Source organism: Gossypium raimondii, chromosome 5 (genome assembly GCF_025698545.1).
Source record: "Gossypium raimondii isolate GPD5lz chromosome 5, ASM2569854v1, whole genome shotgun sequence".
Lineage (NCBI taxonomy): Eukaryota > Viridiplantae > Streptophyta > Magnoliopsida > Malvales > Malvaceae > Gossypium > Gossypium raimondii.
The window spans coordinates 8,737,365-8,839,417 of NC_068569.1; the positions used below are offsets into that span (position 1 = coordinate 8,737,365).

General features: G+C 34.3%; 11 protein-coding genes across 15 annotated transcripts; 7 read left to right on the forward strand and 4 right to left on the reverse strand.

Annotated features, from left to right (window-relative positions):
* Positions 1 to 1,849: 1,849 nt before the first annotated feature.
* On the forward strand, positions 1,850 to 25,403 carry LOC105767550 (protein MOR1). Its single transcript, XM_012587113.1, has 54 exons — positions 1,850 to 2,214; positions 2,331 to 2,436; positions 2,522 to 2,645; positions 4,228 to 4,307; positions 4,395 to 4,572; positions 4,671 to 4,735; positions 5,560 to 5,642; positions 5,740 to 5,825; positions 5,950 to 6,063; positions 6,875 to 6,994; positions 8,770 to 8,872; positions 9,099 to 9,235; positions 9,577 to 9,642; positions 9,729 to 9,846; positions 9,957 to 9,997; positions 11,404 to 11,475; positions 11,909 to 12,016; positions 12,104 to 12,209; positions 13,679 to 13,791; positions 13,904 to 13,991; positions 14,150 to 14,250; positions 14,416 to 14,523; positions 14,617 to 14,722; positions 14,846 to 14,925; positions 15,573 to 15,719; positions 15,847 to 15,922; positions 16,021 to 16,145; positions 16,234 to 16,344; positions 16,423 to 16,572; positions 16,670 to 16,744; positions 16,871 to 16,952; positions 17,050 to 17,165; positions 17,257 to 17,358; positions 17,461 to 17,532; positions 17,627 to 17,722; positions 17,805 to 17,906; positions 18,019 to 18,120; positions 18,685 to 18,867; positions 19,059 to 19,170; positions 19,462 to 19,538; positions 19,606 to 19,685; positions 20,416 to 20,463; positions 20,588 to 20,714; positions 21,434 to 21,556; positions 21,716 to 21,793; positions 22,165 to 22,323; positions 22,409 to 22,567; positions 23,336 to 23,433; positions 23,556 to 23,712; positions 23,806 to 23,919; positions 24,026 to 24,121; positions 24,200 to 24,271; positions 24,355 to 24,646; positions 24,754 to 25,403. Exons 1-54 carry the CDS (start codon positions 2,055 to 2,057, stop codon positions 25,029 to 25,031), a joined length of 6,072 nt encoding a protein of 2,023 aa, XP_012442567.1. The 5' UTR covers positions 1,850 to 2,054; the 3' UTR covers positions 25,032 to 25,403.
* Positions 25,404 to 30,194: 4,791 nt separating this feature from the next.
* Positions 30,195 to 31,635, forward strand: LOC105767553 (mitogen-activated protein kinase kinase 5). Its single transcript, XM_012587118.2, has one exon. The coding sequence runs from the start codon at positions 30,385 to 30,387 to the stop codon at positions 31,435 to 31,437; it is 1,053 nt and encodes a 350-aa protein (XP_012442572.1). The 5' UTR covers positions 30,195 to 30,384; the 3' UTR covers positions 31,438 to 31,635.
* Positions 31,636 to 31,783: 148 nt separating this feature from the next.
* On the forward strand, positions 31,784 to 35,907 carry LOC105767552 ((R)-mandelonitrile lyase-like). The gene is made up of 2 exons (XM_012587116.2): positions 31,784 to 34,000; positions 34,185 to 35,907. The coding sequence occupies exons 1-2, from the start codon at positions 33,907 to 33,909 to the stop codon at positions 35,744 to 35,746; spliced, it is 1,656 nt and encodes a 551-aa protein (XP_012442570.1). The 5' UTR covers positions 31,784 to 33,906; the 3' UTR covers positions 35,747 to 35,907.
* Positions 35,908 to 36,489: 582 nt separating this feature from the next.
* Positions 36,490 to 43,327, reverse strand: LOC105767551 (exocyst complex component EXO84B). The gene is made up of 7 exons (XM_012587115.1): positions 42,971 to 43,327; positions 42,796 to 42,893; positions 40,808 to 41,864; positions 38,720 to 39,232; positions 37,839 to 38,027; positions 37,619 to 37,755; positions 36,490 to 36,830 (listed from the first exon to the last, which is right to left on the reverse strand). The coding sequence occupies exons 1-7, from the start codon at positions 43,118 to 43,120 to the stop codon at positions 36,677 to 36,679; spliced, it is 2,298 nt and encodes a 765-aa protein (XP_012442569.1). The 5' UTR covers positions 43,121 to 43,327; the 3' UTR covers positions 36,490 to 36,676.
* A 1,592-nt stretch (positions 43,328 to 44,919) lies between these two features.
* On the forward strand, positions 44,920 to 47,837 carry LOC105769640 (protein YIP4b). Its single transcript, XM_012590410.2, has 3 exons — positions 44,920 to 45,672; positions 47,114 to 47,188; positions 47,388 to 47,837. The coding sequence occupies exons 1-3, from the start codon at positions 45,160 to 45,162 to the stop codon at positions 47,646 to 47,648; spliced, it is 849 nt and encodes a 282-aa protein (XP_012445864.1). The 5' UTR covers positions 44,920 to 45,159; the 3' UTR covers positions 47,649 to 47,837.
* A 2,041-nt stretch (positions 47,838 to 49,878) lies between these two features.
* LOC105768860 (calcium-transporting ATPase 9, plasma membrane-type) lies at positions 49,879 to 70,779 on the forward strand. Of its 3 annotated transcripts, none has more exons than XM_012589085.2 (33): positions 49,879 to 50,589; positions 53,570 to 53,686; positions 53,770 to 53,809; positions 54,636 to 54,745; positions 54,835 to 54,966; positions 55,067 to 55,156; positions 55,870 to 55,939; positions 56,079 to 56,149; positions 56,239 to 56,322; positions 56,402 to 56,479; positions 56,555 to 56,626; positions 57,402 to 57,485; positions 57,568 to 57,650; positions 57,735 to 57,843; positions 59,278 to 59,333; positions 59,493 to 59,535; positions 59,638 to 59,721; positions 60,477 to 60,614; positions 61,007 to 61,072; positions 61,154 to 61,252; positions 62,997 to 63,107; positions 63,945 to 64,112; positions 65,288 to 65,347; positions 65,600 to 65,764; positions 65,883 to 65,999; positions 66,425 to 66,523; positions 66,652 to 66,789; positions 67,680 to 67,780; positions 68,995 to 69,040; positions 69,213 to 69,350; positions 69,879 to 69,986; positions 70,085 to 70,176; positions 70,460 to 70,779. In XM_012589085.2, exons 1-33 carry the CDS (start codon positions 50,422 to 50,424, stop codon positions 70,563 to 70,565), a joined length of 3,243 nt encoding a protein of 1,080 aa, XP_012444539.1. In that variant the 5' UTR covers positions 49,879 to 50,421; the 3' UTR covers positions 70,566 to 70,779. The 3 variants fall into 3 exon arrangements, with proteins under 3 accessions (XP_012444539.1, XP_012444536.1, XP_012444540.1); XM_012589082.2 differs by having other exon boundaries at positions 49,880 to 50,589; positions 54,630 to 54,745; XM_012589086.2 differs by lacking the exons at positions 49,879 to 50,589; positions 53,570 to 53,686; positions 53,770 to 53,809 and having other exon boundaries at positions 54,630 to 54,740.
* A 1,087-nt stretch (positions 70,780 to 71,866) lies between these two features.
* On the reverse strand, positions 71,867 to 74,624 carry LOC105769729 (hypothetical protein). Its single transcript, XM_012590553.2, has 6 exons — positions 74,352 to 74,624; positions 73,730 to 73,880; positions 73,526 to 73,596; positions 73,274 to 73,359; positions 72,602 to 73,181; positions 71,867 to 72,487 (listed from the first exon to the last, which is right to left on the reverse strand). Exons 1-6 carry the CDS (start codon positions 74,451 to 74,453, stop codon positions 72,209 to 72,211), a joined length of 1,269 nt encoding a protein of 422 aa, XP_012446007.1. The 5' UTR covers positions 74,454 to 74,624; the 3' UTR covers positions 71,867 to 72,208.
* A 5,740-nt stretch (positions 74,625 to 80,364) lies between these two features.
* On the forward strand, positions 80,365 to 82,539 carry LOC105765907 (exocyst complex component EXO70A1). Its single transcript, XM_012585184.2, has one exon. It carries the CDS (start codon positions 80,430 to 80,432, stop codon positions 82,425 to 82,427), a length of 1,998 nt encoding a protein of 665 aa, XP_012440638.1. The 5' UTR covers positions 80,365 to 80,429; the 3' UTR covers positions 82,428 to 82,539.
* A 1,059-nt stretch (positions 82,540 to 83,598) lies between these two features.
* LOC105770142 (glutamyl-tRNA reductase-binding protein, chloroplastic) lies at positions 83,599 to 87,018 on the reverse strand. Its single transcript, XM_012591216.2, is given in 6 exon segments — positions 83,599 to 84,110; positions 85,207 to 85,356; positions 85,495 to 85,599; positions 86,444 to 86,524; positions 86,663 to 86,961; positions 86,964 to 87,018. Coding segments are annotated over 6 exon segments (924 nt in total). The 5' UTR covers positions 87,010 to 87,018; the 3' UTR covers positions 83,599 to 83,867.
* A 542-nt stretch (positions 87,019 to 87,560) lies between these two features.
* On the reverse strand, positions 87,561 to 90,416 carry LOC105770141 (MLO-like protein 13). Of its 2 annotated transcripts, XM_012591214.2 has the most exons (14): positions 90,193 to 90,414; positions 90,024 to 90,081; positions 89,728 to 89,942; positions 89,515 to 89,631; positions 89,385 to 89,433; positions 89,218 to 89,297; positions 89,053 to 89,127; positions 88,874 to 88,962; positions 88,742 to 88,791; positions 88,610 to 88,650; positions 88,320 to 88,526; positions 88,146 to 88,213; positions 87,963 to 88,023; positions 87,561 to 87,864 (listed from the first exon to the last, which is right to left on the reverse strand). In XM_012591214.2, exons 1-14 carry the CDS (start codon positions 90,313 to 90,315, stop codon positions 87,643 to 87,645), a joined length of 1,455 nt encoding a protein of 484 aa, XP_012446668.1. In that variant the 5' UTR covers positions 90,316 to 90,414; the 3' UTR covers positions 87,561 to 87,642. The 2 variants fall into 2 exon arrangements, with proteins under 2 accessions (XP_012446668.1, XP_052487383.1); XM_052631423.1 differs by lacking the exons at positions 87,561 to 87,864; positions 87,963 to 88,023 and having other exon boundaries at positions 88,142 to 88,213; positions 90,193 to 90,416.
* Positions 90,417 to 95,844: 5,428 nt separating this feature from the next.
* LOC105767913 (uncharacterized) lies at positions 95,845 to 99,903 on the forward strand. Of its 2 annotated transcripts, none has more exons than XM_012587495.2 (9): positions 95,845 to 96,275; positions 96,711 to 96,986; positions 97,123 to 97,225; positions 97,489 to 97,568; positions 97,646 to 97,723; positions 98,130 to 98,221; positions 99,006 to 99,117; positions 99,316 to 99,441; positions 99,541 to 99,903. In XM_012587495.2, the coding sequence occupies exons 1-9, from the start codon at positions 95,976 to 95,978 to the stop codon at positions 99,655 to 99,657; spliced, it is 1,284 nt and encodes a 427-aa protein (XP_012442949.1). In that variant the 5' UTR covers positions 95,845 to 95,975; the 3' UTR covers positions 99,658 to 99,903. The 2 variants fall into 2 exon arrangements, with proteins under 2 accessions (XP_012442949.1, XP_012442950.1); XM_012587496.2 differs by having other exon boundaries at positions 95,855 to 96,275; positions 96,777 to 96,986.
* The last annotated feature ends 2,150 nt before the right edge of the window (positions 99,904 to 102,053 follow it).

Here is a 102,053-nt window from a genome sequence, read left to right on the forward strand (position 1 = left end):
TTTATATTCTAATTTTGGTCAATTTTAATATTGTCTACGTTGGTTAAATAAATCAGAACAAGGGAGTTTATGACCACCATAGAGACAAGTGAATGGATTTTCTTGAATTTTAAATTCTTCACATATCTTGTTAAAGAGAAGGGGATTTGAGATTTGATCATTGGTTTCGTATATTGACACATGTGGATATAGAGAAATAAGAATAATTTTTTATTTTAAGTATGTGAAAATAAAAGGGACATAAATTGATCAAGTGGGAAAGGCGTGTAAGGTAAACATGGATGAAGTGATTAAAAATAGGAGAGGCTAACATCATACTGTGGAATCAATTGAGACTTATGGACAATGGTTGCTGGTATTTACCATAAGCTCTAGGCTACGTTTGGTATTGGAAGCGGAGCTTCGGGGAGCTACGACGGCCTCTATCAATTGGCTGCATCATTGCGTTCAATGCTGGTATTACTCAAGTGGGATAGCGAGGTTCGAGTGGTGCATGTTTACCGTGGAAGCAATTGTGTAGTAAATGGGATGGGTGCTCTGACTACTGTTTAGGATGCAACTTTTTCGAAACCTGCTTTTAAAGGTGTTGTAACTACTAGATGAATATGTGCAAGGACTAGCATGGTCGACAACAATAGCAACTTAACTGCATGGTTAGTCTATTTTCTTACAAAAATATGATAACCAATAAATTTTTTAATATTTCATAATTTTAATGATTTTGGGAATGTGAAATTACCCCATCCCCAAGGTAAGGGATATTATGCACTCAAATTCATTTGAATTAATGCATTCTAATTTATTGCAGCAACAAAAATACAAACCAAGTTAGTCTCAATCCACGAAATTAATGTATAATTATCATTTAAATAATAAGTATAATAATTATATGCAAAAGGATTTACGAGATGAAGATAGAGAGCCAAAAAACAAATACATAAAAACTATATGCAAAAGGATTTTATACGATATAATTTTATTTAAAATAAAAATATGATTTGTTGTATATGTATTTAAGTTAAGGTAATATCACTTGACATTAAACTTAATTAGATTTTATTGGGTAAATGGAAATATTTTATATTAAAAGTATATTAGTAAATGATTATTAATGAAGTAGTAAAGATTTTTATATGAATTTGTTGATATTGTGTCCAATTTTAAATATTAATTTTACATTGTTTTATTGAATTATATAAGAGTAAAAAGATAAAAATATTATTATAATGGTATTAATTACTCTTCATAATAAAAGATTTATTATAATATAGATAACTAACATTATGAAAACTAATTATCTAAAAAGTATGATAACTTTTACTATTTTATAAATTTCTTTTCAAATCTACTTATTTATTTGGTTGTTAAAACAGAATATAATATATATAAATTTATTTTTCTGCATCTCGTGAGTCCAAAAATTCTGCACCTCCAGTGTTAAAAGTTTTCGATCGTTATTCTTAAGCTCACAATAGTCGTGTTTAAACTTTTAAAAACTGATTCAAGTACAAATTTGAATACAAAAAATTCAAAAAAAAAAGAAAACCGTGACCGAAAGAGTAATTTTACAGAGTCTCGTGTCCGCTCCTTGCACAACCTGGGCCCCACAAATTACACTGCTCAACCAACGGCGATTATAATATGTTAGCTCACGCGTTAACATGGAGCGTACTATAAACGATCCAATAATTACGTGGAAGCTGTTGAAGTGAACCGCAAAAGTAACGACGAGGGCACGGAGTTGAGCGTGGGAAAGAAGAGGTTTTTAAACGTACAATTCAAAGAACCTCTCCATTGCTTTTCTGTTTTGGGAGGGGATTGATAATGATATACCCTACGCACAGCATTTAGTCCCGTAATTAAAATTCAAAACACCATTTTATCATTTGGTTTGGTCTCTCGCCGGCACTCGGCAGAGAAACAAAAAGCAAAAAAGAAAAGAAAAGAAAAGAAAAACAATAAGAAAATATAAATATCTCTTCTCGTTTTGCAGCTCTGCATTTGGATAGATCAAATCGTTGATAGAAAAAAATTTAAAGATAAGTAGAAATAAAATGTCTGAAGAAGAGAAATTGTTAAAGGAGGCAAAGAAATTGCCATGGGAAGATCGGTTGTTTCACAAGAATTGGAAGGTAAGGAACGAGGCTAACATCGATTTAGCTGCTCTATGCGATTCCATCACGGATCCGAAGGACTCGAGGCTCCGCGAATTAGGTCAGTCTTTTATGTTTTTGTTTTTAAAATTTTTTTTCTTAGGTTTTCTTTTTTTAACGACTCGGATCTGATTTACTCAATTGATTGGTGGATCTTTGTGATTTTCAAATGTACAGCTCCATTTTTCAAAAAGACAGTGGCGGATTCGAATGCTCCGGTGCAGGAGAAGGCGTTGGATGCTTTGATTGCGTTCTTAAAAGCGGCCGACGCTGATGCCGGAAGGTGATGCCGTTTTCCCTTTTAAACTTCTTTTCTGGATTTGTAGGGTTGCTTCCGATTTTTAATTTGGAGTTTGTTCCGATGTTAGGTATGGGAAGGAAGTATGCGATGCCATCGTGGCGAAATGTCTCACAGGCAGGCCTAAGACCGTCGAGAAGGCTCAGGCAGCGTTCATGCTCTGGGTGGAATTGGAGGCTGTTGAGGCTTTTCTGGTATGTTTGATAATTTATTAACACGATTATTCTTCTAAAGCTATGTGTGATCCAGATTCTAGTTTGATTAATGTTGATGGAGTGGTAGTAGGGCAACAGAGGAATAAGTGTTGAAGAAAGAATAACAGTGCCTGATCTGTTAGTCTCATTGCAGTGCATTGCGATTGTTCATTTATTTTTGGTATATTAATTGAAATGCGCTTAGCTTTCTCGCCTTACATAAGTTGACTTGAATAACTCAAAACAGAAGTATACAATCATGAAAAACCTGGCCGAAGGATGAGTCAAAATGTTGTTGGATTTAGGTTGGATTCTCATGCTGCCTTCTCTTAAACGTGCTAGAATTCTCAGCTGTATAGATATTTACTGAAAATGAAATTAAAACTCTGGGTGAAATTGCTCTTGCAGTTTACCTTTTTGTTTTCACTTGACTTGCTGCAGACTTCATAAATGCGGTTTAGGAGAAGGTCTAAATCTGACAAAATTTAAGTAACTCCAATGATTGAAATGTATAATTTATGAGATTGAGTGCTGAGTGAAATGGTTCATAAAGTACTAGGATACGAGGGGAAGATGAGTGATGGATATGATAGAGAGACTACTGTTATCTATTCTAAGTTGTTTAAGTTATCTATTTCTAAGTTGTTTGAATCATGTAATGTTTTCTGAACATTGTACACATAAGATTACTACTTTTATTTAGTAAAAGTGAACTTACTGTTTGCATGTATTTATATGTGCCCTGCCCCATCTTTCTTCTTTATAGAATATTATAAATCTATAGATATATTGATTGTTAGTTTTATTTTATAGATATAGGCCGACTCATTATATAGAATATTAGATATATAAAAGGTTTCTGTATATACATAAGCCTTTATTAGTTAATCCTTTTCATATTTATTCTATATATATCTTTTACATAAGAAAGACAAGATCTCTAAAGAAATATCTGAAATAAAAATTAGATAGGATATTTCTTTAATTTCATTTATGTGAAGGGCTTCTACCAACATTTTGCTTTATCTCTATTTCTCTCATTTTCTTTAGGTTATATAAGGGCATTGATACTGTCTGGTTTCTTTTGTCATAAGAGGGGGATCTAAGCTTATTGTACAGGGATTTTGAAATAAAGAAATATCTGAAATAAAAATTAGATAGAATATTGCTTTAGTTTCATTTATGTGAAGGTTTTTTACCAACATTTTGCTTTATCTCTATTTCTCTCATTTTTCTTAAGGTTATATACGGGCATTGATACTATCTGGTTTCTTTTGTCATAAGAGCGGGATCTAAGCTTATTGTACAGGGATTCTGAGATGACTCTTTAATTATGCAGCTGTGCCTAATTCTTACCTTTCTCCTGTATTTGGGGGGGTGGGGGTGGGTGGGTGGGTTAAATATTCTTACATAACCTTGTCTTGATGGAGAAAGCATTTCAGATCTCTTTATTTGGGGACCTATAGACTGCATTTTGACCTTTCCGGGTCTTTATGCGCCTCATTTTTATTGTAATTAGTTTGTGTTTATATATAGTAGAAATGTCTTTTTGTGATCTCTTTACATGTTCTGTGGTAACTAGGATTCAATGGAGAAGGCCATTAAGAATAAAGTTGCCAAAGCAGTGGTGCCTGCAATTGATGTCATGTTTCAAGCACTAAGGTTTGTATACAAGAGCCCCTGCAAACGTGCCGTGAATTAATTCGACTATATGCTCCCTACAGCTACTTATTTTCTGTTTGCGTGTAGTGAATTTGGAGCCAAAGTTGTTCCACCTAAAAGAATTCTAAAGATGCTTCCTGAACTCTTTGACCATCAAGATCAAAATGTCCGTGCATCCTCCAAAGGGCTGACTCTTGAGCTTTGTCGTTGGATTGGGAAGGATCCTGTCAAGTCAATATTGTTTGAGAAGATGCGTGACACTATGGTAAATAGTATTAAGATTAGTCTGTTCTGGACATGCCCTTTTCCAGCTATATTGAAATAAAATGTTTTTTTTTTTTTTGTTTGTTCTGCTGCTCAAAGAAAAAAGAGCTTGAGGCTGAGCTTGTGAATGTGACTGGGGCAGCCAAGCCATCTCGGAAGATAAGGTAAATCCCTTCAGTTTTACCAGTCTAATTTTGCACTATGCTGTGTATGGATGTGTTCCAATCGATGCCTTGTTGTATTTATGTTTTTATCTAGAGAAGTTTTGTGCTTTCATTTCATTAAGATTTGAGGCTAGGTGGTGGTGCTTTAAATGTAGGGTAAGCGAATAAAGTACTTTGTAAGAGTCATATGCATTTCTTTTAAAATCTCGAGGTTGACCGAGCAATATAACTCTGGTTATACACGAAGAAAAAGAGACAAAAAGGAAAAAAAAAAGAATCTTAATAGTCATATGCATTTCTTTTAAAATCTCAAAGTTGACAGAGCAATATAACTCTGGTTATACACAGAGAAAAAGAGAAAAAAGGAAAAAGAAAAAGAATCTTATGCCAAGCTGCAGAAATATAACATTTAAATGGTAAGGATCATTTTGAGCTGTCAATTTTCAATCATTAAAATTGTGCCAAAAAGAGCTTGCATTTTTTGACAACTTAGGTACAGGTTCAAAATTTTAGAGATTACAGTCAGGTATTAGTAAAACTGTCTCTTTTAGATATTCAAATAATTGATTGAATTCTTTTCACAGTCATGAATATTCATGTGTATTAACAAATTCATCGTGAGACTATTAGAATGTATTTTTGAAGTTTTGTGTTCTTCTGTCTGATACAGCTGATGAATGCATAACCCTATTCCCTACAACAGTTGTATTTGCATTTTTTCCTTGTGACTATTTGTCTTAACATTTTATAAGTTTATAGTTCAGTTTGCTTGCAATGTTTCCGTCAGGTTTATTATATATTTATCTCTAAATTATCTTTTTCAGATCCGAGCAAGACAGGGAACCAGAACCTGAAGCTGTGTCTGAAGCTGCTGGTCCTGGCCCCGCTGAAGAATCTGTAGCTGATAGTATGCATTTTGTTGTGAACTTTTGATTGCACAATTTCCTGACATTTAAAAGAAATATCTAATCTTGTACTTTTTGGCTTGTATATCATATTGTCAGCTCCTCAGGAAATAGATGAATACGAGCTTGTTGATCCAGTTGATATATTAACTCCTCTGGAGAAGTCTGGATTTTGGGATGGAGTGGTTAGCACTGTCCCTGAACTATTATTTTGACAAACTGTAACACTTCCTTTCCATACTAGTGCTTCTGAAATTGGGAATTAGGCTGCTTACTATCTCTTCTCTTTAAAAATACCATCTCTTGTAGAAAGCTACCAAGTGGTCAGAAAGAAAGGAGGCTGTTGCTGAACTCACAAAGCTTGCATCAACAAAAAAGATAGCTCCGGGTGATTTTACGGAAGTTTGCCGGACGTTGAAGAAGGTTTTTTGATCTGCTCCCATCTCTTAAAAATATTGCACTTGGACCTTGTAATGGGACAAGACAAATTTGTTTCAACAAACAGGGATGGGCATTTTCTTAATGTTTCTACTACATGAATGTCATCATATTTACTCTTACAACCTAATGCTCCTGTTTCTGTTCCACTTTTAGCATGCAAGTAATTCATTTGTCTTTTTTATCACATTCAACCTGGTCGTTATCATACATCTTTCACTTGTATGGGACAAGACAAATTTGTTTCAACAAACAGGGATGGGCATTTTCTTAATGTTTCTACTACATGAATGTCATCATATTTACTACTTACAACCTAATGCTCCTGTTTCTGTTCCACTTTTAGCATGCAAGTAATTCATTTGTCTTTTTTATCACATTCAACCTGGTCGTTATCATACATCTTTCACTTGTATGAGGTTGACATATCTTGGCATGAGTTATACCACTTTTACTACTTATTTATTTATTTATAAATCCTCCTGTAGTCTCTGTTAGCATCTGAGAGGTACTTTAATCTTTTATACCCTATTTGGAATCTGAAACTGAGATTCAATTGCACTTTTCTTGATTTACTTGATGATTAGTATAATGGCTATTTGTGGCTGTTGAGGCATTTTTGAGTACAAGGTTATGTTGACTATAAAGCATTAAGTTTGTGTGTGTTTCTGGGTATTGGCTTACCTAGTTTCCGCTTTGTTGTCGTGGCTTGTCAAACTCTCCTTTAAGCTTTAACCATTATGTTCTGTTGTGCCATTGCTATCATGATTTACCTAATTTGTCTTTCTGCTTGCAGCTTGTTACAGATGTAAACATTGCTGTTGCAGTTGAAGCCATCCAAGCTATTGGAAATCTTGCTCGGGGTTTGCGGACCCATTTTTCTGGTAGTTCGCGCTTTTTGTTGCCAGTTTTACTTGTAAGTGCAATATAACTTGTGTATTCATGAAAGCATTTAATTGTTTATTGTGTTCTTTTCTACTTTTGAAACTCTTCCTTCAGTTGTCATTTTTGTTTATCATCAAATCATTTGGTTGTGGAAATTTTGTTCACCAGGTAAAACTGAAGTAAAATGTTTGTCTTGTTGAAATACTTGGAAAGAGCTTTTTATTTTTATTTTGAACCTTTTCCTGGAACAGTTGAAACACAAAGTACATGCTAATCTAATACTAACATCTATGTGGCCTGATTCATCATTACCTGAAAGTAAAATTGTTTGTATTCCTTGGATGCTGTTTTTTTTGGCTTGTAGGTGTTGCTTGTTTATTAATGTTTGGATCTTTAGACACCTGATGAGGGCTGTTTTCTTTCTGTTGTAGAAACTCACTCAAAAGTACTTCCATTTGTCTCCATATTATGTTACATGCTATTTGATAAGCCGAAGAATAGAATGCTGAAAATTTACTATTGAACTGATTCTTATTTATTATTTTGTAGGAAAGATATGATTTTATTGGGATTGTACATTAAGAAAAATTGAGATGGAAATAATAGATGGAAAAATTGAGATGAATATCCAACTGCATTATGGAAATACAATAATTAATACTTTTCAATTGTTTATCAAATTACTCCTTAGTCCTTTGTCATTTCTATCACATTGGTTTGGTCGGAGTCTTGTGGTGAATTGCATATATTATTTCTGCTATGTAAGAAGAAAATTGCTGCAACTTGTGAATAATGTTGCTTCGGTATAATAGATAAGCTGCTCTTTTTTTTTTTTTTTGCGTGTGTTCTCTCTCTTTTCTTTCCCTTTAGTGGTGCTAACCCACATGTCTTATCCGTTTTTCTTTGGTTTTATAATCAAGTTAAGCCCTTCCACCTCTTGTCAACTGGTTCTGTGTTTGATGCTTAATATGATATCAATGGCCCGGTGTGTTGAGGTTGTCCACGTGTAGGATCTCTTGAGCTTCATGTCAGCGGTAGTGTTAAGTGGTGTTATTATCCCACAAATACTAAGTCTTAGGTTTCTTGTCATATATTTCAAGTTTGGTCTCTGCATAACGACAACTTGTATTGGGTTGGATGTGTATTATTGTATCAAAGTCAATGTTCTGACATGATGTTTTTCCTGCCAACTTCATGTGAGATTGTCCATGAGTAGGCTTGTGTTGAGTTACATGTGAGGTGTTAAGCGGTTTCATTCCACATCTACCAAGTATTGGTTTTTTTTTTTGATCTTATGTTCAAGTTGGGTCTATGTGTAGGCCGACATTGAGCTACATGTTATATGGAGTGTTAAGTGGTGTTATCTCTCATTTATCAAGTCTTGGGTTTCTTGTGATCCTATATTTAAGTTGGGCGTCTACATCTGTTGCCAAATTTGTTCTAGGTTAGAGACCTAACACCTTTCTTCATTTTTTTACATATTAACTTGTGGTCAAAAAGCTTTTCATGTATTTTGGATCACCCTTCTATGGACCTAACCTTGTAAAACAAATTCTAATGATTTTTATTTTTATGTCCCCTTGGCTCTGTGCTTTATTTGAGTTTCTTGGTACCCTTTCCTCTGGAACCAAGTTGCTGTGTTTTGTAAAATTTCATGCAGTTAAAGGTCGTGAAAGTTCTCAAATTTACTTTTGTGTTTTTGTCGGATATGTAGGTTTTTTATCAATTTCTTTTTATCCTTTATATAAGTGAAATAGGTAATTAACGTAATGTTGTTGCTTGTATGGACGATTTCTTCTTCTATAGGAAAAATTGAAAGAGAAAAAACCTACTTTGACTGAGTCACTCACACAAACTCTTCAAGGAATGCACAAAGCAGGGTGCTTAAATCTGGCGGACATTGTGGAAGGCAAGCTACTTATTTTATTCACTAATTTATCTAGTTTTCCTTATTGGGTGAACCATTTGTAGTCTTTTTTACTTCCGATGAAATCACTTTCTGATTCTTTTAACTTTTTTTTCTTGTGTGCCCTCTCATGTAGCAGTTTTCTTATTACTATTGTTTACTGAAGCTAACCCTTGTTATATGCTGGCTGTCAAAGCTATTGTTTTTTTAATATGTTCGTTTATTGCAGATGTTAAAACTGCATCTAAAAACAAAGTTCCTCTTGTGCGTTCTTTAACTTTGAACTGGGTGACATTCTGTATCGAAACAAGTAACAAAGCTGTTGTTCTGAAGGTGCATAAGGATTATGTCCCAATCTGTATGGAGGTAAGTTCACTGTTCCTTTTATGATGCTAATTCTAGGATAGAATATTTTATGCCTGACTATTTTCATCTATCTTTACTTAATATTTGGCTTAGTCTCCGTACTGCATTGCTCTCCTTTCTCACTGATAAGAAAAATGAAAATCTAGAATATTTACTTCAGGAGAAAGGGGAAATTCTTAGAATATTTTGAGTTAAATCATGAAATGTTGCTGTATACATGTTTAGGATTCTTAGAAATAACATTTACGGATTCAGCTCTAGTGCGAATGAATGCTCTTATAAGCGTTCTCAATTTTTGTTTATTGCTCTGACCATTAGACTGCTATTAATTTGGATTGCAGTGTCTTAATGATGGGACCCCCGATGTCCGAGATGCAGCCTTTTCAGCACTGACAGCTGTTGCTAAGGTAATATTTTCACTTATTTTGTTATTCTCTCTTTAATTATTCAACATATTTTACCCCTATATAAATTTTGTTGTGCTTTCTCTTAGTCTGTCGGTATGAGGCCATTAGAGAGATCTTTAGAGAAACTTGATGATGTTAGAAAAAAGAAGCTCTCTGAGATGATTGCTGGATCTGGTTCTTCTGTACCTGGTGCTACAAGCTCAGGTGTATTAAGATTTTCTTTGCACTGACCATTTCAATTAGTGTTGGAACAATTGAAATTCTTTTGACTGGTTTGGTGTCATCATTTCTTACCATCTATTATGATATTCCAGCTGCTGTAAAAAATTCAGGTGGTGGTTTGTCTTCTACAGAGGTCAGTGCACTGTTGAACCTATTGTTTTGCATTTTCCATCTTCAGTGTTCTCTTACATTTGATACTAGCCAATGTTATTTTTCTGACTAAATGATACATTCTTCCTGCTCAGAAGTTAGGATAGAACCTATTTGGTGCTTAATGTCTAGCACAGATGGTAAGCCTTGGGGTGTTATGCCTGAATGAGGGATTTCAAAATTTTATTTTATTTTAAAAAAGATCTTAGCCTTTTGGAATTTATTAATGCAAAATACTAGTAATTCTAATTGAATTGTTTGGATAAATAGTTTAAGAAAAATTTAGATATTTGAATTTTATAAGTTAAACAAATAATTACAGAAAAGGACATTGATATTGGAAATAAATAATATAAAAGTATGCAATATGGACATCATTAGATTTGTAAATATTTATAAATATTTTAATAATATAAAATGGAAAATATATTAGACTTAAATAAAATGATATTTTGAAGTTTAAGTTTCTTATATTATAGTGGGATCATGTGTATTAAATGGAATTATATTATGAAGAATTCTGAAAACCATTTCTTTGGGTGGAATTTGAAAAGGAATTTGAGCTACTTAAATTCCTTCTTGGAATTCTTTAAAAATTTTAAAATTCTCCATTACTTTACCAAATAAATAAATTAATTTTTAGAATTTTTTTATCCTAGATAGAAATGAAATTCCTTCTCCAATTCCCTCATCCAATACACATTTGATGTATATTTAGATCTTATCTATATTCAAAAGCAGAATGATATTATTGAGTTCGATTCATGTGAGAATGAAGTTCTGATTTTATATGGTGATGTGTGGATCATTTGAAGTTATAAGACATGATATTTACATGGTTATTTTTATACAGTTTTCTATACTACAAAATAAAAGAAATACTTGATGTCATTTACAGTTGGTATAAGGCCAGTTTGACCCATCTTTCCTTTACTCTGCACATTAATATTGTTCAGTTTTTTCACTCTACAAACATTGGCTGAGAAACTGAATTTTTATGAGATGTGCATCTTAATAGATAATTCGATTTATGGAAAAAAAACTAAAGAAGGTTTAAAATACAGTTTATGATGTTTATATTTGATCTTTCACTTTTACTCTTAACAAGGCCTGAAAAGTGGATCTTAAAATGAGGTTATCTCCTTTCTGCCAGTAAAGATAAGTTGATGTTATTTGAAAATACAGCCAGAATTAAGATGTGGTTTTTAATGTTTTATGATTTTTAATAATATTATTGATTACAAACAATGATGATGTATGCTGACACTTTCATTTCAGACATTCCACTAACTTGTCTACAAATATTTCTTTTTCTTTTTCTTCCTGTTGTCTTTAATGTCATGTTAAAGTGATCACAAACTTGGTTTGTTTTTCAACTATTCCGTGCAGGTTTCTGAAGGTTCATTTGTTAAGAAATCTGCGGCTAGCATGCTTAGTGGGAAGAGGCCAGCCCCTGCAGCTGTAAGATTTTATTTTCTAAGGATAATACTGAGTTGATCCACTAACTTTACTAGAAAAATTGAAAAAAGGTTCCTCAAGTTTTTATTGCATAAACCTAATGTTTATTTCATTGTTATAGACGAATAAAGTCCAATAGACAGAATTGTTAAATTATCGTTGCTCAAATATTTCTCATCTAGTTCATCCAAATAACTTCAAGCATTTTCTAATTGTGATAAACAAATTTTTTATTGAAGTATGTAATATTCCACAACATCAAGTTTCTAATAAATTAGAGTTTGTAGGCTTAATTCCATGCAATTAAAGATTGAGGTCTTCTGTTATTTTTTCTGAAAATTTCAGGATTATTTGGGCAGGATTTCTATTAGGTATTATTTGGTTTTTAAACATTTTTCTGGTGTTATGCTGATTGAAACTTTGAACTGTTTATCAGCCTGCTAACAAGAAAGGGACTTCAGCGAAGTCAGGCAACAGTAAAAAGGTAGATGGAGCTGGACGGACGGAAACAGCAAAGTCGAGTGAGTCGCCTGAGGACATTGAGGTAAACTTATTTGTTAAAGTTTCTTTATTGTCATTACTTTAATAGCTTGGAATATCTTAATATCTTTTATTTGTCTGATAATTACAGCCAGCAGAAATGAGTCTTGAAGAGATTGAAAGCAGAATAGGTTCCCTCATTCAGGCAGATGTCATTTCTCAACTGAAGAGTGCTGTATGGAAAGAGCGTCTTGAAGGTTGGTTGCTGTTTCAACTTGCTCTTCCTCTTGACTATCTTCATTATTCTACAGGGTATTTGATAAATATGGGTTTTATTGAAGGTTATTGATGATTGATAACTTGCAAATTCTTGTTGTAATGCTGATCATGTATCTATATCTATAATATTTACATAGAAAATAGCATATCACATACATAGTTTATTGTGTACATACATGTAAAGTCGGCAATTGTCATGCTTCTACTCTCTTATTATTAGAAGAGGTGCTTAAATTAATGCATGCAGCTTAGTCAGTTTTTTTGCGTTTAATTATGTTTTGATAAGCCTCCAGCCTAACACCAATTGGCTATAGGTAATTGGGCTCAACATGAATATTATTCCACAGGAAATCCAAGACTAAAGATGCAGGATAATACAGCTTTTATGCTCCCCCTATTGTGTGGGTCCTTGTTGAGCTACACTTTGGGGGGGGGGTTGAAATGCTTCAAAAGTTGGACCTTTTGATGTCAATTGCAATGTTAATCAATCAATTAGATAATAAAATTGGGAAAAAAGTGAATTCATATAAAGGTTATTGATCATTAGTATGTATAGTTTCTATTATTAATTTCTTAGTACTAATGTCAATGTTTTCTCGTCTACTTATTTCTTTTTACTTAGATGATAATGTGGCTATATTATATTAGAGAGTGAAATGCAAGTTACCAATGTTTAAGTTGTTGTTTTCTTGTACATGTTTATAGTTATATGACTTTTAACTTTTTATCTCTGCATATGAGTTTATATATATTCTTAACTTGATTACAACTTTGTCATGCGTTTTTTGGTGATTATTGGATTTAGAAGAGGCTTAATCTCTTCTCTTTTCTAATCGATAATGCTTGTATGCCAAGTAAATAAATTCCATGTGACTTGTACTCTCAATTGCATGTAATTTATATGTATGCATCCATTACTTTTTAATTCACTGCTGCAAGAGTGAAGGTTATGGTCGTTTTCCACCTCCAAGAATCACTAGAATTTCTATGACTAGGTTGCGAATATATTGCAGTGTACAGTACAATATGCTTAATCCAGATGGATGGGTTTGACTTGCTAATCTGATTTACCGGCATCTAATGCTTAGGTTCTTATTATTTTTCTTTCAGCAGAAACTTCTGCTAATTACTAAAAATTGCTTCCAGGATAAACCCATTTGGCTTAAGGTTTTATTTGAGTTTCATTTTCTCGTGCTCTTGTGTTACCTATGAGGCTTTGCATAAAGTGATTACGCTCTTGACCATGTTGTCTTTTATATTTTGATTTAATTTCTTGAATTATTTACTTGAACATTTTCCAATATAATAATGTCTTGAGCCAAATGCTTCAAATATGACATTTTTTGCTTTCAATAGCGTAGTTAAAATAGCTAGCTGTTTTGCTATCTTACATTATTTTATATTAGCTGAACTTTCTAATTGGGTACCCAAACCTCTCTGACTGCAGCCATATCCTTGCTGAAAGAACAGGTTGAAGGTCTCCAGGACCTTGATCGGTCTGTGGAGATTTTGGTTTATTTGCTATGTGCTATTCCTGGATGGAATGAGAAAAATGTTCAGGTATATGATGATTTTTGTGGTTTATAAATGGTAGCTTGTCTTCTTTAACCTTTCTCTCTCTGCTCTGTTCACTTAGTATTTGGATATCAAGACTCTTAAATTGAAACTGCAGGTCCAGCAGCAAGTTATTGAAGTTATCACTTATCTGGCCAACAGTGCTGCAAAATTTCCAAAGAAATGTGTTGTTCTTTGCCTTCTTGGTGAGTGTATTATCATAAAAAAACAATAATTGTTTTTGTTGTCCTGCTATCAGTTTATTGTATGCTTGTTTTTGTGCCTAAATTTTTTTCTATCCTGTTACAAAATATGTGTTCAGTCCGTCATTAGGGTACCTGTTTGTATTTTGCCCAATTGACAGGTATAAGTGAAAGAGTGGCAGATATGAAGACTCGTGCACATGCTATGAAGTGCCTCACTGCTTTCTCCGAGGCAGTAGGTCCAGGATTTGTTTTTGAAAGGGTAAGATCAAATATTACACGCTGATGATTAATGCCTACGTTGATATCATTTCAGTTGGTTAAGCATTTATTGAAGCAAAGATCTAGAATACTTTGTTCTGTTACGTTTGTTTGTAGTTTTATTTTGCTTTCTCTTGAATACTTCATGAAGAATTATTTATTGCAGCTTTATAAAATAATGAAAGAACACAAGAATCCCAAGGTTCTTAGTGAAGGTTTATTGTGGATGGTCTCCGCTATTGAGGATTTTGGTGTATCACATCTGAAGTTGAAGGTATTTCTCCCATCTAAAATACTTTTACAATTACTCAATTTTATATGTAACTGCAAGTGTGGTTTACTACATTGAAACTAAATGTATTTGCAGGATCTAATTGAATTTTGTAAAGATACTGGATTGCAGTCCAGTGCTGCAGCCACCCGAAATGCTACAATTAAGGTTTTGGGTGCTTTACATAAGTTTGTTGGTCCAGGTGATGACTGATACCTGACATTATCCTATTTGGTGTTGTGTGTCCACCTTCTATTCATGATTCAACTTTCTATGAATTTCCTTTACTCACAGATATCTTTTTTTTGGTCACGCATTTTCACAGATATCAAGGGGTTTCTTACTGATGTCAAACCTGCATTGCTTAGTGCACTGGATGTTGAATATCAAAAAAATCCATTTGAGGTAAGTATACTATGATGTTAATCCAGTTATTGTGTGAATTGATAGACCAATAAATTATTCTGAAGTGAAATAAAGTTGGGGACATTAAAGCAATATCTTTTTGCTTTCACTCAATTTTCTCATATGCTCAGTTCTGGTCTAGGGGTGAGCATTCAGTTTTTTGGGTTGGTTCAGTCAGTTTTATGAACTTAACCAACTTGACCAACAACCTCCAACATAACTGAACTGACCGACTGATTTAGGCTTTACTGACCTAACTGAACTGACTTAACATCAGTCAATTTGGTTGGTTAAGTCAGTTAACCGACTTATTTTTTATGTTTTATAAAAATATAGTTAAATAATTTAAATTGCATTATAAATCCATTTAAAATAAACAAAAAGTAATATATATTAACTCGGTTAGGTTCTGATTTTTAATAACCAACAATCAACCGACTTAACCGAATGAGTTGGTTCAGTCAGTTATCTCCGGTTTCTGCTCATCCCTAATCTGGTCTGTCTCAAGTTCAATGGTAAGTGCCCACATTCTAGACAGTTTCTGCTCACCCCTGATCTGGTCTGTCTCAAGTACAATGGTAAGCGGCCACATTCTGGACAGTTTCTGTGAAGAGGATATTGATTATATTTTATGTATTGCCGTTCAGGGTACTTCCACCGCTCCAAAGAAAACTGTCAGGGCATCAGAACCATCCTCTTTGTCTGCCGGTGGACTAGATGGTCTGCCACGTGAAGATATTAGTGCGAAGATCACTCCTACCCTGTTAAAGAGCTTGGAGAGTCCTGATTGGAAGGTATTGCTCTCAATATATCTGATTTCATTTGCACTTTACCTCCTTGTGTTTGTTGTGCATTTTGATGCATGATTGGTTCCCTTAATTAGAATTTGTGGTGTTTTACCTTGTTTTTTATTCATTCTAGGTGCGTTTGGAGTCTATTGAAGCTGTCAATAAAATTTTGGAAGAGGCTAACAAGCGCATTCAACCTACTGGAACTGGTATGCTATGGGTTTCACAACTTCACTGGATTAATTGGGGGTCATCTATATTGTTAATTGGGGTAAGCATTCTGATCATGTGCGTTATTGACTGCCAGGAGAGCTATTTGGTGCTCTTAGGGGCCGGCTATATGATAGCAACAAAAATTTGGTTATGGCAACTTTGACTACCATTGGCAATGTTGCATCTGCAATGGGACCGGGTGTCGAGAAAGCAAGCAAGGTTTGGCAGACACAATTTATCATTTAAAAGATATTTTATTCTTTCAGTTGCTTAGATGATCAACACATGCATGATTTGTTAAATGCAGGGAATACTATCAGATATTTTGAAATGCCTAAGCGACAATAAGAAACATATGAGAGAGAGCACTTTGTCTGCTTTAGATGCTTGGAATGCTGCTGTTCATTTTGACAAAATGGTGGCTATTTTTCTGCTCTCAATCTTGTAGTTTTTACTAGCTTTTTTTTAGGTATCTAGAATAATTCTGTTGTTTTAGGTTCCTTATATCACATCAGCACTAACAGACTCCAAGCTTGGGGCGGAAGGACGTAAAGATCTTTTTGATTGGTCATCTAGGCAACTCTCTGGACTTAGTGAATTTCCTGATGCTGTGCATCTGCTCAAACCAGCAGCCACAGCCATGATGGTAAATTTTTCTGAATGGATCATATCCCATGGCTCCTCTTCCTATACATTTTTCTGATTCGTTTTACACGTATCTTCATGTCTGGAATTTCTTGTAGGATAAATCAGTGGATGTTCGCAAAGCAGCAGATGGATGCGTCACTGAAATTTTAAGAGTTAGCGGGCAGGAAGCAGTATGCTACCAAACTTATTTGTATTTGTTTCTTTTTGTTGTTGTATTTTCCTCCATGATATTGGCATTCATTTGTGCTTAGAGTGATGCCTGAGCATCTTAGCGTTCGTGTATCCCATCTTATCAGATTGAGAAGAATCTTAGAGATATACAAGGGCCAGCTTTAGCTCTTATCCTTGAGCGGGTAAAACCTTATGGGTCTTTCCAAGGTATCTTTTTGTTTTCTTTGGCTTGTGTACCTCCCTTTTTTGTCTCACTTCCCATTCCCAATCTTTTCAGATGCTTATCAGTATTTTTTTTTCTCAGAATTAGTTGAACCATCCAAAGGTGGTTCTATTGGACTGGCATCAAAAACCAACACAAAGGTTGCAAAAGCTACTTCCAATGGTGTCACTAAACATGGCAATAGAACTGTAACTTCGGTAGGTTTTTATCGCTCTAGTTAGATACTCTTTCAATTGGAAGACTGCTAATTAATAATATATATTTTTTTCTTTTAATATGGCTTTGAAGAGAGCCATCCCAGCGAAGGGATTGAAACCAGATACCATGTTGCCTGTTCAAGGTATATCTGTTCAGCCTCAAGCTTTGTTGAATGTCAAGGATTCAAATAAGGTATGATTGGGTGATTTATTAATTTGAGACTTACTTGGAGCATATGAATACAACCATGCACTCGTATTCTGTGCATAAATGTTCATTTGGCCTTTATCACAGGAGGAAAGGGAGAGAATGGTTCGAAGGTCGAAGTTTGAAGAGCCGCGAATTGAACAGATCCAAGATCTTGAGGTTTGTTTTCCAAAATGTTTGCTTATTAAAATTATTTGTTTTGTCAAGTTAATATTGATTTCTAAGAGTTTTGGTCTTCACACTTTTATTCCAGAATGATATGATGAAGTATTTTAGAGAGGATCTACATAGGCGCTTGTTGAGCACTGATTTCAAGAAGCAAGTTGATGGTCTTGAGATGTTACAGAAGGTTTTCCACGATTACATTCTTTTTCATTTGGTGTTGTTGTGTTAATACTTTTCGTATCTCATTCTTCTCAAAACAACTGCAGGCACTCCCTTCCATTGGGAAGGAAATAATTGAAGTTCTGGACATACTATTGAGGTGGTTTGTTTTGCAGCTATGTAAATCTAACACGACATGCCTTTTGAAGGTCAAATCTATGTTGTCTCTCTGTTAATGCTTTAACTTCATGATTTCTCCTGTAGAGTTGACAAATAATGGGCATTTTGTTACATAACGGTCATTTGCTTTGCATTTAATAGGTGCTGGAGTTTCTTCCAGAACTTTTTGACTCGTTGAAGGGTGAGGCATATAGTTTGACGGAGGCAGAAGCTGCCATTTTTCTTCCGTGCTTGGCAGAAAAGGTATGGTTCCTAATCTTCAATTACTTCATTAGCTGTATGTGAAAATGTCTTTATTTCTGTGAATGTTGTTTTATGGTTATTTAGATTCTTTTGAGAAGCATGTTGTATGCTACCTTGCACCGTGCTTTTATAGCATCATTGTTATTGAGCTTTTTGTACAATGATTGTTAAATAGTTTCCTAGCTCACTGCCAAGTTAAGGTAGCCAATTTTGAGTATTTTAATACTTGGGTACAGCAACTTGCCAACCTAGTTAAGCTTTCAGACTTGCGAATTAAATTACTATATTTTATATGTAACATGGACATATAAATAAAGCATATTCAAGCTTCATCATGCTGTAGCTTGACAATCATGGAGCCAGCCTGAGTTCAGATCCATTAGATCAATTCCTTCTTCATTTTGACCTCAAGTTTGAAAAAGAAGATTGGCTCTGATCAAGCTGAGTTTTGAGTTTTTGGTCAATTCATCCTCGAGTATTTGTAGTATTGATTAAATTGTACTCCTACCTGGATTTGATATTTGCATGTTTTGCAAATGTTCTGATTTCTAAATTTGGTTGCAGTTGGGGCATAACATTGAGAAAGTTAGAGAAAAAATGCGGGAGCTGACAAAGCAAATAGTTCAAGTGTATTCGGCCACAAAAATCTACACTTACATTTTGGATGGTCTTCGTTCAAAGAACAATCGTACTAGGATAGAATGTGTTGATCTTGTTGGTTTCTTTATTGATCATCATGGGGCTGAGGTTAGAGGGTTGTTTCTCTCATGGATTTCTTGCTTCTAAAATAATGGTTCTAAAAACAACTCTAGTCTGATAGAGCTTGTCGATTTTGTCCATTTCTTTTTTATCATCATGAGCTTATGTAAGACATTGGACACTCTTGTGGTCATGCAATTCTTTCTTCTAGAGTAATAATTTCTTTCCCTTCTAAACAGATAAGTGGACAACTAAAATCATTGCAAATTGTTGCAAGCTTGACAGCAGAACGAGATGGTGAAATTAGGAAGGCTGCCCTAAATACACTAGCTACTGGATATAAGATTCTTGGTATGCCCTAAATGCAACGCCCATACTAATATAATGTTGTTTGCTGCATAAATACATGTTATACCGAAGAGCTTTCTTTCAAAGGCATATCTTTGTGCTGGTCATTTTAGCTCATTTCATTTTTAGATTCCTCCTCGGCTTCTTGATTTTACTTTGTGATTGTTGTGTTGCTCGAGTTTTCATTCAAAAGTGTATCTTTTTGCCGATCATTTCAGCTCATTTCATTTTTAGGTTCCTTCTTGGCTTCTTGCTTTTATTTTGTGACTGCTGAGATGCTTTCAATCTGTTTAGGTGATGACATATGGAGATATGTAGGGAAGCTGACAGATGCTCAAAAAAGCATGCTAGATGATAGATTCAAGTGGAAGGTCAGTGTATATATTTCCTTTTATATGTTAATGTTTTCTTTCTTCTCAACGTAATATGTTGTAGCAGGTTCGAGAGATGGAAAAAAGAGGGGAAGGCCGACCTGGTGAAGCAAGAGCTGCTCTAAGGCGATCAGTAAGGGAAAATGGGTATATTTCTGCCATCCTTTTGATGTGAGGAGTTCCTCACAGCTTTTTGATTATATGTTATAAAGATTAAAATTACAAATTGAAAAGATTAGGCTTTTTCTGCTGTCAAGTTTTATGTATGGTGTCAACTAGTTTCTGCTCTATGAATCTTAGCTTCTTTGATTCTCTAAAAATTAGAAACTTGATGGACCATAAAGATCAAAATTACAAGTACAAAAGATTAGGCTTTTTCTGCTGTATGAACCGTAAGTTAATTTCTTTGGTTCTTTTAAAAAATAAAAACTCAATGGTCCATAATCTGCTCACTTAATCTTTTTGTGTTCTCTTGTGTAATGGGATGCCTTGCTATAAAATTTCTGGTTATGGTTTCTGTAGAAGCAGTGGAGGTTATTTGGCTGTCAAATTTATTTGGGAAGCTTTTCCTATAAATTAAGCTGTATGCCCGTTTAATCTGTATGTGACACGTTATTGAAATGGTCATCGATTTGACTCAGACTAGAGCATAATGTCCTTAACTGTGAGATTGGTGAAAGCCCTGACCCCCATTTCATTTTACATGACAATTTTTTAGTGTACCACAACATTTTTATTATTGTTTGTATGGTGGACATGGTAGGTATCAATTAGTGTTTCCTTAGTTTCTTCTGCCTGAATGTTCGAAAGATATAGTAGCTTCCTTCATTTCTTCAGATTTTAATCACTTTGTCTTTTGTTTTTTTTTATTTGCCAGACCTGATGTAGCTGAGCAGAGTTGTGAAGTTCCACAGACTATTTCCAGGTAAATATTTTCAAGGTTCTATTGGATTTTTATCATCTTTTGTTGCCATCTAATCACGGACTGTCTACATATATTCATGTTGAGTTCCTTACTCGCATTCTTTTTAATGTCTGTAAAACCACAGGAAAAACTATGTGCAACCTGACCTTAACATGGAGAGACATTTAATGCCTCGGATGCTTGCTGGTGTCAGTGGTCCCTCAAACTGGAATGAAGCTCTTGATATAATTTCTTTTGGCTCTCCTGAGCAGGTTCCTAACTTTGTCTAATTATAATTGTTTCTCTTTCTTAATATGATTTCGACCTAATTAATAAGAAGGGACAGAGTTGTTTAGCCAGAGAAGAATCTTGGTTGACAGTTCTTCACTCTAGCATTAGCTTTTCAGAATGGAATTCAGAACATTGTATTGATTTATCTTGTAAAATATTACCCTTCAGTCTTAAATTTACAATGCTCAAGACAATCGATCAAATTGAAGAGACATCTTTCTTTGGAATGGTTGGACATCATATATTTAAGCAATATGTTTAATGGTAGTGAAGAAACAAATTATAAGTACCTGGTAGCTATCAAATGGAGTGTGGTATTCTTTTCTGTTAATCAGTGTTAAGAATTGGATTCTAATGTTTCTGAGTAGATGCATCTGGCATAACCGTAGTGTTTGAATCAAATGAAGCCTCTTCGGTAGGTAGGTGGGTAGTGTTTTCGTGTATGGGTCAGGGAAGTTGCTTGTGCTATTAATATATATTGGGTTGGTTATGAGATTATGACCTAACTTAATATTGCTGCAAACCATTCCTGTGCTAGTTGTTGCTCTGATGGATCTGTATTGCAAGATCGGCATTAAGATTTTGTCAATTATGTTATTTCTATCCATGCTTGATATGGTTTTCTTATTACTATTTTCAGTTCCTTTAGTTATTACTTGTTTGGAGACATGATTGCTTTGTAATTTATGTTGTATTGCAGTCTGTCGAGGGAATGAAAGTTGTCTGCCATGAGTTAACACAGGCCACTAATGACCCAGAAGGCAGTTTGATGGATGAACTAATGAAGGATGCAGATAGACTCGTTTCATGCTTGGCGAATAAGGCAATCAAACTTTTTAGTTTCATTGTGATATGATTATTAATTTCGTTGAGCATTGATTTCCTTATGCATAGCGATAAATAATTTATTTTGTTAGATTCTTTTTAAGAATGCTTTTTTTGTCTGTTCTATAACCTTTCATTCTCTGTCTCCGCTTAATAGGTAGCCAAAACTTTTGACTTCAGTTTGACTGGTGCATCATCAAGATCTTGTAAATATGTTCTAAACACGCTTATGCAGGTGAGAACAATCTAAAGTACTAGTAACTTCTATAATAGAATTTGGGATTTTCGTTAGGGATTGTATATTTCTGTCTTATTTTTTGCTTAAGAGTAGGGTGGTGGTGGTGGTGGTGCTGGCTTGTTTGGGGAGGGGGGTGCTGAATTATTAAAGAATAGGGTGTACATTTGGTAGCTGAATGTAGTGAAATTGTTGATTTGCCTCATGAAAAAAACCATTTTTATGTACGTGAACTGATGGTAAAAAGTTATTTTATATTGATTCTTTCTAAGCAGTTATTAATTTTTTTAAGCTTTTCATTTTAAGAAGAAACTTGGTATTACAGGTTGTTTTGTTGCAAAATACTAATTCTTTTGAATATCTCTTGACAGACATTTCAAAATAAGAGACTTGCACATGCTGTCAAGGAAAACACTCTTGACAACCTTATTACAGAGCTTCTGCTTTGGCTTTTGGATGAAAGGGTTCCCCATATGGATGATGGCAGCCAACTTCTGAAAGCTCTGAATGTCTTGATGCTTAAAATTCTGGTTGAGCTGCTTTAAATTGCTTACATTTTTGCTTCAAATTTATGTATCTTCTTCCTTGGGTTTTAACTGATGATTGTGCATGCAGGATAATGCTGATCGAACCTCATCCTTTGTCGTCCTAATTAATCTATTACGTCCTTTAGATCCTTCAAGATGGCCTTCACCTGCAACAAATGAGACTTTTGTAGCAAGAAATCAGAAGTTCTCTGATCTGGTTGTCAAATGCCTTATCAAACTCACAAAGGTAATATTAACTCTTGGTGCTTCTGGGAACATTTGTAGTCCGAAACAATCCTATTTATGAATAGAGTGTCAATCATTATCCACTAGAGGAACTCAGTAAAGCACGTGACTTAGTTTTCCCTTCAATTATTATTTTTGTTGACAAATTCATTTGTTGAAGACTATATATATTTTTTCTATAAAAAAGAGTATTTTTATGTAGCCATCCAGTATACTATTATCCACAAAAGCAACTTAAGAAATTAACTAAATTTTCCTTTCCATAACCGTTTTTGCTGACATATTAATTGGTTTGAGAATATCTTTCTTTATGTTGCCATCCATGTACCAAAAATTAAATTGCTCAGGTTTTATATATCATGTCAAAGATATCTTGCCAATAACAGTACTATCATTTGCCAACTTAGTATTCCATCTTACAGTAGTTTTGTTGTAACAGTTCTGCTTTGGTGTCTTGGTATACTTGCAGGGAGGCCATTTTTGTTGGCTATGATGTCATTAATCATCTATTTATATGTTTTCTGATTTTATATCTAGAAGTAATTTATAATTTCCTTGTTAGTAATTACTGATGAAATATGATAATTTTGGCTTGAAGATAAATGGAAAATCTATATATGCTTATCATTATTGAGGGACTGGTGTATGTTGAAGAAAATGCGTTCAGTTTATGCTATGGAAATTTCTGTATTCAACCGTACATGTTTATGCTTTGGTGGTTGTCTACTTTATTTTAATGATACCATTGGGTTCATTCACTTTTATGCAGGTTCTTCAAAGCACAATCTATGATGTTGATCTTGATCGCATCCTTCAAAGTATCCATGTCTACCTGCAAGAACTAGGAATGGAAGAAATCCGGAGAAGGCATGTCTTAAATCCAGTATCTTTCTTTTTCCATTGTGTTGAATGTTAATTTTTATCTCCCGGTCGTGTATTGATGAACTGATTTCTGGTTACCTTATCTTCCTTTATGGTTTGGATAAAAGAGCTGGAGCTGATGATAAACCATTACGAATGGTAAAAACCGTTCTACATGAACTTGTCAAACTTAGAGGGGCTGCAATAAAGGGTCACCTATCTTTGGTGCCCATAGACATGAAGCCTCAACCAATTATTCTTGCCTATATTGATCTCAATCTTGAGGTAGTAATAAACTTAGTAAATGACAACATTCTTAGTTTAACTTGTAGCAGCATCTTTTTGTAACTTCCAGTATCCCTTATGTTAATTTAACAGACTTTGGCTGCGGCAAGAATGTTGACATCAACTGGCCCTGGTCAAACTCACTGGGGTGATTCTGGAGCCAACAATCCAGCACCTGCCACAAATTCTGCTGATGCCCAGCTAAAAGTATTCTATTTTTCCATAACTAGAGTTATGATTGTCCTTGATTGCTGTTTGTATTATAAATATTTATTATTCGCTCAACTCTGTTTCGCCCCATGTCTTCTTACAGCAAGAACTCGCAGCAATATTTAAGAAAATTGGTGACAAGCAGACATGCACCATTGGTCTCTATGAGCTTTATCGCATCACTCAGCTATACCCTAAGGTCATTAATATAGTTTCTATTATACATCCCGAAGGTAGCTTATAAAACTGTGGAGACTGATTTTTTATATTGTTACAGGTTGATATATTTGCTCAGCTCCAAAATGCTAGTGAGGCATTTCGGACTTATATTAGAGACGGCTTAGCTCAGGTTTGCATGTTTGCCCTTGTGGAGTAAAATTTTAATGGTTGGATGTCATGTTGTGCTTGCTAATAGTTTTAGTTGCATTGCAGATGGAGAAGAATGCTGCAGCAGGAAGGACTCCTTCAAGTGTGCCAATGTCAACCCCTCCCCCTGCTTCTCTTTCTTCTTCGTCACCTGAATTTGGGCCTCTGTCCCCTGTACAGACCAACTCTTTAAATGATTCTAAATTATCAAGTACAAAACCTGAACCAACAAGCTTTAATTTGCCACCATCATACACTGAAGACTATCGGGGGGCTGGTAATGCTATAAATACAGCAAGAGTTCGTGCCCCTGAAAATGCATTGGCAGACCAAAGAAATGAGAGATTTATCAGTGGGGGTAATTTCTTGTTGTGTTTTATTATTGGTTATTTATTGTTATTGTTATTTTGTTCATATTATATATTTTTAAGGAGTTACCATGGAAGCATATTGTTGAAAGTGCAGTAACCAGTGGCACATTGGACGCAATCAGAGAGAGGATGAAGAGTATGCAACTAGCAGCTGCCGGTGGGAACATGGATGATTATGGAACCCGGCCCTTGATGTCTGTCAATGACAACTTAAATCTTGGACTCTCAACTCAGACTCGTACATTAGATCCTCATCCTGGTATGGAGAACCCGGCACAAGGAGGTGTACTTCCTATGGATGAGAAGGCATTGTCTGGGCTCCAGGCACGGATGGAAAGACTAAAGAGTGGCGGAGCACTTGAACCTCTTTAAAAATATTCCTTTTATGCTTTTTTCTAGGCCTGCCATCGAAAGCCGTTATTGTAAATGGAAGGGAATTAACATACCGCAGTTACCCATCGAAAGCAGCCCCTGTTTCTCCTCTTCTTGGTTGAAATGCCAGCCAAGTAGATTTAGCTGTACCAAATTTTCTTTAATTTTAGAAAATGCGATACGGTGGTTTCATGAATTCTATTTCTGTTGGACATTAGTATTCAGGCATAGGTAGGTATTTGGTGATAGACTAAAATTTTGTTGCAAGAGTTGGATGGGATGGAATCAAACGTTGGCTTTACAATATTGATAACTTTGTAATTGTGATTCGATTTGCCCGTAAATTGCAATTAAACCCAGTGTTTGCTTCTACCATCTCCTCCTAAAGTTTGCGCCACCAATTGTTGTAGAAGCACTATTGTCATCGACTGCATGCTTAACTTGTTCAGTAAATTTGAGTATAGTCTGATCCTCTATATGCCACATTCATCATTTGTTCCTGGATCTTTCGCACTTTGTTCCCTATTTATCTTGAGATTCATATATCCTAAAGCAGTAGCCTTGCAGTTCCTCATTGAAGCTTTCTTGTCGTTGTTGATAGTCTATCTATTATAGCCATGACCATCCAAGAAATAAAAGAATGTTAGTGGTGACTGGTGTCTGATGTGTCCAATACAACCTGACGCTTACTGGGTGTAATTGCGTCTCGCATCGTAGTTGCTGAATAGGATGGACGGACCACCCAGCCCATCAAACCGGGTTTATAAGTAGATTTTGAATTTTTAGTTGACCTTCTACAGTCAACGTAGGGTTTTTCATGTCTACCCTTCAAATTTGGATCATCTGCCACTTCTCAATTTATGTTTCTTTACCGCTCATTATGCTGTCACGATGATAAATCATATTGTATAGTAAGGTGCGTGTTTACCTAGTAAATTTTTGTTGGCACTGATATCTAGTGTAAAGGGTTCTTTGGTGGAGCGAACATTTGAAACATAACTTATCGGGAGATGACAGAGAGAGATTGGAGTTGGTCCAGTAACACTCAGTGTAGCTGCTGGTAGTGATTGGTAAGGTGGAGAACTAGTGGAGGCTGAGTGTGCTGAGTAAAAAAATAGGCTAACAGAGCTCTAGAGAAAGTTTGGGAGTTAAGAGTTTCTAAAATGCCCAAAAGTTTCACCATATGTGGTAGACAATGTTTCATTTTGATGTCCACAAAAATAACTAAAAATTTGATTAAGGTAAGTGCACCTATCAATTAATAGTATAGCTATAGTGAGTAAAGATACCATTCCCACGAAAATTAAAAGTAATAGCAATTACCGTCTTTCTATTATTTGATCAAATAATTCGAGTGATTGATTAAAGCTAAAATTATATAAATTGATTAACGTTACGACAAAGAATAAATTAAGAAAATAATCGATTAACAGTCAAGAAGCAAAACAATAACCAGGAAAGAAGCCACCTAGATTTCATCTGTCATTATTAATCTAAATTACGCAATTTTTTATTTAGTATCTTAATTAGTATAAATTCCTAAATTATGCTAATATTTCTTTCGAACATAAGAGCAATAGACTCTAAATTGATTAATTTAAATTTCTTTTTAAATAAAACCCTTATTATCGCATTAACTCGTTCTATGGATTCCCTTATTAGATTTGACCATAATCGATAGATTTATGTCGTCCTATTTTTAGGATTGCATGCAACTCTACTCAATTACGCAATATCTATTCTTAAATAGGGTCTATTCAACCACCGATTTAAGCACATCAAATATGGATCAATAATCTAGAAATATCAAGAATTATGTACATATAATCGAGAACAAGAACTAAGTACTTATTGCGTAAAATAAAAATTAAATGACAAAATCAATTATAGGATTCATCTCTCTAGCTATTTAAAAACTTAGTTCATGCTTGAAAATAAAAATATTCAATATATAGTATAATTGAAAGAAATAAAGAAATTCATGATAAATTCTTAAGAAATCAACTTTGAATATTCAATCTTGACGGGAATGGTTCAGCCCGTGTGGCTCCTGCAGCTTGCTCCGACAATTTGATTTTCACTCATTTCGCTCTCAAATGCTTAATTAAGCATTAAAAAATGAATTTAAAGGATTAAGAGCATAAAATTCACAACTAAATAAGATAATCACGCAAAATACATTAAAAATAAAGTTAAAACATATTATTTTTAGTACTTATCACATCTTCACGGGTACAAACTCACACCACTACTCTATCTTGCCTCATTCTCTAGATCACCTCTAGAAGCATTGCCACTTCGTTTTTCGGCCTAAGGTCGTTCCTCCTCCTCCTTCTTTTCATCTTTCTTCTAAAAAATTTCTCATTTTTGGAGTGTAATACTTATTGGTCTAGTAAACCATTTCTCTATCTTCTAGTGGATCCTTAAAATAAGACACTTTCCTATAGTTCACTCAATTCCGCTCAAATGATGCTTTTGTTGCTAGAATTAATATTTCTTTCCCCTTCATTCTACTCAAATGGTGCTGTTGATAGTGCTTTTGTTATTGGAATTAACATTTCTTTCCCCTTCTATTAGCATAAATTAAAATCTTAAATTGGCCCATTTTGAAATCTATTATTTGAATGTCACAATATCATTATTATCAAATGGGGAGATAGACTCTCCACACCATTATTTACTGCTTTTAGAGTAGGCAAAGGCATTATATTCATTGATGATACTCTTCAGTGGAAGTTAACATTAAGAGTTCTTAGGTTTTCATCTAATGCATGCACTCCTCTCTAGTGGAGTCACCAAAATATAAAGGGTTTATTGGTGAAGAAATGAAGTATTGCAAACAAGTGAAACAAAATGTAACAAGAGAAGGAAGAGAAAAAGACTGGCATTGATCGCAACAAGTGGTGGTTACTATAATGAACTAGTGGAATAAGCTATGCATTACTGGAAATAGTGCTGAGTAAAGGAGTCAGTTGAGAGAAATTTGAGAGTTAGAATAGTTAAAAAACTCAAAGGTCTTTCCACAAGTTGTAAAGGTCTCCTATTTACATGAGATAACAAAAAGAATTACAATATTAATATTAGATAGGGCTAATAATAATAAGATTTTTTTTTAAATGTCCTTTTATCAATAAAGAATTTAAGTAGGTAAATAATGAACAAGAATTAACTACATTTCGGAAAGAAAATGGATTAGCACTCAATATTTTACGAAGTTGTTTAGGTAAATCTATTAACTACTTGCATATTAATCCACTAAATCAAACTTTGAAATTGCGAAAACCAAGAATCCTACTATATTCTAGGGCTATTCTACTTCTTTTGTGAAGTAATAGCATGAGAAACATCTTATGTGGAACTTAACTTGAAACATGTTTCAATTTTTAATAAGTGTTATTCCTAATTAAAGATTGTTCTAACTTTCCAAACATGAATTGTTCTCAATAGTCATTATTGATACATGTTGTTCTAACCTAGGCATTTACACTTAGATCAATGTTTTCATTTATTGACATGTAAGATAAATATAATCAAATTATATTTTAATTAATTTATTGAATCTTAATTTAAAATATATAAAAAATCAAATTTTATACTTACGTTTAATATCAAATAAGAGGCAATATTTTCTATCAGCTTCTAATTTTAAAAGAATTAATAATATATTTAATTATAAATTATTATATTCTTCTACCTATTACGTCAAATAAAATATCATTCTATACTTATAAACTCATAAAGGATATGGATTATTTTTTATAATAAATTCTTATATAATATAAGCTTTAATACAATAAGAACAAGTTAAAAGCACAAAATTTTAACATAAATTATGTTCTATTATTTAACATAAATTCTTAAATTTCATGATTAATTCCATACAAATTTAAGTGAATGAATGATGTTTTGAATAACAAGATATATTTTGACCCAAAATAATAAAATGATATGGTGACAAACCTTATTATTATTTCCAAATTACTTTAAAAAGAAAGAAAGAAAGCAAGGCACGTACCTTTTCTGATATTAACTTCCAAAACCTTATTATTATTTATTAAAGTCTGTTCAGATTTTTTAGATGCTTATTCAATCTTTAAATTTAGATAAATAATTTATATATATATATATATTAATTTTTAATATTTATCACAATACATTTTAAAAGTTATTTTTCAGATTAATTTTTTAAGGTGGTTTATAATATTTAACAAAGATCTACACCAATGTCAAGTTGAATTTGATTTATATATATATAATCATAATCTAAAATATTTAATTGGAAATTAAAATTGAGTGAGGAGATTTTGAGAATTTCCACTAGAATTTTAATTTTAAAACCTATAAATTTGAAATTAGGTATTTTAGATTTTAATTTTCAGATACCATAATGATCGCCTATTTATTGAGATATATAAATAATGATATGTTGCTAAGAGTGCAATAACATTGGTGTATTTTTTTGGCTTGAGTCGAAATAACATGAGAATAAATCTACTTAATAATAGAATCATTCATCAATTAACATGAGTTGATTTCTATCATATCAACTAAATTGGGAAGTTACTTTCATGTTAATATTTTATTTTGCTTTGATTCATTGATAGAAATATGAGACCTATGTATTTCATCGCCCATGTAGTGAAGCAAAAATAAAGACTGAAAACGTAGCATTACAAACAAGATATCTATTAGATTGACATTTGGTAAAGAAAAATTTTGAGCACAACTTAAAGAAGATCTTTTATCAAGTTTTTAGAATAGTACTCTTAAATTCGATTTTCAAAGTTTTGGAGTTAACTGAAACTGATTAAAAGTCAAATTCTTTAAAATTGAAGCAATGATCGAACCAATTAAGTTATCAGTTTATTGGTCCAATTTGTTCAACAATTTATTTAAATAATAATTAAAAATTATATTAAAAATTCAATTTAACCAATTTATAGTCTTTAAATCAATATAAAACTATTTTTAATCCAATTCAAACAAAACCCCATTTCTAACATCTCCGAGGAATCCAACTATTTTTTTCCAAAAATATTTTAAATCTAATAATAAATAGAATTAAAAAAGGGGGGAAAAGTCCAGCGTGTCCCTGAACCCTTTAGTTTTGAAATTATAAAGGAAAATATTGAAATTTTAAGGTGTGTTTATTTATTTATGTAATAATTAGGAGTGAATGATCCTCCTCTCCTCCTGCTGCTGCTTCATCATCTTGTCCAGGAACTTGCCTTCCTTTTTCCTTTTTCTGTGAAGAATAAAGGGAAAACACACACACACACACACTCTCTCTCTCTCTCTCTCTCTTTCATCATTCATTTCCTTTTAGCTTCCTCAAATTTTTTACAGCTAAGCCATGAGACCCAATCACCAACCACCACCATCTGCTGGTGGCTCCTCCTCCTCCAATAAGAACCGTCCACGTAGACGAGCTGACCTTACCCTACCCCTCCCTCAACGTGACCCTTCTCTCGCCGTCCCTCTTCCCCTTCCTCCCTCCTCCAACTCCGCCCCGCCCGCCTCCTCCAACTCCAACGCCTTGCCTCAGCAAGTCAACTTTTCCGAGCTCGACCGCGTCAACCGGATAGGGAGCGGTACCGGAGGCACCGTTTACAAAGTCGTCCACCGCCCTTCCTCTCGCCCTTATGCCCTCAAGGTTATCTACGGGAACCATGAAGAGTCTGTCCGCCGTCAGATCCGCAGGGAGATCGAGATCCTCCGTGACGTGGACCACCCCAACGTCGTAAAATGTCACGAAATGTATGATCACAACGGAGAAATCCAGGTTCTTTTGGAATTCATGGATGGCGGATCTTTGGAAGGGATCCTCATATCTCAGGAAGCTAACTTATCAGATCTGGCCCGTCAAGTCCTCAGCGGTCTAAACTACCTTCACCGCCGACACATCGTCCACCGCGACATAAAACCCTCGAATCTGCTAATCAATTCCAAGAAGGTGGTGAAGATAGCTGATTTTGGGGTGAGCCGAATCTTGGATCAAACCATGGACCCCTGCAACTCGTCTGTTGGGACCATAGCATACATGAGCCCTGAGAGGATTAACACCGATTTGAACCACGGGCTCTACGATGGTTACGCTGGGGATATTTGGAGTTTAGGGGTTAGCATATTGGAATTTTATTTAGGTAGGTTCCCTTTCGCGGTTGGTAGACAAGGGGATTGGGCCAGTCTCATGTGCGCGATTTGTATGTCTCAGCCACCGGAGGCCCCACCCACTGCTTCCAATGAATTTAGGCATTTTATATCATGTTGTTTGCAGAGGGATCCAGCCAGGAGGTGGTCGGCGGCTCAGTTGTTGCAGCATCCTTTTATTCTCAGAGGACAACCACATCAGGTTGCTCAGAATCTTCATCAGTTATTACCACCTCCACCTCCTCTTTCTTCTTAGCTTTCTATTTCTTTTTATTTGTTTTGGGATTAGGGGAAAAAAATCTTCTGTAAGTTTTGATATAATGAGGGTCTGGGGGGAGTTGGGTGCAATGTCTTTCCTTCTTCTTTTTTTTTCCTTTCATGTTTTTATTAATCACTCTTGCTTCTGATAAAAGATAATCTTTACAATATTAGAAAAAAAAAAAAAACTCTGTTATGACTGGCCTTCTTCTGGTTTTGTTTATTGCTTTATATGCTCTTCACCAGCTTGCTTAGGGGTTCGTTTAATCATGTTCTTATTACCCTTATTATTATTTCAATTCAGTTTATGGGGGTTTGTTAAATTTTCTGGAAATGGCCTTGATTATGTGTAGATGGATCTAGATTTAGCCTTAGTTGATAATTGTTGTAAACAAAAAGGGGAATGGATGCCTTATCTCTGTCTGCCGATTATCTTATCCTGGAGGGGGCTGAATGTAAAAAGTGGAAATTCCAAATCTTGTTTTTGGAAATCTTGTGTTGTTCTTTGGATACCCATTTTTGTTGTTGCGAAAATTGTGCATTAGTGGCCCCTCCTTTATTAGCCTATCTATCTTGTGAAGGCATGCTCATTAATTATATGTCATATAGGCAAATAAGTGAGCGGGATTAATTAGGTGGATTCCAGGTTTTTATTGTTAATGATGTTTTAAGCTTGTTCCACTTATGGAAAGATATGAATGCTACTGCCTTTTGTTCACCGCTAGATTTGTCTAATTTGTAATTCCTTCATTGACCTTTTTGTAAGTTATTACTTTACATGGAAGGTATGATTAGTGATTTTGTTGTGGTTTTTAAATTGGGATTTCTCTCTTAACTTTGCTTTATTTATTCTCTTAGTCAATGCATACACTGCAACAATGATGCATTATAGAGTTCTAAGATGCATGCATTTGTGTGATTGAGTCTGAGGAAGAGCAATGCGCAAATAACATTGCATGTGTGTTTGATTGAGGTTACTATTGTTTGTTTGGACTTTTGAGAAGGTTAATGTTTTATCAATTTGATTTTTTCCTAACATGCCCTTAATCTGGCAAGTTTGTTTGGATGTGGTGGTTTGGTTTGATGTCTGGTTTTGTTTAGATTCTTTTGCTGTTCCAAAATTTGGACAACCTGCCTCAAAGTGTCTCTCTGTAGACTGTAGTCCTCTGATTAATGTCCAATAATAATTGTATGAGCAACCCATTGCCAGAGGAGAAGGCCTTGGAAAAATGGCATTGCCACCTATGTTACTCAGACTCAAATGCAAGTGCTGGATATGAGTATGTATTCAATAATAGTATTGTCAGATTTTTTAAAGTTTTTCCAGAGGATCAATGAAGATTATATCTTTATATCCATAAATCGAGCACGATTTGTCGGATACACTGAAAAGAAAAACAAGAGCTGGAGCAACTAGATAGCTGTCAATACTTAAACAAGTCAAAAATAGAGTCGGTGTAATATAGATTGCAGCCAGAATAGCTGCTGGGCTGCTGTTTAGGAGAATGATTGGTAATTGATGCATTTGTTGAATAATATTGCTTGCATTGTATCTAGGCCATCATAAATTATATATTCTTCAACTGCTGATTATTATTATTATTTATTTTGCAAACTAAACTTTTATGATGCTTGATCCCTTGCATATGTTCACTGGGTAGATAAATAAGCAAATAAAATTGTGTGTTTTGGCCAAGAAAATATAATTTCTGTATGCAAATTAACTTTCAGGCTACCATGTGTGCAACTAAAATGATTCCTTGAATGGTTCATCGACCTTTGTTTGGCATAATCAGCATTGTAAGAAGATAGTTTTTGCATTTAGTAACAATTTTCTTAAGTTAAAAATAGATGAAAATGTTATTGCTCTATGTGGAATAAACACAAGTGCTTACCTAAATTTAATTGACAACGTGTTTTTATCAAGCTTACTAAAATTTATTTTTTGTCGCATGCTCAACAGAAATGGGTTTGGTTTCTTATCAACCTTAATTTGACATAGGCGCTTCTGTAACAACCTTAAATTTTTTATAGTATGACTTTATTATGTATGGATATGATTATTGACTATGACTAATATTTTATTATGATGGATTGGAGATATCGGCTGGCAAGCAATTCCAGTAGGATATGGAGGAGGATTAGATAAAAGACACTACGAGACACCAGCTATTATTATGTAATAACTTTCTTACATCATATTCGCAATCGCAAGAAATAAATTTTACAAAAAAGAAAAATGAATATATTTTAAAAAATCATTGACCGTTTGATTAAAATAAAATGGATCAAGGAATGATTGACGATTGGATTCTTGCGGGACCCCCTTTACAGTGGCGCCTAAATCAACATAACGATATTCAACAGAATATTTAACTGAAAATTTCACCCTTACTCTGTCTTCAAAGTCCTCCAAGAAAACACCAAGAAAATTTTCTGGCTCCTCCAAGAAAATAAACAAACAGAAATGCGGAGACACTTGGTTTTTTGGCTTCAATGCACTGCCATCTTGCTGCTGTTATCTCCAGTTTCATCTCTTGCAAGACCGCTTCCTCAAGGAGGTCAGTATAGTTACTTACAAATTCATTAACTTGTTTGCCTGCTTTCTTTGGATTCTGGAATGACTGAAAATTTTCAATGTTTTAGTCGAGGAATTAAATTGAATTACTGGGTCATTTTTTGAAACTCCAACTCATCTTGGGTCTTTTTCTTATTTGAAAATGTTTTTTTTTTTTGGGGGGGCAGACCCACTTTACTTGAACTTTGTGTTGAATGCGACGTATTTTCCATCTGAGGACTACTATGACTACATCGTCGTGGGAGGAGGGACCGCAGGTTGTCCATTAGCCGCCACTTTGTCACAGTCATATCGGGTTCTTGTCCTTGAAAGAGGAGGCGTTCCCTATGGTAACCAAAATTTGATGAATCAAGAAGGGTTCTTGACCACACTCACTGAGGTCGACACCTTCGACTCTCCTGCTCAAAGCTTTACTTCCGAGGACGGGGTCCTAAATGCCCGCGGACGTGTTCTTGGTGGCAGTAGTGCCATCAATGCCGGCTTCTATAGCCGAGCTGATCCTGAGTTTTATGAGAGTTCCGGTGTGAATTGGGATCTCAGTTTGGTTAACCAATCTTATGAGTGGGTTGAGAGGGGAGTTGTGTTTAGGCCAGAGTTAAAGAACTGGCAATCAGCTGTTAGGGATGCTTTGCTAGAGGCAGGGATTGATCCTTACCATGGCTTTACTTTGGACCATTTGGTTGGAACAAAGATCGGAGGCTCCACTTTTGATAGCTCCGGCAAGAGGCATAGCGCCGCGGATCTTCTGAATTATGGAAAACCAGCAAACATTAAAGTAGCACTTTATGCAAGTGTGGAAAGGGTATTACTGGCTTCTTCTTCTTCAAATGTGTTGTCTCGGCAGTCTGCGATCGGGGTCGTGTATCGCGATGAAACGGGAAGGTATCACCACGCTATGGTGAAGGAAAAAGGTGAGGTGCTGCTATGTGCTGGAGCCATTGGAAGTCCACAGTTATTGCTGCTGAGTGGAATTGGTCCAAGGCCTTACTTGTCTTCTTGGGGAATTCCGGTTGTATATCATCATCCATATGTAGGCCAATTTGTTTACGATAATCCGAGGAACGGCATCTCAATTTTGCCTCCAATCCCACTAGAGTACTCACTTATACAGGTTGCTGGGATAACGGAAATGGGGGCATATGTTGAGGCTGCTTCAAATGTTATTCCTTTTACAACCCCTTCACGCTCAGCGTTCATTAGACCACCTTCTTCCCCTCTGCTTTTAACAGTGGCTACTATCATGGAGAAGATTGTCGGGCCTATTTCAACTGGTTCGTTAAGGTTGGCCTCGACTGATGTCAGGGTGAATCCTATAGTACGCTTTAACTACTTTAGCAATCCCATAGACTTGGAGAGATGTGTGAATGGAACACGCAAGATTGGGGATATCTTGAGGAGTCGGTCCATGGATGATTTTAAGTTCAACGAATGGTTTGGGAGCAGAAATTTCAGGTTTGTAGGGCCTTCATTGCCTGTTGACCAATCAAACTATGAACAGATGGCAGATTTTTGCCGGCGTACTGTGAGCACCATATGGCATTACCATGGTGGCTGTGTTGTGGGGAGAGTGGTTGATCAAAATTATCATGTTATCGGGATTGATGCGCTCAGAGTAGTTGACGGATCAACGTTTACTATATCGCCAGGAACCAACCCTCAGGCAACAGTGATGATGCTTGGGAGGTACGTTGGCCTGAGGATAATCAAAGAGCGAAAGCGATTGAAATGAAGCCTGCTGCTGGTCTGCTATTCAGATAACTGGCTAATTGTTTTTAGTTTTCAATTCTACTTTTGGTTGGTGATAAATCAAAGGTGTGTCTTAAATTTTGGTGATTGGTTTATTCGTAAAAGTAACATGGCTAATAAAGAAGATTGGAGAGGATTGTTGTACTCTTCATGTAGAGATGTAAATAGCAGAGATCATGGTATTCTCTCTCTCTTTTTTTTTTTTTTTGCATTCAGGGTGTCATAATTTTTTTGATTTGCTGGTGAAATTTTGATGAATTCATCCATTGCTACATTTAGTTGGCGAAAGCAAAGGTTCGGCGTCAATGTTGGATGAACTCATCAATATAGTCTTCAAACTCTATGATGTGTGATTTTGATTTAGGTTCATGAATTCCAAGATTGGTGCTTTACCTTTGAGAATGTAGAGCAGTCTGTGTTGGAGATGTTCTCTCAAATTTGTCAAAGGGGACTTGGTGCACATATTTGTCAGAAAGCTACTTAAGTAGATGGCTTGGTTGGGGTGTGGGATGCCTCGTTCAGTGTCATAGGATAATGTGAGATGTGGATCTTTCTGAAGGAATTTGTGTTTGAATTGCATTAATCAAAAATTTTCTTAGAAATAAGAATGTATGTATGTATGTAAGACTTGTTTGAATCAATTTCAGATTGATTTGGATACCAAGTTCCATATTTGATTATGTGAGTAAGGATACCCATATGATTTGTTTGGTGTTGGGAAGGTGGTGGATAAAAAACACTTGAATAAATTTCTCCAGAATACAACAATTCGTAACAAATGTAGTGTCATGTAATACTAATTCAACAGCAGATACAAAAAATATGATTCACTATAAATTATAGTCAGAGAGATCCATATTCATTGCTAAAATATGTTGCCTATCAAAATACACAAAAATGAAAGAAACAGCAGCTAGTAACTCCCATGTGATCTTACAGATGAAATTGATTGTGCTGATACGGAGGCAGTGGGGCTGTTCAGATCCCGGTCGGCTTTCGATTTTCCACTTAATCTTTCGATTGCATCTTGACAAATTTCGTTGAACCACTCATCGTCAGGCAGCACTCTGACACAACAAAAACACAAATGCTTCAATGGCAATTCGTGAGAATTTTCTCTACTTACATACGCATCCAACGACTTTTCAAAATGGCCAATACCATCTTCCTGTTAAATCCAACAATGTTAAACCACACTTTCCATCTAAAAACATAGGCAACTCGTTAAAACTTGCCTTACTCTTTCTCTCTATATAAGATCATAAATTATAAGACTGTCGGTCTTGATTACACCATCTTTCTACTCGGAAAAGTCTTACATACAGTGGTCACCAATAATAAGAAAAACTAAAAAAAGCTAATTAAAGTTTACCAGTTTCTTAGACAATACAAAAGAAAAGGGCCAAGTGGGAAGAAGGCAGTGGCATCAAATATCCCCACAACATTTGCATGTTGCATAACTTTTCAACCAGTTTAGGTGATTGATTTGATCCAATTGGCAACTGTGGCTCCAAAAATTTCAAGGAATTTTCTAACCCCAAGTTTTGATAAAGGACAGAAACCCGAGCAGAGAGGAGGGGGACTGACTGGTGACCGCAATGCAGATCCTTGGTGTAAAGCTATTGTGAAAGGATAGTAGTCATTACTATTATTCCCTCAACTTCTCACATTTGTGATTATCTCTCACAGAAAACATGCTCTAAACAAAGTGACCTATGAATTATGACCTGGTTGTATCCATTTTACACATCCATTTAGAATATACAGGCATAATTGGGGAGACATGAGTATGAGAAAACAGCTTTTAACTATAACTATAATAATAATATAAAGAAAAAGAACTATCATAGCATACCCATATGGATCCATCCCTGTGGCAGCAAATGCAGCCATGGCTTTAGCAATTATGTCGTTGACAACTCTATGCAAATTCCTTGATAGGTACCGACCTTGGGAAGCAAAGCATATGACAAATTTTATATCCAGATAAAGCTGCACATGCACAAAAATATGTCAAATTTAAGAATCCAATACAAAACTAGAAACACAAAAGGAATGATACTAAGTTTACGTGCCTGCTGTAAACCTAATGGACCTAAAGGCCTTGGTCCTTCCTCAATATCATCCCAAAAGCTTTGATCTTCCGAAAGCCATATGATGACAGTTTCTGTAAGTCGCATCAATAGCAATGTAGCAAATCTTTCCCTTCCTACAAACATATCTGCTGCCAAGCTAGCAATGCTGTTTAGTTTTGCAAACAGTTCCTGCATGATAACAAGATTTGGTAAAAAGGCAGTCAAAATTCTCAAACCAAAGAATGCAGAACAAATATTGAAGGGGGATCACATAAAATAATGGGTGGAAGCCCATTTTATCACCCAAAACCTAGCTGTAAATAGAAAGAAAATTAATACGAAAACAGAGAGTGAGCAAACAAGAGACCCTAATCATCCATGTGTTAATAATGACCTCATGGTTTGTTACCCAAAACCTAGAAAGGACTTCTCCCTAGGATTCAAATTGCAAAGGTTTGTGAAGACATACATGTTCACTTAAAGGAAACAAATAAGGAACTTCTAGAAACACCGGGAGCCCCTAGATTAGATTAAATTAAATTACCAAAGCCTTAATAAAATCAAAATTCAAAATTACAGCCAAAGACAGTTAAGCTCAGCATGTGAAAACTTTCTAAGTTACATATTAAATGCATAGACAAAAAAACAAGATAACCCCCATGACTGAATCAAGTACTGTAGATGAATCAACTGTCAATGAAGGGAAGATATTGGAACCTTCAGTGTTCAATAAGAAATATAACCTTACAAACAAGATGCTATGACATGTTATGAACACCTACTCAAATTAGGTGTTGGAGCCTCTAACAAAAAAGAAACAGTTCACCAAAAGAACCAGATGTAATGATGTTAAAAGAAAAAGAAAAGAATGACAAAATTACCTGAAATATTGGAGATGGAAACCATTCCACCTCCTCTGCAGTACCATCCATATTAATGTACATTTCTGCAGTAAGATGGCTATCACCCTCTTCTGTGAAAATGAGATCCAGGGCATGCTGTTGACAAAATGTATTCTTTAGTCTCTCAACTGAACCCACAAGGCGCCTTTTCCATTCTCGTTGCTCAGGGTGACGGTTTTGTCTATCTGAAGTTCTTCTACGGTTGTCATCCTTGTAACTAGCCTGACTTGGGGACAGCTTCATGGCTGCACGGGGAAGAAGTTCATCTGCCAACAATGAAGCATTTGCTAGCAATGCAATTTGTTGACCCTCAGTCTCAGCCATTCGCACAATTTTATTTCCAGTACCCCCAAAGTCTGCTTCTTCATCCATCGAACCAGGTAATGCTCTTATGAGCATGTTTACATATGAGTCAAACACCTGAAACAAACCTTCCAGTGTTTGCCCTCCCAACTGCATGCTTAACAGCGGTCCGACATCCTCAAAGAAGTCCTATAAGAGCAAGCAGAATACAAATCAAATGAATGACAGTATATAGTGTCATTAAATCAGAAATATGACGTAAGAGAGGTCAAGCATCCATAAAGAATCTAACAAGTAAAATCATAAAATTATGGCCAAAACACACTTCCATAACTTTCTGTAGGATTAATGATTTTACAATTCAACCGTCATATTTCATTATCAATTCAAGTAGATTATCCAAGTTTTCAGTAAATTAAAATTGTCTAACTATTTGTTTAGGGTAAAAAATCAATAATTAAATATATATATGCATTAATAAAGGCAATATTTTGGATAAATATGATATAGATATCGAATATCAAAATACTAATCATGCAAAAAGTTAAGAAAGCATATAAAACCACTTGAATTTTACATTAGTATAAGTAGATCCCTCCCCCAAACAAAATGCAGTCAAACAAAGTTATTTACCAATGCCCCAAAATTATAAACATACTGAGTAATTTGTTGAAAATCACTAGGCAAGGAACTATATCCATAAACAGGACTAATTTTATTATTGGGAAAAAGAATGACAACAGCACCAATAAAGCATATAACCATGGAACAGAAGAGGTAAAGGACAACACCAAAATGCATGATAATTATCTTAATGGTCCATAAATAAGCATGGGAAAGGAATATTCCAACCAAGAAAAGACTTCCCTTTGGACATCAAGCACTACCCATTCAAAATTTAAGCTCCCTACCGTCCAAATGTATTAAGTAACCTCAAAGTTTCATGATGGGTTTTACTTTCCAAACACCATTCTAAGCATCAACTAAACAGTAGTGGTACCAGGATTACCCTTGCATTCCTAAAACAAAGCAAAAACTAATAACAAATTTCCAATGTATAGAATGACAAATTTGAGAGTTTCAATCCCTTACCAATAGATTTGCACATACCTAACCAACCAACAATGATGCAATTTGTCTTAATCAGATTGTTCAGAGCTATAAATTCAGTAAGAACGTTTTTAAAAAGGAGAAGTTATCTTCGTATATACATTCGATCACTGTTGGTCATATTTCTCTTTATTATATACATATCATTCCCAAAGAAAACTATTATCCAATCTCTTATGTCACCCTGTTGAATCTCAAAACATTAATCTAGCGAACAAATACCATCCAACTTTAATTTTCCATCACAGGCAAGCAACTCTAGAATTTTTATGGGTAAAAATCCAGTGATATTCAAAATATGTAATCTATGCATAACCATTGCATAAAGCCCGTTAAGACTAGTGAGATACGGATCCAGAAACCATTGAGAAGGTGTATTTGCAGAGAGAGCTCTTCATTAGAAGAAATGCCAAAACATTTAAGAGTACAAAAGACTCATTAGATTTCCCATTAGCAAGTAAAAGAATTACTTTTAAGAAAAGTTATTGTATCCATCCATGCTTAATCAACACTTGAAGGGTAGATAACAAGATCAGAACTAAAGAACTTCAGAAAAAGTAAAAGAAAACCCAAACGGGTCATATGCAAGTATATGTAGAAAAGAAAGGACAAGGACTAGGACACGATATGTTATAATAAGTTAAACTTGTTCACCTGGACCATAGAACTGAATCGATGAGCACTGCTTGTTAGTTTATGCTGAAATGCTGTTGTATTACCAAGGGATGCACTAGAGGGCCAGCCAGATTGACGAGTACTGCCTGGGGGGTATGTTAGAACCCAATCATCAGCTGCAGCCAAAGCTGCAGTGCTTTCTTCAATTCTTTTGAGATTAGCATTGAGTGCCTGCTCGACACTAGGCCTAAAGAGTTTCAAAAGCACAGGACAAAGTGCCAAGCCACGAGCTTCCAGCAATGAGCAATGACCTAAAGCTATCTGAACACATTCTGCAGCAGCCCTTAGACCACCAGCAGCTGCTGAAGAAGCCAATGCATGTCTTTTAACAAGAAGGGCAAATGCCTCTGTTTGCTTCGTAGCCCAGACCACAAGCTCCGAAGTATAAGCTGGTTCCTTACCAAAGATTCTCAAGGAAGCACTAGCAGCCTGAGCAATAGCAGAGAACACCAACTGTGAGAGGGCAGCAGTATATGCTCCTCCATATGAGGTGCTTGACGGGCGAAGGCTAAGCATGTTATATTGATATCTTTGAAAATGAGCATTAAGGAGCAAACTATGAGCACGCGGTCCATCACCGAGCTTTTTAAGAGCTAATATTGCTGCACGGAGTTCAGCACCACGTGTAGAAGGTTGACAAGCAGCTCCGGCAAGCTGGTCAGACAACTTTTGCTTCCGCTCTACGATAGCAGTCTGTAAATATGTAAGTGCTGCAGGACTCAATGAATTTGTTTCCTTTGCTTCAGCAACTGCCTGCTCTCCTTCATCAAGGGCTGCTAGAGCTTCATCTACTCTCTTCTCAGCTAACAAAACATCCAGGTGATCAGGGAATTCTGCTGACCATTTCTCGAGATCTGAGGGTTCTCTATCTTCAATATTTAACAAACTATTAGCATTAGGACCTTCAGAAACTTTGGGAGACAATGAATCTATATGAACCCCCTCAGCCAAACCATGAATTAATGTTGCTTGTGTTGAAAGCAGATTTCTTATTGATGAAAGCTCTCCTTCTAAATCGGATATCTCCTTAGATGTGCTGCAAAAAAGAAGCCCAAATGTCTTAAAGTTTCACACCCGTACAGGTTCTATGAAACTAACCACATTACCTGTCTTTATTAATAACTAATATTGAAAATAAATATCCAATTCACATAAATTCAAAAAAAAAAAAGAAAAAAAAAAAGAAGAAGAGAAAAACTAGTTATAGATGCAAGAAACTTCAAACACTTTTTCAATATCTCTTTCAACTTTCACGTAACCTCAATAAAAATCAATGGTATATCTATATGATCAACAAATTTCAGCTGAGAAACACTTTTCAGTGAGGGAGAGAGGTATATGAATTAATGCAATGCTGAAAGCATTTAACAAACTGGAAACTACATGACATATGAAATTATTGAGAAGAAACAATGTCTGAAAAGTTTTCTTCTTGATCTTGACATACTGATCAAAGATAATAAAGCTTTCTTACAACCCCCTTTTCTAGTTTTCTAGTAACTTTACAACAAATCTATGCATAGCTGCAAGCAAGATAGAATACTTGCACCAGATAACTCAACAATACTTTCACTTTCGTCCTCATAATTAAATACATTAAGAAAACCAATTGAAGCTTCAACCTTGGCGAAAAGTTGTAGTAATGGAATGACATTATTATGGAAATAGGGTAGGATTCCAAGTCCATTCCTCCACACTCAACCCAGTGTATTTGCAATGTAAAGGTTTTACTATTGTTTATGCTCGCTGACATTCGTTGGTCTAAAACTCTTCGACATCAATGAAACTGGATGAATTAATACTGCAACAAATTTCCTAAAGGGTATGACTAACGGCAAAAGACTGGGGTTAGAACAGAGGAGGTTATGAAATTATCTCCCTTAGTTTTTCCTAGTACTAAACCAGTAAAGTGAGGTGATTAATTAGATTTAGCAATGACAAAGATTAGAGTAAAATGCGTGCGTTACCGTATAAAGGCGGAATAATTAGCATAAACGCTTTTACGCATTTCTTCAGCAGAAGCTCTCTTCAAATCCAACAGATAGGAACATAATTGTCTTATTTCCTGGTAATGGAATAAATTATTATTAAAATTATCCTAATTTGAAACAAATTCTTACTGAGAAAGAAAAGCAAACAGACCTTGTCGTTGAGAGAACACTTTGACTGAACAAAAGCATCGGCGTCGAACCTGTCGGATTTGAAAATATTGAGGCCTTCTTCGATCTTCGTGCCGTTTTCTTTGGCAGCTGTGGTGGGTCGAGTGGACCGCCCTGTTTTCGCAGTTGCCATTTCCGTCTCTTGCAGTTGAAATCAGATCGAAGCAGAAGCTTAGAACAAATGTTGATTGGGAAATTTTTGAAAGAAGAAAAGGAAAGTGGGTTTAAAGGGCAGTTTAGGGGATTTTAGATGATTCCGGCCATTGGAACCCAACACAGTTGGTGACTTCGGTGGAAAGGCAGGCAGCAGGTGGGCGTGGTGGGTTCAAAGAAAACAAAAACAAAACAAAATAAGTATTTTTTTATGGAATATTTCTTAATAATTTAAGGTTAATTAGAATTAAGGTCACTACACTATTAATAAATTTATATTTTGATTATTTAATTTTAAATATTATAAATTTACGAAATTAAAATCTAAATGTTTTATTTTTATCTCTAACATTAATTATTAGATTAATTTAAATTTAAGATATGTTTTTTACTTTAATGAATACTGATTTACTAGTTTAATTATCGAATTGTTACTTGAAAATTACTAGTCGAACTTTTAAAAAAACTTAACCGCCTAATGGCGGAAACAATAAAATGACTTTAATGAAAATATTCAAATAATTAATGGCCAAATTGTAAAATTATTAATAACATTATTCAAATTTACCCTTAAATCTTAATCATAGTAAGCGACGGCACATACTTTTATCCCTCTAGATTTATGGCATCTACGCGTCAGTTGGGATTGGTTTTTATTTTTCCTCGTTATCATGGTCAACAGATGTTTAAGGTAAATATAATCCTGAATTCACTCTATTAGAACTTAAATTCAGTAGTTAAGTTTTCAATAGAATTATTTTTTCTTCACTTAGTTTTCTAATTTATCAAATCATATATTAGTTTATGTTATTAAAATGGAATAGATCTCAAAATTTTAATTTAATATATAATTTAATATGTAAATTTTAATCAATTTAATTATACATATAAAATTTTAATTGTGATTAGAATGCGTACATTTTAAAAAATAAATACATGAAATCATTTTATATTAGATATATATAATTATTCGTATTGCAATATGTATGTTTAAAATGAAATTATAATGATAATTATATTAATAATTTATTAAAATTTAATCAAATTAATATTTTATGTATAAAATTACACAAAATTAAAATTTATGTATAATATTACACATTGAACAAATGTTTATGAGCAGTTTTGAGATTTATCCTTAAAAGATAAATAAAGTCAATTTTAAAATTTATGATTTAAAAATATTATTTATTATATTATAGAATTAATGTTTTGAATTTCTTTATAGTTATATAGATTCAACAACGCACTGAAGCATTATAAAATTGTAAACAATTTGATAACTTGACCTACTACTAGCAAAATAGGTCATGGCTCACAATAAGCTATTATTAAGGAGCTCACACTAGAACCTTTATACTTTGTTAGTTAATTAGTCTTAAGCATGTCTTAACAAGGGTTTAGGATGCCATGTGCTTAATCAGACAAAAATTTGATGTGCATCTGTCCAAACTCTACAAATTTATATAGTTTATACCATTTGTTTTGTATGTTTTTTTTTTTATAATTTTGTTGTTATGTTTTTAAATTTTTTCTAATTGATTGGATGTAATGATAAAATATATTGTATTCTTAAAAGAAGAACTCATATTCAAATATTGAAGAAAACATTATTAGAAAAGAAAACTACCAACCTCAAACATAAATAGTAAAATAAATATATTAATTTTTTTTTAATGTTTATTATATTCATGTTATTTTTAGGATACCACTTCCAACTAATTGTAATATTAAGTAACACTGACATTTCTACGTTTTCAGTCGTACTCCTTCCACGTTTATTCGATCTCGGCATGTAGGTAGCGTCAACTCCCAAACGGCGGCGTTTTGGGAAATCAGCTGCGAGACAACAAACAAAAAACTTGACAAGAAAAACGAGAGAAAGAAAATCAAACTAATGAAATACACACTCTTTCTCAGTCTTTAATTAATTCCTCTTCCGCCTGACTCAGATCAGATCCGTTTTCTATCCACAAACAAAGAAGCAAATTCGTTTCTTTGTTTCAAGAAAACAAAGAAATGTCAAATTCGCATAGCGATACGATACCTCTTCACCCCTCGTCCCAATCGGACATCGACGAGATCGAGAATCTAATCAATGCCAGCGTCCAATCCGGTCCAGCCACTGTCCTCCCGGCCCGCCCTCCAAGCCCACCTCGGGCCTCCATCCCGGTCTCTTCTTCCCCCTTCATCCAGTCCAAAATCCCTCCTCCGCCTCCGCAGTCTTCATCATCGTCCAATCATAAGGTGCCGTCTGTCCCTGCTGCCCCTCCTCCTCCTCCCCCCGTCGGTAACTCTAGCAGCATCGTGGCCACCGGGTTCGGTCCTCCGCCCAACACCCTAACGGAGCCTGTTTGGGACACCGTGAAAAGAGATCTGTCCAGGATCGTTAGCAACTTGAAGTTGGTGGTGTTTCCGAATCCCTACAGAGAAGATCCTGGAAAGGCGTTGAGAGATTGGGATCTGTGGGGTCCTTTCTTCTTCATTGTCTTCTTGGGACTCACGCTTTCGTGGTCTGCCTCCGTTAAAAAGGTTTTGCTCTCACATTTGACTTCGATTTACTTTCCTTTTTTCTTCCTGCGTTTATTAAGTTGTGATTAATTGATTTGATGGACATCTAACTAATTCTGGCAGTTATCTTTAAAATCTAATAAACTTGTTGTGGATCTTGCAAAAAAGAGTATTGCATATCATGTTAATTTAAGTTAAATTGCAGACAAGGGGAAATTAGTTTTATCTTGAAACCTTCTGATTGTCTTCTATTTGCTTATCACTTAAAAGTCCTTAGGAGTTATAAGTAAATGACGATACAGATAGCGAACAAATCTCTAAAATGCAACACTCTGTTCTATAATAACTGTTTTACCCTAAAGTAGCATTGTGCACTTTGTTTTTCGAATATTTGTAATTATTTTTTCATAGAACAAAAAAGTCGGTTGAATGGATCAAATTTACCCCTTTCATGGATGGATCAAGGACGCTATTTCTTATGAAGGATTCAGATCTATGCGTATTTTTCCTATTGGAATTAGATAAGGATTCTTTATGTAGATAGATCTTCACCATAATTTATTTTTCCCCTTTCATTAACTTGGACTTTTCTTTCTAAAATTTATCTCCATTATTTGATCTATGTAGTAGACTGCTTATCTAAGAAGAAGGCTTAGTTTGTAATTACTGTTATATTTGATAGCTTTCCTATGGGTTGTGTTTTGAAGGTTTATTCAACTCTAGGCTTGAACTAAAGTTGTACTTCTTAAGATTTGGATCTAGGGCCAATATATAGTTTTATGCCTCTTTCCAGTAGGTTGTATATTGTTATTCTGAGCTGGTCTTATTATTTTTGTAATATCTGTTCTTTCTTAAGTTTAGTTATCTTGGAATGCCATTCTCCGTTGATCATTACCTCTCCTTCAAAATTATAGATTTTAAATGAGTTTTGGCACTCTCCCATCATGGACTAGGAGCTAGATGATTTGGATACTTTGTCCTTAAGATGCAAGGTTCTGACGCAATTGAAGTTCTCATTCCATTTAGAGATGGAAATGATCCAGAACATTCACTGATAAAAATTGAAATCAATCTAGCGAAAATTGAAGATAGTTTGAGGTGCTGCATTGTCTATTTGTAAATATCTTTGGATGTATGATGATATTGCTTTTATTTTAAAGAGATATCATCTGATTGTATTTTGTGATTACCGGCAGTCTTGCATAACCTTGTATTATATTTGTGATTTCTCCTCCTGCAATCTTGCCTTTTCTTTTCTACTTTCTAGTCTTTTAATTTGACAACGATATTCTTGTACATCTTTCTGTGATGCATATTTTCACCGTATAAGAGGCATCTCTTGTACTTAGGCCCTTCGTTTTCTCTGCTATATTATTAACCTATATTTTGTTTCTTATATAAATTATCATGGTTTTTTTTGTTAGTCAGTACTAACTTTTTCTCCTCTTAAAAAATGTTCCAGTCTGAGGTATTTGCTGTCGCATTTGCACTGCTTGCAGCTGGTGCTATAATCTTGACATTGAATGTTCTACTACTGGTAACGGCCTTTCTCCTTTAGAGAGTAAATTTTGACTTTGTGCGAGCTTTTGAAATCTAGTCAATGTTATATCTGGTTTGGGAATTCCCATTTAACTTATGATTGAATGCCACTATTTTGAAATTTTGGTTTAAAATGCTGTGCATAGATGTTAAGTGAATGATTTGTGCTGAAGTTTGTTTGCTTGGTATTTTTTCAGGGTGGGCATATCATTTTCTTCCAGAGTCTGAGTCTTCTTGGTTATTGTTTATTCCCTCTGGATATAGGAGCCCTTATCTGTTTGTTGAAGGACAATGTGATAATCAAAATGATTGTGGTTAGTGTGACATTGGCTTGGAGCTCATGGGCAGCCTATCCTTTCATGAGTTCAGCTGTGAATCCAAGGAGAAAAGCACTTGCACTCTATCCTGTTTTTCTTATGTATGTATCGGTTGGTTTTCTCATCATTGCCATTAATTGAAGTTCTTCCCCTATAAGGGTTCGAAAACAGTTACAGAAACTTATATGGAGTAACATAGTAATGTCATGTGGATGTGGTTACTGTATTTTTTTTGGACTTGACACAATGTCTTGGAATGCTCAGTTGCCAAATATGATATACTGTCTGTATCAAATCCTTTTTTTGTTCTACGTCGTCTTAATTTCTCCATTTCTTTTGGTAGAGTGATGATTTAATGGCTCAGGCTGCAATGGGGGGCATATTAGGTATTTGAGCTTGTTTTGTTTTATGATTTTTCGCTTCACCTCTGCATGCATGTCTGAAGTATTTGATGTACCAAAGTTCACACTTCATTGCCTTCGAAATAAAGTAGGAATATCTAGTAAGATTTATTTTCATTTGACAATGAATGGCAATGGGCTTTTTCTGTGTGGATGTTGTTGATCATGCTTACTACTAGAGGTTATCGGGGCCTTACGTCATCTTCGGGAGTCTGGGTTGTTTATTTAATGGAGGTGCCATGCTACTTGAACAGGTGAGTTAGTCTAGCAAATACCACTATTTTCGGTTTTGGATCTTCCAAATCATTCCCGCAGGAGATCCGGACCCATTTTTTTCTGATCCTTCGATAAAAAGATTCATTTTCTTCATAAAAAATAGGAGGTAGAGCCGATAAAGATTTCTTTTTCGATTCATCCATGGAGTTGAATACCTCATTCAAGAATTGTTTTTGATTCAATCTGTAGGAATCAATAGAAAAGGCAAATCCCTTATAACACACTAGATCCGGCTCGGTTATTGATAGAGTGAATAGATTTGTCATTTCTTGAAATTTTTTTTCTGATTCAAAATCGTGGTGTAACGTGTATCCCTTTCTGTTTTAGTCATGGAATAGATGAAATAAATCAAAAAAATAGATTTATATTCAAGATTGAAATCTTATTGGAACTACCCAGTTCATCCCATATTTAATCCTCTCTCCGCATCTCCTCTTTAAATAGTTGGCCTGCCTTATTTTTCTTTTTGTGCCCTTTTGTCATCGTGTGGACACCTGCTTCGTTCACATAGCGTGATGGTTAAACATGTAAGGGGATTGTTTTGCATTTTTTAAAGTGTGCAAAAGTTTATGACAAACAAAAACTGAAAAAATCAAAATAAGATAGAAAATAAAGATAACTTCATTGCGTAAGTAGTATTAAAATATATTAACGATTATTTGCAGTTTTTTTATCATGTTTTCATAAAATATATTAGAAGTGATAAAATTGACGTTTATTCGTTTTTCTATTTTGAAGTTTTTTTATTTTATATATAAAATTTGAATTTTTTGAATATTTTAAGAATTTTTAAATTTCTTTTCCATTTATAGATTTTATATAATTTATTAGAACATCTTTAAAATTTTAAGAAATTCTTATTGAAAACTTATAAAAGCTTTTTTTTGTGGTTGTACGTATATTTTAATTTTATTATAAACAAATCTTATTAAAATTTGAAGATTTATTCATATAATTTTGAATTTTAAAATTTTTAGAATTTTAAGAAAAAATATATTGAAATTTTGAAAAAATATTTTTATTATTTTATGTATCTATTGTTTATTTCTTAGAAATTTTGAAGAGTTTTAAATTTTTTTATAAATCCTTTTTATATTTTTAAAATTATTTATTGTTTTAAAGTTATGTGTTAATATTGCATACATAATAAAGTAGTGTCACGATATCAATAAAATACTCATCAATTATCACATCATTATTTGATGCAAATTTTAATAAAGCCATTAAAATTTAATAAAATTTATTTCACTTGACTTAAAATAGAAGGTTGATGATCAAATTTTCTTAAATTGAAAAATAAAAATTAAATTAAGGTATAAAAGCCTTATTATACATTATATAAAACACAAAAATAAGATTCTACTCAACTTTGTAATTCACAATGAAGAAAAAAATACATAGACATCTACGTAATTGATGAAGGAAGTCAATGTCAGTGTATTACTTTCAAACATTAACATCACTAGCACGAAAATAGGTTTGTATAAGTCATAGAATATGTGATATTACTATGTTAATTTGATTCTTTTAAAATTTAAAAGAAAAAATTATACCCACTATGCATATTTACAGTATTATTAAAATTGGGTTTGGCGTTAGTGAAGTCCTACCTCAACTCGGAAGCTTCCTAGAAACTTTCGCAAATTTGTTTGGAATTAGTTAGAAGAAAGAGAGTAGTTTTGATAAGTTAGGGTGGGATGGGTTGGGTGGTTGAACTGTTGATAGTAAATATTATCCCATAATGGGAGAATTCCACCATTCCCTTACTGTCGTTTTATTTCATCAGATAAGCAGCGATCCAGATTTCTCTCCAAATAATCTAACCGTCTTTGATATTTATTTAGACGTAAACTAAATTCAAAACAAAAATGTTATGCCGATGCTGCTGCTGCTTTACCCTCCGGAATCTGCGATTGGCTAAGCATTTAGAGTTAGGGATTTTTTTGCTATTACCAATTAACAATATCCTCCGCACTTTCTGGGAATTCCAGTACTAATAACTATATCTTTATCAATACCAATATCGCTCTCCCGTTTCTTCTTCTTCTAGTTTGAGAGTTCAAAAGTGAATAAAATTATTTGTAAAGATTTCGCTGTGATTCTGAGTTTTGGCGCTTCTAGGTGGTCCGCTGCCTCCTTTTAAGGTGATTGTGCCGCTGTTTTATGCGGGTTAGCCTTCTCCCTTGCGACAGTTGTTCTCTCTGTTTTTCTGCTGAACTAGGATCTCCATCAGCAATATGAGCGGCTTTTCTTCCGGCGATGGTCGCCTCCAAGACTTGGAGGCCGGCCCTTCTAAGGACAATAATGACCTCAACACTAACCTTGACCCTGATGCTGACACCTCTGATCCCTTCGACATTGATCAAACCAAGAATGCTACCCCCCAGACCCTCAAGCGCTGGAGGGTAATCCTTCTTTTAACCTTTTTTCTTTTCTCACTATCTGTTTGCTCCTCTCATTGTAATGGGTTGGAAAAAGAGTGATTTATATAGGGATTTAGTGGTAATATAATGAATTTCCATTTCAATTCTATGTGTGACCTATTATGTTTCTTTTTCTATTTTTTATTCACCGCAATGGACGTGGGAGGTTGCTCAGTGATGGATAACATTTTTAATGCAAGCTTGGAATGACATCATTTCATATTTCCATCTCTTAAGCTGAATGCTTGCATGGGTTAACATCAGAATAGAGTATGCATTACGTCTGGCGTGTGTCTCTTGTATGAAACTTTTACTTAAGGTTGCCGTGCCACCATGTTTTATTTATATGACAGCCGGAATGAACTGAATCATGGGTAAAACATCAGCTTCTTTCTTGTTATCATGTTGCATTCAATCAGTGTACTGAGCAAGCAATTAAGGATGCTGTATGATCAATCTGAAAAGTGGTTGCTTTACAATTAAGTCTCAATTTCTGTATGATTGCTATCTTATTTATTCAAAGAGAGCATGATGCCCTGCTACAAAGTTCAGCATCCTGCAAACCATTGCAGCAAACAGTTCTCAACAAATTTACATCAACTGACCATCAACTGACAGCAAGGATACAACTGACTACTGAAGGGAAAAAAAATCATTAATTTTTCTGCTAATTTATCTTCTGCCAACTCCATTTTTAGAGTAGAGGCTTATTAGTAGGCTTAGTTTCACAATTTTCCAGGCAATTAAGCTTGAGCTGGATAACCTATTCTAAGCATGCCATTGAACCATTAAGAGACTGAGGAGCCTTCCCATGACATTTTCTGCTTCTTTCCTGTATGTAGTGGCCAAGTAGCTTTACAATTAGGATGCTATTTTACATTAACTTCATTCTCTTCCTTTTCGGAATGAGGTTGTAAATTTATGTTTGTTTCTTTTGTGGTGCATTTTTAGAACTAAAGGTATTAAAAAATATGTTGTTTTTGAGTGTTTGGAGTTTTCTGAGAAGATTTTAAGTTATTATATCCTTACAAAAACTGATGGTGGAAATTGAAAACTTGGTGTTGCGAGGTCTCTTTTTCATTTAGGTACTTGATGAGCTCAGCGCATGCATTGTAGAAATAAAATCAGAAGACTGCATTTTACTGTTTTAGGTTTGCATGTCTAGCAGCTAAGCTAATATTGAATTTTTTTTTTTGAATGGGACAAGCAACGCATCCTTGCTATTTTATTTCTTTCTTTAAGAGTTATTGATCAAGACAATGGTCTCTGTAGCTTTGTTAGTTCTGTAAAAGATAACTAGCAGCTCAGAGAACACTTTAACTCAGAGAGAGTGAAATGCACCTGAAAAAGTACTAGTATGGTAAGAACGGGTAAAGACACAATGCATCTCTTACGAAGTCAAAGAATCCCATGTACCCTATTATACTTCGGAATAGGCAGGCTTGAGAGATGGTGTTATCATTGAAGGCTGTATGCTACGAGCAAGAAGCATCTTAGTTTATTGTAGGTGACCTATCTTTAATTGCTCAGGAACGTCTCAACAAGTTGTGTGTTAAGAGGTCCAGGAATTAAGTTCTCATTGTCAATGTTGCTTCATGAGTTTGTCCTTATCATCAAGTCAATGCTCTCCAATAGTTTAGCAACCTTGGGCAATATTAGTTGTGACCACTTATTGCTAACCTCTTGTGTGGGAAGAGAATGGTTCCTGACTTGTGATAGACTGTTACTCTTAATACTGCACAAGTGATTGACAAACGAAACATATCTAGCCTGCAAAAGGATGGTGTTTAACTTGATCGTATTTTCATTGTACAAGGCAAATACATTGAATTCCCTATTCATTGAAGTGGCTATTGTTTGTTTGAATTGTTTGGTTGACATTACTAAGTACACTCCTACTTTTATAGTTAAGTTAGAATCAATGATTGTTGCGAAAGAACAATCCTCTTTATTAAACCATTGAAGTTTTTTCCTGATTATCTTTCTTATCCTTACAAGTGTTGTTGTTTGTTAAAAAATGCAAGGAACTACTTTGTTGGTTGTTCTTTGTCACATTGAGATTTTTTTAATGGGGTATTATTTTTATATTTATATGGTTTGAGTTTGGGTACTTTTTGGTTTGTTGAGGACCCTTGAATGGGTGACATATCTTGGGTGACATATCTTTTACTTACAATGAAGGTTTTCTTGAGTAGTTTTTTTTATATAATATTGTGGTTGTGTTCCCTAGAAATTTTGAATGCTTAGCCTCATATTCCCAAGAAAGTGTAATGGCTTCCTTCAGATTAGCTGGTATGATTATAGAAAGTTAGAGACATTTTTTTGGGTTCAATATAAAGTTAGAGACTTAGAGTATGTGCGAATGCCCTGTGTGATATTCTCCTTTTAAATCTTCAACAACCATTTTCATTGAGCATGTCATTGACCTTAACAAATATTTTATAAGAAGCTTGAAAGTACTTTGTAGACTTTGTACTTGCAAATTGAGGTACTAACTTGCTTGAAAATTGTGTTTTCTCGTATTATTGTTATTGTAAATTGACCCGATTTTATGAACTAGTGGTTGGATTTTGAGCAACATGATGGGTGATAGTACTCTCACATCTGATAAATTCTGCCTTAACCTTGTTAGGATTTTAACCTGGGGACATAAAAATTGAAGTCTCAAGTTGTAATTGTTGTGTTGTTCCTTGCAGATGACCTTTTGGTTATCATACATCTTCTTGGGAACTTGTTAGATGGAGCATATGGGCATTTTTTCTTAAAAAGTTCATGCCTTTATAAACAAGTGTTTCTAACTTCATATAGTTATTATTATTATTTGCATTGTGCCATGTTAAATTCATGGTTTCCTTTTTTTCGGTATGCACTAATAGTTGTCCATATTAGTCTTTGCATAGGATGAGGAGTTGGGGACTCTTATTTTTCTTGGAGCTTTGACTAGTTCTTTTTTCCTTTACAGCAAGCGGCACTTGTGCTGAACGCTTCTCGTCGATTTCGGTATACTCTGGACCTAAGAAAACAAGAAGAAAAAGAGCAAAGAAAGAGGATGATTAGAGCTCATGCACAAGTCATAAGAGTAATGTTATATATTTTATATGAAATTTCACTTGGATACTTTTGTCCCAGTAAAGTCTGACTAATGTCTGCATGTTGCTGCAGGCAGCATTGCTTTTCAAATTGGCTGGGGAAAAGGGAATTGGTATGCTTCTTTGCAGTATTCCTTAGCTCCAAGTTTTCTCATAGTTCTATATCTGAGGGCTTTCTTTGTCTAAGTTCTCAATTCAATTTCTAGTTTTGGTAAATAGTAGAAATATAGTAGTGACTTTGCTGTTTAGCTTGCATTGTTGGAAAGTGCTGGGAGGAACACAGGTATGGTATAGTGTATAGGATGGAAGAATCCTTCACAAGAAATCATTGCTCAAGTTGTTAGAAGTCAATTATGGCTTGACTTAATGTGGATTCCTTGTTGACTGATGTACAATTGAATCTAGCTTGAGCTCAAGTGATGATGAATGAGTTGGGGCATGTTCAAGTCTTTTTATCTTTTCTTTTTTTGAGTTGTTTGCAAGCCTAATCAAACTTTTGATTTCATGTTTTCCACATAATATGCATATATGTAAAAAGCACTAATACTTCCCTTCTTTTCCAAACCCAAGTTATCTTTCCATTTTTAACTTTAATACTACTGCAATTTTTTATATTTCAAATTTCATTTTCATGATATATTTTGTATTTTTTTTTAAAGAGCCATGGAATATTAAATTTATGAGAAGCATTTTGTAGAGGATTTGCAAAAAAGTGATAGGGTGTGCTGGTAGATGGCGGAAAGGAAGATGAGAGCAGACCCTAAAGTAGAGTGTAGTGGCACATGGTGGTTAGTAAGGTGAAGGAAGAGTGGAGTGGCCAGGTTGAGTAGGGTAGAACAAGGTTGAGGAGAGAATTAAGAGAATTTTAGAGAGAGTTTTCTGTTATGCATTATTCCACCTAAATTTTTTATATTCATGTGTTTGTGCTATTAGTGTCAGGTACCCCAGTTACACTGCCAGGTGCTGCTGGTGATTTTGCAGTTGGACTAGAACGACTTGCTTTGATGACCCGGGATCATAAATTATCTGCTCTTCAACAATATGGTGGGGTAAGTTACCTGTTAATGTAATTTTATCATTTTACTTGGTGTTTCTTTTATGGTTAATTGATGTGATTCATGGTGGATTCCTTCATCAGGTTAAGGGGTTGTCTGATCTGTTGAAAACAAATTTAGAGACGGGAATTTACGGGGATGAGGTTGATTTGTTAAACCGCAAGACTGCATTTGGATCAAATACATATCCACGGAAAAAGGGACGGAGTTTCTGGGTATATTATTTGCTTCTTAGTCCTTATTTATTAGTTTTAAAATTCTACCATTATGGTTGAATTTTTGCTTGCTGGTAGTGATACCTATGCTGTTTTGCAGAGGTTCCTTTGGGAGGCATGGCAAGATTTAACCCTTATCATATTGATTGTAGCTGCTTCTGTGTCTTTGGGGTTGGGAATAAAGACAGAGGTTCAACTTTTCTTTTTACTATTGTATTTACTAATGTTTGTATCTTGGATAGTGGTTTCTTTGCTAGGGTGTTAATGCTCCCCTTCTTTATATGGGTTTGAAAGTTTTAACTATTGTGCTTTTTGGCATGAGTTGACACTTTGTTTATATGCTATGATTGCACAAAGAAGTTAATGTAAAGGCAGTAGAAGTGCTAATATATTTATGGTATGGATGATTAGGTGAAGCAGAATTTGTAATTTGTAATTTTAATTTTTTTATTATCATATCCTAGATCAACTTAACTTGATGTGAATGAATTGCAGGTTCTGAATTTTCCACATTTGCAATTTTACATTTCACAAGATATGAAGCATCGTGATATTTGTCTAAAGCATGTATTGATTCTATGGTTTTTAAAAATCACTTTGGCATGCGGATATCATTAGATGTTCTTCTGGTGTGTATTTATTCCTATTTGACAGGCCCTGAAGTGAAGAAATCTATTTTACTCAAATGAATTATGAAATGTGATACATACGTTTCTTACACTTGGAATCTATTATTCTGTTTACTTTTTATTCCTCTGCTTATTGCCTTTTGTTAGTCACCTATGTCTACTTTGCATTTTCTTTGTTTCTCTCTTTCTTAGATTTTCTTTTGTTTTTCTTACTGGTACTTATCGTCTTTTTTCCCCTTATTTATTTGATTGTTTTAATTGACATTCTTTCTAGGGTTTGAAAGAAGGATGGTATGACGGGGGTAGCATTTTCTTAGCTGTTTTGCTTGTTATAGTTGTTACAGGTATAAAATCTGACCAATGTTCAAAAATAAAATGATTCCCTTCTGAGTTAAATAACGTTGGTGCTTTTAAAAGCAAGGTGATTGTTTTTAGTGCAGGATAATTCCTTTCTAACTTTTTTGTCTTTTACTTATTTACTAGCTACTAGTGATTATCGTCAATCTCTTCAGTTTCAAAATCTTAATGAGGAAAAGCGAAACATCCAATTAGAGGTGTGTGTTGTTGCAGTATGATGGCATCCATTTCAATTTACTTTCAATTTTGTTTATTCTTAACTTTTCTGTTTTGAATATCCCCTCAGGTTGTGAGAGGTGGTAGAATTGTGAAGGTTTCAATATATGATGTTGTTGTTGGTGATGTTGTGCCTTTGAAAATAGGTGATCAGGTGGGTCATTCAGTTGTTTCTTCAGGGTGTTGATATTGATATGCACTCGCACTAAATAATAGTTGGATGCTTTGTTTAGGTCCCGGCTGATGGAGTCTTAGTTAACGGCCATTCTCTAGCGATTGATGAATCTAGCATGACTGGAGAAAGCAAGATTGTAAGTTGCTTGTTTTGGTGATACATTTATCTATAACTCAGCTTTCATTGTTTTTAACCATAAGTTTTCTTGTAGGTTTATAAGGATAAAAATGAACCATTTTTGATGTCTGGCTGCAAAGTAGCAGATGGTGTAGGTACCATGCTGGTAAGCTATACCTCGCTCTTTTTCTTTTCCTTTTTTTGCCCTCCTCCGTGTTCTTCAGCTCTTGTTATGCATTTTGATGTTCACTTGTAACTTATTAGTTCTGCATTATGCTGTTTGCTATGTGCACTTAACTTTTTACTCTTCCTTTTGGTATGGATTTTGTGAAGAAACAGTAGGAATGGGTATGTGCTTTTGTTTTGGCATTGCCCCTTTGCATTTCTAATTGTTGCTTGTTCTGTGTACTATATAGTAGTGGGTTTCGTATAGGCTAGTTTCTGATTTGAGCTAATGGTAGTTTGCATCTTTTAACTCATATTATCTTTTATGTTTCAGTTCATTATCTGATATGATTATTGTACAGATATGTAGTTTGAGAAATATTTAATTGCTTTATGACTGCCAACTAATTTTGATTGTTTGTGCATGTTACTACACTTTTTGTTGGTTTGAAAAAAAAATGTTGATTTGCCAACAACATTTACTAGGTTTATGGTATGAAGTGCAGCATGCTATTTTTATTTGGTGAGGAATAGAAACTTTTCTTTAGTATCTGATTTCGTATACTTTGGCATGTGGCACTTGATGGCCCGTGTCTTTATCCCTTTAGTAGGGAGTTTGTCTTGAGAAGAGATAGGCTCTTAGGTAGATTGTGACCTTTGTCATCACTTCCTTCAATGTATATTTGATCTTTCCTTAGAATTTTTTTTATTATAACCTGGTTTTTACCTTTTTGTTTTCAAACCATTTAAAATCTTCTTTCTCAAATCATTTGTAGGTGACCGGTGTTGGAATCAATACTGAGTGGGGATTGTTAATGGCCAGTATCTCAGAGGACACTGGTGAAGAGACCCCCTTGCAGGTTTCACCTTAATGTGCCTTAACAGTGCCTCTTTCCAGTTAGTAAGCTGCATCCTGAGCATATTATGCATCACACACTGCAGGTACGCCTGAATGGAGTTGCAACTTTTATAGGCATAGTTGGGCTTTCTGTAGCTGTTTCTGTGCTTGTTGTTCTTTTGGCAAGGTATGTAAGAATCTGTAAATTTCTACTTTCATGCTAGTTGAATTGGATTTCATCTAATGTGTTGCTATTTGATTGGTTGTCTAGATACTTCACTGGACATACAGAAGATCCAGATGGAACTAAACAATTCATCAAAGGGCGCACTAATTTTGATGATGCATTTAATGATGTTGTTAAAATTTTTACAATTGCAGTAAGTACACTGTAGTCCCTTAGGTCATGTGTGGTTGGAGGGGGAATCAGATAGTAATTATTAAGAATAGACTGGAATACATCTACACTATTACATGATGGGAATAAAACCTAGTATTGTGTTATCTTACCTTCCTGAAAATGAGGATTTTGATCTTATATTTCTGTTTGGTTTTGTTATAAACTTTTACATTTCCGCATGCAATTATCTAGTTGAAAATAGTGATAGTTTGTCTAGTTGGAATAGTACCAATAAATATGCAATAATAATCCAAAAAGAGAGACTATTTAACTCTTTAGTAAAATGACCACAGTTCTTTTATATATATATTAGTTTTCCTTCTGTTCCACCCCCCAGTTTTTTCTTTTGTCTTCCTTTAGTGGCTGATGCATTAATTTGGCGCTGCATCGGGTTAGATCTGCCCCTGGCATGCCTTAACAGTGCATCACAGGCCGCAGCTAGGTATGTCTGACAGTTCAGCATTGTGGTGCTGCAAGGGCCCGATTTGGCTGCTGGCTGCCTGATATGCCCTCATATTGTGCCTTTGTGGTGTTGCGATTGACATGTCATGGCACTAGAGTGCCTTTTAGGTGTGCTGCTACAGATAGAAATGTACATGGCCTTTGCTGCTTGGTGTTCAATTGCAAGCTGCAACAGTGGACAACCATATTTGGCAATGATGTGTGTGTGTGTGTGTGTTTTAATTCTCTGGCCAATAGTGGTTGGTAGGATTAGCACCACTGCTGTTGTTTTTATCTCCATACTATATTACTAAACATTCAAAAATAATTTTAAGATTAAAGTTGTCCACAAAATAGTGTTTCTATTCATAATGGGTTAGGAATAGCTAATACAATATTGGACTGGGGAATGGTATTTCAAATTTGACCATATGACTAGAATTATAATAGCTGTGAAGTGAACCAAAAAATAGGAAAGACTGTTCCATTTGAAATAGCACTAGAATGGAATAGCTATTCCTAGAGGTATCAAAATGAACCCAAATCCCAAAATCCAGCCCAAAAAAGTCGAAACCCGATTTGACCAAAAATATCAAAGACCTGAACCGCGAAAACCTGAACCAAACAAGCTTGAAAAAACCAAAACTTGAAATGATTTGAACCCAAATTCTACCTTAACTCAAAATGCATGCTGAAATAATTACAGCTTGTATAAAATATAAAACTAGCCTGACTAGCCCTTACTTGATCTCTGCCTAAACCGGATAATTAGAATCCAAAATAACCTGAACTTCGAAAGGACCTGAACCTGAAACAACTTGAATCCCAAAATGATCTGAATGAGAAAATGTGCAAACCTGCTCAACCAACATGTTTTCCAGCTCTTGCTATTCTCATGGAACAAAAATGATGTTAAAATTTTTATTCTTATTTAAAAGTAAGTCCAAGATTTCCTAACTATGGAGTTGTCCAGGTTACAATTGTCGTTGTTGCTGTGCCTGAAGGGCTCCCTTTGGCTGTTACCTTGACGTAAGTTTAAGTAGCAGCTTTTTAGTTAGTGATCCCGGCTCAGTGAGTCCTTTCTTGTTCCTGCTACTCTAACAATTAAATTCCTTCTGTTGAAAGCACTTTCCTGTACTTTTCCTTCTCACAGTTTTATGGTTTTGTTCTTTACTTGAACTTTTACAGTTTGGCATACTCAATGCGAAAGATGATGGCAGATAAAGCTTTGGCAAGCTCATAATTCTACTTTCTAAATGTTTTACTTCCATGGTTGCTTCTGTATCGAAGTTTTTTGGTTATAGCTTTTTTATCTAACAGACGTGATTTACAGGTGCGTCGGCTTTCAGCATGTGAAACCATGGGCTCCGCAACAACAATTTGCAGTGATAAGACTGGAACATTGACTTTGAATGAGGTTAATTCTATATTAAAGAGCATGGATGCTTCTAAATTTGATTATACTGGGTAACTTTTATGTGGATAGCTATTCTCTTATGAGTAGAAACTGATCCTCTGTAATCTACTTGCCTTTTGTTTTCACTACTATGGTTATGCACTTTCCACGTTCACACTTGATAGATGGGGAAATGCTTCAGTATGTTTGGTTCTTTCTGTTAGGAAGAGATTTACGGGAGGAAAGTTGCGATGTAAAAATACTCAACACAGTTCTTGCTTTCTAGTAAATGAAAGAGAATTAGGGTTTATATAATCTTAGGTGTTGTTTGATAAAGTAAGTGTTGAAAATTAAGTACTGAATTTAAGTTATATCATTTGTTTGGTATATTACTTAAAATTAAGTACTGAATGTAATTGGATTGTTTGATAAATAATAATTTTAAAAAGAATTTAAAGGTAAAATGTCTAAAGGATAATGTTAAAAGAATAAAAATAATTGAAAAATTCCACATTAAGTGATAAGTAGTTCTCTATCCACTCATTATTTTCAACCCTTTTCATTGTAAAATTCTATCAATTGTTTTTCAGTTTGGATTATCAAAAAGCTTAAAAATTAAATCATTGAAAATATTAATTTCAGCTGATTTAATTTTTCCAATGACTTATCAAAAAGCTTTAGTGTTTAATATTCTTCTCTAGTTCAGGTTACAGTTTCTATATTTTAATTTAGTTGTTTGAAGGCATTAGATATCAGACTGATTAATTGTATAACAGATGACTGTTGTTGAAGCTTTTGTTGGGAAAAAGAAGATAAATCCACCTTCTGATTCTTCCCAGCTGCCTGCATCAGTTGTATCTCTATTGAACGAAGGAGTTGCACAGAATAGCACTGGGAATGTTTTTGTGCCAAAGGTAAGAAAGATTAGTTCTGTTTTTAATTCATCTAATAATTTATGCTAAGGTCAAAAGGTAAATAACTGCTCATGCATAAATTAGTGTTCCTATAGAATATTTGTGTGTGATTTTTGAATGAGGTCTAAGTAATTGTTTTTGTGTTAGTAGGAATCATTTTTCTTCCTGTTACATCACATAGTTTCCTAATGGAAATGTGCTTTGTTTTGGGTTTTGTTTTTGTTTTTGTATTTTCCCTGTACTTCTTAATTCGAGTGATTAGATTGCCTTGCTTAGTTCATATTTTCTCAAGTATCTAGATTTTCCACCGCTTTTTACTTATTGGTTCTGCAGGTTACCTTTGTTATGCTCATAAGTCAGGAAATCTCATTAAATTGCGTTTATCTTTCCAGGATGGGGGCAATATTGAGATTTCTGGATCTCCCACAGAAAAGGCTATACTTTCTTGGGCTGTAAAGGTACCCCTATAACTTGTTTCAATCATCTACTTTAGATTTACTTTTGTTTGTACATACTAATCATTAAAAATTGTTTTGTAGCTTGGAATGAAATTTGATATTATCCGATCAGATTCCAAAATCCTTCATGTCTTCCCTTTCAACTCAGAGAAAAAGCGAGGAGGTGTTGCATTACAAGGGGTAGTGGCTTCTGTCTCATTTTTTGATGCATTTTGATTTTGTTGTTTGCACTATAATGGAAAGTTTTAAAATGAAATTACAGAAAGTAAGTAAACTAATTACATTCTTTGTTCATGGCTAAAGCACTAATGACCTTCCAAAACAATTGATGATTTCTATCTAGGAAATATTGATACAATTGTGCATGATTATTCTGCTAGCATTTGATGCATATTTGAGCACTTCGACAGAAGCATCTTGGTTATTTCCCCAGTTTAATTTTTTTTGTTAGGAAGATGAAATTGGTCAAACTTTTGACTGACAAGTTTTCTAAGCATGAATTTCAATAAGCAGATTTTCCTGCTTACATATCAGTTTTGGGTTTCAAACATATCTAACAGAATTTTGGCCTCTTTTTAACTTTGGCTCTTATGATGTGAATTCTGATCACCAATTGAATTGATGTTGACTTGCACGAGTTATATCATTGTTAGCTTCATTTTCAAAATTTAATTAATCTAAAGCAGTCATCAAGTTATGTAGAGTGATAGATTTTAATTTCACTTTATATTTCATTAGATGCTGGTGAATTTGAATTCTGATGGCAGTTTGTCTGCTATATGAATTCATATCACTATTAACTGCACCAAGTCAACTTTCATCGGATCTTGTGAAGTGACAACATTTTCATTTCAATTTATAGTTGAAGTTGTTAGTGTATTATTGGACTGTCTTAAGGACATGAATGTTATCTGTTGCCCAGAACTTCTTGATTGGGTTATGCAGGCTTGTCCTTTGTTGTATTTGGCTGGTAGATTGGGAAAGGAGTTGGCTAAACCTTGGTTGCTTTATTATCTACATTTTGTGAGTTAGCTCAGTGGAGGAAGAGGGAGGAAAAGAGGAGAAATAAGGGGGGCAAAGAGGAGAGAGAGATTCTTATGAGGGATATTAATCTGCCATCCCCTACTTCTAACCATGTTGGTCAGAGCTGGTGCAGTTTTCCCCTACCATGCAGATAAAGGCAGAAGCCAGTTATGGCTCACTTGCCTGCTGGAATAACATAGGGATATAGAATAAAAGAATAAAAAGAAAAATGTTTTAACGGCTTTGTGTTTTTATGAAGAAGAAAAAATTAAAAGAAAATTGGAAAAATAGGTTTAACAGGTTTTGGCTTTTGGGAAGAGAAGTACCGCCGTTGTGTGAGAAAAAAATTTGGGGTGGATAACCTTTTATTTTTTGGTTAAAGTAAAAAAAAAATGAAAATAAATATGAAAAGCTTTAGTACTCTGGCCTGATTCTGATTTCCCTCTTTTCCCTTTATTATTTTTTTAAAATTATCTTTTGATATTTTCTTATCAGATGCTAATAATTTTTATTGATTTTTGTTTGTTAACAATGCAAATGTCTTTGCTTCCCACAACGAAATGTGATGGCTTTCCAGGCAGTGATTATTCAGCCTATGTATATGGATTTCTTAGGTGACCTGAAGTTTTGGCCTAGGAAAACAGTGATTTCTTAGCTGCTCTAAGTATATAACTGCCCTATGTACAATGATGCTTCCTTGCTCAGGTGTTTTTACTTGATGGTTATTTGTTGAAGTGTCCAGGTTCATGTGCTTTCTTGTAGAATTTAGTTAAGGTGATGCAGAACATTAAAAGAAAGCTTTCTTGCCCAACATTTTGAAGTTTCTGGATTATTGAAAACAATTTATGAATTTATACAAAGCCTTTTACTTGCGAATTTGTTTCTATTCTCTTTATGGCAGGCTGATTCTGAAGTTCGCATACATTGGAAGGGAGCAGCTGAGATAGTTTTAACCTCATGTTCTGGGTACATTGATTCAAATGGTTGCCTGCAGTCCATCAACGAAGACAAGGTTTGTGATGATGTATATTCAGGCACACATAAGCATGCACGCATGCTCTAGAAAGATTTCCTAAATTTTATACACATTTTTTATATGATACACACTTAGCCTCCAGCATTAGCTTTTAGCAACTTTACCATATTTATGCGGACTCGTTGCTGTATTGATGGTTATGTGATGATATGCAGATTGATTATTGTTTTACGAAAACCATGTGTAAACCCATTACAAAGTAATGGTTAATTACAAACTAAACCTTGTCAAAAATACATTAGTAAACAAAGGTTGTCTCTTACCAATAAATAAATTGCTTAGTCCATAAGAACTAAGAAGTCTATAATACTATTTAGACCTAGGTTTTGGGTCAGGCAAATCTGGGTAAAGTTAATTCGGGTCTTAGAATTTCAGGTCATTGAGATTCAGGTCGTTTTTGGGTTTGAGGCCGGGTCTTTTGGGTCCCACATTATGGATTCAGGTCATTTTGGGTTTTGGTCCAGATTCAGGCCATTTCTAGTTCATGCCATTTTGCATTTAGGTTGTTCTAGATTCAAGCCGTTCCTGGACCTGTTGACTCTTTATGGTCAAATTAAGTTTGGGTTCGGATTGGTCGAGTCTAGTTTTCGGGTTCAAGTAAGAAATATACCAGAAATCAAGTTTTTCATGCTGCTGCTTATTGATACCAATTTATTTGCTAATTGATATGTTCAACTAACAGCATTGCATATTTTGGTTATCTGTGTTTTGAGAACATCATGCAAGGCATCAATTGCCTCTAATCACAAACAATGGGCCATCACTCAATGTCAGTGGATGCTTCAATTTTCATGTTCAACTGCCTTTTTGCAGGAATTTTTTAAGGCTGCTATTGATGAGATGGCTGTAAATAGCTTGCGTTGTGTAGCCCTTGCATATAGATTATGTGAAAAGGAAAAAGTTCCCACTGATGAAGAGGGCTTTAATGGATGGATCTTACCTGAAGATAACCTCGTTTTACTTGCTATTGTGGGTATAAAGGTACACTTATTTTTTTAGTTATGGTAGGAATTATCTACTTTTACCAAAATAGTATCTGCAGAACTGGTTACTTGTCAATTAGCGGCCTGTCTATCTTTTATCTGACTTTATCTTTTGTAATCTATAAATGAATTTATGCCTAGCATCTCTGAATGGAAATGCAAAGCTTTTTGTCAAAGATGGAAACGACTCCTCTTTCCCCTTTAACTGCAACAATTTTTTTATGATAAATCACTAAACAAAGTATTGCATGCAGGGGCGTCTAAGTAGATCTGTTGTTAGAAACCAAATTACTCATTGAATTTTAGTTGGGTAATTAATTCTGACAAAAGAAAAACCAGAATAATTTGACAATGAACTATTAATCTTTATTCCATGGCATTTTCCCTGTTATTTCCCCCACTTTTTAACTTTGGTAGTGTCATTCTTTTTGTGCATGTCGGGATTTTGGAGTGTCATTTTTACTCATCTTGCTATGTTTTTTTGTGCCTCATTATTATTGCATCTTCTATCTTCTAATTATTGAATATATTCCTGTCAGTAAATGTTAGTGCTTAAAGAAATTCATTGTTCATACTTCTGTCAGTGCAAAGAAGTTACTGACCCATCGATTGTTTTATACTGATAAGAAATAAAATCTTGCATCTATTAAGAAAAGGTGGATTTCCTTATACATTTAGTAGCGTTTGCAAGGACTTGTGATGTACTTGAGGTGCAAGGGACACACAAAAAAATTCTTACAAGTGAAGGCGCAATATTTATATTTGTTGTCTGCGTGTGTATAATAAAATAAGCTCAAGATATATAATTCTGTTGATAAACTTTAAAGGTTGATCCACTTTTGTCCTAAAAAACATGCAAATTTACCTCTTCTTTTTTTTGGCTAACATGCACCATTTCTTACGTTCCAAGTTTCTTGTTGTATACTCAAATGAGTTTGATATGTCCTTCTTGTCTGCTATCAAAGGTAAAGTTAAAGTTAAATAAAAGATTGAGTATAAAATAAATGTGAGAGAACTTCACTTAGTCGAGCTTATAAAGAAGCATGCACCTGATAAAATGCAATCAACCTGAAAGGGGTCTGAGATACTTCTGTTCTTCAGTGCTAAGGCAGCACCTCGCATCACCAAGGCATAAACTGCCTTTTCTTTATCTAATATAGTTTTCACTTGCAGGATCCTTGTCGTCCAGGTGTCAAAGATGCTGTGAAAATATGCATGGATGCTGGTGTTAAGGTGATTTGATGCTTATTAAGATTAGCATCAAAATTTATCATACCCTCGATTCCCAGCAATGCTACTTATATCAAGTTAATATGTTGAATGCCCAAGCTTTCTGCCTCCTTTAATTTTTAATTACTATAGTTTTGAACTAATGCTTAGTATTTGTTGCAAATGATACTAAGTTTTTGGAGAACTACATGGATACCTATATAATAGTTATTAAACCACCTGAAAGTCACTAATTGGAACCAATTGAATCTCTAGGTACGTATGGTCACTGGAGATAATATCCAAACAGCAAAAGCAATAGCTTTAGAGTGTGGAATACTCAGTTCTGCTGAAGATGCTACTGAGCCTACCATTATTGAAGGAAGGGTTTTCCGAGAGTTATCTGATAAAGAAAGAGAACAAATTGCCAAGAAAATAACGGTATCTTTTGGCTATAATTTCCTGATTATATTTCCTTCAGATCCTGATAACTTTTCTCAAGCTAAGCTACATAGTCTATTCAAACATGAAAATGTGGTTAATTGGGAGTGTTCCGTAGGTAATGGGGAGATCTTCTCCAAGCGACAAGCTTTTGCTTGTTCAAGCCTTACGTAAGGGAGGGGATGTTGTGGCCGTGACTGGAGATGGTACTAATGATGCTCCTGCACTTCATGAGGTTTGTTTTTTAGGTTAAATTTGTGAGAATTTTTTTCCCTTGTAATGATGATGCTTTATGATGTATCTTGTATGTGTTAAGCACTGGCTTAGTATCCATATGTATCTCGGTATACTTGCATATCCTCTTTCATATTCATTTTGAAATGCCAAATTTTATGCCTTTCCACACTATTTTGAACCTTCACCAATTTATTAATGCAAAATATTGTCTGATTGCCTGTCATCAAACATTGAAAACAGTTCTGTTGCATACAACCAGCTATGTGAACCATCATGGATCAATACTCTTCCATTTAAACAGCTTTGTCCCTAAATCTAGTGAACCCTTGCTTTGTCTCTGGTACTGCATGGTGACCGCACCATGTTTTTCATACCTTAATTTGCTTATCTCCCCTTTTTTCGCATTTTCTATCTGTATTTTAGGCAGATATAGGTCTGTCTATGGGTATTCAGGGGACTGAAGTTGCAAAAGAAAGTTCAGATATCATTATATTGGATGATAATTTTGCTTCAGTTGTGAAGGTTAGTGGATGCATGCTTTCTTATAGATATTATTATTTCCTCTGTTCCTGTATCCTATTGCTGAATTTGAGGAAAGGCTTATATCAAATTTTCATTAATTGAAGCTCAATGTTGTGTCCTTAATTTAGGTTGTTCGCTGGGGTCGTTCTGTCTATGCCAATATTCAGAAGTTTATACAATTCCAGCTTACAGTTAATGTTGCAGCTCTTGTAATCAATGTTGTGGCAGCGATATCCTCCGGTGATGTTCCTTTAAATTCAGTGCAGGTACAGCTCTTCTTCACCCATTCAATGTCCCTACATCTCTTCTGAATTAATTTGACTATACTCAAAAGGTTAGACCTTAATGATAGTTATCTTGTTTTTGCAAAAAATTAAAAATAAAAATGGCTAAAATACCCTAATTTACTCCAACCTCTTATGAGATTCAGTTTTCTGGTTAACAGCCCGATGATGGTTGAAATCCTTTACATATTAGTACCATAGTATCATCATAGATAGTACAAATACTCTATATGGGTTTGTCATTTGCATCCTTGATGGTGCATGTTTCTGGATGGGTTGGGTCCATAGTTACCAGGAACGCGATACATCTAGGTTTCTGTATTGGGAAAGGGAAAAGAGTATTCTATTTAGCTAATTTTGTTGTACTAAAGTTAGTTGGTGGCTATTTTGTGTAGCGATATGCAGCAAAACATTTCTCAGGTTGCATATACTTTTGATGATTATATGCAATTTTTTAAGAAATAAATTATTTTAATTTAATTAAGGTATTGAAGTGGGATAGAAGTGGTTTGTCCTTTTAAAAATTTAATGAGCTTTTCTTTTTCTCTTAGCTTGTAAATAGGCTTTTCAAGTATCAACTCATAATTGGTTTTATCATGTTCTAAAGATGGGCATTACAGTTTAAAAGCCTGATTGGGCTGTTCACTGAACTTTTTCCTTCTGTATCTGTCTGTATGTGTCGATGAAACTTCAAAGTTAGTGGAATGTGTATGCTGAATAGAATCCAGACTTTCTATTGTTTCTCTTGTGATACAGAAAGTTGAAAAAACTACCGGTAGGATGCGTTACTATAATTTAGTCAACCTAAGGAGCTAAGTAGATTAAATCTTTGTGATGAGCAAAGTTTGAAAATTTGAATTCTCTTGGTACAGTTACTATGGGTTAACCTGATCATGGATACTCTTGGAGCACTTGCATTGGCTACTGAACCACCAACAGACAACCTTATGCATAGGTCACCAGTTGGCCGAAGGTTTGAACTCCCTTGCTCATGTCAATTTCCATTGTGTACTTTGGTTTTTAGAACTCTAATTTTATAGCAACACTTTTTCTAAAATTGATACGGCAACCATCTATCAAATTAATTATTAAAATTCATATTTCTCTATTTAGAAGGGTAAAATACTACAGTTTTCTGGTTCTTACAAATAACTTGATCTTCTTCTGAGAAAATATACCAACGTTTTTGGGGAATTTTCCAATTCGGTTTATCTTTGAAACATGACCATGTTTGTCATTCTAAGGCTTCAATGAATGTACAATTATACTTCGTAGTTCTTCTCATTTCTTGGATTATCCGATGTGAAAGAAACCAAGTTTCTGCCTGTCACAGAATGTGACTGATTTAAGAGAGACTACAGTATGAGAAAAGATAAGAGAAAGATGGATTTCTTGGGTTGGTAGTGCTATTTTTGGGTTTTACAGCAGATTTCTTATACTATAACCCTTTAATTCTCGAGCACTGGTTTTCTCCAAGGGAAGAATGATGCAGAATGCTAAGAAACTAATTATGGGATTAGTTGAGATTTTATTTTCATACTCTTGTTATATTTATGAAGATTAATTACAATATTTTGTAGATCTAGGATACATTTAGTATTTTACATTTAATTAGGGTTTATTATCTGTGTTTTCTTTTCAAGTCAAGTTTATTTTTGGTTTTCTTGAGTTTGAACTCAAGTTTATTATCTTCTGTTTTCTTGAGTTCAAATTAAGATTATTGACCTGGAGTCCAAGTTGAGGGTCTATACAAACTAGTGTGCTTGAGGGCATAGACATGCTCGGAATTTCAGCTTACTATCATCCTTGGCTGTGGCTCCAAAGGAACCCTAGGTGTGATACAAAGCCTCTTCTTCGTTGTGTGATGTAATCAAGGAATCCTGAGTTATCTAATTTTTATTCTTTCTCAAGAAAAAAAGGTTATGATTTAACTTAATATCCTATCCCCTAAGATGTCCTGCATCAGGATATTTGTCTGAGCTTGTTGAAGAATAAATCAGGGTTGAAGAGAGTTCAGTGGGGAGAAAGGGAAGGCTTGTAGAGTCGCCTTGCTTTTAAACGTCTTTCACTGTTACTGGTCGCTCTTTTCAACATGTTTACTCTTTCTAACTCGTCTAACAACCATGATCTGGATTTACTCTTTCAAGCTTGTCTTTGGGTGTTTAATATATTTGTTTGATTTCTCAGGGAACCTCTAATTACAAACATCATGTGGAGGAACTTACTCCTACAGGTACATGTTTCTTGGGCCCTCACAATATGACTAATTATGTTCTCCTGTTACCTCTTCACATGTCATAGTTGCAAGTTTATTAAATTGAGAGAGTTGTTGACTCAGACCTCAGTCTGGAAATGTAGCTTTGCAGTTTCATGTTCTTTTATCATCTTTTAACACGTTATTTCAGGCTTCGTATCAAGTTACTGTCCTCCTTGTGCTCAACTTCATGGGCTTGACCATTCTTCATTTGAAGGATGACCATGACAGGGAACATGCTTATGACGTGAAGAATACTTTGATATTCAATGCATTTGTCATGTGTCAGGTAAGTACTTGTTGACTTGGGTCAGTTTTTCGATTTGCTGGTATTAGTTTTGAGGTTAATTACTCATTTGGTGCCCAAGCTATTGTTAAATTATTAATTTGTTACCTAAGGGTTTAGAAAATCGCAAATAGGTACTCAATCTTTGCTCCTATTTATCAATTTGCCCACGAGAATAATACCATTAGTCAAATGGATGACATGCCTAAAATCAAATAAAAAACATGCCATGTCTAAAACCACATCAACGTGCTGCTTTTTGCAATTCTATTGGATATTTTGGACACATCGTCTATTTGAATAATTTGGTTAGCATTATTGGTGGAAAGATTCAAGCACTTGGTTTCAAATTTTTAAACTTTTTAAGTACTAAATTGAGAATTTGACTATAGTTCAAGTACTAAATGTGCTGGTAACCCTTGATTATTTTATGTTCGAGACGTCTACAACTCTACATTAATGCTGAAGCATATCTATCTGAATCAGATTTGCAACTAGTGTAATAAACTTAAATACTGTTCCAAATCACAGATATTCAATGAGTTTAATGCTAGAAAGCCGGAAGAAATCAACTGCTTCAAAGGAGTGACTAAAAACTACCTCTTTATGGGAATAATTGGATTTACATTTGTTCTTCAGGTGATCAATCATCTTATCCTTTTTTTCCCTGTTTGTAGTGATCTTTTATGCTCAGTATATACGTGTGAATGGTGATACTAATTCCAAGCCTGTCTTAGATAATCATAATTGAGTTCCTTGGAAAGTTTACCAAAACGGTTAGACTTAATTGGAAGCTATGGCTTGTATCCCTTGGCATTGGCATCATCAGGTAAGCTCTTTTTCTTCTTGTCAATTTGAGTTATCTGAATACACCTTGATATAATGTGGGAATATCCACATTACTCTATATTTTGCTCATGCTAATTAACGTGAGTTGAGATTAGACAAATCTAAGTTGTTTTGTCATTGATTAAACGGTTCATTCAAGAATGGTTTTAAATTTGAAGTAGCTACTAGTTTTTGAGCATGGAACGTTCACTAAACTAAAACAAAAATAAATAAATAAAACCCTTTTCATTGATGACTGCTATCGTTGTTATTATGTGTTGAAGCTGGCCTCTGGCAATTGTTGGAAAGCTGATTCCGGTTCCTAAGACTCCTGTCTCTGGGTACTTCACCAAGGCATTTCGACGATGCAGGACAGATCGAAATGCATGAACATGTTTTTGTCTATTTGTTCCCCACAAAAGAATAATAGTATATTAATAATTAGACTTGTAAAGCTTTTGCAGTTTTTATGATGTATATAAGATTAGGGTTGTGAAAGCCCCAAGGCAGTGGCAGTGAATTATGAAACAGTCGCTCGCCTCTGTGAGCTTAAGCCAATCATTTTTAAAATGTTCATTTAGTGATTTCGGTTTTTATCTTACAAGCTGACTGTATGATTTATTTAGACTTTAATCGCCTAACAATTATAGTATTTTTTTTATCAGGGGAAATGACTATGTTTAATAAAATATGGAGGACAAAATCACTTATTTTTACTGTTTGTAATTAATGTTTTTTGATAATTCAAGCATTTTGGAAAATAGATGGTCAGTTTTGTTATGATCCATCCACATCAAGCATCAAGGAATATTCAAATTTTGATTCCTATCATCCTGATAAAATAATTCTATTCTTTTTATATTTCAGCAACAATACTAGGGCGCCCGTAAGGGTTTGCAATTCTTGTAACAGCAATGATTAGTTTTAAGTTTATAAAATTAAGCTCCTTTCACTTTCATTCTAGTCCTTCCACATTCATACATGACCTTAATTATATCTCTTCCTTTTTTATTCTTACACATTCAATTCCCTCACACCTAAGTGTCGTGATCGAATTTAATTTGCTAGGCTATTCCATGAATGCATTATTCAGAATTGCTTTCTCTGGATATTCACGTCTTTCTAGTTTTGTCCTCACGTATTTTAACTCATATCCTCAAATACAAAAGATAGTACTCTATAAAATAAACATTAATTGTTCTAATTAAGGTTATTTGAATTGGATCGGATTGATTTACCGAAAATCGATTGGGGTACCGATTTGGAGAAGGGTGTTGAACTAATTGACCTGAGAATCGGTGCTTATCGGTACAATTACCAGTCTAGTGCTGAAAACTTTGATTCTAATACATTCATTTATGTATTATTACAACATGGTTCATAGATTAGGTTAGGTTATGATAGTAAAATAGCCTCATATATATTTTAAATAATTCATTATACAATCTCTTATTTTTCAACCCTAATTTTAGGGTTTTATTGGTTCTATCACTTACTCCGTTTCAATCGATTCGAAAGGTTGTAGGTCGAAGATCCGACACTTGGTAAAACTCATGTTTGGCTGCTTCAACGTTCAAACAAGGTTGTTGGACCAACTATGACTCAAAAACAGTGTGATTTGTTAATAAACCATTTCTTAAAAATGACCAGAGCCCAATCTCTTACAACCTAAAATACCAAAAAAGGAAATCTAAAAAGGTGAATTTTTTTTTTTCATTAACTAAAGACTGGAAGGTTATAAAATATGCACCCTTATTACACTGAATAAATTATAGTAGAAATGAAGTTTTGCATCACATCAAGCAACATATTGAGACCCGAACTCTGTAACATTTCTGACCCCCCATTGAGAAACGCATTAAAGAAAAACCAAAAATCATCTTAACATATAACTTTTATCAGGGCCAGTTAACACCCAAGTATGAACACCAAAGTTGGTCTTTCCCTCTGCTTACTCAAAAAGACTCCAACTGAGGTAAACGGGAAGACCCGACACCCTTTTACGAAGGCACACATGCATCGAACGGACACGACTAGCAGAAACAGGAATAAGCCAAGTGGTTCCTCTTGGCAACGTAAGGAGAGAGGTAGTTGGTGATGGGGGCAGACGTAGCAGGTATATCAGCTGGAACAAGGATTTGAGGCTTCCCTGAAGCTATTCTTTTTCCAGCTACATTGGCATAGAACAAGCCGGATATGGCTGGTACAAATACATCACTCTGAGAACATATATGGAAGTCTATAACCTTTTCAAATTCCGAATCTTCTGATTCAAGGAACTTCCCCTTTTTCTCATCCGGCATTACTCTTTCCTACATTAATTGCAGTAGCACACACAGGTTCAAAATCAAGCATTGCACATAATGGTTCAAGAAGCATATTGAAAATACAGTAATTATTATCAGACCAAAGATGAATTTACTCACCTTTGTGTATGTCTTAGGGAAGATATCTCTGAGGACACCAAGGCTGTTATCCCACCTTGATTGAGTCAGGTATATGGTGGTATCCGTATCAAACCCGACCTTCCTCAAGAATAAAGCTATCTCCTGTGCATTATAACAATTTTTTGCTCTGGCAGAACCACTTCCATGGCAATTCTTATTTTCAAGTATCTCAACCCTCAAGTCCACTGCTATAAACTTGCCATTCGATTTGCGACTCAAAGTCCTAAGCCGATCGATCATTGAATCAACAACTTCGAGAACCTCTGATTGTAACTCGAAGGTTCCAAACATTCCCAAACATGCGACTGAATCAACACTACTTTTTTGTGCGGTTTTTCTCATATTTACAGTAGGGAAGTAGGTCGCAAGCCTTATGTTGCCCTTTGATTTAAATACAGGTTCTACACTTTCCACAATGTGATCTTCAGTGACCCGGTTCGGAACTTTCACAGCAGCAAGATCCCTGATTGATATTTCATTTGGCAACTCTTTTGCTACTTTGACAATCCCATCCAGGCTTTTCATGAACTTGTCAACATCATAAATATCCTCAAAGTTTCTGAAAATTTTCAATTATGTAGTATGAGAAAAAAGTTGAAGGAAAAGGAAAGGAGAGAACATGAGATCTCGAAAATGAACACGAGCACGAACCTTACATCACCGGGTTTGCTCCCTCTAATGTCTGGAAGTACAAGAGTTGCTGTTAGATACCTTGCTACCACTACAGCATCAGCTATCTGATGAGAACATTGCACACCACAGAATGAATAATAAATCAGATGGAAAACAAGATAATGCTTTCAAAAGATTACTGTATCGATTCATTCAAGATCCCATTCCTGATTAAGGCATGTTTACATTTACCAATTTAACAGGATAAGGTTACCATGAGCAACAGTTTACCTGAGAGACATGATATTCTGGACCATTAGTCAATGAGAAAGTAACATACCCTCTTGACTGCTCTATCTCATCTGTCACCCAATTAACAACACCATCAGTTAAAAGAGAAGCATTAGGATAAATTTCAGCCTACTGTGGGAGATCTACATACACATATGACAAATTTATACAACACTTGGGAGAAATTAAATGAATTTAACGAACCCAAATCCGTCCTGCTCCAACACGGCTTCAGCTCTTGGATGTCTTCCATCCAAGGCCCTTTGCTCCTCTTAGAAAGCTTAACAAGGCCATCGTTCTCAATAGCATTGACACTCTCAAAATGAGCATCCTCACCATCTCCAGGAAGCTTGTCCTACATAATGAGGGCAGGGCAAAGACCATGTAAATAAAATATGAGGAACTGAAATGATATCAAACAAACCTTGAAGAATTTAATCACTATAAACGAAAAAAACATAAACATCAATAGAATTTATAATAATACATCTACAATTTCCTTGTTCCAATGGGTCGTTTCTTCATTCCTTCACAATCTATTGTCCAAGATACTCAACCAGAAAGCAAATCAGCTTTAATAATATTATCCAAGACAACATTTTGAAGATCATAGTTGTAATAAATTACAGATTTGATGCCAAGAGAAGCAAAGTGGAAACTGAAGGGAGGTGCAAATTCAAGCTCCTTACTCAGATTTACTTCCACAAAAGCAGAGATTAAAAAAAAAAAAAATGAGTTTAATACAAAAGAATTGAATCTTCTCAAAACAAAGATGAAAATGGTGATAAACTTTGAAATGAAATAACTGTAAAGAAAGAGGCATTACTTGAAGCGAATCAAAATGGTCTCTTTTAATCATTTGACCAAGCATCACAAACATGGTGAGAGTAAGTATACCAGCCACTACTTGCCTCAAATCAACTCCCATTTTTTCTCTCTCGAAATTCTATGACAAGATCAAAAAAGAAAGGCCCAAAGAGTGGGTGTCTTCCCAAGAATTTTAGACCTACAGAAGAGAAGGTATGCTTAACAAAAAGCTGAAACAGCAAGCTTAACAAGAGAGTAAGATAGATAGGGAAATGATAACACAATAAAGCTTGTGTTTTTATTGGTCAATCAATAAATAAAGCTTAGTTAAGTGCAGCGGTCTTAGACTAATTAATGTTAGTGTTATTTTGGGGTCTCTTACATTACATTAACACCACCGACACTTAACCATGAAAAAGATGTGCTGCCTGTTTTTCTTACAACAATATATTTTTGTCCCCCGCTGTTTTTGCCTTTGTATGTGGGTTTTAGATTAGCTTTCCCTTCTTTCTTTTTTTTCCTTAAATATGTGGCTTTCAACTTTGAAGTTTGAACTTCAATGAAGGACCTAATCTATCTTCCACACATTTTTCATGTCTATCACTTTCTTTCTTTTTTCTTTTCTTATAGAAAATTTAATTATCTACTATAACATGTTTGAGCCACTTAATGAATAAAAGATACACTCATTCACATTAACCAAATATAATTTTAACAGACAAATAAACTTTTAATGTATCAATTTAAATTATATAACTCGTTCACAATAGTATTGCTGGCAACAACTTTTTAACTAGTAAAAACGATAGATAAATTTAGATTTTATTCTTAATATTTTCGTCGATTGAATATTAACTCGATTAGCATGTGCATTGTTATCAATATAAGAGGATGTAGATTTGAGTGGTTAAAGTGTATTATCCTCCTATTTTATGGGTTGGAAATAGGCTATGGGTAGTTTCAGACATTATCTCAAAAAGAACAGATATGATCAGAACTTATAATGAAATTATTCAAAAAAAAACTCCATGATGTACAATGAAAATAATTATTTAACATGTTTATTAAGAATTGATACGAAAATTAAAAAATACTTTAATTGAATGGTAAAATTAGGAGAATATATATTTAACAATTAAATTGAAACCGATAATAAACAATAGTAATTCAGTCAAAATATTTATATATAGTATAGATATAGCAAATAAATAAAGTAAAGCAAAAATAATCTCTTGTTTCTATTTTATAAAGATTTTCACTTTAAATCACTTTTTTCCTTACTTTGTTCTTTTTCTAAATGTTCCATTTTTGTTTCCTCTTTATCACTTTAAATTGGAGAGATTACAATGTCGACAAGATGATACTGACCTAACGACCTGTCCATACTCGACAAACTTCACAGTCGCTCCATCTTCACCTTTTTCTTTTCTTTTAAATTAAATTTAAAAATTTTAGTAGCGTTGTGTTGTATACAACTCTAACCAAAAGAGTATTATGAAATAATATATCTGACATGAAAAAACACATCTAGTATTAATAGTTATAAAGAAAATGTTTTTTTTATCATGTTTTCTCTCTATATATTTTTTTCTTAACCATTTTAGCCATTTAGGTACTAAACAGAAAAATAAAATTCTAAAGTTAATATTTTGTATGCTGGTTTTGTGTAGACGCAAAATGAGAATGAATTAATAATAAGAAACCACTAACTCAATGAGAAAATAATTAAGTATGTATTAGTTGGAATATCTGACTTTAGGTCTTTTGTCTTTTGTCTTTTGTCTGATTTTCTTCTTCTTTTTTCTTATTTAAAGATAAGAAAGAATTTAGGATAAAAATCTTAGTGTAAAACAAATATACTTTTTTATAATCCAATGATTATCGCCTTAATTTTTGCCAAGGGCAGTAATCAACCCTGCTGCGTAATAGATATAGGTTTTTATCATATTTATTCTTTTGATATAATATTTAAAATTATTCATAATCCTCCTCAACATTTAAATAGGAGGATAACTCACGTCCTCCTACATAGACAATAATACCGATACCAATCGAACTAAGACTCAATCGGTATTTATATTATATTTAAAACTACTATAGTTACATCAATTTAGTTTGATAATGATTTTTTTTTACAAAAGTAAATCATATTATTATAAAAATAATTTTGTCTTTTATATAATATCAGTAAAATTTCAAATATATATATTTTTATATTTAATAAATATTTTTGTATGTTAATCTTATATATTAAATCATTTTATATATTGTTAATGGGATTAAAAAAAACTCTACAAGAGAGTTTAGAATGCTGTCATATATAATTTTTGTTAATTTTTAACTATTATTATTTTAGATACTAACAATGAAAATTTTTAACTCCACGAGCGAAGTTAAATGTTCTTTTATAAATATTAAATGAAATACAGATTAATTAAAAGGGACAAATGTTATTCATTTAATTTTACTTGAGGAGTTCCCAATATATCATTTTTATTTTATTTTATAACAACATCTTAAACCTTTCATGTGAATTTTTTTATTCCACTAATAATCATGTAAATGTTAATATATTGATAATTTAGATAAAATTATATACATTATAAAATATTCATGCGTTTGTATTTTTTCATATCGTCTACTGAAATAACTAAAAGATTAGGTTTGATAGTTTTTATAATTTTTTAAGTGTAAATAATAATTGAGTTATATGATATATTAGAATAAACCATGAAAGTGACTCACACCATAAATGGTGTAGAAAGCCATTAAAAGTAGTAAAGTAGTTTCACATTATAGGTAGTATAAACAACTACTAAAAATGGCAATAATTCACAGTGTGGTATAAAAAGTCACTAAGGATGTTGTTTGTGTTACGAGAATTTTGAGCAATACACATCTCCTTTTTTGTCTTGGTGTTGACAAAAATTCTACTCTATAAATGTGAGTGGTAGAGTATTGTGAATTAAGAGCATTATTGGAATAAAGAGATTAGATGAGATGGGTGATCAAAATTTGTATAATTTGTAGGAGATGAATGAACCCACATCGTATGACAAAATCAACTTCTTTTTTTTAGTTTTACTTTGAAATGTAGGTGTCAACAAGGAGTGATATAACAGGTTTCTTCAAACAACCTAACTAATCTGTTTAAAATAACATAATTTTGCAGGCCAATTCCTACCACAATATTGTGAGGTAACCCATAGTTTGACCTTACTAATAATTTAGATATGATGGAAAGGACCTCACCTGCAGCAATAATTATATTCTATTGTTATGAGACAAAAACAAGCAGTTAATACAAAGATTTTCATTTAATTTGGTCATTGTTAACAAGGTTAGGTTTGGGAACACCAATTTGTTTTTTAATTCAAAGAGATTCCTGGGAGTACGAGAATTTAATTGCGTAGAAACAAAGATTAATTGAGGGCAAGGCAAGTGGTAGTAATTGAAGCTCTTCCAAGAAAATGACTGCTAAACAGCTATTGTCAGTGAGTCATTAACCTTTGGCAAACCAAATGCAAGGGCTCTAAGCCAATTTATAAATCAAAACCATTGAAACATTTCTATTTTTCTTCCGCTCACCCCATTAATTGTTTCAAAAGACCATCAGAAATTACAAAATATAAGAACAAATTTGAAATGGGAGGATTTAAATAATCTCTTACAGTAAATGAACTTCGTATAAGGATTGAGTAATAGAAAATCAAATGTGAAGGGAAGTTTATTATAAGTATGGATTTTCTTTGCCACACTAACAGATATGGGCTTCGTTTGGACTTCGGCTTGGTCTAATATCATGGAAGTGACCTACTGCTCCATTTACAAACTCAACTCAATATAGATCTATTCATAGGTCAAGTTATTCGTCTAAGTCCGAATGTCCGTGTGAAATTTGAGAAGGTTTGAGTATGCCCGAAAAATGGACTTAGGCAAAAAATTTAGGTCCATTTAAAATATGGGTCAAAGTCGGATTTGAACATTTAAGACTTAAGCCTAGCCTAACTCATTTTTAACTTTATGATACTTTATATTATATTATTTTTATATATTACGTAATTTATAACACATTAGAAAATAAACCTATATTAAATACTCTAATGTAAACATTAAAATAATATAAAAAAATTTAAAATGATATGGGCGGACATAAAATGGGATTGGGTTAATCTTTTACAAATATGAGCGGGTTAAGGTAAAATTTTAGACCCATATTTTAAGCCGGACCGGATTTGAACAAATATAAAATATATTGATATCATGTTTAGACCTAATTCAAACCCGACCCAACCCGACTCATGAGCACATTTAACTCAATAACCCATTCATATTTTTACATTCAACCTTTTTCCAATTTATTCTAGTTTTTCTTTTCTTTATTGAAGGGATAGGAGTTGTTAAACTTGAGACGGATGTTAATTAAAAATTAAAAAATACATCCATTTTCACTTTTAGTCGATAATTTATTTAATTTTTTTTTATAAAACAGTTTATTGTAGTCATATAATCCGTAAACATTCAAGCAATCGGTAACTTCAAACTTCTTCGATCCAAGTTGTGTTCAAATTCATATGCGTCAAGCCACCTCAAATCACTAATATTTCCTTTTTTGGGTAAATATCAAACTTATACCTAATCTTTAGTTCAATAGATAATTTGATATTTGAACTTTGATTGGGTTTAATTATAGACACGTGATATTTAAATCGTGGTTTATATGTATACATAAAATTTTGATTTTAATTCGGTTGTGCATATTTAAAGAAATTCATATTGAATTAATATAACGGTTTGTGTATGCAAGATATCAATATAAAATTATGCTAATTCAATAATGTTATTAATAATTTTTAAAATCGAATCAAATAACTTTTTAATGTAAAATCATACAAAATTAAAATTAGTATATGATATTACACATTAAATTAGATATAATGTATAGTTTTAATATTTACTCTTTTATTACTCTTCTTTTAAGTTGATTCGTTTATTCAATTGTTTTTAACAACTAGTAGCATTTCCATTTCTTTATTTTTAATGTTTTAAACAAATTTTTAAATCTCAAAATGATTTATGATTTTAAACTTTGAATTATCAAAATGGAACTTTTAAACCGCTTGTTCTTTGTGTTGAATTTTATAACAATTTTAATCTTTTATTTTTATTTTTAAGGATAAATTTTATTTTGTTTTTTAAAGAAGTGCATAAAAATAATAATTAGTTACTATCTTATTCCTTTTTTGCAAAAAAAAACAAAAACAAAAAAGGGTTAAATTCTTTTATTAGTCAATTTACTTTGAGAAAATTGTGAATTTCGTCTCTCTATTTTAATTTGGTCATTTTAGTCCCTATACTTTTCAATTTTAAAATTTCAATACTCACCAAACAATAATTGTTAAATTGATTAAGTTCAGTTCGTTATTTTCAAAATCGATCTGAAAAATATATTATCATATGTTATTCCCACATGTTAATGACTGTTATTTGTGTTAAGATTGAAAATTTAAAATTCAAAAAGTATAGAAACTTAGAATGATTTAATTGAAGAATATGGATTAAATCTACAATTGTGCGTATAGTACAAGATTAATAATTGAATTTAACCAAATATATTTAACTTTTACTATTTGGGTCATGACCGAAATTAACCAATTTTAAAAGTACAAAGAGAATTTAACTAAAGAGAAATGAACCGATTCACCACTATTTAATATTAAAGTAGCCCCTGATTTTGTTTAGGCCTAGTTTTTCGAAACAGTCGGAACCGAGGACTGGGGACAGTTGTGAAAATATAGGTGGGTTGGGAGAGATGGTTGTGAAATTGAAATGAAAAGACAAAGAGTTCCTTACAGAAAACCCACATCCAATCTTTCAAACTTCCAAGCCAGGGTTCCTTTTTTATTTTTTCAAGAAATTTTAAGGTATGGTAGTTGGAAGTTTGTGATTCACAGATACTTGTTTTGTAAGTGAGGTTTGGTTTGAGTTTCGGTAGTTGGTTGAGAAAAAAAGGGTAAATGAGTGATACATAAGAAACCTTTGAACTTCCAACATAAAACCAGTTCTTTAATTAAGAGTCCTCAGATATGATTGCACCATGGCTGAGGTGCAGAGCTTTGACAATCTTTTGGCTTGTCGGAATTTATTGAAAGCTAGCGTTGACAATTCAACGGCTCTTGCCTTGGCTCTCGACAAAACTGGACCACGAATAGCTGAGTTAGACCAAAAGTTGACATTTCTTGAGATGGCTATTAGGCCTGGCGGTTCCAAGAACTGCACGTTTGCCGCTGTTAGAGACCATATCAGTCTCGCTCTTGGCCCTTCTGCAGCTGTTTTAAAGATCTTGGATTCCATTCGTGAACTTGAAAAGTCGCTGTTATCAGATTCACTCCCACATTCTGATATTTTTTCTTACATTTCAACCATTAAGCAGTTTGAAGATGCTATAAAATTTCTTACAGCCAACTGCAACTTGGCGATCCAATGGTTAGAAGGAGTTATCCAATTCCTGGAAGGTAATTCTGTGGCCGATGATCGGTACATCTCGAGAGTTAAACGATCGGTAGCGATTTTAGAGGAATTACAAGCAACTGGGGAGCAAGCTGGTCGAAATGGCGAGCTTCTTTCTGGTGCATTTGCCAAGCTAGAAATTTCATTCAAGCAGATTTTGACAGAAAGTAATGCTCCACTTGGTTTTACGAATTCTTCATCACCATGGACAGCCGAGCAGGCCTACAATGCTGCATTGCCTCTTCCGGGGCCCATCCTTCGGAAGTTGCAGGCGATTGTGGAGAAACTAAATACCGGTAACAGGACAAACAGCTGCATATCGGTTTTCATTGAAGTTCGTAGTCTGAATGCTAAAAATAGCTTACGAGCTCTTGATTTGGATTACCTTGAGAATGCGGTCGAAGAATATGACGATGTCCAGGACATGGAGGGTTGCATACATGAGTGGAGCAAGCATATGGAGTTCATTGTGAAATGTGTACTTGAGAGTGAGCATATGCTCTGCAAGGAAGTCTTTGGAAGCCTAGCATCAGGTGCATGGACTGGCTGCTTCGCGAAGATTGCAGTCGAATCGGGAATTCTTTTGTTCCTCAGGTTCGGGATGAGCATTGCTGAGAGTAAGAAGAGTCCTATCAAACTGTTGCATTTGTTGATCATCTTCTCAGTTCTTGAAACTTTAAGAATGGATTTCAACAAGCTTTTTGGAGGGGAATCTTGCAATGAAATCAAAACCATGACAAGGGATCTCGTCACCAAAGTCGTTAATGGAGCCAGTGAGATTTTCTGGGAACTTCCTTTACAAGTGGAGCTCGAAAGACGAAGTTCTCCACCGAGTGACGGAGGTGTCCCGTGGCTCGTAAGCTTCGTGACCGATTACTGTAACCGGCTGCTTGACGACAATTACAGACCGATTTTGACCCAAGTTTTGAGAATCCATCAAGGTTGGAAATATGAAAAATACGAGGAGGGACTTGTTACCAACCAGATATACAGCATAGTGAGAGAAATCGCAGTCAATTTGGATGCATGGTCGAAAGCCTATGAGCGAAAGGCATTGTCCTACATATTCATGATGAACAATCATTGTCATTTCACTAGCCTAAAAGGCACAAAGTTAGGGAATCTAATGGGAGATTCTTGGTTAAATGCTCATGGGAATTACAAGGACTACTATTCAGCTCTCTACTTGAGAGAGACCTGGGGGAAAATCCTGGCCTCTCTAACCCAAGATAATCCGGATTCTTCACCGAAAATGAGGCTAATGGCATTCAATGAAGCCTTTGATGACATGTACAAGAAGCAGTTAAATTGGGTGGTTATAGATGAAAGCTTGACAAACAAGATGCACAAGCTTGTGGTTCAGGCCTTGGTGCCTGCTTATACAAGTTACTTGCAGAAATATAGGGTTGTGGTGGAACACAGAAGTGATGTATTTTACACGGTGCAAAGCTTAGAAACCATGCTTAACACCCTGTTTAAGGCAAAGCAAGTGAAATACACAAGCAGCACGATTGGATCACACTTGACTGGTGAACAAAGAAATGCTGTAATCGACCAATTACGCTTGACACTTACTGCTATGTAACTTTATGTACTTGTGAATGTATAGATCAAATGGACATTAAAGTTTTTACCTTTTATACCACAGTAAAAACAAAAAGAAAAAAAGGAGAAAAAACTTAAGCCCTTTTATGATATCCCTTGCCTTTTTCCTGTATTAGGGTTTCTGGAATGAACATTTTAGAGTAGCAAATGCAGATTTGACTCAATGGTATAAAAGATTACGTATTTATCTTGAGCGGGAATGGTGTTTATTAATAGCTTAAATCTCATGTGATTTATTGATAGAATGTTGAACTCTTATTTTTAGTGATCAGAAATAAAATCCTGAGAACTAGGAATTGTAGTTTGTCAGTCACTAGTATTTTTTTTTTGTTAAATGGTTAAAAGCAAGAAATGCAAGTTGCTGGGAGGATGGGTTTTTGAAGCTTTTGCTTTGGGCATAAAAGGAGAGGTTTGATTTATTGCTTGAAATGATTATGTATTGGTTGCTGTTAGATGAGCGGAGAGAAAGGAATGGGATCAACAAACCAAATAACGACATGACAATAAACAATATATAGGTGATTTCCTCAAGTGGCACCCGCAATACCGAGAAACAGTGATAAAAAAAAGTAAAATTGGGAGGTGAGAAATGAGATGTAGTGGCCAGCCTTAGTTTGGGTTCAATCATGTTCTTCCATTCCAACTTGTGAAACCCAACATCCACCACGCTAACTACTAATGCCATAATTTGACATTTAAAATGCCTCTCTCCCAAGATCTTTTCCTTGACAACATTGCCAAAACTGTACCTTATTTCTCTTCCTATCATATTTATATTATATTCTCTTTATCATAGTGCCAATTTTTAGATAATTATATAACGATTTACACTTTAACAATCCCTTTTTTTTAACTATAAAATTTTATACTTCTATGTATTCATAATATTTTTTTAAGTTCAAATATGTTATAAATTTTGCCAAATTTTTAGAGTAATAAATATATTTTACGAGAAAGAGGACTGCATACTTTAATAATTTTGTGAAGATCAAATTCCAAACGTATGAAGAAGAATACTGACTCGAAGCATATTTTAACCATTTTATTTTTTTAAAAGTTGGGATGTTTAGTTATGAAGAGTGGAGAACTGCAGCACCAACCATAACTACCCAATCAGTAACCCACCAATTGACCAAAGCCCTCCTCAAATCTTGAAGAAATACAAGACTCCATATTATATAAACTGCAAAACAAGTGCCACCTTCCGAATAAAAGTGAAGATAATAAAATTAGCATCACTTATGTAGCATAACATAATTTGTTATTCCATTTCTTGGAGTCATGAACAATCACTTACCAATTCATGACACTTCTGTTGACCTCCTAATTCCACTAAAAGAAAGTGTATTTTTTTTTTCCAGTTCCCAAAATTGGAGGATCACCAACTAAATCAGATTCACAAGCAATGACTAAAACAAACTTATCGCCCTCCACTGTAAACAATTTTCTTTAATTGTTTCACCTTCTCAAAGTCAGGGGCATGGAAATTTTTCTCCACCTCCCATGCAAGTTGTGACATACCATTGAATGAGGATTTAGCACCCTTCTCATCGGTTACTTCCCGGGGAAAAGGAATTCGAACATCAAATACACCCTTCTGAGGAGAGTAGATTCGCAAGTCGAAGCCAAGACGATCAACCCAAATCATCTTTGCTTCTGATACCTGCCATGCAATATGCAACCCCATAAGAGTATTACACAAACTTAAGTCTGAGCATGCATTTTAGGTGAAAGGCAAGCATGCAACTTCAACTCTTGATTATAATCATGGACATTTGAAAATTTTATCACTTGAAATGATTCAATGTCATTGGTGCTCGTTTTATGTTCCAGATACCAGTGAAATAGCATCTTTCCATCATGCAAAGCATGTTATCACAAGCAAAAGAACTTTTAGTCATTCAGAATAACACAATGAATATGTGAAGGACACTAATAACATTCGCAGCATGCATATGAGACAGCAAGAAGAAACCGAAAACTGATGAAATCTGTAGACAAGACACCTGTAGGTAAAGATGGATAACATAAAGTGAGTGAATTCACCTTCTCTCTCTCCCCCCCTAAGATCTTTAACTCAGCATATTTGTGATAAAACTACTCATAAATCCAAAAGTTGAAGCACATTGATAAATTAACTACTAATTGAGTAAGTCAATACCAAAATTTCCATCATTGTCCAAACAATTATAAGTTCACAAGAAGTGTTCAAAAGTTCCACAATTGCAAGCATCATCTTAAAACAAGGCATATCTGCTTGATCCTCATTATCTGATAATAGATCAGAGCTCAGACGCTCAATTATAGTTTTCCATTACTGGTGGCAAGTGGTACTCCAACCCTTGAAAGCAGATAAAACTAAGACACAACATTTGAGCTCCACATCCATTTTCCCATAACTCTCTTCAAGGAAGCAAGAGTTAGATCATGCTTTGTTTCCATTTGCTTTCACCTGGTTTAATTTGACATAATTTTATATTCTTTAAACCAACAGAAAGATCAGAAAGGTAAACACGGGTGCACCAAATGAACTTTGGATTTAGGTTTCTATTGGTAGTTCCTAAGGCAAGTTATAACAAATGAAACATTAAGCAAAATATGCCCTCTCAAATTTTAAATTTACAAAAAAAAAAAAGGGATGGAAATGGATTGGACTAATTTGAGGATTTCTCGCACAACACGCTAGATAAGCAGTAATCAATAGTAAAATATAGAGCAGATATTGTACATAAAAAAGGATAAAATCAGTGGATATGCACCTGGAAGTCCAAATCAACGTAGACATTGCAAAAGCGGTGGACATCTTCCCTGTTATTGGTATTAATTTCATTGACAATTTCTTCAGCAGAGTTGCGCAGTGGATCAGGATTTGCATTTTTATAATCTGATGAAGTGACCCATACACCATCCTGCATGAGTTATAAGCAGCATACTGAAATTAATACAATTGACCATATCACTTCTAACTAAAATATAACATTCTAATAGAAATCTGTAGTCTAAAATTATTACACAAAGCATAGACAACAGCAAAATTCTCGGTATACCTCGTTTAAGTCTTCCATTTGAAGTACTCTTTGTACGTCAACAGTATATAGATTGTCTACATCAGCGGATTCTCCAAACCTCTTCTTCCATACTGAATCAAACCACTGATGAAGAAATATTCAATTTAAAATTCATATAAAGTTGATTTATCAGACCCTAATCTAACAGCAGAGAGATGAAAAATGAGCAATCAGATAACTGCTTAGCACAGTGTATGAATAAACACAAGCCCTCTAACCTTAGATCCCTACTTCTGAGATACAAGCGAAGAAGGCAATATTCAATTTAAATCCCAAATCAGAAAGTTGGTTTAGGTTCAGAGAAAATTGAAGATAGACAAAAATGGAAATAAGAGAGAGGAAGGAGTGGACGCTTTAACCATTTACGGAATACGGATGTAAACATAAACTGCTGCCCGACAAACACCATCTTCAATGCTCAAAACCGTTAAACATTTACCTCTAAAATTTATCATTCTATCCGGGATTCATAGGCAAAACACCAACAATATTTGGAACTTGCGCAATACCAAAAATGAGAAAAAAGGAAAACTTGAGGATAATTTTCATAACAATTGGGTATGGGAAAATTCAAATATCATAAACTTTAAGAAATTCTAGCAGCCGAATAAAGAATAGAAATTCCTCTCAAGTTATATCCTCAATATAAGTTTCTTTACTTTTCCTATTTATAAACTAGGATTAAAAGTGATTAACAAGTAGAGTTGTGAATCCTACATAAACCAAACACCAACATACACACACATAATGATAAAGCTTCTACAATTGGAGTTGAGTCGAGAAAGTTGTTGTAGCCAACTATCCCGGTTTGGTCTGTGTCCAAGATTAGCTTCAAAATACTATCCTAAATTGCCACATAGTGTTGGTAAAACATCATGTATAAATTATAAAGTAATATCACTTGAAAAAAAAGAAGAAGCAGCCTTACCCTCAAAATGGTTGCATCAGCTGGTTTGGTAAGACTGCCCTGTATTGTACACTGAGGAGTCCGTAACCCACATTGATCTAACTGATCGAAAGCAAATCATATGAATAAAAATCTCCAAATATAAACATGTAAATTATGTCAATATCTATCAAAAAAACAATTTCAACAGTGTCTATGGAGAAGTTTACATAGAGACATATGTATATAAAAGAAATTTACCTGAACATGAAGGGTGGAGCGGTTATCAGGAGAAGGTTGAGGCAAGCACAAAACAGGGGTGCCCTCAGCATCGACAGCAAACCTTACACCAACGCCCAAGGGCCACCCATCTTGAGCTAGAGTGGAAAGGGTCCCTATAGAAGACAATTCCATTATGGTCCTGGAAATCTCGGCGGGAAATGGCTTGTGGCTGGTTTTTGTTGGTGGGACTGAAACAGTGGAGAGCGAGGAGCATAATTTGAAGGAGGGTGTGGGTTTTGCTTGAAGGAATTTGGGTTTTGGAGGGAAGGGTGGAAGGGAAAGTGTGTCGACAAAGACTGAGTTTGGATTTGGAGATTCATTTTCATTTCCCTTTGGATTTTCTTGCTAAGATTGATATGATATGATATTAGGTGCCTTCGCTGTCCTGGGTATTTTTTGAGTGATAAAACAGGGGATAATATCAGAAATGAGTCTGGAGTTTATTAAATGTTCGCAAAAAGTCGGTCATTTTTCTATCAATTCTTTTTCAATTAAGATAATTAGATTTTTTTACTATAATTACAAGGTTTAGTGACTTGTTTGGAACAAATTAACCTTCAGTCACCTATATGAAAATTTGATTAAAGCTCGATCGTGACTCTTGGGTGCTTGTATTTTTAACATCTGACCCATGATCAAATTATTATTACATTTTTGAACAAGGTCAAGCTATAGATTCATAATCACAGCAAGTCTTAACTTAAGAAAATGTTGAATATACAAATATATTCAAGATTGTAATTTTATATTTAAATAAATCTCAAACATAAATATTTTTAAAAAATAAAATCAATTTAAATACAACAAATAATAAGTTTAGTATTTGATGTAGCACATAAATTATTAATTTTGGAATAATAATTCGATACACAAATGATTGATTGAAAATTTTTAAATTTATTACTATATAAAATCTTAATTTATTTGTAAAGTTAAAATTATTAGCGTGTGCCAAAAAATTATCCTGAATTTTGTAGTGTTTGTATGGAGGTACACATAGGTTGTTGCTCCACAATTTGTAAGGTTTCATAAGGTTCTTTGTGTAGCCTATCAGTTTTTGTTGCTGAATTTGGGGCGGAGGACCCCCTCCTGCTTCCTTGATCTCTGGGTCCTGACCTCCAAGTTGTCAAGGTTGAATGAATATGCTCTTTAAATATCCCTTCCTTGAAGCAGCTGCCCATCTTTCATTTCACCAAAAACAAACAAACAAACAAACCACGATTCAAACAAACACCACAACGAACCAATTAAGATTTTAGTCAAGTGTACAGATATCAACCTGTGTAACTAGAACATACAGAGGCAAGGTGATGTAGCTGCACAGAACTTGAACGATTACGCTGCAACAACCAATGAAATAAAATTGATAAAAAAAAACACCCCCAAAATTGTAAAACAAGCAAATGATGGAATTTAGATCGCATGATAAATATAGTACTAGTTGTTTGATTTGATTACCTACCCCATTATAAGTCTAGTGATAATATAGCCCAGTTTTTCCATGATGCATGAATGGAATCCATATGTGCACTTCACAAAACAAAACTTGGTTTCAGTGAATTTGTTTTTTGGTTATAAAAGAACTAGAAGAATGGGTTAATTATGTATTTGAGACTATGGCAAGCAAACTACATACCAAGATCCAGAAGAAGAAAGCAAGTTCAAATGCGTTTTGAAATAAGATGAAGTGAATCAAGAAAAAAACGATCCTGGGATTCTTAAACCAAAAATGTTCGTCGGAAGGTTTAACTTGTGCCGTTTCGCCTCGTTCCTTCATTTCACTCATTTCTTGAGCTAAGCGAATGATTATGTGCTCCAACTTAGTGCCCACGATAAGTAGAAGCTGTTATAGTTGGTTTAATTTAACATGTCAATTAAATGCCATCTGAATCTCAATACTAATTCTCAAAAGCTGAATATACTTACAACAACAGGGAGAAATGATAACCAAAAATATGTATTCCATCCTGCTTGGAAACACACGAATATATATATATGTTATATTTTTATATGGAATACATAAAAAATGTTGGTACTTGTAGATTAAAGGAACATTACCTTTCACATTCAATAACAAAAATATCACCACAAATAGCCACAGGTACCAGCTATATCAGAGACGCGAAGGATATTAGTGGGTTATATGTGCTAAATTTGGTGATGATTGTAAGAATGGATGAAGTAATTTACCTTATGCCAACAACCTTTTTGAAATCCACTTGGAGTGTTCGCATTATATAATCGTGAAAATTATATCTAGGATTGCTAGGGCAATGTTCCTAGATGATAGGAAAAGAGGTACTTGGTTTAACATCCTTTTTAAAGAAAAAAAAAGTAATCCAAATCAATATGATGGTTTGGGCATTAACTCTGATAAACCCCTCTCGAAGTGCTGTGTAGTCTGATTTAGTAACAGAGCCATGAAACTGCTTGAAGAATGACATCTGCCAAGATCCCAAGACCCCCATAACTATGTCAATTATTCACTACATAATCTATACACAAAAGTCGTGCATTGCTGTGTTAAGACTTACAGTCCAGCTCAAAATTGCCGTCTTTCTCCAACCTTGTGCATGTTGCACGAAAGACGTATGGTGCTCATCCACATGCCTATCTGGACCGTACGAAAACAAGATCATCATCAACCTTTAACTCTTGTTGCCTCATGGATTAATTTTGTATATGATTGATTTCGTGTTACCATTTAGGTGTCCTTGAATCTCGTTTTCCCATTGTTTCCATTGCCGTATCTGCATATGGTAAAATATTTAATGCTAACCAAAGCTATATTAAGGGACTGCACCAAAAAGTTTTTAAGTAGAAAACATCACCCTTGCTCCTCCAAGAACCATTGTTATGAGGCAATATATAACGTGAACAACTGCCAATACAAAGATGAAAATGTGCAGCTGATGTAATGCTTCCAATGACAATAAGGGGACCTTCCCCTGAGCTCCGAGAAAATATACAATCAGATTTACGTATGGTTTGAAGGCATACACATATTGTGACTCAATTTGCACTAGTGAAATCATATAATATACCTCACGAGAACAATGATCAGACGCAGCCTCAGTGGAAAACAGGCGCCGCCTGTGGTTTATATCTCGAGGAAAATGCTTTTCGGGAGTTTTGCCTTCACTATGCTTCTTGCATGGAAGCAATACCGTGGATACGTAATAAGTAGGGATGCACATTTCACTCACTAGACCTTGAAAGACAGTTAATAGAAGGGAAATGAATCCTAATAGCATGAGTTCTGCCAACAAACATGAGCAATGAATTGGTTAGTAATAATAGAAATTTTATGAATTCAAAAAAGAAAGGAAGGAAGCAAAACCTTCTTTCAATTTTTGCAATGCCTCAAATAGTGCATCTTGCTGCTTGTGCTTTAAGAACTAGATTGGCAAACATACAAATAGATGAACGATTTTGACTATATGACCAAATGAACATAATGGAAACATTTTAGAATTATGAATCGAACACATGGTAAGGCATTTAGGTACCTTCCCAAGGTGATGAAGAGCTCGTTCAGCAACAAGGGATATGAGAACAAAGAAAAAACAAACAACAGCAACCACCCAGGTTGGTGTATACTGCAAAGAGTTGGACTCTTCTTCTGCAGCCATATCTCAAATTTTCACACAATCAAATATCAATGTGTGCCAAGGAAAGGAAAAGGAAGAATAAAAAAAGAAAGAAATTGTGTTTGTGTGATGGTTGATTTCATGATCATGACATGTATTTGAAAGAGAAAATTAAGACGTGAAGGTGACAAAATAATAAGCATATACAGAAGTGAGGGAAAAGAATATAATTAATGACTAGTAGAAGAAAACTAATGTGCCAAAGGAATCGGCCAAGTGATAAAGTAAAGCATAAAAGTATGATAAGCTTTCATGGTTGGTAGGGTATGTTTGGTTCACCGTAATTTATGTTTCTCTGCAAAACAGCTTACACTGGATTTTGCTTGCCTAGGGCACATGAAATTTGATCTTGAACTAGATCAATGCAGATCGCTTTACACTGAAATGAGATTTCTTTTTCTTTTTAATTTCGTCCTTTCTCCCTTTGAGTGCTTGCATTTGTCATGGACACTCAATTATCTATAAAGAAATCATGGCAGATGTATAGTTTAACTGAACATTTTAAGCACTATTAGTTTACGCGAAAAATAGAGGGCATAAAACAACTAATTACCATTGGTCTTAAATTTTGAAGAAATCAACAATTCAACGATGAAATCAAACTTGCGAAATGTTATTTAATATTGATTTAGTAGTTGTTAATATAGCAACGGTAAAAGTACTACGGACACCCTTGTCTTAGTAGTTAAATTGTATTTTGCCCCCTCTACTAAAAAAATAAGTAAATTAGTCAACGTATGTTAGATCAAAGAGTAAATTGATCCTTTTATTGAAAATTTCACCCATTTTTATTGTTAAAAACCGGTCCCTGTATGTCAGCATAAGATACATGTACAGCCATGTCATTGTTTGATTATTTCGTCAAGACTCATTTGCCTATTTTTTAAATATAGAGAGCAAAATACAATTTGACTCCTCCTATAATAATTTTATCATATAACAATATATATAACATTTTTAAACGTTCAAAATCTGAATAATTTACTGTTTCTGAGTTGTTTTAAACTCATTTTTTATGGATTTTGGAAAGGGCCAATGTATGAATCCCCAGATATGTTATGAGACTGATGTTGTGCAAAATGAAAATGAAAAATGGAGAGGGCAGTGTAGAGGATGCAGCCTCTATATTCAATGATTACTTTTTTTCTGCTTTCTCCAAAGCTTTTTAGTTGTTGTTTTCTTAGCCCTAGCCACTCCAAATATTTATAAACTTAATCCTCAAGAAGCAAGCCAATGGAGAATATAAAGATTTTACAAAAATTTCCATAAACAACTTCCATTTCTTCCGTTTTCTCTTTATATGAAAACTTTTAGTTGTAATTTTAAGATTTTAAAACTTTGTAAGCATTTACCTTTCACATTTTCTCTTTCAATTAGAGAGATTAGAGATTTTATCTTAATCTTTGTAAAATACTTTAATGAGATTGTAAAGATTATATTTTTTCAGGTATTAACTTTGCCCAGTAAAACTAAGATGCAAGCAAGCTAGTCTAAAACTTTATAACTCTTCTAAAAATTTTAAAACACAGAATTCTGACAAGGGGTGTTTGGTAGGATAAAAACTAATAACTTTCATACAAATTTAGTTTTGGAGAGTTATTCCCAAGTTTACTTCTTTCTTTTTTTTCAGGCTTAATTAAGTTATACCCATTTTCCAAATAGATACTTAAATTTTTTTCATCAATTTGGGTACTCGAATTAAAGGGTCAATTTAGGTAATCAAATTAAAGTTTAGGTATTTGTAAAATTATAAACACATGTAGACTTTGTTGGGCATGAGAACAATGAGGAAAACAAACAGCGGCAGGTTGTCGTATACTGTAAAGAGTTGGACTTTTATTCTTAATCTTACACGATCAAATATCAATATGAGCCTAAGATGTGAATCTGACCAAAACAAAAGAGCATATAAAAAGATGAGGAAAAGAATTTAATGAATGGCAAGTAAAAAAAACGTAATGTGCCCAACCAGCTTTGAAAATACACTCTCTTTTTCATGTTATCCTGTTTTCGGTATTTCTTTTATATAATATTTAGAATTATTCATAATTTTTTAACGTTTTAATATTTTTTATCAACAACAATATCAACTAAATTAACAAAAGTAAAAAATAATAGCACAGAACTTTGGAAAGCAAGAATTATAAATGATGACTGTAGAGCCCAATTTTTGCCCGGGCCCAGTGCCAAAATAAAACAAAATAAATAAAACAACAGTAGCCCAAATCTGACCAACCCAATTCTTGACCCACTACCTAAAAATTAACCCAGCAAGCCCAAATTAGCCCTAGCCCAAAACTAAGAAACTTTTCAGCCAAGGGAAACCCTAGGTGCGCCGCACCTAGGTCTGACCCCTAGCCGCCAGCCTCGTGCACGTTGCCTCTGCTACCAATCGCCACTCGCGCACGCCACCGGCCTCCATCGCGCATGCTACCACCACGCGTCTGACACCCCTATCACCTGCAACATATAGCAAACAACACACAAGCACTAGAAGACAACTGAAACAACAAAAAATAGAAGTTCAGCAGTTTTAAAGATTTGGCTATATAAGCCGAACACAGCCATTGTAATCTTCTTCCTTTTTTACGAACGCACATTAGAAAATAGAAAGTCAGAAATTGAAATTCTAAAGGTTGTTTTTTTTAGAACTGTTCTTTCGTTTTTTTATATAGTCTTTTTATTATTCTCTTTTTTCTTTATTAATCTATCTTAAAACACTAAGTAAAGATAAGGAAAAAGAGGAAAGAAATACCTGAATCAGCCCCTGAAGCCGTCGTCGTCGTCGGCCCTTCGCCGTCGTCGGACGCGAGTTTAGAAAGGGGTAGAGGCGTTCCATTTTCCCCTCTTTTCCCGGTTTTGGAGCCTTGGCCTCTGAACGCGCTCCAAAGCGCTGGTGGGAGACGCCCTCGCATGGCTCCGGCCACCAAGCGGTGAGGAGGGACGACGGCGGCTGGGCCTGGAACCCAAGCATAAAAGGGGAAACCTCCCTTTTGTTTTTTCAGTTTTCTTTGCAAGAGAGTGAAACGGCAGAGGGAGTAAAATTTTTGCTTTTATTGTGATGAAAACGGCGCCGTTTAAAGGGGAGACCTGCGCACTTTGCCCTAGTGGGTTATTTGTGCTTTTGGTCCCTTTAATTCTGCGACACGTTCCATGTAGCCTTTCAATTCTTTTAATTTTGGCCGCATAATTTTTCGTCCGCTCCAATTTAGTCCGCTCATAAATGCTGCGCTTCAGGACTTGGGCATATTTCCCGATCAGTCCTCCGTACTTTGCGCGTGCTTCATTTCAGTCCCCCAGCCTTTAAGTGTCTCGTTTTCAGCCCCAAATCATTTTTTTATTTGCGATTCGTCCCCAAATTTTAATTTAGTTTTCAATTTAATCCTTTATTTGTTATTTTAGTTATTTTATCATTAAATTAATTATTTTAATATTATTATTACTATTACTATTACTATTACATCATTATTATTATTGTCATGATTTGCTTATTTATGTCATTTTTAGTTTCAAATTTTGTTGTATATGTACATACTTACATTTTGTCATATATATACATACGTACATATTATTTTAATTTATTTGTATATATATTTTTATACTTATATATTATTTATATACCTTATATATATACATATATGTGTACACTTATATCCATACGTTTTTATAATATATATATACATGCATACATTTCTACAACATATACATATGCACTTTTTTATTATTATAAAAATACATGAATACACATATTCTTATATCCTAGATATCTCATATTTTTATATACATTTATATATATATACATCATCATACATATTTTTATATTTAATGATTTTAAAATATGTATACATACATAGATTTTTCATACTTTCATAATTTTGTGTACATTCATGTATGTACATTTTTCATCTATTCGTTATTTATTTATTTACATTTTCATTATTATTTAGAAAGAAGGATTCAATTTTATTTGCCTATGTACTTGCCACTTTGCATGTTATTGATTGGTCCCTTTTATTATCTTATTTTCGTTGCCATTACTCGCGTTATTTTTATGCCATCATATTCATTATTGTTTTGCTATACATATTTTACCATACATCAAAAGAAAAGATTTTCTAAATAAGACAATGTTTTGCGTTTGGAAATTCGAGAAAACGTGTCCTAACGTGCTAGGTTTCGATTTCTCGTTCGACCAAATAGCCAAATATCATTTTAAGATTTTTTAAATAGGGAAATATTTTGCGTTTGGAAATTCGAGAAAACGTGCCCTAACGTGTTGGGTTTCAATTGTTCGACCAAATAGCCAAATATCCTTTTAAGATTTTCTAAATAAGGCAATATTTTGTATTTGGAAATTCAAGAAAACGTGCCCTAACGTGCTGGGTTTCGATTTCTCGTTCGACCAAATTGCCAAATATCATTTTAAGATTTTTTAAATAAGGCAATATTTTGCGTTTGGAAATTCGAGAAAACGTGCCTAACGCGCTGGGTTTCGATTTCTCGTTCGACTAAATAGCCAAATATCCTCTTAAAACTTCAAAGTATGGTTTCGTTAAACTATAAGGTGATCTTGGTTTCGATGGTTTAAAGTATCGTGTCCTAACGTGCTGGATGCGATATTCCTTCGGAACAAGAGAATCTTATATTTCAATTCATGTTATCAGAGTTTTTTTTAAGGATCGTATTTTTAAAACTTTCAAAGTTTTTAATTTTCGACACTAAGACACTAAGTAATCAACTAGGTGTCAATTTTGGGCGTATCGAGGGTGCTAATCATTCCTCGTGCGTAACTGACTCCCGAACCCGGTTTTCTGAATTTTGTAGACCAAAATCGTTGTTTTAATAAAAATTAAATCGTTTATTAAAATAACCACTTTTCGAGGTGACCCGATCACACCTCATAAAAAAAGATTGGTGGCGATTCCCATTTTCGTTTTTATCCAAGTCGATCCCGTTTTTCATCAAAAAAAAATGGTGTCAACAATGACCTTCATAATTTATTTTTACTTTTCATGATTTATTATTATTATTTAAAAAACTCTTTTTGTTTTATTAGGTTTTTAAAGCTTAACATCTATTGATTATTTCTTACCTTTATTTCTCCGATATTTCCTTCACAAATATGGAATGAAATCTACAAATTTTCCTATTTTAATTATTTTCTCCATATTTGTGAATAAGGAAATAAGAAGCTTGTAAATATATTTAGTTTTTATAAAAAATATCAAATAAATATATATTCACCGTTTCTTTTGGTTTTAAAATTTGAGTTTTGAACAATGCATTGTATTTTCTTTTCTTTAGGAGATGCATTCTATTTTCAAATTTTTAAAATTGATTTTGTTAATTTTGGAAAATAAAAAATGTGTGACAAAAGAATATAAAGAAAAATAAATTACGTATAGGAGAAAAATAGCATAAATCCGGTGAAAATAAAATTCTCAAATCTCTGTCAAGAATCTCTCTTTTACTCAGATCAATATCCTTTCACTGTTATTTTTCATTAATAAATAAATAAAATAAAAAGACAAAACCCCTGTCTGTACTAACTTAAAAACCCTTCTACTTCTTTATAAGAAAAACACTGAACAGGCCCTCTCTTGTCTCATTTTTTTCATCGTAGATCTCTTTGCTGTTCTCCAATGGAATCTCTCTCAAGTTCAGTGTTCATCTCTAATGTATCTGAGTCACACCCTTTTCTCCACACCCACTCACTTCCCTCTCCACCTTCATCATCATCGTCTTCTCCTTTTTTGATCAAAGGGCCAAACAAACGAATTGAGTCTCTCAAATTCAACGCCGAAACCTCTCACTCTCATGGTTTTCGTCTCCACGCTTTATCTCGCGAGGTTCCCGATGAAGGTGAGGGCCAGCCGCAGCCTCTAACCCTCAATGTTGGGTTTAGCTTTGTTTCTGAGGAGGATAGTCTTTCTGTATCTCAGGTAATCTGAATAACTCCGTTCTCGCTTTGCTTTTTTGGATTTCTCTGCTGTTTGCTTATTTGGGTTCTTTTTAAGTTTTATATTTATGTAATGTTTGCTTCGTTTACTCTATAATTTGTGTAAGCACATTGAGAAAGATACATGAGATGAGAACCTCTCTAACTTTTCATTTGATTTGATAGAAAAGCAAACTTACTGTTTTTGAGTTATTTAGAAAATAGCAATACAATTTTTGGGTTTAGCAAAAATGTAGGTTTTACTTTTTCAATGTTATGTTTGAATGTTTCTTAGATTTGAACTCTTGAAGAAATTCGAAAATTTAGAGGGACTAATGCAAGGGATCGGTTGAGGGTTTTAAATTTTTCAAGGGTGTGGATGTTACTATAGTTTATGATCTTTGGACCCTTTTTTTTTTTTCGTTTTTGGTTGTCTTAGAGACTTGTTGGATGTATCAAGTGGCTACTTCAGCTTGGTATTGATAGTCTCTCTTATATTCTGAAGGGTGATTCAGATCAAAATGGAAGCACCGAGAAGGATGACGATAAATTAACAAAGGTTGAAACCTCTGTCGTAGCTCCTCATAGTAGTGGAGCCACTGGGGGTACAAGAGCTGGGCTTTTCAGAACCCCAATATCTGGTGGAGTGCAGAGTGCAACTTCAGCGCATGGATTACCCCGACCGTCCTTAGCAGTCCGTAATCTGATGGAACAAGTAAAGGCTATTTTTTGAGTTCTAAATATTGTCATGTCTTGATAAAAATAATTTGATCTATTCTCTTTCTTTTTGTCTCTTTTCCAGTTTTGCTATAATTTAATAGTCCTGTATTTATTGGCCTCTGTAATTTAAGGCTAGATTTGCTCATTTATGCACTGTAATGTCTCGGATGCACCACCGACGAGAAGGGTATCCCTTTGGCTCTCTGGTCGATTTTGTGCCTGATTCAATGGGCCGTAAGTAGTTTACTTTTGAAGTTCTGTTAGTTGTTTATGCCTTCTTTCCACCATAAATGTTTTATCAGAACATTTGTTAAACTTTCTTGGTTTCTTATATTATTGTTATTTTGAAGTGAAAGAGCCTTAATAACTATGTGTTTATCCTTTATGAAAGTAGCAGACTTTCTTTGCCTATAAGTAGGACAGCTGTGTAAATGGAAGTTGGTTTTTGTGTATAATTTGTTAGATTATTTGATATATCTTTGTCTTTCAATCTGCAGATCCAATATTTTCATTTTCTCCATTGGCTATCCATACGCGGAATTTATTAGCAGACCCTAGATGCACCCTTGTTGTGCAGGTTAATTGTTTTGATCCTTTTGCTCTGATGGAATATCTTGGTTGGTTATTGTCCACTTATCAAAGTTGGATTTATAGATACCTGGATGGAGTGGCTTATCAAATGCAAGGGTAACGATATTTGGCGATGTCTACCCTCTTCCTGAACATCAACAGGTGCTTGCCTAAATCCCCTTTTCTTTCTGTTTTTTGGTTGTGGAAAAGAGACGGCCAGGGGGGGGGGTTCCTAGTTCATATGATGCTTGCTAAAAGAGATTAGGACTTCCGCTTTTTACTTCATGGGCTCAGGGCATTGCTTCAAAAACGGCTGTAGAGAGCAAGGTTCTCCTCCCTTGGAGTCTATCCTATAGCTTGTAGAGGATGTCTATTTGGAGGATTCGATTTCCTCACCATTGAAAGAATGCATACTTTTGGATGTTTTCCCCTTTCTTCTCTTTGATCACATGTTTAAAGGGTATTGTTTATCTCTAGGTTCACTAAATGTCTTCCATTATATGCATTGTGCATGTCTGTAGAATTTGTGCCTAAAATACGCCTCACCTTGGATTGGTTATTTTGCTAGGAATGGGCTCATAAACAGTACATAGCGAAACATCAACAAGGGCCATCACAACAGTGGGGGAATTTCTACTACTTCAGGATGCAGAACATAAGGTCTGCTTTGTTCTATAGGATTTCTTATCTCTGGTCTAATGTTTCCTTCTTAGAAAGCCTATAGACTAATTCTTTGTGCATTGCATCTTATCTCTGACCTTTTTTTCTTGCTGGTGCTTTCATTTGGAAACTGCTAGTATCTATTATACAGTCATGCACTTATAATATTTAGTAGAGTTTAATTTGTTTGGGTGCTGAGGGATGGGTTCTTAGTTTGGTTGCCAGTGTCTTCAAGCTAGCAGTTGCTCTAACTTGCGGTGTCCTAGTCATTTGTTAATGAGATAAAATGATTTCCATATATGACTGCATTTTTTGCTCTTAATGGTCTTTTATTTATAGTTAATAGAAAATGATCTGTTTTCACTGAATTTAGAAATCAGTGTTCTTGTTGCCTAGCTTGTATGTTTAGTTTGTTGTTCTACTAAGTACTACCCCAAGGTTTGGTTGAACTGAAATTGGTTCAACATGGAGAAACAAAGAAATATTTCTGGTGTGTACTTTGATTTTAAGTTTCATCGTCTTACTAGTTACCTTAAGACACTTGGTTTCTATGTAACATATGAGACCATGTAAAATAACCGTGCTTTTGGATTCAGAAGTCTGATTAGTTGTGGGATAAAAGAAACCAGTTAATTAACATTCCCCTGTTTTCTTTGATTTTTTTTCCTTTTTACGTAGTAGTTACATTATTGTTGTTATTATTATTTTGAATCTTTTGTACTTGATGTAAATTTGTCGTATAATCCACACAGGGAAAATATTTATTTATCAAAATTTTTTTCAGTGACATATATTTCATTGGAGGATTTGGCACCGTTGCATGGGTTGATGTAAAGGAATATGAAGCAGTTAAACCAGATAAGATTGCTGTGGATGGTGGTGAACAAAACCTGAAGGTGAACATTTTTAATTCTTAGAATCTCAGTTTTCCTCTTCTAATTTGCATGGATTATATGTTATCCTATGTGCTTCATTCTTCTTTTCTTTTGAAGATCTAAGTCTACCAATTGATTTCTATACATATGCTCTTATGAAGTTTGCCAATAGGCCCTATTTTCCCTGGCTAATTTGGGTTTCATTTGCTTCTACCGTAGGAATTAAATGCAACCTTTTCAAAGCCTCTGAGGAAGCTGTTATCAAAAGAAGCTGAGGTTGATGATGCAGCTCTTATATCAATAGACAGCAAAGGAATTGACATCAGGGTCCGTCAAGGTGCACAGGTATTGATTATTTTGGAATGTAAAGTCTGGATTTGTTTGGAGGTGTAGGTATTTTATATGCCAGTTCCTATATAAATTCTATTTTATGCCATTTTTCAGTTCAACATACAGAGGTTATCATTTGAAGAAGGGCAAACTGTTGAAACGTTGGAGGAAGCCAAAGCTGCTTTGTGGAACGTAATAAAGAAAGGTCAAGTGCAGAATCTGAAGAAATAGAATAAGTTGCATTTTACGAGAAGAATAAAGGGCAAATCACTCAAATGTAATATCATAGAGAAGGTTATTTATTAATACATGAAAGTTTGTAATTTCTAACAAGGATTCTTCCCCCAAAATTCTCATGCTCTTTTTCCCTCCCCAGAATTTTTGGCAATTTTTATGGGTGGATGGAGCTATGACGCAATTTTAATTTTTTGTCTGAGTTCAATTATGACTCGGCTAAGACCGAATTCATTTTTAACATATTCTTTTGAAAAAAATTAGGACTGGATGAATGACCTTTTAATTATAAACAAGTCTGTTTAGCATATCCAAAATTGTGTTGGAAATGGACGTTAATATGACATTTATCCACCTATTCATCATGGAATTGACAAGGACTATAAGACTGTTCCTATAAACTAATTAATACAATGATTTTATGTGTTTTTGTAAATGAACGAAATATTTTGATTTCATCACATGATATATATTGGTCAAAATTTGAAAAAGAATGGATTATGAGTTCAATTTTAATTTGGTTCTCCACATTTCTCCAATGGCCTTTGGTGCCGGATCAGTTGGCCCTTTGTCTTGCTGCCCTGATGTAAAATACAGCCATCCTTGCCAAAACCCGACCAGTGTGGTTTTCACCCGGTATGGGAGTTTTCCAATCACCGACCACTTCTCTTAAAGCAGTATCACAAACATCAGACCTTATAAAATAATTTGAAAGAACACGGGAACAATACCCTGTTGTTTAGTGCAAAGAACAGACAGAATGTAGTGTCATATTATGAGGTTTCACACGTATCAATTATATACAATGATTATCATGTCTTCTTGATGCAGTAAACTCGAAAGTGAACCATACAAAGTCGTCGTCCCAGTTAGATAGTTGAGTCCCAGATTTAAATGCAATATATTTAATCAAAGACCTTTTACTAATTAAGATGGAAGTGCGTATGGGAAATATCTGAATTCTAAAATGCAATCAATATCGTAAGGAATTGACTCAAAAGCATGTACATTCCTCGTGTAGTCTCACCTAAACTTCGTCTTTCAAATGTCATTAATGTAGGGCCTGTGTTGTGTTTAAAGGTCGTCTTTATGTTATTGGGGGCCAGGAGGGTGATTTTATGGCTAAACCTGGATCACCTATTTTCAAATGCTCCCGAAAGAATGAGGTAAGGAGGACATTTGTGTTTTTCTTGAGAGTTCTCTCGATTGGCCTTTTTAATAATAGTATATTATTTTGTTGGTCTGTTTCCTTTAAAGCATTCTATATCATTCTATGTTTGTAATTGGCACGTATTCATGTCCTGCATGTTGATCTCTTTTCTTAAACCACAAGCTCTACTGATATTATCAGCAATATTGGCAAAATAAAAGTATGCTTGCTATGCTGTTTCCTCTGTCCTGTGCACGTATTCATCTGTGAGTATTTTATGATACATGATAAATGCGATGTGATATAATACTGTGGATAAATGGGTTTAACTAACTGATTGATTATATATTTTACAAAATGTGTTTCAAACTAGACGATGTAGGTTCTGTCTAATGTCAGGTTATTGCATCTCTACCGTTCTTTGCTAAATTTTCTATGAATAATATCTTTTCCTGTAAATATATATATAGAGCCTTAAAATTAACTTATTTTCTAATTTTGCTTCAGGTTGTATTTGGTGATGTTTACATGTTGGATGACGAAATGAAGTGGAAAACATTACCTCCTATGCCAAAGCCTGATTCACATATTGAATTTGCTTGGGCAATCGTTAGTAATTCCATTGTTATTGTTGGAGGCACAACACAGAACCTGCAACGAAGAAGATGGTTCTGGTTGGAGAAATATTTCAGTTCAATTTTGATACACTGGTATTATCTTCTTATCTTTGTACAGTTGCGTAAAGAAGATTTTCATATATATATATATATATATATATATATATATATGCATGTTTATGCTTATACTCACATAGTTTGGATGATTTGCGTTCTATTCTATTATCCATACACACGTCTGCAAAAAGGCATGTGTACGTAGTTATGCACAGAGCACCCCCATGGCTGCCCACACATGTCTCAAGTGGAGTTGCTGCTGTTATTCAGCATTTTCTAGCTTATATTTGAGGAGACTACAATCTTCAGCCTAGTAGTTTTCACATTTGGCTGAAAGCATCACTTGGTTTTATTTTTTGACTGCCAGACTTCATTGCTTTCCCTCTATTACTAGTGCGGGTCATTGTGCACCAAGTGTTAAACACGAGTATGTATGTATGTATGTATGTATGCATGCATACACAACTGAAATCAACATGCTATTTTATTGGCTCCCAAAAACAAATAGATGCTCGTATGATATGACGAAAGCAGCCTTTTAATAATCAATGTTTACATTGCTTGCTTTT

Coding starts and splice junctions, on each gene's coding strand:
- LOC105767550 (XM_012587113.1), top strand. CDS start 2,055: ATGTCTGAAGAAGAGAAATTGTTAAAGGAGGCAAAGAAATTGCCATGG. Junction 9,998..11,403: donor GTGGTTTGTCTTCTACAGAG/GTCAGTGCACTG, acceptor TATTCCGTGCAG/GTTTCTGAAGGTTCATTTGT. Junction 22,568..23,335: donor GCCTTATCAAACTCACAAAG/GTAATATTAACT, acceptor ACTTTTATGCAG/GTTCTTCAAAGCACAATCTA.
- LOC105767553 (XM_012587118.2), top strand. CDS start 30,385: ATGAGACCCAATCACCAACCACCACCATCTGCTGGTGGCTCCTCCTCC.
- LOC105767552 (XM_012587116.2), top strand. CDS start 33,907: ATGCGGAGACACTTGGTTTTTTGGCTTCAATGCACTGCCATCTTGCTG. Junction 34,001..34,184: donor AAGACCGCTTCCTCAAGGAG/GTCAGTATAGTT, acceptor TTGGGGGGGCAG/ACCCACTTTACTTGAACTTT.
- LOC105767551 (XM_012587115.1), bottom strand. CDS start 43,120: ATGGCAACTGCGAAAACAGGGCGGTCCACTCGACCCACCACAGCTGCC. Junction 39,233..40,807: donor GATTCAGTTCTATGGTCCAG/GTGAACAAGTTT, acceptor TTGCTCTTATAG/GACTTCTTTGAGGATGTCGG. Junction 36,831..37,618: donor ACAGGGATGGATCCATATGG/GTATGCTATGAT, acceptor TTGTTGTGTCAG/AGTGCTGCCTGACGATGAGT.
- LOC105769640 (XM_012590410.2), top strand. CDS start 45,160: ATGTCAAATTCGCATAGCGATACGATACCTCTTCACCCCTCGTCCCAA. Junction 45,673..47,113: donor GGTCTGCCTCCGTTAAAAAG/GTTTTGCTCTCA, acceptor AAAATGTTCCAG/TCTGAGGTATTTGCTGTCGC. Junction 47,189..47,387: donor CATTGAATGTTCTACTACTG/GTAACGGCCTTT, acceptor GTATTTTTTCAG/GGTGGGCATATCATTTTCTT.
- LOC105768860 (XM_012589082.2), top strand. CDS start 50,422: ATGAGCGGCTTTTCTTCCGGCGATGGTCGCCTCCAAGACTTGGAGGCC. Junction 50,590..53,569: donor AGACCCTCAAGCGCTGGAGG/GTAATCCTTCTT, acceptor TTTCCTTTACAG/CAAGCGGCACTTGTGCTGAA. Junction 67,781..68,994: donor AGGTCACCAGTTGGCCGAAG/GTTTGAACTCCC, acceptor TTGATTTCTCAG/GGAACCTCTAATTACAAACA.
- LOC105769729 (XM_012590553.2), bottom strand. CDS start 74,453: ATGGGAGTTGATTTGAGGCAAGTAGTGGCTGGTATACTTACTCTCACC. Junction 73,597..73,729: donor TTGGAGCAGGACGGATTTGG/GTTCGTTAAATT, acceptor ATTGGGTGACAG/ATGAGATAGAGCAGTCAAGA. Junction 72,488..72,601: donor TCCCTAAGACATACACAAAG/GTGAGTAAATTC, acceptor CAATTAATGTAG/GAAAGAGTAATGCCGGATGA.
- LOC105765907 (XM_012585184.2), top strand. CDS start 80,430: ATGGCTGAGGTGCAGAGCTTTGACAATCTTTTGGCTTGTCGGAATTTA.
- LOC105770141 (XM_012591214.2), bottom strand. CDS start 90,315: ATGGCTGCAGAAGAAGAGTCCAACTCTTTGCAGTATACACCAACCTGG. Junction 90,082..90,192: donor CTCTTCATCACCTTGGGAAG/GTACCTAAATGC, acceptor TTGCCAATCTAG/TTCTTAAAGCACAAGCAGCA. Junction 87,865..87,962: donor TGTATGTTCTAGTTACACAG/GTTGATATCTGT, acceptor GTGAAATGAAAG/ATGGGCAGCTGCTTCAAGGA.
- LOC105767913 (XM_012587495.2), top strand. CDS start 95,976: ATGGAATCTCTCTCAAGTTCAGTGTTCATCTCTAATGTATCTGAGTCA. Junction 96,276..96,710: donor ATAGTCTTTCTGTATCTCAG/GTAATCTGAATA, acceptor TGGTTGTCTTAG/AGACTTGTTGGATGTATCAA. Junction 99,442..99,540: donor GGGTCCGTCAAGGTGCACAG/GTATTGATTATT, acceptor GCCATTTTTCAG/TTCAACATACAGAGGTTATC.